The sequence below is a fragment of the Phalacrocorax carbo genome, chromosome 1 (assembly GCF_963921805.1).
Source record: "Phalacrocorax carbo chromosome 1, bPhaCar2.1, whole genome shotgun sequence".
Lineage (NCBI taxonomy): Eukaryota > Metazoa > Chordata > Aves > Suliformes > Phalacrocoracidae > Phalacrocorax > Phalacrocorax carbo.
The window spans coordinates 190,900,069-191,043,794 of NC_087513.1; the positions used below are offsets into that span (position 1 = coordinate 190,900,069).

Here is a 143,726-nt window from a genome sequence, read left to right on the forward strand (position 1 = left end):
GATTACGGGATGTGACGGAAAGATAGACTCCTCCCCATAGGAGTGGCAGGAACAGGAACCGCAAGAGCTATATAAGCGTGTGACGCAGCCAAATAGACGGACATTTTGCATCCATCATATTGATGTCTGTGCATCACTGTCCCCAGGGTGGGTAGAGCTCTGTGTCCCGGAGGTATGCGGCCCAAGATAAGTTCTCCCATAGAAGCGTACAGCTACAGAAAGGTAGTACAACTGCCTGCTCGAAGATGGGCTAACTTTAAAGTTGGATCATATGCAGGTGCAGAACTGCTGCACCACGCACCTATTAGGTGCCTGGAGGAGCCCAGGAAGAGTTGCCACCTGCTCCTGGACCAGGATGGGATCCTTGTCACAGAATCACAGAATAGTAAGGGTTGGAAGGGACCTCTGGAGATCATCTTGACCAGCTCCTTGCTTGAGCAGGGACATCTTCAACTAGATCAGGTTGCTCAGAGCCCCAGGTTTTGAATGTCTCCGGGGAAGGAGACTCCACAACCTCCCTGGGCAGCCTGTGCCACTGCTCTGTCACCCTCACAGGAAAGAAGTTTTTACTCATATTAGGGTGGAACTTCCTGTGTTCCAACTTGTGCCCATTGCCCCTTGTCCTGTCATTGGGCACTAATGAAAAGAGCCTAGTCCCATCATCCCGACGCCCTCCCTTTAGATATTTGTAGGTATTTATGAAATCCCACCTCAGTCTTCTCTTCTCCAGGCTAAACAAACCCAAGTCTCTCAGCCTTTGCTCAGAAGAGAGATGCTCCAGTCCCGTGATCATCTTCGTAGCTCTCCACTGGACTTGCTCAAGCAGTTCCACATCCTTCTTGAACTCGGGGGCCCAAAACTGTCGCCTCTTCTCTGGTGTTCAGGAACAACATGGGCTCCTGACAAACCATTAAAGTAGCTTTTCACATACTGAAATTAGGTGCCCATCTTGGTTTTCCCCACATTTGAGGAACACTGGTCCCATCAGAGGTTTTTATTGTTTGTACTGAGAACCTCTGAGAGACTGTAGGCCTCACCAACAATTATGACTTCCAACATTTTGGCTGTGGTCAGAGTGTGAGATGTAGAGGGGCTGAGAAGAATCCAGTGCTGAAACCAAAACAGTGTCAGCACCAAGAAGATGGAGTACCTGGGTGGTCCTACAGGAAGCACTTCAGGATCACTCTTTGCCCAGAGGCCCCAGGAGCTCCTCATGGCTAAATTTCCTTGAGTTTTCAAGACACCTCTTGTTAGGACATGTCAGCACTGCAAGGTTAACAAAGGCATTGAAGGGTAGGGTTAGGTGCAGTCTTTCATATAGGACTGTTCTGTGAATCACAGGGTAGCACACTTGCTCATTGCTATGAACAAATAAATTGTGACTCAGCCAGAAGTGCTGAAAAGGCCTGGGAATAACGGGCAACAAGTTGGGTAAGTGTGTGCCCTGGGACAGCATGTGCAATGTATAGTGTAGATGTGCCTGGGAGAGCTTGGAAATACTCAGACTTAGAGTACAGATACCGGGAGCGCATCCCAGCCAGGAACCCTCCTGCCAGGATGCCCACAGAAGCGACCCAAGACAGCACTATAGGCATCTCATGTGAACCTAGCAGTAGTTAATTTCAGCCGTATCCTTTGACTTTCCTGTCCATGCTGAGGGATGACGAATTTAAAATATTTTTTTCCCAATTCTTATGATTTTAGGAACACAAATCCTACTTTAAACTGTTTTCTTAACATGAAGACATTTCAATCCTTTACCACAAAGATATTTTATCAAGTAATCCTGATATTTCTTTACCTTTAACAACATATTGTTTAACTTTGCTTTCAGACAGATCTGATCACTGTTAGACAAGTATCTGCCAAAAGCAATACAGACATTATTTATCCTCTCTGGAGGAGAAGTCATAGCAAATTTCTTCTCAAGCTGCTCTCAATCCCTTTGTTGTTGACTATGTAATTAAAAGAAATTTCCAATATCATGAACATATATATACCAAATCTGCTGTGCAGTACTGCTTTATCTATTTTGTCTGATTTTATAGAAAATTGAATGTTCCAGAAAAATAAACAAACCCCAAAAAACAGACAGTCATTTTTTCACTTTACAAACAGCGGGCTTTTAATGCAATTTTAAAAATAATTTTTATCACTTCAGACTGATGGTTGTTTGCATAATGGTCTGCTGAATCACCTGGCAGCTCTAGCAAGTTACCCAGAAGCAGCTGCTAAAACACAATAATCTATTACAGAGAAAAGAGGCTTAAATGTTCCCGGTATCATTCTTTAGAAAAAATCTGTATACGTCAGATGGGAATTTATGAAAAGACAGGGCATTATGATTGAGTAAAATGTACATTCAGGCACTGAGCTTACACTAAGCAAAGCTTCCCCAGCCATATGTCCACCATACCTTTCCCAAGTATCTCCTATCCTTGAACTCAAGGGATTGAGAGAACCCTTGCAGAGAAGGACTTGGGGGTACTGGTGGATAAAAAGCTGGACATGAGCCAGCAATGTGCACTCGCATCCCAGAGGGCCAACCATATCCTGGGCTGCATCAAAAGAAGCATGGCCAGCAGGGAGAGGGAGGTGATTCTGCCCCTCTACTCCGCTCTGCTGAGACCCCACCTGGAGTGCTGTGTCCAGCTCTGGAGCCCTCAGCACAAGAAGGACATGGACCTGTTGGAGTAGGTCCAGAGGAGGGCCACAAAAATGATCCGAGGGCTTGAGCACCTCTCCTACAAGGACAGGTTGAGAAAGTTGGGATTGTTCAGCCTGGAGAAGAGAAGGCTGCGGGGGGACCTTATTGTGGCCTTTCAGTACTCACAGGGCAACTATAGGAAGGATGGGGGCAATCTCTTTAGCAAGGCCTGCTGTGACAGGAGAAGAGGTAATGGTTTTAAACTAAAGGAGGGTATATTTAGGCTGGATCTAAGGAAAAAATATTTTTACAATGAGCATGGTGAAGCATTGGCACAGGTAGCCCGGAGAGGTGGTAGATGCCCCATCCCTGGAAACACTCAAGGCCAGGCTGGACGGGGCTCTGAGCAACCTGATCTAGCTGAAGATGTCCCTGCTCACTGCAGGGGGGTTGGACTAAATGGCCTCTAAAGGTCCCTTCCAACCCAAACCATTCTATGATTTTATGATAACTACTGCCACACTACCACCCAACTGTTCCTCTCTGCCCTCACGGAAACCAGTTTCCACAAGGCGCTGCTGCCCGGGGGTCACACATGAAAAATCCTCAGACACCCTCATGTCATCCTGAGACACAGGGAAATCTATTCAGAGCTTCACTATGGCGATAAACCTTCGGCCCGCAGGGGTGCCCGGCCGCTTCGCCGCCGCCGCCGCCGCCACCACCTCCTCCCTGCGGCGGTCGCCTACCGCCTCGACAGCCTCCCTCAGCCGCCCCCGCCCGCCCCGCCCGGCCCCTCCCGGCCCCTCCCCTCAGCGCCCAACGATTACTCCCCGCGAAGGGGCGGGGTTTAGGACCCCGCCCTCCCGTCACTATGGCGACGGTGCGAGTCGCTTCGCTCCCTCCAACCTAAACCTACCTCGTCGCCATGGCGACTGCTCCCGCCCCTTCCGGCAGAGATCGGAAGCGGCGGGGCGGAAGTGGCCGGGGGCGTGGCGGTGGGCTGAGGCGGGGGCGGATGAGCGGGCGGCGGGGGCCGCTGCGCGGGGGGCAGCGCCCCGCGGGAGGCCGACAGGTAACGGCGATCGGCCTCGCGGGTCTCCCCTGCCCGCGCCGGGGACGGGGCGGTTGGTCGGGCGGCGGCGGCAGCCTCGGCCCCCTACGCCCTGGAGGGCCGGGCGGGCCGCGGTGGCTGGAGGGGGGCCTGGCCTGCGGCCTTGCGGCGCGGCCCGGCCCGACCCGGCCCGGCCCGTTCCGGCTGGGTGCTGCGGTGGGTGGCTGTGCCGGGCCGCTCTCCGCCCTCGCAGGTAGGCCCGTGGCCGCAGAGGCGGCGGCAGGCGCGGAGGTGCGCTTGGCCCGACTGCCCGCCCGGCGGTTCTCGGCGGGGCGGGGACAGCGGTGGGGCACCGGCGGGTCGGGCTGCCCGTCTCCGGCGAGGCTCGCACCTGCCTCTCGCCCGCCGTCGGGCGGGGTGCGCCGTCGGTCTCCCGCTCCCGGGACCTGCCTTCAGCCCGAGCCAGGCGGGGACGGAGGAGAGGCTGCTCGGGAAGCAACTGGCCCCTGGGATGGCACGGACGGGCCCCCCGCCCCCCGGCCGTCCTGTGCAGGCTCCTTTTCCGCCGCCGCCTCGCATCGGCCAGAAGACAGCAGGTTTCAGCCCTGCGGGGAGTTCTCAGTCATTGTCTATGGTGTTTTGGGTTTTTTTCTCCTGTCGAAATTGGTTCCACGCTGAAACAGCTGAGTAAGGTTTAGGGAGGTGTGAGGTAGCAGGCATCTGTCACCTGAGATCTAGGAAGGTGTCTGGCAGAACCGTGACTGATGTGGAATATAGCTGCAACAGAAATACTTCTACAAATTAAAATTCTGTGTGGTGGAATTCAAGTGAACACTTCAAGTATAGTGAGGTGTTATACCGTTCAAATATGAAAACAAAGTTGACTTGAATTTTTGTATGTCTTAATTGGTAATGATACTAAGGACAAGATTTAAAGACTCGGGGTTTTGAGCTAGGTTTTTTTTTTCATAAAACTATCTAGCTGAATTTAAAAATGAGATTGCATAGGGACAGTATCCAGGGGCAAGGACATCTAAGGAACATGCTAGCGCTGTGCAGATTTTATTCACTTTGTAATTGACAGCCTGCTGTGAGTCAGTATTAAGCTAACATCTCAAAATAGTGCTAGAAGGCACTGCTAGTGGAATTGTTTTCTATGAAATAATACCTTCATAAAAGCAAAACAACCTAATAGGGTATACTAAATGTTCTGGTTGCTTGTCATGTAATAGCCTAGCCTTCTCTGCATCTGTGGATGTGATGTTTGGAGTGTCTAGGTATACTGCTACAACAGAGAAAAGTATTTTGCTATATAATTTCAATTATATGTTTATTGTTACTTTAAAATGATTGTGCAAAGTAGTAGTTATTAGAGTAGGAATCCCTGCACTTACAACGAATGGAACTTTTTTGTTTCTACTTTTGGAGGAAAGGATACTATGCAAATAAAATTTAAGTACAATTAACCACTGAAAATGTTGTATTTAAATAAAATGCTTGTTTGTTTCTTAGTGATATTTTTACTCCTTGTTTTTTTTCAGTACCCCAAGTGTGACCATAAAATATGATTCTTCGCCTGCCGCACCAAACTTCTTAAGTACTTCTTTTGCCATTTGGTCACCTGGCATCAACTACAATGGTAAGTTATGATTCAGGTAACACATTTTCAGATCTTTTCACTCTAGTCTGCTAGCTGGCTGATGAGAATGCCATTAATGTTTCTCATTTTCTTAAAAAAAATATTTTGCTCGTGACTCCTGAGTTCTGATATTTCTTTTTTCGTGGATATTTTCCTTCATAGCTTGTAAATACTTCTAAACACTTAGTCACTGTCCAGTGCATCATAGGGATTACCATATAAAGCTAGTGGGTGTTTTTGGTCATGGCTGGTGTTAGACAGTTGAGTATGAAGTATAAATCCTGCCTCTACATAGTATTCTTCTATTCACAGGTGACAATATTGTCATGGTGTTTTACCTATTATCAAGCAGTCAGTGAATTGACTGAAATAATGCAGTTATCCACCAGTCCTATATAGAAAGCGTGAATATTTCATACTAATATAAACACCTAAACCCTTTAAAATTTTAATATTCTGCAGTGGCAGGTTCTAATAAGTAATAGCATGTCAAGTGCTTTTTTGTTGTTCAAGAACAGGTAAGAAATTTTGTATGAGACACACTCTAGGTGAATGGTAAATAGCTGAAGTATTTTTGCTGTGTATTTCCTTGTTACTGTAGTGTGCTTTTCTCCCTGAATTCTATTCTAATGTATGAAATAACTATCAACACGTTGCGTTAACATGAAATAACATGCATTGGACATAGCTTATATGCCTTCTGTTCCTTGAGGTTTGAGTAAAGGTGTTTGCCTTCACAAATAGGTGCAAAACACTTCTCTTTTTTTTTTTTTTTGATACTGTAGCCTAGATTTTCTACTTGTCATCTCTAATTGTTTTGATTAGTATTTGTTATTGCTTTTATTAGGTGTAATTTCTGTTCCTACTTTTACCTCTAATTGCCTTTCTTGACTTCTTAATTTAGTCAAAACTTTGTGAATGTAGACACTTAGTAGTGAGATTAATTACTGTTGATGCAGTTACATGAGGGTTCAGCTGTGAAGTTTAGTATGTGCCGAAGAACATCTGAGCCTATCTTGTAACTATAAATTCGTATCAGTAGTAATATTTTTTATAGTGGTGTTTATGTATGAGGATGTTGAAACAGTTAATGTGCTTCCTAAAAAAAACCACCTTTGCAATTCTTGCAGCAACAAGCTTTAGAACTGGCATTGGATCGTGCAGAGGTAAGGAGTAACTATGTTGTTTGCACATAAAATATAGGTCTCACAGTTAAAAAATAACTATTGCATTTTTATATTCTGAAAAGCAGTGGAGGAACGTGTTATATAAATATATATGTGTGTGTGTTTATAAATAATCACCCATACATGTAACACTGGTTTTGCAAAATTCTTAATAAAATTGCTATATCACATATGTCTCTTACCTGTTGTATTGAGAACATCATCAGGTGCAATGATGATGGACTATGTAGGGCTTCAGTTTTCCCCTTTTAAACCAGCAAATCTGTGCTGGTAGAGATATATGGCAAAATCCTGTTTGTGTTTTTAAGGGTAGCCCAGTTAGAATGAAGAGGCAAGTGCCTTCACATTCATGTTCTTTCATGCTGACATCTGATCTAGTGGCTGCCTTGAACCCTCTTATGGGAAACACATGTTTCTGTGGGAGAATCTCTCTCATTGAAGTTCTGAACTAAGCTGTTAATCAAAATACTATAGGCAAACAACAGAGATTTGGAAAAAACCTTGTTGGAATATAAGCTACATTTAATGTAGGGTGATATATTTTTTAAAAAAAAAATTCAAGTATTTAATGTGCATGAGTTGTATTTGTAATACACAGCTCTATGGAGAAAACTAGTGTTAAATGCAAGAAACAAGGGGAAAATTAAACTTCCTGAAGTTGGTTATGTTGAGCAATACATGATTTGTAAATATTGTTGAGCCACTACGCATGGATTTGATCGTATCCTAGCATGTTAACTTCAGTATGTTACTGTGTTAACTTCAGTATTGTTAACTAAGTAGTGTTATTTACTACTGTAATTAGAAAACATAAATGTAAAATCAACACTTTATGTGCAACTCAAGCCATAGCCACGAAATGCTGTGTTATGCTGCTAAATGGAGATATGTCCTTGTTGATGACTCAGTCATGTTTAGTACACTTTTGAAACAGTCATGTACCATAACTGTTAATTACATTCTGTATCCGTAGAACACTGTCTGATAATGATCTAAAGTTGCATGGTAGCTAGAATTAAATTTCTTGTTTTACTTTTCTAGTATATCATTGAAAGTGCCCGTCAGAGACCTCCCAAACGAAAATATTTATCCAGTGGAAGGTAGTAAGAGTTTCAATATTTAGCTTTTAAATAGCATTTCTTTGATTTAATTTTGGTTACATTTTAAGTTTTTTTAATTTCAGAAAATCTGTATTTCAAAAACTCTATGATTTATATATAGAAGAATGTGAAAAAGAGCCTGAGATAAAGGTAAGTGGAAATAGCTGAGAAGGTTTACATTGCTGTCTGAACAGGCAAGTTCAGAAAATACTTTTTTTTTTTAGTTTCACTTAATTCCCTTGTTTTTTAAAAAAAGTAGTCTGGTTACTACCAAAGTAATTACTTTAGTAATTAGTAAGAATTTACTACCTGAGGCTTAACACTACAGGAGAAATTATTGTTATAACTTTTGTGGACTAAATTGTGTAATTTAATAGCATTATCTTAGTTCAGCTTGAAAAAAAAAAAAGGTGATGGGAGGGCCAATGGCTACCTGGTAACCTTAAATCTGTTTTTAAAGGTAATAAGGTAGAATTCTGGCAGAAGATTGTAAAGATTGTAATCTGGAGATGCTTTTCTGTATATGAAAAGAGAGTTTCAAAGGAATGGTCTAGAATGCAGAGGTGTATCTAACAAGCTTATTAGATAATAGTGCTATTAAAATAACTGAGTGATGTAATACGAATAGTTAGGCCTAGGCTGTCTTGAGTGACCTGTTCATTCTGGCTTAATCTTGTGTCACTGAAGTCAGTTGTGGTCAAGTTCAGGGCCAGTGTCAATGCCATGTGTGTCGTCAGTATCACTGTTTCAGAATCAACTGCTTAGCATGACTGCCACGGGGAAAAAATGCAGAGAAATTTTTAGAATCTGTTTTTTGTAAATTTAGATTTATTTCCTGATAGCTGATGAACTGCAAAGGTGTTTTGTGAAACTTTTTTATAATGTTAACAAAGAAGCTCAAACAGGCTTAGTAACGGTAAATCTAAGGTGTAAAAAGCAAAAGCTACTTTGCTAAACTATGAATATTGAAGGGAATGAGAAGTACAAGTGTGGAATCTGCTGTATTGCTGCTTCCCAAGGAAGTAAAAACCTACGAGAAGGCAAATGGGAATGAGTTTAGTTACTGAGCACTTACAGTTCTTTTCGTTGATTCTGGTGTAGTTGGTGTTATTTAGCATATGATGCTGATTCAAATCACAAATGTAAGGTGTTAAGCAAATTAGAGTTGAAAAGATTAATATGTCAATAATGAATGAGTAGCAAGATATCTGAGCAGCAGGGAGAAGATTGGGCTTGCTGGACTGGAATCTGGAAAAAAAGTAGGATTTCAGTGTGATAATTGTCGCTAAACCAGAAGGCACTTGGCAAACTTGCCCGACTACCATAAAATTAAAGTAGCAGGGTTATAACATCACAGTAGATAAAGTCATTTATTGCAGATCTAGTTTTGAGTAAAAAATTTAATTTATTTGTTGAAGAATTGGAAGCTTATTGTCCTAGAAAAATTTGTATTCAGATCCCTTATTCACTGAACTAAGATGTGGATAGTTAATAGATATCTTTGTCTTATGTTATGGATTGTAATTATTGAAAATGAGAAGCTCAAAGATCGAGGTGCAAAGGTTAGAAGAGGTTGTGAAACTTTATCCACGAACATAGCACTGCCTACTGTTCTCTTAATTTACACAATAAAACTGGAGAAGGAAATGGTATTTTGACTAGTGTCTGGCCAATGACTTGAGTGTAGCTTAACATTTTTAGTGTACAGAACTGTCAAGTTTCTGCTCCAGTATTGTACCATTTTGATTGTACAAGTTGTAATTGTGTTGTCCACTCAGCAATTTTAAAATTGTCACTGAATATTATTTTTAATCTTAAATTTCTCCCTTTATCTTAGCTCTTGTAATACTGCGTCTCTCCCATGTTCCTATTTTCTACCCTGCAGTTTACTTGGTCACTCATATCCCTGGTGTTCGTAGGGAAGACCAGATTTTCCACAATAATTCACAAAGGACTAATTAATTATTCATCCTCTTATTAGTCCAGTCTGCCCAGCCTCACTAATTCTCAGCATCTCTTCTATTTGTGCATGTGCACACTGGAGAGAGTGCACTATGTCGATGATTATCTAGAGCAATTTGTTTCATTTGAAATCTAGTGTGCAGCATTCCTGTACTTGAAAGTTGAAAAAAGTAAAAATCAAAACAATAATTTTGGAAGCAGTCTTAAACACAAATGTGGAAACAGACCTGGTCTGTGGACTGGAAGGATCTATGCTCGGCAGGTAAATCAGAGGGCTTCACTATGCGGGGGGGGGAGGAATTAAAATCACTGCTCAGTCACCTGTTCTTAGTTGGTGCCTTCTGACAGCTGCACTGGTAGCATCACTGTGCAAGCATGAGAACATCTTGGAGTAATGGAAGTTTCAGAACACAGTTAAAGAAAGTCACTCGAGTTCCACGTTGGACTAGTGCTAAAATACTGAAGCACATATCTGTTACTTTGCTGTAAATGTGCTTCTAAGAGGGGAATGACTGATTACTATACATGAATAAACCACATGGTGCCAGATAAGTGGGGGTGTTGGTTTTTTGGTGGGATTTTTTTTGTCTTTGATAAATCTCTAATGGTGATGAATGATATGCAGGGTTGGATGTATTTTGGATATTGTGTAAAACATCATCTTGCATGCATCTTTCTGTTCTTGAAGAAAATACAACTAACTTGCATGTGTAGGGTCAGGAAACAATTGACTGCACGAATGCAATTTAAAGTAAAGCTATCCTCATTAGGGTGAGAAAAGCAGACCTTGTTCAGACCACAGTATTCCTGAAGCTTGATCTGCAAAACCTTACCTTAGGTGTTGCTTATGAAACATGTTTTCTTGCCTCCACTACAGAGGCTGCATGCCCCTTGTCTTTTAGCTGCCTTAATACTAGTCTCTATTAGAATGGCAGCCTGAAGACTGACACAGCTAGAAATATCCTGGTGGAAGTATCCTCAGTTATGAGTTGCAGTCTTCTCTCACGATCTGATTTTGGTTCAGCTAGGTCACGAACATCTTCAGGCTTCAGTTTATTCTTTGTATTTTGTAACCAAAAAATGATGCTTCCTCAAGTTGTTTTATTGAGCTGGATTTTATTTTTCGGTCAATATATGCAAAACTCTGCTTTGCTTTTTCTGCTTCTTGAAAGAACAATGCTTAGCATTGGTCATGAAGTTAATTTTCAAATTGTTAAATAGTTCTGTTGAAGTTGAGACCAAATTGTACCTTCCAGGGTGCGTCTTCTATGCGTTTGTAAGTGGTGCTGGTATTAATGAAATGTGTCCAAAGTCAAGGGAAGAACCTGGGTGGTTGTTTTAGATTTCCATTTCACGGAGATATAGTAAATAGCTACAAGAGCTCTTTTTTATGTCGGTGTTCTGTATATTTTATGGCTTTTGACCACCTTTTCAGTCATAAGTTAAATGGGAAAATGGATTTAAGATGCTACAGTGAGGGACAAGAAAAGCAGTCACAATAAAGGTGAAAATACAATTTTATGTAACACCAGTGTGCCGTTGGAGCAGTAGGTGTTAAAATTAACACTTCACTCAGCCAAGGACAGGGGAGTAACAAACACAGCCTAAAATCACTACTTCAGTCTTGTTAGGCAGGAATACTCAGTATTCTTTATTCAGTGATAGTCACCAGAAGTCACTGGGAGTGAAAGGAAGCAGCTGTGCCTTCTCTGTGCCGCTTCCCAGCCATCACACAGTCACTGCGGTGCGTGTTCAGGAGGGAGGAGTGCCGCTTTTCTGCAGGTGAAGTCAGAGAAGGTTAGGAGTTTTATCGGATATAACACCCAGCAGCCAGGCCAGTTATACTGCTCTATCTGAACTCTTGCGATATACTGCGATGAATGCTTAAGAAATGTAGAACACTTCAGGCCATTCCTTGATCTTTGAAATCTTACCAGGCAAGACCTGAGCTAATGCTTAATATCAGCTCTGAGCTAGTATCTCTAATAGCCAGCTCAAAGGAAGAAGCTGATTTTTGTAGTCTTAAAGTTTCCATGCTTAGTGAGATGCAACTTTACCTGCTTATTTAAATGCTTGTACTTAAAATGCTGATTTACCCCAATGTTTTAGGCTTTATATTTTAAAATGTGCTTTATATTTTAAAATGTGCTTAGAATATGTCTTAAGAAGTTCAGGTCATATGACTACAGTGTGAAAAAAAGTTCTTAGGCTTGTGTTGTCCTCTCCTTTTTGCTTTTACCTGTCTTCCCCTTCAACATCCTAGCCCCCAAAAAAATGAAACTAGCAAAACACCAAGTCATAACTGGCCAACTATTATTGAACAAAACCTAAACATTAACAAATAAAACTAACATGTCATTCACTGAATAGATTGAGAGTGATGTGATCAACTCTAATTACCATTATATATTTTACTTACGAGGTGTTTAAGGAGCAGAGGCCTTCCATAAAAATAAATCTCCTGGCTATTTCATGCATGCATAGACAAACTTCTGGGGAAAAAAAGATTAATTGTTTATTTAGAATTCTACGAGTGGTTACTAGATAGTATGAATTATTCAGTTCCTGTATTTTGGATGGAATAATGCCTTTAACTGAATGATCCTTTTTCTTCAGGCTCATGAAAATAGTAAAGTTGAATGAGAAATGTTAACTGTATTATTAGTAACAACTCCTAGAAGCAGTATTAATTCTGTCCCAATAACTGAGGAATAGAATTTGGTTTTTATTGCTTTCTTTATTTTTAAATATGGCTTTAGTATAAATAATGTCGTCTTAACTTCTCTTACATGACCTGATGATCCTTTTTTAAATCAACTCTTACAGAATTCTTGTATTCCTGTCTGTCGTCCTAATGCCATTGCATAACTAAATATGAAAGTATTAATCTGTCTAACACTGAAAAAGAACTTTTCCATCAAAAGATGACAATACTTCAGTCCTTAAGATAAAAGGTGTCAGAGTACTTGAGTGTTGACGTTGCTCTCCAATGGCAATTACCATACCCCAGGCTACTTCATGCTGTCTCTAAATAAAAGCCCAATATCTATATCCCCTGCTCAGCAATGTGTCTGAAAATCGAAGCAGTGCATGTGCAATCTCTTGTTCTGGGGTCAGTGCAAAGGGTGGTTATTCAGAGTTTTAACTGAAGATTTTGCATAACAGGCTGCACCACCAGAGTCCTATATGAGGAACTGTCTTTCCCAAGTACTCTCTACCTTTACAGTTGCCGTGACATGTTGTCCCTCATTCTCCTCTGCTCCTCCAGTTCTTTCCCCATTAATTCTCCAGGATTTATGTGCTGCTTTGTCCTTTGTGTTAGTTTCACAATTTCTAAACTAAAAGGCAGTAGGATGTAGTGACCATCATTCATGATGCATGGGGAAGAGTTAACTTTGGGCAATGGATCCAAAACTGCATAGCAGGAGATGAAGAAGATTTTCTTCCTTTTCCTCTGCGTACCCACTAAAATGATCCGTTGGGTTATTTTGCTGTGGGATTTGGGGGGTTGTTTTCAGCACTTCTCTCTTAGGAATGGTTCCCATACAAGTAATGATTCTTCTTTCTCTCTTCCCAATATCTCTGCATAGATGAATTTGTCTGAACCGAGATAGCCCACTACTACTCAGTTGGGTGTACGTGAAATGAGTATTTGGATAGTCTGAGTGCTAGCCTTAGCTTCCAATGAATGTTTTCAGCTGTGAAATCTACTGTCCAACCAGAAGGTGTAAAATTATGAGGCTTAGAATTCATTGTTTTAAGTTCAGGGAGCTTGTACAATGTTTAGGTTTGTAGGATGTACATGGGGTCTATGAAACATACTAATTAACTTAAAGATCATTCTTACAATTAAAAAAGGGAATAGTCTCTGCAGCTGCTGGATCAGATTTCAGCAAATACAGATAAGGCACAGCATTTGGAAGCTTTCTCAGTTGCATTAATTTAGTATTTTAGTCCTGGAAAGAAATATCTGCTTTTGTTAGGAATATTTGAAAGTACTAAATATTTTGTTGTTGTTATCAAACAATGTATATGGTACAAATGATGCTTCTAGAAATTATAGAAATAGTGCACTGTAGATTTCCAACATTGTAGCATAGGGTCATTCTTATTAACTGTGTTGTCTGTGGACTTGTATTTCAAGGTGTTTTTTTAATTTAAATATGTGGGTTTTTTAAAAAAAAATCTGTGTATAAGTACGTATAATACTACTTAATGAATATACTCTGAATACAGTCTGATTAAATTTAACAGGGCTTGTTTAGCTATATACTTCAACATTAGTCTAAATAGTACTCATATTCTAGCAATTGTTTTTATTGTTACTAATTACTTGATAGTATTATGTTCATAAGCAATGTTTACTTTTAAAGCAGAAGCTGAGGCGAAATGTGAATTTACTTGAGAAGCTGGTTATGCAGGAGACGTTGTCATGTCTGGTAGTGAACCTCTATCCAGGAAATGAGGGTTATTCACTTATGCTCAGGGGAAAAAATGGTTCAGGTAATACTTTTGCTGTTTATTTTTAAAAATATTCAGAATGCTCTGTAAATAGGTAGAATGTGGTGGTGTTAATGTTTAACTGTTTCACTTCTAACATAATCCCTTGTGAAAAAAAAACCCAAACCCACAACTGTACTGGAACTAAAAATTTTCACAAAGCTGTGAGGTGCTCAGAAATGGTCTCTAATTGTGCAGTGTAAATCAGTAGATATGAGTCTTTTTGGTAGTGTACCATTCTTTAATTTCCCCTTAGCTTCCTGAGTTGCTTATCTGAATTTCTCTTGCTTCTGGCTCCTTCTGTCAAATTGTTTCTTTCACTGCTTCCTAAATCTAGGTCTGACTAAAGGCATCTGTGCTCTAGTTTAGTTGCATCTTTATGCCACTGGTACTGTGGTGTGCAAGAATAGGATACAGTATATCAGCTGGAGCAAAAATTTCATCCCATTGAGCTGTAAAGGCATGTTGCCTTTTGGCACCGTAAGAGCAAAATCAAGCTCTGGGAACAGAAATTGATGTCAAAAATTAATACTATGCAAAAGAAAAAAAAAGCCTGTTTGGATAGGTTTCCACTGGCCCTGCTTTTTCCTGTGGTGAGCTTGTTTTAGATTTCACATTGTTGAAGTTTGAACTTTAAAGGCAAAAGAAAAGCAACATGTTTTGTTTACATTCAGATTCTGAGACCATTCGGCTGCCTTATGAGGAAGGAGAGCTGCTTGAATATTTGGATGCAGAGGAGCTGCCACCTATTTTGGTTGATCTTTTAGAAAAATCTCAGGTTTGGAAGTTTTTGTTTTCAAAAAGAACTTATGTTTTGTACCCAGATAGACCTTGATTTTTTGAACGCTTCAAGTAGGTGATTCCAACCGCAAGATGTAAAACACTTACGCATTTGGAGCTCTAATATTTATTGCCCCAAATAAATATTTTTTTGATATATAGTAAAAAAAACAATATTGGGGAGAAAGAGGTAGAAGCGAGATTGCCATGGTTAAGGCTGCCAGGCAGCTTCAACTCTGTGCTCTAGCAAAATCTCCTTTGTTCTTCATCATTATGAAATACTTGACATAGGAATTTCTTAAAACTACACTGCTGGCGTATGAAAACACTGCTTTTGAAGCTTGTATTTTAGGTATGTAGTAAAGACCACTGGTCTGACAAAATTAGTAATTAGTTTTATTCATAATATCACTGAATATTATAGGACATATAATCTTCTTTTTGGAAGCAGAGGCTGAGGCAGACTGGTAAGTATTTGTTTATTTACAAGTTGGTTTTTTTTGTTTCAACTAGGTTAATATATTTCATTGTGGATGTGTCATAGCAGAAATACGTGACTATAGGCAGTCTGGTAACATGAAATCTCCAACGTACCAAAGCAAGCACATTCTTTTGCGTCCTACAATGCAAGTAAGAAGCATTTTAAGTCATTCTTCACTGTTACAGTAGTTCCTAGACTGGGTATGAATTATTACTGAACATACCTGTTGTGGTTTAACCCAGCAGGCAGCTAAACACCACACAGCTGTTTGCTCTCTGCCCCTCCCACCCCTCAGTGGGATGGGAGAGAGAATTGGGGTGAAAAAAAAAAATTTATGGGTTGAGGTGAAGACAGTTTAGTAGGACAGAAAAGGAAGGGAATGAAGAATAATAATCATCATCACAATGATCATGATAAAAGTGTATACAAACCAAGTGATGCACAGTGCAATTGCTCACCACCCACACTGACCACTGCCCAGCCAGTTCCAGAGCAGTGGTCACTGCCCCCTGGCCAGCTCACCCCAATTTATATACTAAGCATGACGTCATATGGTATGGAATATTCCTTTGGCCAGTTTGGGTCAGCTGTCCTGGCTGTGCCCCCTCCCAGCTTCTCCCTGGCATGGCATGAAAAGCTGAAAAGTCCTTGACTAGTGTAAGTGCTGCTCAGCAACAACTAAAACATCAGCGTTATCAACATTATTCTCACACTAAATCCAAAACGCAGCACTGTACCAGCTACTAGGGGAAAAAAAAGAACTCTCTCCCAGCTGAAACCAGGACAGTATGTTAAGAAATATTATTTAGTTGAAAGCTAATTACCATTATGTCTTCTTCCTCAGACTTTAATTTGTGATGTGCATTCTATAACAAGTGACAACCACAAATGGACACAGGTGGGTTAGCAGTTATTTTAAAACCTTACAGTGTGATGCGGTAAATACACAATAAAATAAAACTTCACGTATTTTTTTGTTTCATCTGATAAACGAAACCAATTGTTTTTGATTAATTCAAGCTGTCAGTGATGTGCATAGAGCTGCATGGGACGTGCTCCAGAGAGCTGCCAAATTAACTTGTTAATAGCATCTTCCTACAACATGTTGTAGAAAACAACAGGATATTCTAAAAGTTTTCAAGAATCAGACCTTAATTTTTGGTAATGCAGAATAACAGTACAGGAGTTACTCTACCTTACTTCTTCATCACACACCTTCATCTTAAACATACATCCCCAGAACAGCTGTTGAAGTCTAATGATAAAATTGCTCCTCTAGCATCATTTTGCTATTGATACTGTTACAGCAGAGAGAATCCTAAGTAACTGTGGTTGTACAGTCAGTTAAATGCTGACTAGCATGGTATATTCAATGTGCTTGTTCATGTTTCAGAGCCACAGTCATGCTCAAATCCATTTCAAATTGTAATTTAAAGTCCCAGGTAGATAATCTTTATGGCACTGATTGCCAGTCCATCAATATAAATCACTGACAGAAAATAGATTTCATTGCCACTAATACTGTCTTTAAAACAAACAAAGTCAGCACAAACAAACAGAACATGCCCTCTGCTTTTCAGCAGGATCTAGTTTCCTATTGGAAACCCCACCCAAAGCTCTGTAACTCATAATAATGCTTAGTGATACTTAGCTGTTGAATATTTTCTTTTGTTGACTATCCACACGTAATTTCTTCAGTTTTCTTTAAGATAATGTGCATGTATGCCTAGGTATGTATCAACTTAATTAATGTAAAATTCGTTATATTTTTACATTTATTAATAGCTGTGTATATTACAGGAGGACAAACTCCTACTTGAGAGCCAACTTATTTTGGCTACAGCAGAGCCTTTGTGTCTTGATCCTTCAATAGCAGTGACCTGTACTACAAACAGACTCCTGTACAACAAGCAGAAGATGAATACTCGCCCAATGAAACGGTAGTTTTCAGTGTGAAGCATGTTTAGACTTCCTTTGAAATTTTATTAAATGCTTCAAAGAAAAATATAAGCAATGCTTTATACAAAAAATTTGCTTCTTATATGCAGGGCTCAAAGTAATATCTACTTAAATATTAGGAATATGAGGAACAGTTTAAAAATTATATCTTATTTTTAAGTGCTCAGTATTGTATTTCAAATTAGTGGTAGATACTGTAATATTCTTGTTTTATATGACAAAAGAATGTTTATATATATTTTCTTAACATAATAAGTTATTGCAGTTTTAATTTTGTCCTTTTGCATAACTCAGATGTAAGCTGAGTCAGATGGCAGCTCAGTAGTGCACAATATATACATGGATATCTTGCATATTGGTCTCTGATTTGTTAAAAGCTATGTACAAGTCTAACCCTGAATGAGGAAATCAAGGGTACCACTGTACAACCAGTGGTAATGTCTAAAAAAAAATATAAATAGTGAAATTGATCAAGCTGTCCTTAAAATGAGAGCTTGGTGGGCAACAAACTTTCCCCTAGAAAAATAGGGAGAGGTGTTAAATGAATGTCCAGAACAGCATTAATGTATCAATGGGTTTGGCATGAGACAAAGAATGGAGGATAGTTACTATTTTTATAGCTTTATAGTTATGTAAGCAGTACACAGAACTTGCGACAGAACTGAAATCTATGGTAATATAGAAATATTTAAGCTTGGCAACTTTTCAGTTAGTTAATCATTTTGACAATGTACTGCAATTATGCATTTCAAAAATAACCCCATTCTTAGTGCTGAAACGTGAAGAGAATACTAGTATTTTTAAAAAATATGAAATCAAGAGTTTGAGTTGTACAGTGTAATCCAGAATAGCAATTTTAAATTAGTATTTCAAAACCTGTTGTTTAGTCTCAGTGTAAGTAGCATTTCCCTGCATATTTTTGTGTTTGTACACAGGCAGTGGGAAATTTCATTTTGATGGTTTTACAAGCTTATCTGTCATTTCACCATAGGTGCTTCAAAAGGTACTCACGGTCATCTCTGAACAGACAGCAGGAAGTAGCTCACTATTCAACTCCACCTCAGCTCAGACTACTTGACTACTTACAGAAAAGAAAGGAGAGGAAAGGAGCCCAGCAGTATGACCTCAAAATTTCTAAAGCTGGAAATGTAAGCGTTCTGAGACATAGGCGGGTATACTTCTAACTATTTATATAAAACATTTAATACACTAATACTGCTTTTTCATCTTCCAGTGCGTAGATATGTGGAAACAGAACCCTTGCTATTTGACTGCACCTTCTGAAGTGGATGTAAGTCCAGTTGTTGCCATTAGCAATTATTAGCAATTGTGTTGAATGTTGTATTGTATGAAGTGACTAAGGAGTACCCAGTATCAAAGAATGACCTTTAAGAAGTGGGAGTGACTTCGATGTTTAAAATGATTTTTCTATACTGTAAGGTATAAACACAAGCTAAACCACACGAGAATACACTGCAATTGTAACATGACAGTTTGGATGAGATAAACAGTGGAAACAGACCCTTAGTATTGTTCATCTGTGGGTTCAGTGAGCATGTCTATTTGAAGTCTTCTGATAATATAAAAAATAAAAGAAGAAATGAGGTAAGGAAATTATTTAAAAATGAGTCATTTAGCTTGGTAGAAATTCCTCTTTTTTGACATGTTATGATGCTATGGGATACAATGTTTTCAATAGTTTAATTTTTTTATGAGAGTTCTAGTTGGGAATTCTTCTGATCACTCTGTGTGCATTCTTCTCTCAGGGACATTCCTATTCTTGGTTTCTGGCACTGCAAAAATATATACTACTAGCATACGGGAAGGGACTTAGTAGACCAGACAAGATTGTAGCTTTGGACTTAATAGGGCTGGCAAGAGTGTGCATCACACGTGAAATGATGCTGCAAGTTTGTACAAACCTTCTCTTTCTTTGCACTTCTACTGTGTTGTACCTGACCTAATCAGAGACTTCAGGAGTTACTGGTATCGTGAAATTTTTTTTAACGATTCCCCATTGCAGGCAGTGATTTCAATCGGTAGTCTTAAGCCATGTTTCACACTTTCATTAAGTTTAACATAGCAAATATGGTGTAACAGAATAAATGTAAAGTTCTGAAGGTTCTCCAGTTCACTTTTTCTGAATGTGTAACACAAAGGGAGGACACTGTACAAAGTACCAAGCTATCCTTGTCTGTTTCTTGCACTCACTGTTAAAGACTAGCATGTTAGCCGCTGTTAAAAACAAGAAACTGTGCTAGATTGACTTTAACTCTGGCCCAGTATGACTATTGTTCTTTTTTCTAATATCTCCATTTTCAAGGTGGAAAAATATGCCAAAGTGGAAAAGTCTATCAAGCCTGATGACTCACAACCAACTGTCTGGCCAGCCCATGTGAGTAGTTTAGACCTTTGGCCAAACTTCTCTGTCTCTAGTTAAAATGCCTCTTATTTCAACAAAATCTAAGTAATGTGGGAATAGTCTTCCCTCCCCCAATTTGATTAAACTTCCATGTGTTATATAGACACAGAAGGATTACCACAGGTACTTGTACCTGTGCAGTGCATACAGTGCAGCATGCATGTGATCAGTCTTGTAATTTCCTCATGTTTTCCAGAAATAAAAGGAAGAGCAACTTTAATCTCCCAAGTAACGTGTGATGTTGCTGTGTAGTAAAGAAAGTGTAATAAGTTACAGAGAGCAGTACTCTGCTCAACAAATTACTTTCTTCACTCAGATGCTCAAAAGGTTGATGGAAAAGAGCTGCTAAGATCAAGATGTTAAATTTGGAAAGAGATTAAGTAATAGTATATACTTCTTACAAAAAGCTCTTCCTGCAATGTTTAAGTTGAAGCTGAAGATTTTTGGCTAAAACTACATGATTTGATAAGAAGTTGTCATTTAATACAATTATCCATAAATCAATTCATAATGTTTTATCTCTGAAATGACAAAGAATTAATCTTCGTTAACAGTATCTATACGGTGTCTTTGTCGTTTCATATTAGTAAAAAGTAATACTTTCCCACAGAACTGAATCTTCATCTCCAACGTTTTACTCTGAACAATTTTTGCATTGTCGTAATTTATATAAAACTTTCTATGTATGTTTACCTAGTCTGCCTTTCCATATCTTACATGATTGTTTAGGGTTTGGAATAGTTTTGTATTTTTGAGAGATGATTTAACTCTTTTTCCTTCGTCACTTTAGATAACTTCTCAAATCACTTTCATGTTAGATAATGAACCCCTTCTTATAGAGCATTTCTTACTGTATTGGCGTATTTTAGTAGCTGTTTCTGTTAGCACTTGTTTAAGATTTATTTGGTTATTTTCTTTCTTTTCAGGAAATAAAAGATGATTATGTGTTTGAATGTGAAGTTGGTAATCAGCTTCAAAAAACAAAACTGACCATTTTTCAGACTCTTGGCAATCCCTTGTACTATGGTAAAATACAGACACTCAAAGGTGATGAGGAAAATGACAACCTATTAAGTCCATCACAGTAAGTTACATGTTCTTTTAAACTGTGCTATGATCTGATAGGTGAACACAGTCATTACTTATTTACAGTCACAAAAATACTCTAGAGCTAGAAATCTGATTTAAGAGTTTTGTTTGAAAAATTCAGCTAATGAACCTAAATTTTATTAAGAAAAAAAAAAACAAAGCAAAATGTGTTCAAGCAACCATTGTATCTTAAATATATTTTGATATTAAACCTACATGTCCTTCTACATTAGAGATACTGTAAAAAAAAAAGGCAAAAAAAAAAACCCAACAACTCAAATTGTGGATACACCATGAGACATTGTTAGCAATTGTTTTCCGTGTTACTCATAATTTTGCTTGTCAAAATTTCCCTGATGCTGTGAAAATACAAGACTTCATTACATCGTTTACCCTTATGCAAAGAAATTTAGGCTAAATAAATTATGAAGAAAAACATAAGTTCCTAAGAAGCTTCATTTTGAATCATTTTGAATCTGCTCTTGTCAGCTGTGGTTCTACAAATAATTATCTATTCTTGGCTCTTTTTGTTGTGTGTACCAGATTCTTTGTATGGAGGGAACTGTGCAGCAGAATAGACCCTATAAATTTCAGTAAAGCAAGGAGCAGTGAGCCTGACCGAATTTTAGTTCTGTTAATGGAAGTTATTTTTATTGTCTAGTATGTAATTGCTATTTTTTATTAAAATCTTAAACTTCTTAATACTCAGGGATAAAAATACTAGGAATAAAAATTCCTAGACTGAGCTATTTACTGTTAGTTTCCCTACTGTTGTGGTTTAACCCCAGCTGGCAACTAAGTACCACACAGCCTCTTGCTCACTCCCCCGGGTGGGATGGGAGAGAAAATCAAAAGAGTAAAAGTGAGAGAACTCACGGGTTGAGATAAAGGCAGTTTAACAGGGAAAGCAAAAGCTGTGCACACAAGCAAAGCAAAACAAGGAATTCATTCACTACTTCCCATGGGCAGGCAGGTGTTCAGCCAACCCCAGGAAGGCAGGGCTCTGTCACACATAATGGTTACTTGGGAAGACAAATGCCATCACTCCAAATGTCCCCCCCCTTCCTTCTTCCCCCAGCTTTATATGTTGAGCATGATGTCATATGGTGTGGGGTATCCCTTTGGTCAGTTTGGGTCAGCGGTCCCACCCAGCTGTGCCCCCTCACAGCTTCTTGTGCACCCCCAGCCCACTCGCTGGTGGGGTGGGGTGAGAAGCAGAAAAAGCCTTGATGCTAGGTAAGCACTACTCAGCAATAACTAAAACATCCCTGTGTTATCAACACTGTTTTCAGCACAAATCCAAAACATAGCTGCAGACTATGAAGAAATTTAACTCTATCCCATTTAAAATCAGCACAAATGCTTAGTATTGATCTTCCTGGAACAGCAGTGCTACTTTACAGATGCATAATAAGGCTGGCAATTAAAAGAATTTATCGGTGTTAGATGCCTGGGTTTTTTTTGAAATCACGGCTGTAGTACATGACTTTCAAGACATTACTAGTTGCATTTGGATACTTCCTCATTAGGAAACTGTCATATGAAGTAAAAGGTGCAGAAGACATTTTTATTGTTCTGCTGTAAAAGAAAACAAAGTGCTTTTTTTTGAGCTAGAGAAACGGTCTGTAGTGTTTAAAAAAATCACTGAAATACTAAGTTTACAAGCTGTAAGTATTACACTAAAGAGAAATGCTTAGTTAAGAGTTCTGTAAAATCATGAGGAATCAGAATTTGTGTAAGTGAAATTAAACAATGGAAACTAAATGTCTGTTAAAATATTACAGGTAGGGCTGTTTTTGACATAACCACAGGACGTGGAAGTTTATATTTCAGTGTGAGTGGATTGATACATTGATTTATACATAACTTTTCCCTTGTACTTTTTACAGTAGCGATGCTGCAGCAGTTACCCACTTCCATTTTTTTGAAATTGTAAAATAACAAACTGCCATATTCTGCCTTTTGCTTTGTTGGCAATTTACTCTTAAAGGAGATCATATTAGACCATGTGTGTATATTGTATATGTAGTTATGAAACCAAGTTTGTATTTCAAGTACTAAATAATACCTGGTCTGTTAAATGGATACAGTATCTCATCTGTTTTCAGCAGGTCTGAAAAAGAGCAGCACTGAGTTTTATTTGAAGTTTTGTGATTATAAAAACATGTTCCTTTAGTCCAATTCGTGACTGAAAACATATTATACGTTTTATATTTCAGGTTCCTTATTGGCTCAAAGACTGATGCTGAAAGGTAAGTTAATATAGTATGTACAGCCATTTGGCTTCATGCCAAATAATGGATTTTGTTCGTTTTAGCCATTATGACTGCTAATATTGTGGTTGTGGAAACAGATGCAGAACAGATGAGGAAAATAAGAGGAATTAATCATCATAACAAGAAGTAGGATATAGTGTGCAGTTTCTATATTTAACAAGGAAGGAAGAGTAGAGGAAAGCAAGTATATGAGTACAGCTTGTCCCACTACCTAAATTCCAAGCATGTTGTTACAGTTATTGGGGCAATTATTCTTGATTACACAGGAGGAAATAACATTTTGAGAGCACTTAGCAGGAGTTTCATCTTGACATTTTGTATGGTAGATTAGCAATCATGGAAACTGTTCATCTGAACTTTAAGTGTAATCTAGGACTTGTATGAGTACAACTTGCTTTGGGGTGTTGTGCATTACTTGATGCGACTTTCCTAGGGAAGCAAGTAACAAAACAGTTTTCCAGTATGTATTAGTTGTAGAATGATTGAGTAGCAATTCTGGGATAACTGAGGCACCAAAATAAGTATTTCTTCAAATGTTTGTCAGTGGGCATCCCGTTACATATACCTGTGTTACTTTGTGCATATGAGCACAGAACCTTTAAAAAGCAATCTCTGTCAAAGCCACTTGTGGTTTTGTGCCTTCATAGGAGACTTCAAGGCGATGTACATGCCTTAGCTCTTCCCTCCCCCCAACGTGCTTGTCAGGGAGATGAGTCCTTGATTTGGTCAAAAATCAATAATAATATTCTTTGTTTTAATAGATAATTTTGATCATCAAACTCTTTGCTTATATTCTCTCCTGCCTCTGTTGTGCTGATAGGCTTTTGCTGTTTATGCTGTAAGCTGAATTGGGGATTGGTTGGGTGAAAACTAGAACAACGGTAATACAGGTGTCTAGTTGTAACTGGATCTGCTTTCCTGACCATGTTTGCCACTGGATTGCAAAAATCCTTCAACCAGAATAAGCTGGATTTCAGAGACCAGGACAAGAAGCAGCCATAGAAGAGGAAGGAGGGCAGGACCACCGTTTTGAGTACATGGCACTTTGTTACTTGGATTCCACTGTAATTTTAAGGCAATCTAAAACCTAATTGCTGAAAAAAAGTGCATTGCACCCTTTCCTCTGCCATGTATCTTGCAGCTCTTACTTATGTCTGCATTAGTTACACAGCAGCATGTTGAATCAGTGCTATATCAAAATAAAGTGTAGGTCATCACATTTAGGTATAACCTAACGGGAATATTCCATCAGTGTTTCGCTGAGGTTCATTCTGCAAGAGTATGTGACAACAGGTCCTCAGCTTGATTTTTTTTTTTTTTTTTTTCCCCCAGTCTGCGAGATCACTTTGTATATTCTGCTCATGTTTGTGAAACAGTGTTCCCTCAGCTTAGTTCTCTCAAATTAGTAAAGGTGTAGCATGTGATTTAGTAGAGCAATATTTTAAACCTGTTTGCCTGATGTTGATGCTTTAAATTCCTGGATACGCCACTGCTTGTTAGCCTCATAGAATAAGATCTGGCTGTCCTGGTGCTGAAGGAAGTGATCACTTTTGATGTGATAACTGATTCTTGGAGGAACATTCAGTATGGACCCCTTAATTCATCCCATGCTTCCAGAGTCCTCATCTGACATATATCTCAAATTAAAGGAGAATTGACTGTTCTGCAGGGAGCATAATCAGAGGACACAGCTTCATAGAAGATTCTGGACCCATGTGAAGGGAACAGGATCCCCACTGACTGACATCCCAAAGAACTGCAGTTGCTTTTGGGAAGGGAACTGTTCTGCTGCTGTTTTGCATAGTCCTCAAAAGGAGTGTTTCTTAAACTTGTTTCTTAAACTGTATTTTGCATTAGAAAAAAAGGCAGTGATTAAAAGAAAAGCTAAAATGGAATAAATTTAAGAGAGCCCAGGAACATAAAGTAGAAAGATATGTGAAGACACAGGTGTATTTTTATATCTGCATCTCTATTTCATGTAGATAAATACTTATATATACTTATGTGTAATATAAATTACTATGTAACATATACAGTCCTGTGTTTACATATACATATCTACTTTAGAAATTCAAAGTTGTTAATATTTTTATGCCCTCATTGTTTGTTTCAGAGTGGTGAACCAGTATCAGGAATTGGTGCAAAATGAAGCAAAATGTCCTGTGAAAATGTTTCATAATTCAGGTGGATCAGTCAATCTTAGTCATCTTTCTCCAGGGAAGGAAATGGAAGTGAGTTTATTGAGCCATACATGTCTTTTATCTGCACTTGATTATTGAATTATTAGAATAATTTTTCCTATCTGCATTTAAAAGTAAAATAACCTAAAAATTTCTTTCTGGATGAATTTTTAAATGCTTTATTGTCATAATCATTCAGATTGAGTATACTGGAAAAGTTAGAGGAAAGCACTTTCGTTTTCACTGCTCAAATGTTGTGTCTTTTAGCCTTTTCTTTTTTCTTTTTTTCAGCCGTGTTTAGTATAGTTAGCGCCAAGGTTTCGCTGTAGTGTTTCCCCCCGTTCAGATGAACCTTTCACAGAGCAGTATAGTAAAATGCAGCTTTGAGTTTTATTTTACAGGTCAGTAAACACAGAAGCAGATGTAGCAGTTGAACTTCTTCTCTTTTACCATTAGAAATTATTAAAATTATTTTTTCTTTAGTTTGAAGATGAAAACAAAAAAAAACCAAAACCAAAACCCCAAACCAAAAACAACACCAAAACTTTTAAAGTGCATATGTTTGTATGCACACATCCAGTAGAAATTCCTGCATTCCCAAATTCTCAGGCCTGTTGGCATGGCCATGTGTTTTACTTGGTGCTCCTGGCTTGGTTGGTCAGATTCAGTACTCTAGTGCTGAACTCTATTTAGGCTACAGCTAGTAAATGAATTCTGTATCTGTGGTGCTGTTTCCTTTGCTGCATCTTTCCCCTAAACACCTACTTTTAAATTGCAACAGTGTTGCTCTGAAAGAGGTGGGTCTTGGTGGCAGACAGAAGAAAGCATGCAGAGGCCAACAGTTAGAGAAAGGAGTATAGAGTGTTTCTGTGTGTGTATATGCACATACAGACATATGCATGCACGTGCATTTGTGTATATATATTTTTTATATATTACATGTATAAAAATATATAAATATAAATTAAAATAATAGAATAACCTAGGGTGGGCGGGAGGATACTTCTAGGAGTCAAGTCATCTTCTCTAGCTGTCCAAGCCCCCACCAAAAGCTGGACCAAAGTTACTGAGGTTACTCTACTTAATGGTCTAGTCCTCTTTCAAATGAGGCATTAATCTTTATTTTCAGAGTGAAGAAAGCAATTTTTAATAGTAGAAGAGAAAGGTAATCCTCAGAATTTTCCTTAAAAGATTTATTTTTTTATAAGCAAGCACTTAGAAACATGTAGGAGTGTCTCATAACTGAGAATCAGTGGAAGATAAGCTATCCAAACAGGTTGATTCTGCACAGTGGTGGATGTTAGCCCATGTACATCGAATTTAGGCTCCAGCACTGAAATATTCCATTCAGTGTATTGAGACCCTCATTTTCTGCTTTCAGCAGTTTTTTGAATTATATCTTTATCTAGATATTACTTTCATTTATGGGATATCTGCTTTATAGGTAAAATATATAGGTTATAAGTGTGAATGGGTTTCACTGTGGAGTCTTTTGACAGTGTCAGCTATTTGAATTACGGATTTAGGAGTCTGTTGTGAGTGACTGAGAACTGCAGACTAGATTAGCTGAAGCTAATTTGTGTTCAAACAACCTGATAATCAGGCTATAAGAACAAACAGAAAGGGAGCACCTTTCCTCTAAAAAGGTTGGTTAAGTTCAGATCCCACTGAAGTCAATGGGATTTTCCTGAACGTATTTAAATTCCTGCTCCCAGAATCAGGGAATTCCTGTTCTCTGAATCCTTATTGATTGGAAATGGCAGATGTACACAGATGGTAAATGAATGAAATTACGTAATTTTTCCAAGTCCGTCCAAGTTATCCTTTTATTTAAAATGCATCTCTCTCTTGCATTTGTGAAAAGTTACTAAGAAGGATTTCATAATTGCAGAGAAAAGTGAAACTCCTTAATTTTTTATCACTTTTTTTCTCTGTTTAAATTTTACCATCACTTTCAAGTTGCTTCTTGATAGTAAGCATTTCATCTAAGGAGAGTAGGTGATAGGCTATGTTTTTATAATAAATAAATAATCTGCAGTGTTTGAGGGGAATTTTGTCATTGTTTTGAAAAGTCTAATACAAATTAATTTGCCTTTTCTATCAAATATGTGGAAGCTCACATTATTGCTGTGGTAGTGTTAATTTCTCTTTCCTCCTAGCAGCCAGAAAGTATATCAGGCTCTGTTCAGTCTTCAGTATTGGGGAAAGGTGTAAAACACCGACCTCCTCCCATCAAATTACCTTCAAGTTCAGGAAGTAGCTCTTCAGGTAATTATTTATTGACTTTGGCATCGACTTCCTATGTGTTCTGCCTGTTGTAAAATGACATTATATCTCTTTAGTAAATATTTAATTAAAAAAAAATCAAGACCTTCCATATGAAAAGTGTGTCATATTGTTGATTTCTGATTATATTGTTCACAAAATTGTATCCTAATATTTGAGTTAACGTGTACTCAGAGAACAATAATGTACTTTAATTATGCTTTTTTTAGGTAATATTTTTAGTCCGCAACAGTCAAGTGGCCATCTAAAATCCCCAACTCCTCCTCCTCTTCCTTCTAAGCCTCCTGGTCTTTCTCGGAAACAATCTATGGATCTTAATGCAGTTAGCATGCTCTCTCCAGCTGCCATGTCTCCTGCGAGCTCTTCACAAAGTGAGTCACGACCTAAATTCTCCATTAAATCTTAGGCTTTTGCATAAATGCTTCCTGAGATAAACTCCTTAACCTGTGGAATGATGAAACTTAAGTGTACAGTGTACCCTAAATTGTATAAGTTGTGCAGCTTTAGGCAGGTCTCTTGTTCACTGTATGTACTTTATGTTTATTGTAACCGTGTTCGTTTTTTCTGTATATATGTATGCACCCTCTGTGTATACGTTCTAATACATTTTATGCAATTAGTATGATCTCCTCATTTATGAAAGGCTGGTAGATGATGTGATGAGATAAAATTCCAAAGTGTAGATTTTTTTTTTCCTCCAGTGTAAAAACAGTATGTTAGATCAGTTTGCCTTTACATAATTTAAGCATCTGGTTTTTCAAATGTTATAGGAGCTGGTGCAGTTGTATCTCTATGTATGTATATAATCTGATCAGTCCCAAGGTGGTGATACAATAAACGATAAGATGATTTTTTAAAACACTCCTACACTGTTTTACAAATCATTGCTGATTGCAAGTGTGGTGGTGATGCTGCTGCTGATAGCACCATATTCTCAGGTGTTAAAATGTAAATTTCAATACTAAGTGACATCCTAGTTTAAGTATTTTCATCAACGCTGACAGGATCATTGTAATCATAGCTATAGATCATAAACATTTTTTAAAATATGTATGCGTCTTGAGACATTTTGTGAACAGATTTGTACAAAGAGAAATCGTAGCTACAGTTTTTCAGTTTTTTATGAATAATTGTATACTGCACATTCCAGTATTCTCCACAGTATTATAATACGCTTTTTGCATTAAATAATATAAAATCTGGATAGCTCAAAAGGTGTAACTTTTCTGCCTTCTTGTTTTGCACAAAGAAAAAAGAAAACTTTTATAAAAGTTTTCTTCTAACATTTACTCTGGTTTTATGTTAGTGCTATGAACTGTGTAAATCTGATGCACGCAGTTGTTACTTTAAGGCTCTGGTCACAACAGCTGGACATTCACATATATTCTTTCTTTCTGCAGGACATGAAAGCTAAAAAAAAAAAATTAAAACACCTCAAGCTTTTGGGGGTTTTTGTTATGTTTTTCTACTGATAAAATGTGCTTACTGCAGCCACAACAAATACAGCTGTACATGCTACATATAAGCACAAGGAATTACACAGTAACTTTTAAAGATGCAGTATTATCCTCTGGTTCTTAAAAAAAAATATATATTTTTACTTGATCAAAATTTGGCAAATGGGAGTTTAGCTGTCTGAAATTTAGATAAACCCCGTGATTTTTGAAATAGTGTATGTTCTTTGTTGAATCTGTTGTTTTCCATGATGTGTTTTTAACACGATGCTATTGTGCAGGCAGTGCATATAGATTATATGTTTAACATCTTAGGACAAAACATTAATTAGGTTAAAATGGTCACTAAGGAATTGTTTTAAGTATTTCTGAATGGAGTTATGACTTAATATATGATAAATTATGGAAGGACTTAATGGAGGATAAACTGGTGTATGGCTTAAGGAATTAAGCATGGAGAATGGGTTTTCTGTGTGATTATACTGCATCCTTAACAATGAGTGTGTGCTGCAACACTCGTGTTGTGCAGAAATTAACACTTGCAGTCTAAAAAAATAGAGCAAATAGTCAGTGCTGAATAAGATTCCATTAACCTTCTTATACAAAAAGGACTGGCCTTTTATAACAAACTAGCACTTTTTATTTTTCTCAATGAGCAGGGTCTGGAACTCCTAAACCATCTACTCCTACTCCAACCAACACCCCTTCATCGACCCCACACCCTCCTGATGCTCAGAGCTCAACTCCTATTACCCCTTCTGCCACCCCTACTCCCCAAGATTCAGGCTTCACCCCTCAGCCCACTTTGTTAACCCCATTTGCTCAGCAGCAAATGTCTCTGAGCCAGGCATTGCCTGTAATGACCATTCCTCTTTCCACCATGGTAACATCCATTACTACAGGAACAACCTCCACCCAGGTCATGGCAAACCCTGCAGGACTTAACTTCATCAATGTAGTGGGCTCTGTGTGGTAAGTTGTTTGTTATGACGGTTTCTTAAATTTACCCTGGGTGGGTTGGCTGTTGGGATGGAGGGGTGGGGAGGGTGGGAGTGCTACAGGGCTATCCAGCATCCCGTAAGATAGATATTTTTTAGGATCTGCAGTGCAAAAAGATCATTCACTTTGTAATTATAAACTGATGAACCACTAGAAACTATTTTTATTTCTCACATATAAGGCACCATCAGAATACTGTGAAGGTCTTGAAAGAAAATTGTGCTTTCAGCTTTCTGCGTGCACATAGTTGAATTTCATAAGGCTTAACCTCCATTTAAGTGGTTTTGCTCTTTAAGTTTCAAAACTTTTATTAATCAGAGAGGAAATGGAATATCATATACAGACCTATACAGACATAAATGAAAAATGGAGAGATTTGATATTCACATGCCTATGACTGAAAGGCTGTATGTAAAATACAAGAAAACAACAAATCTCTTCTGGCATTTTCTGACATTGTAATCAAACATTGAAGTTAAACATTCTGTGATTCTTAAAACTCATTTTCATGTTTAAAAAAAATTCTGCTGTCAAGAATAGACTGTGTGGTATAATGTGAACTGATTTTTAGACTAAATGAAATTCTGTGATCGATATAAGGTGGTCAGTGTAAGACACAGGAGGTGTGCTTCAGTGCAAGTATCAGGCACTTAAATTACTCATCCAAGGTGTTCAGCAGTCGATCGCTGTTGATCAACACAAACCTCTTCCTTTACTTTTTGTTAGTACAGCCATCTTGAAGACTGTTGATTTTTTTCAGTATTTCTAGAATAAAAGAACCACTTATGTTTTGTTTTCCATAGATTATACCAAAGGGAAAAAAAGAGAAATCCATATTCTTGGCATATAGGTATTTGTTATACTCTAGGCATAACGATTTTTTTAAGCGGCCCTAATGCTTTATGCGTAATACTATTTACAGCAACCAATTAATTTACTTGTCATGAGACAGAGGGCAAAAATTTTAGTTACTCAGATTTGCTTGTACCACTTGGGTTTGATGTGTTGTCTTTCCTCTTCTACAGTGGAGCACAGACACTGATGAGTGGTTCAAACCCTATGTTGGGGTGCAACACTGGTGCCATAGCCCCTGCAGGTATAAATCTGGGTGGCATTATACCATCAGGAGGTCTGGTACCAAGTGCGCTGCCCGCTGCAATGCAGTCTGCCTCTCAAGCAGGTTAGTGTGAATAAGTTGAAAAGCCACTCGTCAGATAGGGTCAACAAGAAAACATTGTGAAAACAATGGGCAAAAGTAGTTATTTTGTGAATAGATTCTGTATTTGATGGCTAGAGCTTGGGAACAACGTGCATGTTTTTGCATTCAGAGGGTAGGCTCTGTTTGTGATTGTTTGAAATTGATTTTTGAGGAATTAGAACTGGGAAAACGTACTCTAAACCTGGATTGGTTGGTATACTTAGGAGGAAGTTTGAGAGAAACTCCAAATTTAAATGTAGTGTTGATACTGATGGCTGCCAGAAAATAGGCATGACTGAACTTAGAAAGAGGCATCATTTAAATGCATGGGGCATTCAGTTTTATCACTGGTACTGCTTTATTCTAGTAGGACAATTAGTTAGTTCCTTAATGCCTTCAAATATGCCTATATAAATCCACATGCCACAATATTCATTAAAGCAGCATTTAAATTCTTAGTTTATTTTTTCTGAAAAGTAATAAAGAGGGAAAAAAAACCCTAATGTATGATTATGGAATCAGATGTATAGAAGAGACTTCAAGATACCCATCCCTTACACTGAGGCAGTGTCAAGTATGTCTAAACCATACTGAACCAATGCTTATCTAAACTGGCTTTAAATACTTTCACTAAAGAAGATACCAGTCTCCCTCAGTAGCTGTTTGGAGTAGTTCATTATCTGTACAAAATGTTTCTTTCTAATTGCAGTGCATCTCCTCAATTGCAAATTAAATTTTTTTCTTCTGTTCTTTGCAGACATGAAAAATAGTTGTTCACCCTTTCTCTTTACCTTCTAAGTATCAAACATGCTGTCATGTCCCACATTTGTCTTCTCTTTCTGATAGGTCGTGTTTTTCAAACCTTTCATAATCCTGTCACTCTCTTCTAGACTGTCCAATTTGCTTACATCCTTCTTAAAATGTGATAACCAAAACTGGACACAAGCCTGAGCTTGGCTGATTTACCACTGTGGAGCACAGCAGAATAAATGCATCTCATCTCTTTCACAACATTCCTGTTAACATTTACCCAAATGAGGTCTGCCTGCTTTTTATTTGTATTTTTCACAACAGCATTACATTATCATAAGAATGGCTTTACAGATTTAGGCCAAAAATCTGTCCAGTTTATATTCTGTCTCTGACAGTTGCCGTTAGAGGATACTTAGGAGAGAGTTTAAGACAAGGCAAAGGTGTTAAGTGAAACATCCCTTGTATACAACTGTATCTCTTCTGGCAATCTACAGCTTTGAGACTTTCTCAGCTGAAGACCATCCATGTGGAAATTTGTGCTTAATACCCTGTACTAGACTTCTAGTCTGTGGATTTATCTAATTGGTTTTTTAATCCATTTATATTTTTGGCATCTACGGCATCTTGTGACAGTGAGTTTTATAAATGTAAACTGTGTGAAGAGGTTCTTTGGCATGTTCTGTAGTTTGTGATATGGATGATTTGGATGTGTTTGTGACTTCCTGTAACTTCTCACGTCCTTTCTTGCTGTGTAGACACAAAGCTAGTTACAATTTTGTACTTGTTCATTTGTCTTTTTTTAATTCAATGTTATTGATTTTTGGACCCTCTCTTCAATTCCCTAGGATCACTTTTAATTCTAATTCTGTCCTTTCAAGCACTATCAACCTTCACCAGTTTGGTGTCACGGATTTTTACATGCTGCGCTGTCGCCCACATAACAGATGGGAGTAGTGAGCTGAGCTAGGTTGGTGGCAGACCTCTGGGGGATTCTGTTTGACAGCCACTGTGTTACTGGAGCGTTTGTATCAGTTCTATACCCGACTCATAGTGTACTGCATATACATCTTTTTTTTTTAGCATAGCTTTGAAGAGTGCCATGTGGAATAATGCCAAAAGCTCTACGAGTCTTGCCAGAAGCCGTTGGTGGGGGTGGGCAGTTGGTAAGATTTTGGGTGGGATTATTTTCTGTTAATGATTGAGAAGCTGAGAGCCTGTTACTTCATTGAGCTCTTGGACATTTCTGGATTTACTGTACAAACAGTAAAACTTTATAAAGCTAGAAGAAAAATCACTGAAGAATAACTGCTATGAAATTCTCCACATTGACCTTTGTGTAAATGCATTAACAGGTTATCAGTTATGGGGTACAGTATTTACTAGCGATACAATTCTTCTGTTTAGTCGGCTCTCTAACTTCGAATCTGGATAACTATGAACTTAGGAACATTATAGAAAATGCAGCATTGTATTAAGTATAAAATTTAATCTTGCTAGTTTTCCAACTTCCAAATGTTTAGAAATGATCCCAGTGGAAAGGTGTATTAATTGTAATACACATTTATAATTAAAGACTTCATACTAATAAAAAGATGTTTTTTTTAACAGGCAGCCCCTTTGGTTTGAAAAATGCATCAAATCTTCGGCCCTTAAATCTTCTACAGGTAATTTATATACTTGGACACAATAATTTCTTAATTTTCTTTAGAGACGTGCTTAGTGCTGCTTACTGCGTTGCCCCCCATAGATATTTGAAGCCAGTTGTCCGGACACACCATTTACTGCACATTTTAATTGCTTATTTAAAACACTCAGAACAAAAGAAAAAGCTCCTTCCATAAAGATCCCAGGTGGAAAATATATTCTTAGCTCGCAACAAAGCAGGTAGTTTTCAGTAACAATCTAAAAATGCTGACATTTGAATTCAAGAGAGTAATCCTAAAATACAATCTTCTGTTTTCAGGATTTGCCCAAGCTTTTATTACAAATCATTCTTTAAACTGAGGTTATGATTATTTTAAAAGTACAAAACAGTACAGTAGCATCACTTGGGTTACACGTACAAGGCCCGAAAACTGAGCTGAACGTGCACAGGTAGGTGCAGTAATAGCTTTCAAGAGCTTCTGGTAATTGAAATAGAAGCTCATGCAAGATAGGGAGTTTAGAAGGTCTATAAATGTTTTCTTTCCACTAAACATACATAAAAATACAAACATGAGCAAAAATTGCTTTTTATGTCAGAGCTCCATTTAAAAGCAGAACAGGGAGTGTCTGTGGTACTGGGTGTGTAGTTCCTGGATCTTGAAGTCAAGTGGAGAAGTGCAGCTTCAGTGTTCCACAAATGTTGCACCATGCTTCAAAAGAATTAATACCAGTAAAAGATGAGCTGTAGCTCTGCTTCTTCCTCTTCCCACTCCTGTACACACTCCAGAAACATGGAAAAGGGCAGGCACAGCAGGCAGTTTTGCCACAGTAGAGCTCTTCTATGAAATTTAATGCTTGTATTTGTGGGATTCCACGTTGAAGTACATCCTTTCAAGCTACCTCTGCCACTCATATAAGCCAAGAATAATTTGGCTGAAATTGGTACAGTTAAAGCTGGGGTAAGGGAGACGAGTCAAGACTGTTTCACTTAAACATTGTTTTTTTTTTGCATCAGACTTTGCCGTTTATGGATTGGAAGCATCTATTAAAATTCAGTGGAATATTCTGAAAGTGAAAATAATATACAGTGCTTTTGAAGACTAGCCAATACATTCCCAGTATCAGTACAATCCCTCCTATTTTAATTAGAATAATAAAAATGTATTTTTCTCTGGAAATATCTTGCTATAATTTGATGCAGGTTTGTTTTCTAAGCAGAAGGCTTTTTCATAAACAGCAATTGTAAACGGATTCATTTTTGAAGGATTAAAACACAGAACAAAACAAAAGCAAACACTCCAAGGAGTACATCGTCATCAATGTCATGTTCCTCCTAGGACAGTGGGACATTCAGCAGTTTGATTGAATTATGCCTTTTGTTTTTAATCTTCAGCAGCTTCCAGGTGGTTCACTTATTTTTAACCCACTCCAGCAACAAGAGCAGCAGCAGCTGTGACAGTTTTCTTCACAGCAACAACCCCAGCAGTCTACAACCTGTAGCCTTCAGGAACAGGGAGGATGGGTGTGTGCTAACAGCCCTCAGTCTGGGGTGCATGGATGAAAGTTTCGCCGATGCTCCCCAACTCCACAAGTAAATGAGCCTTTACACAATAGATCTGAAGCAAAGTGGGAGGAAAGTCTTCCTCCAAAACCTTCTCAGACTGCAAAGGCCGCAGTGGCTTTGTTGCCGTGGCTGGAGCTGGTTATACTCCTTTAATTATATCCTGCACAGAAGAGCTGTAACAAAACACCTGGCCAAGCATTGTCTTATGCTGGTGTGAAGAGAGCCAGTCCACTGTACGAGTGGTGTAAAATCAGCTTAGTGTTGTCCTGTTTACCAGAACTAGCAGATGTGTCAGATGAACAGAGGAAAAACACAGCATCACTAGAGTGCTGTAAAACTTCTTACGTTGCTGTGAATTGGCTTATGGTCCTCACTGCTGTGATTCAACAGAATTGTTCTCTTTGCACTAGATAAAGTATCAGTTGGCTTTAAAGCTGTTATCTTAAGACAGTTGCTGTGCTGCTGCCTGTAATTAGTGGTAAAGGCTTTAATCACTGAAGAAGTCTAAAATACTGATAGAGACCAATCTGTCTGTTCTCAAAATGACAAGTTTTGAGTGGTTGGTTCTACCTGTGCCTAAAAGCCCTACCAGCACTAACGCAGCAATTTGGGGAAACTAGCTGCTCTGCTCTGTGTTCTTGATCTTTTGTCTTCCCAGGCACGCAAGACTTCTGTTTACCAAACAGTCTCTACTGGATACTCAGTTTGCCTGCTGTAGACTGTTCTTAAATAAGATGCCTCTTTTAAATATTTTTATGGTGGACATAGCCTCCTTGTCACAGACCTCATTCTGGAATGTGGGACAGCTTAAAGGGAAACTTTCAGATTTATTCTCAGAATCCAAATGTCAGTTAAGTTACTAGTTGAATTACTAAAAAAAAAAAGGCATGCAAGCTTGTACTATTGGGTTTCATTTTCTAGACATTGACCTTTAAGGGCATTTACAAAAAGGCTGATGTCATCCAAGTTCTGGAGGAAATCAATCTCTCTGCGTTGCCTAACTTGACCTGAGGAACTCTCTCTTACCACGCATTATAGAGTAAGACTAGGGTCATTAGCTAATGTGTTGTTATGGATACCAGATTCCTTACCTTTCGCTAAGAACAAGAATGTCCGTGTTCAAAGTGCTGTAAGCCAGGTGCTTAGTGGAGAAAAACGAAGCCCTAAAGGACCAAAAATTTTCTGTGCTGCCAACAGAATATATACACTCTCATCTCCTACGTAGGGTTTTTCTCCAAATGTTGGTTCTGAGACTTTTTCTTAGTAGTCTTCCTCAAGATGATGATGTCTTAATGACCAATCTTTTGGTCAAGTTTACCTGGATCTTAGTGGCATTATTTCACGTGGTTATTCTGCAGGAGCATTGCGACTCCTGGAAATGCACCAATGCAGAAGATTTTTTTTTTTTCTTGACTGATAAGCCATGCAGTTTGCTTGAATTGCATGTATAATACTTTATTGCCCCACTTTATAAATCAATGCATAATTTAAGTTCTAGAAAAGGTCATAATTCAGTAGCTTTGAGTTCAGTAGATACTAGAGCACTCAAATGGCATTAGTGGAGTCTGCTGTGAGAACGACTGCCTTCTGAAAACAAAATTTTAAAGGCAGGGTTTGTATTTTTTTATGAAATTAAGGACCATGTGGCACCATATGAACATGTGAATATAAGTTTCAGGCTTTTCACATTTTGATGGATTAGGACAGTTGCATATGGATGGTTTCAGGTGTCACCTGAAGACTTTGGGGTTGGGAGTGGGACAGGAAATGTCATAAGATTACAACAATAAACTGTATAGCCTCTGCTGACTGCAGGGAAGCTGATGACAAGACAGGACTTCTGCGGGGTAACAGGCGTAATATATTTCTGCGAAAACAGAGCTGTTCTGGGGCATTCAATGTCTGTCCATTCCACTTTCACAGTGACTATGTTATAGCCTGGATCTACACACACTGGAAGGTGTAGAATTAAATGTTTTTAAATGGCACTTTGAAAGTTTGCCTTCACACTGGCTTTATTTACTTATTCATTGATACCAAAGTTTGGTAATAAGGATCAAGCTTTTCATTTTTGCTAGGGGTCTGACCAAGGTCCAGCCAATCAAGACCAGTCATTATCTGCCCAACAAGCTGCTGTAATTAACCTGACTGGAGTAGGGAATTTTATGCAACCTCAAGCCACAGGTATGTGCTTGCTGAGCCTCCTGTTGTAGTTAAGTGCGTATCCTGAAAAACTCACGCTGAAATGAAGTTTGGTCTTGAAAAAGTCTTAGGTTAGATCAGAACAATTTGCTGTTATCAGCACATGAATTATACAGAAAACAGTGAACTTTCACTTTGAAAGCATGCACTTTTCTGCTTTGTTTGGCAGTTAGGTGTAGTAAATTGATAATATTACATGGAAGTAAATCACACTTGATACAAAAAGAAAGTACAGGGAACTTCCATGCCAAACTTCATTGAGGAATATTTCTTTAACTGTGCGCTTAACATCCAGTATGAGATACCTCTTTGTGCCTCTCCAAGCACTTCATACTCTAATGATGTTCTGAGTATGTATGTGTATCATGTATACTTTATTCTGCACTGTTTCCAATTTGACTCTGAAACTAATTCTGTTGTTCCCCTTTTTCTGTTACACTCTGTGTCTCCCTTGCCCGACCCTGAGAAACTCAACCTGCCCACTCTGACCTGCCTGCTTTCCCCTTCTCCTTTCTTAGTGTTGTCTCAGCTTGGCTCTGCCATGAACAGACCTGGGCAAAGCCTTCCTCAGCAGAGACTCCAGCTCTCTTCTGCCTTACAACAGCAGCAACAACAAGCCTTGCAGCAGCAGCAGCAACAGATACAAGTAATCCAGCAACTTCACCCTGACTGTGTTTAAAAAATAAAATTTAAAAAAACTTAAAAATACAATTCTCAGCTCCAAAACCAAAAATCTTGCACCTTTGACTTTTTTTAAACTGTCTTTATGGTCTCATAAATGAAAAACACATGAGGTTTGGCAAACTGTATCATGGAACATTTGAAATCTGTTGTTCCCTCAGCTTGGAGCACTGAATTTATTTTTATTCATTTAAGCCATCCCCCTTCCTGATTTGCTGACATTCAAGGAGTGCTTGTGGCACACACCTAAATCAGGTCTGCCAGGTGCCAGTGGATTTCAAAACAGCATGAATGTAAGCACCTGTAAGTTCAGCTGTAGCATTGCTACATGGAGGCAACAGCTCTGGCAAAGCATTCCTGTAGCATTCTGTCATTCAGATGCTTTATGGAAATATTTTAATATTTTTTTAGCACACAGTCTCCTCTTCGTGATATGTACAGAAAATACACACACTGAGAAGGTATTATGTTAAATGTGTACTATGTAACCCAAACATTCACTGAAGTTGCTGAGTTACTGCAGTTACTGCAATGGAGAGAAAGGGCAAAGAAACAAAGCTGTCCACATACATGTGTAAAACATTAGATATGCCCTCAGCAGGCTTCTGTGCCACTGGTGCTGCTTGACTGTAGTCATTGCCCCAGTATGTGGTGTTTTCCTTTCATCAACCTGGTGCTTCCTCATTTTTTTTTCCCCTTTTCATTTTTCCCCCCACCTTCCTCTCATTCTTCCTGATGTGAAACACAGCTTTATAGTCAACACTAACAAGCTTTTTCTCCCCCTTCTTCATGGCAGCAGTTGCGATTCTTGCAGCATCAAATGGCTATGGCAGCAGCAGCAGCGCAAGCAGCTCACCTGCATCATCAACAGCATTCAGGCAGCCACTCAAAAAGTAGAAGGAAAAGAGGTACACCAGCCCCTCCAAAATCCTGAGACTTACTTGCCTTTTTTGTCCTCCCCACCCTCTAAATGAAAAAATAATTGATTCAGAGGGGATTTTTTTCTTTTCCAGATTAAAAAGGAGAAAGCTTAAAAACAAATCCGTTACATTACTGGTGGAAAATAAACTTTTGACATTACATTGAAATAAATTAACTGTTTTTGGAAGCCAACCCTACAGAACTTAGAGATTTCATCTATAAAAGCAGGGTCTGGCTTCCTTAAGTCACTTAATTTTTTAACAGAACATTCTATCTTGTATTTTTTACCACTCGGCAGCATTGTACATAGGATAAGGGTGAAAAGCGTTTTCAAAAAAAAATGAACTTTGTAAATGTAGTACTGGTATTTGTTTATTTAGTGTAAAAGGTTTGTGAACACTGTAACAAATACAATTTTTACAAATCCATTTTCGAAAAGACCTCTCCTTTTGTTCACTTGGGCTTTATACTTTTTATTACTTTGTCTATCAGCTTCTTTACTTCTTTGTGTCTTGTAATTGCTCTGGTGATGCAGTCCTGAAGCTTGGCTCCTGTAAGAGGACTTCCACCTAAAAATTCAAGGGAACAGTTTATACTTAGTTAAGTGTTTCTAAATGCATTTTCCAAATGAGAGTACTAAGTAATGCAGTAATTCTCACGGCCAACAGCTTCCCCAACTCTAGCCTCAGGCAAAGAAAACAGAAGCAAACTGGAGGCACAACAGGAGACGTGCTCAAAATCTGTCCTTTGCTGTATGTAGGTCAAGCTGCGACTTCTGACCGTCAAACAGACTAGACTATTTCAGCTGGAAGGGACCTACAGCAATCCTGGGGACCTCCCGCTTCAGTCACGCTACCCTTTCCAAAATTAATTTCAAGAGCAAGTCATTTAATAAGCACAGAAGCAGCCAGCCTGTTACCATAAAACACCCACATTTTACAAAGAAAAGCACGTACATAACATCTGGGTCAAGAAAAGACTGTCACCTCCGTAGGTTCCTGTGTAATAAACTTGGAAGTACCTGGTTTGTGGACGGAACATAGTCTGCCTTCATCATCAGTTACAATAGTTACTGTTCCAGTCGCCAAGTCTTCCTCCTCAGCAGTTGGGTCAACAATGAGCAATGTGCTTGTGAAAGAACATACGCAGACACATCAGTATATGTCGCTCCATTAATATTACTGCAAAGTACACGTAACATTAATTTTTACTGCAGTCTTACAAAATACTTGTAGGTGGAGCTATTGCTCAGGCTTCTCTGTTTTCTTACCAAAATGCCCCAATTTAAGGAAAAAAAAAAACCACACACACACTAAAAATGCAGTAGGACATTCCACATATTCATGTGCATAGGGTTTAAAATACTAGCAGTTGAAAATACAGCTTTATGCCTAAGTTTCACAGATTTGTGACACCCATGTATTGCAGGAAAATGTCACTAAATTGCTATCTGCAATATGCAGTTGCTTCATTCATAGTTACACAGAGAAAATGGTGGTGGTTTTAGGTGTAGGCTGCACTTACCTCTACTAGGCCTTCAGGCAAAACTCATTTCCAATGATAAATACACCAAAGTAGTTCTCAGTTTCTTGGTGGAAAAACTCTTAACACCACACAGACTGGGAAAAGTTAAGCTTTACTGGGTTCCTTAAGGCACCCAAAATAAGCTGTTGCACATCACATGATGTAGCCCATTAACAGAGATTAAATATTGTTATTTTTGAACCATTTAATAAGTTAAAAATAGAGCAAAGTAATGGAAAGAGAAAAAAAGATCTAAACTGTAGGCTAACTTTGCACAACAAGAAAAACTTGAACTTAAGCCAAAAAACCACCAGTCAGCCTTAGTTTTCTTTTTAAAAAAGAAAATCACTGCCACGCCAAACATTCGGCTGAAGTGCAGGTACCATGACAGGAAAGACTTTAGCTGAAGTTTTTATGAAGCCTCAGTTTACACTGTTAAATTAGAATTTAGTATTGATGTAATCAAACTCAATTTAGCAGCTGGAGTACACCTGAACTACGCGATGTTTGTGACCAGTTCGCAGATGGGGAGTCAGCAGCAAGGCTACAGGAGCCAATTACACAAAACAGATGGAATTTCTCAATTCAAACTCACATGCAATGCGTAATTAAAGTTTTTTTGGGTAATTTAAAACTTCACCAATAGCTTCAGATTGCCATTTAATAGCAATAGCGTAACAAACACATCACTCCATACCTTCGCTACTCAAAAACATGGCTTCATTAAATCCACCCACGTGCACTGTGCAGCATCGGCCCTTTGCATGACACGGGCCTGGCACGCATCGAGAGTTTGATGTGTCAGACTTATTTAGTTACAGGTTGACTCTACAGGAGGCAGCCGTGGAGCTGCACAGCGCTCTGCACCAGCGTTCCTCACCCATGGCCATGCTATCCAGCAACCCAGAAGTTTTATTTATTCAAGGAGGCTTTTATGCAGATGAAAAATGTCTCTGGAAGCCAGAGTATGTAAAGCATGCTATTTAGAGGGCTGTGTCAACAGCTGTAGAAAAACTAATAAACCAGAGTTAACAAAAAAAAAAAAAACCAACAAACAAACCAACCACAGAACACCCCAAACCACACAACACAGGCACACACCCCCTCAATATTTAGTTTTAGGAGCTAAAGGGAGACTTAAGTAACTTGTTTGATGCAACAGTCTGTTTCAGTGAAGGGAACAAAGCCCAGCAGGCTGTCACTGAAAGCTTTCTTCCAAAGGCACCTTTTTTGTCTCTTGGTAAGTACGTGTGATTTGCGTACAGGTAATATCCTACTGACAACTGTTTGCCTATCGTGCTGTCCAAACTCTCCCTTTCAGTCTACATCAAACATCAGACCCACGAGAACTGGTATTAAACCAACTGACAGGAGCACTCTGAAGTACCGGTAACCTTCCGCTTTGATCCATTTTGGTAATCACTTGGTCAACATCAGAGTTTAGTGCTCCCTCAACCCCATCTCGTATTTGAACGAAAAGGCTCATTAATCATTCCTGTGAATACAGAGTAACATGCCATAACCCCCCATATCACTAAATATACCTAAATCTTAAATCAGATTCACAGCACAGTGAGCATCATCTTGCTTGTGGTTATCTGCTTTTCAAATGGATACCATCATAAATAACTGCATTTCTTATAAATGGCAGCAGATCGCATACTTAACATACTTGGACTAATGAAGAGACAGTAAACAGTTTCAGGTGAGGAGTCATGTTACCAGGTGTCATTATTTTGAATTCTCATAATCGGGTTCTTTACCTACACAAACAATGACTTACGAGCACTGGTCATACTTCACCTTGGGTAATTACGTTTTCAGTCACCCAGAGGTTCTGTTGTTCTGATGGGACCATTACTTCTTAATTCCTCTGCTCACTAAATCCTTAGTATAAACTGTTCAAAAACTACCATGTTTTATATCAGTTATTTACACAGGCTTCTAAAACATTAACTGCATTGGTAACATTCTTTCGTCTCAAAGATATTGCAAAAGCATAAACCAATACCTATTCCCGTACTTCAAAGCATATCTTTTAGGCTGGGAACCGGTTCTGCTTTAAGTCACAGGAAGAAGTTGGAGAGACTTCATTTTGTTCTGTGCGCTCATTCATATCACAGAACTACAGGCCAGTTCAACAAGAGAGGCTGCGGATTTCAGATCAAGTGAAACAGCGCTGCCTGAAACTGCACGTTCTTCACTAGCAGAAGGGCAGAAACATGACTGGTAGCACCCCGTCTTTCACTTCTTTTACACACATGTAAAAGAAGTTTTCATAAGTACAAAACAGTTATGAACTTACTCATCAAATATAGCAAATGATGTGGCAACTGGATGCTTTCTGATAGTCAAAGGATTCTTCTGTTTTAGATTAACTTCTGATAAACCAGTTTCTTCATTTAGAGTAACTGATGGCAATTGTACTGAAGAGATGAAAATGACAATGATATAATATTAAACGTTGCTGGTTTTAGTAGGCCTAGAGATGTCCAAGACTACTGAAATATTTAAGCTGTTCTACTGTATTGGTAAGCCACTGAAAACATCAGAGTAGAGTTTTGGCTGCATTACTGGTGTTCTGTACAAAAAATTTCTTGAATTTGAGGAAAGTATTCAGCATAGAACTATACATTTGAGAAAATATTCTGCTCAAGCCAACATTCTTCCTTACAGAGAAGCATTTTCTGCTTCCAAAACACCCTACAATTCCAATACCTTTAGAGTCATATTTAACAAAAAGTACTTTTCCCAAAAAAGCCTATGGGACATATAAAAATCCATGCAATCTGATCTTAAGAACCCATACAGTGTTGGAAACAAGAAAATCAAGAGCAAAGTAGCTCTAGGAATGCAGAGGCAAGCAACTCAAAAAAGGAGGCCTTGCTGTAAGCTGCCCTATATACTGCCTCCTACGTGCATTTACAACCCACATACCTGTCAATAATCAATCCATACGTTGCATGCATGAAAACAGTTTTTTCAAACTACAATGCATTAAGCTAGGAATATTCTGTCGTGACAAATAAGCAAAGCCCCCAACAACTTATTCTGCTACACAAAATGCATTAACAAGGTAAGACCCTGATCTAGACATTAAGATGGTTTATAACCACAGCTGAAAGACTCGGATCTCTGACACAGAACAGCACATGCCAGATAGCTATTAGTCTTATGAGAGAGCAGTAATACACATACAAAAAGATCCTGCTCCCCAGGTGTTAACACACCTATGGCATCCATACCATCACTTCCACTTTGTGTTTTAGTGATCTAGCACTCAAATGACAGGAAAAAAGCAGTCTTAAGGAACTGTGAACAATTTACCTATTCATGATGATTCAAAACTATCTTATTTCTCCAAACTACACTAATCAGAGTGTGTCTCTTGCTCTAGAGAAGACTTACCATTTTTTAATGCTGCCAATAAAGCAAAGGTGCTGGCATCCAAAATGTTTCCATCATAGTCCAGACAGATGATATCACAGTATAACACCCAAGCAAGCTATCAAAAAAGGTTTGCACATATGAGATACTACAGCAGTTAAGCAAATTGTGCAATATCTAAGAAAATGCTGGCTACATGAAAAGATACTTATTTCTATCATACATATTTTACACCTCAGATGTAAACCAAGCTACAAAGACTAAAACATAAAAGCAAAACAACCTATAACCCCAAATACCTTCTTTAACATCTCAACACCGTGATATTGTTAGTATGTCCATCTTCATTTTGAGATACAACTTACCTTGCCATTTGCAATGCATAGATCTTCCTTCGCTATCATCTGTGAACTGAAATGAAATGAGAAAGTAAACCAGGAAATAGAAAATTGTCTTGCAGAATTCTATGTGTTTTAAATGCATTAAGATGATTCTTACTTTTCAATCACATCAGCAATGAACTGGCTCGCTGCTTGAGCCTCTTCACCAGGTGGTCCAGAGCGAAACCTCGTTGAACAGAGGGATGGTAGTTCTACGTTTGGAACTAGGCAGCAAGAATCATTAGTCATAAACTAAAGAAAGCAGGCAATGGGATACCAAAAATAGAAATAATACACACTCTTAATACCATTTTATTGACCTCAAGTAAAAGGCAGGAATTTTTCAATAAAGCCTTCCTACTTCTCCCCTCTAAAACAGAGTTATGTACGAGCTTGTATTAAATAACTCTGTCCTCAGAAACGATATATATATTCCAGAGAAACACATACTCCTAACTACCTTTTTCCATTTGTAATCCTGCTACGAATATCATGACCCCCACACAGACTCTGCTTTAACTGTTAAGCATCCTTAAGTAGATCAAGAAACAGCAGCATTTTCATCCCATTGCCTGACTTTACTGGCATGATATCTGCTTTCCATCAACCATTAAAACCTGATGCTTTATGCATGTTTTTGCTTCAGGTCTAAACTTTTGTGAAAAAAAGCCTAAGCATGATCAAGTTTACTGAAAACAACATACTTTGGAGATGCTTTATAAAAAGGGGATTGAGTCTAAACTCTTAGTTCCACTGAATTATTTTATTTCAAAAGAAACTCCAAACAGGAGTGAGGATGTACCCCTGGGACTTCTACAGTTCGAGAAATACACAGGATTTATTTCACTGTTTTTAAGAGTCAAATTCTTTGCCTACTGGGACTCCAAGACAAAAGTTAACGTGCCTTTGCGCAACCTTGCACGCCACAATCTTCTATAGATGAACTACCTTACCCCTCTTAACATACATACTTCCCCCTGCTGCAGCTTTATTTTCAGCCTGGCCTGGAATCAGCCATAAGAAGATAGCTTTACATGGAAAACTCGCAAGCAGAGCACAGAGAATTCTGCAGTTTCCCAAGTACCACTTCCTCTATGTCAATTTGGAAACTGATTTTAAGGTACGTAATACAATTTTACCCACATTCATTCTTTTAAGAAGTCTTCACAACACACTCAATCTGTCCCATCATTACAGTCTTTTAACTGAAGCAATGCAAGATCTGAGTAAGAACCAGACTGAAAAGCTTACCAATATATCCCTTATTAGCAGAGTCTGCTGCAGGTGCAGCAAGTTCCTGGAGAAAAAAAAAAAAGACAAAAATGAAGAGCTGAATTTTGTACAAAAATATTTTCCACCTATTCTATATACAAGTGGTCATTTTCTTCCCATTTATCATTACAATGAGATTCACAAAAGCCATTTTTAATCAGTCCCTGTCTGTATTTTTCCTATAGGAAAACTCAATATGGGGATGTGAAGTGATTTGTCTCATAGGTCGTGGCAGGCCAGCAGTAAAGCTGAGGCTATAAGGCACTTAATAGTCCAGCCAACTAATTGCCAACGCACTTATTGATCAATGTTTGGTAACTCTTCAATTACATCACTTTCATCTAGAAATAACAAAGACTTTGTTTTTGTATATATCTTTCCCCACAAAAATACATGTTCTCAGACTATACAGGTAGGATAAGACAAATTATATACTAACTTTCACATCTGAAAGTAACTCAGGTGAAAGACTAACTGTGTCTGACTGGCATATTATTGTGTTTATAATGAATCTCTTGCAGAGTTACAAATGCACAAGTTCAGCTAACAGCCAAGTTGAAACAAAAACCAACCATACCGCTTTAACTCCACAAATCACCGTAGTATTTCCTAACTTCACCAGGGCAGAACCATCTGCAGTTGTAATTGAACCTGAAGATAGAAAGGGCTGTTCAATAAAATGTATTCTTCCATTCAAAGGGCCTTAATTAAATCCATCTTCCCAAAGTGTTTACTTTCCATCATTTTATACTGAAGACAGGCTAACCAAAGTCTCAATAAATCCAGGGTGGGAACAGAATCTCTCTGTTAAACAGTCAGTCACACAGAAACACACAGAATGGTTGAGGCTGGGAGGGACCGCTGGAGGTCATCTGGTCCAACCCCCTGCTCAAGCAGGGTCACCTAGAGCTAGTTGCCCAGAACTGTGACCAGATGGCTTTTGAATCTCTCTGAGGATGGAGACTCAACCACTTCCCTGGGCAACTGTGCCAGTGCTCAGTCACCTTCTCCAGGCTGAACAGTCTCACCTCTCTCAGCCTTTCTTCACAGGAGAGGCAATCCAGTCCCTGCATCATCTTTGTGGCCCTTTCTTGGACTCTCTCCAGTATGCCCATGTCTCTCTCGTACTGGGGAGCCCAGAACTGGACACAGCACTCCGGGTGTGGTCTCACCAGTGCTGTGCAGAGGGGAAGGATCACCTCCCTCGACCTGCTGGCAATGCTTTGCCTAATGCAGCCCAGGATAGCATTGGCCTTCTTTGCAGCAAGGGCACATTGTTGGCTCGTGTTCAATTTGTTGTCCACCAGGACACCCAGGTCCTTTTATGCAAAGCTGCTTTCCAGCTAGGTGGCCCCAGCATATATTGGTGCCTGCGGTTGTTTCTCCCCAGTTGCAGGACTTCAGACTTCTCCTTGTTCAACTTCATGAGGTTCCCATCAGGCCATGTCTCCAGACTGTTGTGGTCTCTCTGGATGGCAGCACGACCCTCTGGCATATCAGCCACTCCTCCCAGTTTGTTGTCATCTGCAAACTTGCTGAAGGTACACTTTTCCCCATCATCCAGATCATTAATGAGGATGCTGAGCAGGACTGGACCCAGTATTGATCCCTGAGGTATTTGTTTAAACCAGAAATCACAGAAGGTTACCATAAGCCCACCTTCCAGCTGACTTACAGCAAGACCTAATTAGAAGGCAGTGTAGTGTAATGGAAGAGACCTGCAGTGTCAAGTTTGAGCAATAATCAGCAACTGTTCCACGGTGGTACGCTAACCTGTATTTTACTTTTAGAAATTACAAGGTGCAAGAAAGGCAGGTAAGGTGCTGCCGCTCACTGTGTAAAAGGTATCTTGCCTCTGTTTGAGACAGGTGCTCATCAAGCTTAGAACAAAGCAGAAGCCAGGAGTCACTCTCTCTTTCAAGATGCTAGGGCATCAATTTTGGGCTTGTCAGTATATGCCTAGACATTGCCTTTGGCATCTATAACATACGCTGCTGATCTTAGAAAGAGACAAGCTTCCACAAACACCTAAATTATGATGTGCATATCAGCCCAGGAGAACTGAATAACAGTGCTCAAATATATTACTGTACCATGCATTCCCTCTAACGCTTGTTGAAACTATAAATAAAAATCTTTCCTTTTTCTTGTTTCAAAATGTAAGCACCAAGAAAACTGATTAGCAAGTCATTAGGGTCACTAACTATTATAATATGAGATTAATAATACCTCCCCCATTACTATTATTATTCCAAATAACCACTTACCTATGTTGACAGTTGTTGCCCGGAATTCACCCAACTCCCGTCCATCAGGTCGACAGTTCTCTTTCTAAACAAAAATTACAAAGCTCAAATCAGAAAACATTTTATTAGATAACACACCAATGCTAGACAAGTTCATATAAAATAGTATTCTTCTTTTTAGCAGAAATATGCAGTTACAAAAATGCTAGGGAAAAATTTGATCACATTCTAGCCAGCTTTTCATCAACTGATACTTAGTTTGTGGTTGTAGGCCAGCAAAAACCCTATTTTTTTAAATTTACAATAATTTATTTAGAAAATAAATATAACAACAGATTGTCTCAAGAGTAAGCACTACAGGCTAGATTCAGAATATCATCCAAGAGTGAATACTAACCAATACCTTAACATGAGAGTTTCTACCTGTCTGCATTGTTTAGATTTTGCAGGCAATCCCTCTTCCCCACCCCCACCTAGCAGAGCCCTTAAAATTAACATTAGAGTGAACTAAAGCAAAAAAACAAAGCAAAACACGCCCCCAAACACCCCAGTGTTCAGATACTGTCAGTCAGAAGCTGTACAATACCTGAACCTTAAGTTAGAGATTGCCCCAGTTCACCATCGTGTTAGATCTGAATTATTATTCATCACAATGTCAAGCTTCTCAAAAGCAAAGATTTTTGGTTCAGTTATGTCAGGGATTAGAAACTTGTCTCAGCATTGTCAGCAGGCAAGTTTCACTACTAAAGCCTGATCACTACGGCAGCTGAACAGAACAGTTTAATCACCAAGGTCGACCCAACAGGAATGTGCGCCCCATTACCTCGGAGTACTCATCCTCCACGCATACGCCCGGGCCCAAGGCGGACTGGCAACATGTTTGGGGGTGCTCAGACCCTCTAGAACTTTCAAGCACCTCTAGTGACAGTACTGGGTGTGCGCCCCACTGCCGAGTGGGAGGCGGGGGTGTGCAGAACAGTTACTGACTATGCAAGAGAGTAACCTTATAAAAGGGGGAACCAGCAGAGATGATGGGGGGCACAATCTGGAACATGCTCCCCTCCACTGGCTTCAAAGATGCATCGGATGCCCAGACTCCCCGCCCGGACTGGATGGACTGCCGCAGATCCATGGTGATAGCTATCGCAACAGTCCCACTCTCTCCCTCTCGTTCCCTTTTTCACCTTTTTTTTTTTTTCTCTCTTTCTTTGCTTTTCTCTCCTGTATCTGTTTTCTGGACAAATAATGTGCCTTGGTACTTGAGCCTGTTTTGAGTCTTAATTCTGTTTCTGAGAATGTAAACGGAACGTAGGTATGATAACACATTGGAGTTAATCAGAAATTAAGCCCAGCCACCCCCAAACTCCCAGAATTATCTAGGGTTGGTTGGAAAGCAAAGGGGTTTAACCTCTGCCAAATTGTTCAACCCAACAGCGGACTATGACAAATTATAAGAACCAAAAATTACTGCAATAATACTGGACCCATTTCTAAGTCAATCCTACCATAGTAATGGATAGACTAATTTAATATACAAAAAAAGTCAGTGTTTTTCCTTCAGTTATGGTGAGCATGGTTAGCAGCGGTATTCTCTGTTAGTCATTTTTAGTAGCATCCAAAAGCCTGGTCTGACACAATTTTGTATTGGGCACAAACACGCATCACCGCCTTGGTCAAATTTAACTCGCATTAACTTTGTTAAGTAGTGTTCGTTAAGTGCAAATAACTTTCAAGGCCAGCATAAGTGTTTAGCCATCAAGTTGACCAGGGACACAACCTGCTGCAGCATCAATGCCACAGACAGATGGAAAAACAGGTTCTGAAGAGTATGATTATTTTTCCCCTGCTCAGTGCGTTTTTGGTTTTCCCTTATAGTTTCAGGTTTCCATACAGAAAAAAGCAGAAGTAAGGAAAAATTTATTAAAAGCAATTTATAAATGCATATCTTGTTTCACTCACCAAAAATCTTCTGTAATATTCCAATGGTTCCACTGTTCTAAAATAAATAGAAAGAGAAGTTCACATGCAAGCACTCAAGTAGGTATAAGACAGCAAAAAAAGATAAGCAAGCACTAACCTACAATAATTTGAGAATCAAGATGGCTGGCAAAGCCACTTAACAATATGGTTACAGAAAAATGAGGAAACTCTAAACTGATCTAAGAAAAGGATATTTTCCCACATTCACTTCCAAAACGCTTCTTCCTTACAAGGAACCTGCCTGCTGTCATGGTTCAGCCCCAGTTGGCAACTAAACACCATGCAGCCGCTCACTCACTCCCCCCACCCCTCTGCGATGGGGAAGAGAATCAGAAGAGCAAAAGCAAAAGAAAAAAACCTTGCCGGTTGAGATAAGAACAGTTTAATAATTAAAATAAAATTATAATGATAATAACAATAATGGTAATATGATAAAAAGGAAAAGGGAAAAAGGGAAAAAAACCCAAAATGCAAACAATACAACCGCTCACAACCTGCCAACCAATGCTGCTGGTCCCCGAACTGCAATTGCTGCCTCCCTCCCTCCGCCAGCTCCTCCCAGTTAACATACTGGGCATGATGTTACATGATATGGAATATCCCTTTGCCCAGTTTGAATCTGCTCTCTTAGCTGTGCCCCCTCCCCTCCCGCTTCTTGTGCGCCCAGCAGAGCACGGGAAGCTGGAAAAGTCCTTGACTAGTACAAGCACTACCCAGCAACAGCCAAAGCATCAGTGTGTTATCAACATTATTTTCATACTAAGTCCAAAGCACAGCACTAGGCCAGCTGCAGTGAAGAAAATTATCCCAGCTAAAACCATGACACCTGCACATACATCTAACACAAACTGCTAGCTTTCACCTCAGTAACCTTGACTATTAGTTTTAATTCAAAAGGAGTGTTTATTGAGACAAGGGTGTGAAACGGTTTTGAGTAAATGAAGAAAGAATAATTTTATTAGTGTCTGAAATCTTCGTTAGTTCAATGGGAGATTACCCTCCCACTCTACTCTGCCCTAGTGAGACCACATCTGGAGTACTGTGCCCAGTTTTGGGCTCCCCTGTTCAAGAAAGACAGGAAACTACTGGAGAGAATCCAGCAGAGAGCTACCAAGATGATCAGGGGACTGGAGCATCTATCTTCTGAGCAAAGGCTGAGCGACCTGGGTTTGTTCAGCCTGGACAAGAGAACACTGAGGGGGAATCTCATCAGTACCTATAAATATCTAAAGGGTGGGTGTCAAGAGGATGGGACTAGGCTCTTTTCATTAGTGCCCAGTGAAAGGACAAGGGGCGATGGGCACAAGTTGGAACACAGGAAGTTCCACCTAAACATGAGAAAAAAGTTCTTTCCTGTGAGGGTGACAGAGCAGGGGCACAGGCTGCCCAGGGAGGTTGTGGAGTCTCCTTCCCTGGAGACATTCAAAACCCACCTGGACGCGTCCCTGTGCCCCCTCCTCTAGGAGTGCCTGTTCAAGCAGGGGGATTGGACGCAATGATCTCCAGAGGTCCCTTCCAACCCCTGCCATTCTGTGATTCTGACTGCATCCAGATGCACAAAATGGTTTCAAACAATTTTACAGTCTTGAAATGTTTTTCTTAGATTCTTTAAGAAAATGTAAAATTAAGAAATATGCTTCATGCAGTGCTTCAGCTGAGAAATAATGCTTATTATTAGTTATATAGTACTAAACTGTGTGTTGGTATTATAAGCACAGAATATGAAAGTAAAAAATACTCATAAAAGTGTAATTAATATTTGAACAAAGCCTTCTCAGTTTTGCTAAAATAAGCACTTCCGGGGGGGGGGGGGGGGGGGGAAGAAAAAAAAAAAGGACAACTGGAAAAGGCAAGTTTTCAAAATACAAACTAACATATAGACATATCACAACTCATGATGGCAAGCACGAATTAACCCGTTCATTCCCCATACGTTGGTCCTGTACTACTGTGTTTTTAACGCCAACACATGGCCTGTTCTCTTCCAATTCATGTAAGAGGACTTGCAAAACCTTATTTCACACTTTTAAGCCATAAATCTTGCAGAGGAAAGGACACTGGAACAGGTTTCCCAGAGAATTTGTGGATGCCCCATCACCGAAAGCATTCAAGGTCAGGCTGGATGGGGTTTTGCACAACCCAGGCGAGAGGAAGGTGTCCCTGCCCATGGCAGGGGGGTTGGACTAGGTGATCTTTGAAGGTCTCTTCCAACACAAGCCATTCTACGAATGCAAAAGGAGCAGGAATTCTCTACTGTTCTAAGCTCCTTGTAACCGTTCACTAAACTAGCTCTCCCCCTTCGTCAAAGGCTGCCCTCCTCCACTTCTAACGCCCCAAGAGCCACAGGACAGTTCAGCCCGGCGGGCCTCTGCAGGGTGTTGGGTCCGACCCCTCACCCAGAGGAGGCTCACACGGAGCAGATACATCGCTCGGGGCCTTGCCCAGCTGCGCTGCCGGTCTCCGAGGATGGGCTGGCTGGCCGCCCTTCACTGTGACCCCCCCACACACATCTGTTCAGAATCACGTTTCAACCTGTGGATATCTGTATCCACAGCCCACCTCTTCTCCCTCCTCCACACCCCGCCCTACGAGGCGGCTCAAGGCTTTGCCGATGCCTGCGCTTAGCCGTGTCTGCCTAAGGCCGAGCAAACCGAGCCCGCTCGGGGCCCCCTCGCACACGCCGGGGCCCCAGCCCCCTCAGCCCCCCGCCGGACGCCGCTCCGCCTGCTCACACCCTTTCCCTACCGGGACGCCCCAAACCGCGGCCGCCGCCCCGGGCCTGAGGCGTCCTGCGCCGGGCTACCCCCACCACCCACCCGCGGCCGGCAACACGGGGTTCCCTCAGCCAGCGCCTACCGCCAACCGGGCGCTGGAAGGGGCGGCTGCCGACCGCGCCGCGCACATCGCACGGCGGCAGGAGGCAGCGGCGTAAAGAGAATAGTAACAGTTAAGGAGAAGACGCTGGAGCGCCCTCCCCTCCCGGCGCACGCTGGCGGGGGCAGCAGCGGTAACGCGGTGAAGGCCCCAACGGTCCCCGCGGCACCGGGGCGGCGGCGCCTCGGCTCTCAGGAACGGCCCGAGGGGCGCCCGCCACAGGGGAGGCGGAAGAGCGGCGGGACACCCCCGCGGCGCGCAAGCCGGACACCACAGCCGCCGGCCCGCCACTTACTTGAAAGCCGTCGCCATGGCGCCGCCGCTGCCGGAGGTGCCGATGCCGCCGCCGCCTCGTGACCCGGCCGGCCGGAAGCGGCTGCCGGCGGCCCGGGGGCGGCCTGCTACAGCGGCGGCAATCAAGGGGAGCGGCGCCGGCGGGCCCCGGCCGCTAGGGGGCGCCGGTGGCTCCGGGCGGCGCTCGGCGCGGCCCCTCTTGGCGGCGGGGCGGGGTGAGGCGCTCGCTTCCGCCGCGCTGTCGCCGCGCGATAGGGCGGTACCGCCCCCCCTCCCCCGGCCCCGGCCCCGGCCCCGCCGGCGATGGCGGCCCCGCTGCCCCTGCCCGGAGCCGCCGCGGTGCTGGCAGCCCTGGCCGCCCTCCTTCTCCTCCTCCTCCTCCTGCTGGTGAGAGCCGCGCCGCGGTCACCGCGGGCCCGGGGGGGGCCTCCAGGGGCGGCCCAACCTACCGCCCCCGCCGTGTGGGGCAGGGGCGTCTCGCCGCCCCCCCGGGCCTGCTGAGGGGGCGCGGCGGGCCCCGGGACCCCGCGGGGGCGGCGGGGCGGGCCCGGGCCCCGGGCCCCGTTCCTGCAGCTGCTGGCGGGGCTGTGCTTGTGCGTGGTTTTACGCGGGGACGGTGTTTTCGCGAGGCGTGGGGTGAAAGGCCACGCAAACCAGGTGAAAATGGAGCAATTTCACCCTTACAGTATGTCATGTAAAATACCCTGGTAACGTGCTTTCAGGGTAACCGCTTGTGAGTCCTGCATGTTTCTAAGTGACTGAAATACCTGGCAAGTTTGAGAAGCCTGACACCTGGAAAGCAAAATTCTGCTGCCCATCAACAGTACCATGTCTATAGAGTACCCAAGTAAAACTACTCCAAAAACCAAGTTCTACAGATTTATTTTACCCATGCATAAAAACCATCCGAGCTCAGTTTTGCAAGCACATATGGCTGACTGGTCACGAGCAGTGCCATTGATTTCAGTGGTTCTGTGCAGGATCAGAGGCAGCACCAGCTTGTGTGGCAGGGATTACTTGGGGAGGGGGCAGTGGCGCTTGGACCACGAGTTTGGAGGCATCTACATGCTTTGCAGTTGAAAAAGCAAGGAGCCAATGATGCTGACAGTGCTCAGGGTAGGTGAAATGGAGTAATCAGACGGCATGAGAAGGTTTTGGTCTTGTGTGATTTGGTCAGCGGATGAAGTAGTGCACTGCTGACCCACCTCGTTACTGAAATATGTTTGGTTGCCTCTCGTAGCACATCCAACAGCAAGGTAAACGTTTAATAGAATGCTCAACGATTCTTTTCTTTTTCATCACAGGTTTGTGTGATTGCTCACATAACTGCCAGAGAAATGCCAACCCTTCACCGATACGAAAAAGAGAAATTCTTCGTAAATGCTGAAGGCAGGAAAGAATCTGTACCAAGTATACATGATCCCGCTACAAGGGAACTCTCTGTTGTTGTGCCTTCATACAATGAGGAAGACCGGTGTAAGATTTTTCTTGTTTTGAGAAAAAGAAGAAAATCTATCTGTTGTTACTCTAATAATGCAGAGGTCAGTTTATGTTAGCAGTAGATTCTGGCAGGCCAGATTACATATCTGATTTTGGACACAGTTTCCAGAAAACAGTCCAAGTACATTGAATTTCAAAATCAAGACCCTGTGTAACTTGATTTCTGCTGCTAAAAATATCGTGGGGCACTTGTAAGAATCCTCTTTATTCTAATGAAGTCCAGCAGAATGACTGCTCATTGCCCCTGTAAATGCTGTAAGGCAAGAAGCAGAAGAAAACTTGAAACTGATTTGAGAGCTTCCCACTCTGTAAACAACAGCAGCAGCTTCAGACAAGCAGAAAAAAGGATGATCTCATGGGTTCCTGTTTGGCTTGGCCATATATATGAGTACCTGAGACTAAAATGTGAAGACTTTCAGATGCGATAGAAATAATCAAGCTGTAAAGCTGTACTCGGGCTTGATGTGGTAGTACACATTGTCATTTCTTTTCTTGGTCAGTGAAAATGCCAAGCTGTTTGGGATTCCATTAAAAGAGATGTTGACAAATAAAGTGTATCTGGAGACAAGGTTGGCCTGGCCCTTTCTTGAGTCCAGTGCCTGTCTTAGTCCTGGTTCTCACATGCCTGTTTTTTGTAAGCAAGGTCTTAATATGCTTCATGTGAGTTTCACTTAGCTGTCTCTCTTTGGAGATAGAATAATCACCTGAGATGTGCTCAGGAATGAACATATACTGCAAAGACAAGGTCGAACGTCTTTCTAACCTACAGATAAATCAGCTGCAAAAGTAGCGCCTGTTCACTGGCCGAAGCATCGTGGCCAGCAGCCTTAGTAAGAGAAGGCATGTTACTGACTGGTGTAAGGAATTTCTCTTGTTGCCTTCTCTGTCAGCTTGCTTAAATAGATAAAGTCAGTAAGAATTATTTTTTTCCTTTAATGTTGTGTAGAGAATGACATATTTAAAAATGAAAAGTTCGTTCTTATCTTCAGAAGAAATGTTTCTCTCCTGTCTTACGTGTGTGATTTTCTTCAGTGTTCTTTTTGCATTCAGAAAGGACAGGACTTGGGAGTTACAGTGCTAAGCTTGTTTACTGAAGGTAGTGCTGTATGAAAGAGGCAATTTGCTCAGCTTTGCTTTGTGGTTGTTTTCGGCTTGCTTGTGCGGGTGCTTTTGGTGCTTTGCCTGTTACAATCTACTAACCTGACCTCCTCCACCTTTTCTTTAGTACCTCTTATGATGGATGAAGCTTTGGATTATCTAGAAAAAAGACAGGTATTTTCACTTTGCATTCAAAATTCATTATTTTTCTATTGTTTTTGTATAATAAGTCAGTGATCTATTAGCTTTGTTATTTTGCTGTATGTTAAAACAGCATTACTTAGCCACTTAGAAGTAATGCTTTTGTCTATTACCAGTTATTTTTTGATTAAATGCCAGAAGGTATTTTTTAATTAAGTGAAAATTTAATATACTACTATATGATGAAAAATCTTTGTATGTATGATAACTCTCTAAGACAGAGATTAAGGATTAACCATACATTTAGCTTTCTAGACTAAAGCCTGGTTTGTCCCAATAAGTCTCTTAAGCATTTGCTCTTCATTAGAATTTGTTCCGTGGGTAAGAAGCCCTTTGTAAAGGTTTGTGGGTTTTGTTTTGTTTGGGTTTTCTTAACAGTGATGTTGTTCTAAGCTTTCATCTTTTACAACTGAATTGATTTTTCAGTTCTAGATGGTAGCTGAGGAAAATTATAACAAGCTAATATAATGGAACACGCATCAAATACGGCAAACTTTAAGTATGCCGTGTGAACAAATGTACTGCATCATATCGGTGTCTGTTGGCGACCATGAATGAGTTAAAAACTGCTAGGGAGAAAAGAATGCTGATGTTTGAAAGACCTACTCCCTCCTTAAGAAATTGGACAAAATGCTTGATTTCTGTTTTTATTTTCAAGAAACGAGATCCTTCATTCACTTATGAAGTAATAGTGGTTGATGACGGTAGTAAAGATCAAACTACGAAGGTAAGAAAAAGAAGTGTCTTACCAAGTAATCAGAGGTGCGTGCGGATTTTTGTACAATGCAATGTTTTGCATTTATATTTTGATACTTGAAGGAGTTGACAATTAAAATTCATGTTTCCAAATACTTTCTGTCATTGTCCTATATGCATTGTGGGTGTCCCATGCACCCACGCATGCACATATAAGTCTTTTGCAGATATGAGTATTCTTGATTGGCAGCTATGACAGCCATTCTCCTGCAGCTGAAATTCTAAAAATTCTTATCTTCAATAAATTTCTTATTAAATATTCTACATGTGCATAGTGATATGAATGTGAACCTGAGGAAGCTAAAAAGCCTTTTAAAATAGCTGATTTATACTGTGATTGACAGAACAGCTGACATGTTGTGTAGCTCTTTCCCATACCCTTCATGGCATTGTTCATTTAAAAATCCTCATGCCATTAGTAGTATTTTCAAAATAGTTCTGCATTCTTCTGGTTCGACTTTGATGTATGCCGCTGGAAAGGAAGGCTGGCCAACTTGAGGTTTTTTTTACTACTGCTTGGAAGGTATTTGAGTTAGCTACTAAAATAAATGCTGTGTTTTCATTTATTTCCCTTAAGATTGTCCGTTAAGGATTGTTCGTATATATTTTTGACTGCTTTGCATTCCTTCTAGCATAATTTCTAACTAAGCACACTGTGGCCATGGGTGTCTAAACTTACAAAGACTTGAGACAACCTTCACAAAAAATTAGAGGGGAAAACTCATGCTTTCTCTTCCCCACAACAAGGAACAAAGTATGCATGTCCCTGCAGCGTGAATGGGATTTTAGATCACTGTGAATTTCTTGTTTAAAACCACAGATAGCAGCAAAACAAGTGAGAAATAGGTAGTAGTAGTAGAAAATTATTTTTCTTTGATTAACTGTTGGTGTTGGTGTAAAAGGTCTGTAATAGTATGATATAAATTACATTAGTATTGAGTTCTTTGGACTTGGGTCAGTGGGCTTTAGAATTGCTTGGGGGAATGTCCTGGTTTTATTGAACATAACTAGCTTCTTCAGTCTTCCTGTGTTGACTGTGAACTGGTTTTTATTTTCCCAGACAGACTCCAGCAAACACTGGCAATGTATTTGTTCCGACTGAAGTGGTTATAACTCAGTGCTATTAAATTTTTTTTAAAAGGGTGAGCAAATATAAACTTCTACCTTGATTCCTGTTTTTGTTTTACGCTGGTTTTTTGTGTGTCTATCAGGTTGCAATGAAGTACTGCAAGAAATATGGAAGCGACAAAGTGCGAGTGCTTTCTTTGGTAAAAAATCGAGGGAAAGGAGGAGCAGTCAGGATGGTAATTGATACTTTCATCTCCTCTGTCTGAACTACCTGTGCCCAAATGTGCAGAAGATAGAGCTGGGCTGACTGATGTTTTGAATTATCGGAATTATTGGAAAATGAGTGCAGGTTCTATAGACGAAGGCAAAAACTGTTTTCAAAATAAGCTTGGAAGCAGTATTCTCTTGCCCTTAAGATTGATAACAAAGAATTTTTTTATATGAGAATTTGAAAGAAAAAAAAAAGACTTGAATTTCATGTTCCTGTTAGTTCCACTTAGAAATAGGCTTGCGGTTAAAAAATCCAACGAAACAAAAAAAAAAAAAAACAGCAAACCACCTTTACAGATTAAAGGAAAGCTTTTGTAGAGAAAATACAGCTAAATTTGCAAACATTGCTTTCCAGGTCACAGCTATGGTTTTAAAAATGGCTAATGAACAAACATTCTCATCCAGCAAAGTCTGCGTGTCCCGAAGCCCACTGCTATCACCCACACTCTCGATAGCAGAACCAGCACAATTTATGCTTTTGCATATTAATTTTCACATAGATATTATCATCAAATCATCACCTTCTAAAAATAAAATAGCTGTTACACATTTAGAAGGAATATTTTTTCCTAAGATGAATGGCACCTTAATTTTATGAAAAAGGGTGGTATCATGCGTGGGTTATCAGTGGCTGTCTTTATCGGTGTTTTAAGCTCTATCTTTAACATGTCAATTTAATTTCTTTTGTGAAACATGAGTGAGTTTGGCAAATAGAGAGAACATTAAATTAGAATATATGGAGCTTTTGTAAGGGATATTAATTTTGAAATTATTCCAAGTGAAGGAGAACGATTCTCTGTGTGGTGTAGTTTTGCACTGCAGAGTAGAGTGGGTGTATATACTACTACTTCCTTGACATTTTTTTCCAGTCACACATGCTTGTTTACGACAGTGCTTTTGGCAAACCCATGGTTAATGGTTTTCCTGTCTGGACCCCTTAAAAAAATCGTCAAAGATTTCTGATCAAGAATATGGTAAAACAAGCTGAGAGACCTGTGTATCACAAATGTTTTGCAGTGATACTGTGACTTAAGACTTATTTTTCAAAACTAATTTAAGATTATCTCTTGAATTCTCTTGAAACAATGTTAGGAAAAAATAGCACTGCATCCTCCTTTCCACAGTTCAAGTGACAAAGAAAAGCTCTCCAGTGCAGTGGCAGCTGCTAGTCACTGCTTCTTTGTCCTCCCCTGTATAGCTGACTGTAGCAACTAGTAACGCTTTAGTTTGCAAGCTTCTCTGGAGAGGCGTTGTTAACCTTTCCTGTTCATGCATTCTGTCACTGTGGGACAGTACTCAGTGTGTGAAGTCTCTAGATGCTATTGCAATATAACTTGATAAATTGTTGTTAGTAGCAGAATATTAAGACTCATCTGTTGTGCTGAATCCTTGAGAGTCTGCTGTTCTAGTTACTGTATTAGGGTTTTGGAGCGTCTTGCAGCTAGCTTAAGACAGATACTGATTTCAAAGGTGTTGATTTTTATTGACTATTTTGATTGCAGGGTGTCTTTAGTTCTCGGGGGAAAAAAATTCTTATGGCTGATGCAGATGGAGCTACAAAATTTGCAGATATTGAAAAAGTAGAAGAAGGTCTAAAAAACCTTCAGCCGTGGCCTGTGAGTATCAATTCTCATGGTTTTTGTTTCATACACATGCATACAGATTGATTTTTGTAATTCTTTTCAACTTTTTGAGCTTTTTGAGATCTGGTTGAAGATCTAGGTGTAAGTCTGAAGACCTAGGTGTAAGCTTAGAAGCTGCAAGAATGGGCTCTCAGAAGGTAGCTTCCACAGAGTTCTTACCTCCTTTGCATTCACTGCGCCTATTGCAACGCAGTACATAATGTTCTATTTACCATTTTTCCTTTGAAGTTGTTCTATTTTGTCTAAATACCATGTGTTACCTTCTCAGTTAAAAACCAATTTTTTCTTTGTTAACTGTTTTGTATTTTCTTTTTATCTGCTGTCATCCTATATACCTTTAAGGGTGCATCTTAATTTCACCCTATTTTACAGAGGTTCACTTTTCTCAGAGTTGTTAGTTTAATGACAGTATTTGGAAGAACTTTTATTTTAAATAAAAATTCAAAAACCTGTGGAACAAGAGCTCCTCCCTGCATAATCATTCTCTTTTGGGTGCTTGACTTGAAAGAACTGAGGTTTATTTTCTGCTTAAACGCAGGGGAGTGAGGTACTTGTAGGTCGTTTCCCGAAGTGCCAGAAGCGATGTGCAGCTCTTCCAGCGGGAGCTGCGAGGGGTGCGCCTGTGCGAGTGCAGGACCACAAGTGTGGGAGCCGCCGGGCGGCGGTGTTTCCCTGATGCTCTCTGCTACCAAGGCAGCGGCAGCTGCTGGTTCTCCAGCATCAGACCTGCACTCTCAAATATAGTAGATTTGAGAGATTTCTTGTGAGAAGTAGTAGCATGAGAACATTTTGATCACATCTTTTATTTTGAGGTTGTATTTTTGGCTGATACCATGGCATTTTATTTGTTTGAAGGTACATCAGTGCAACAAGTACTTTATTCTGTTAGCCCTTCCACAGTGGAATATTTAGGGAAAACTTATAACTTTAAGTGCCTAGGAATGCTGAATGCTTATCTGTGGTGTGTAACACGTTTACTGTATGCATACCTCAGAGGAACAATGTAAGCTAAACCAGACCTGAATAAATTGCAGCAGTTTGTATGCACCTTATGCAAAATGTAACAAACTTTAGATGATCTGGTAATTGTAGAGAAGACTGGTTTTAGCCTCAGAATCTAGCAGCAGAAAAAGTGCAGCTACAGGAAGCAGAAAAGTATACTGCTTTGAAGTTTTTTATTATACAGTTCTCGGCACAGAATACCACCAATTCAGAAAATGTTAGTTTTAGAATAACTCTTTAATTTATATTCCTGTACAGAACGAGATGGCTATTTCCTGTGGTTCTAGAGCGCATCTGGAGAAGGACTCAATAGCAAAGGTTTGTTTCCATTTCCTGCTGTGTACTAATACCCAAATACCTCCATTATTTGATTCTGCTCTACAGATTTTACAATTAAATAACCAATATTTGTAAAAGAATGAAAGCTAAAAAATAGGAAGAGCTTGTCGTAAGTACAGCATGTGATTCATCATATGCAAGGGTCGTGTCATAGATTTCAGGCACTTTGAACTCGTGTCAGTTAGTGTTCCAACTTCTGGATTTAATTTCCCTAGCTGAGAACACCTTACAAGCAGAGCTTCTAATCCCTGACAGAATAGGTAGCTAGTAACGAGTACTGGGGCTGGAGTGGAAGGCAACTGATGTGTTCAGTTTTATTGATTCCCTTCCAGTGCAAGAGCCTGATCTGCAGATCTTGAAACCTGTTTAAAATGAGTTAGGGATAATTAGCAGCAAGCTGAAGAGTATCTCAATTCGTGGGAAAGTACTGAAATTTTTCTGTATTACTCATAGTAAAATTTTTGAGTTTTGAACACACAGACAGTACTGTTCTGTGTGTGGCTCTTGTGGAATAAACAGTGATGCATAGGCACACGGTCTTATCTGGCATCTGGTTTTCTGATGTCTTGGCAGACAGTAGTTGACAAAGCACAGGCATGGAACTTGTGTTGCAACAGACGCATTGCTGGACTAATTTTTTCAGCATCATTGGATGTGCTCATCATGTTGAATGTTCTCAAGAGTAAGCTTTGTTTATACTGATGTTTAATACTTGAAATTATTCTAAAATGTATACACAACCACTAAAATAGTTACAAAAGTTCAAAAGTAGTTACACTGGTAATGTTCAGCCTCTGGTAGATCTTTAATTTTTTATTCTGGTTTATCAGGTACTGTCGGAGTGGTTCACTGGAAAGACTTCTTGTAAATACTGCTGCGTGTGTGTTAGCATCCTCACAAAAAAAAAAAATCCAAAACCTTCATCATTATCAGAAATTAGGATAAATCTTTGACATGGTATTTGCGTGCTTGTAGTACAGAATATACTATTTGCAGTTACTTGTTATTTGTGCAGCCAGTGTATCCTGGAAATGTTGCTGCTACATGAAGACCATGTAGCTGATAAATTTGAGCCCAGAAAAAATACTTCATTGTGTGGTCAGGTACGGAATATAGGTAAACCTTCTTCAGTGCATTCATATTTATTTTCATCATTGAAGGTCTTGCTACGTGAAGGAGAGGAACTGGAACAGGACTTTATCTTTTAATGCAAAAGTACAAGTTTTAGGATGTGTCCATCCTTTGCTTCCTGTTTCATCCCATATTTCTGACTTGTTGATAAAGGAATCACCAACTGGTTAGGTAGTACTGCTCTGTTTGAAATACGTAGCCTATTTCGTCACCCAGCTGTTGGTAGACGGGAGAGGAAAGACTGCCTTTACCATATTGGAAAGAGATTCTTGTGTAGTGCAGTAGATAAAAAAAAATTGCAGAACGATCTTTGAGAAGTTGGGGTTTTTCTCTGGCTTAGTGGCATTTACAATGTTAGAATGAAGCTGTGAGAAGCAGCCATATGGGATTTATTATTAAGACCAGAATTTCACCCTTAAATTGAGTCTCAAGACATCAAGAATTCTGTTCTGCCTCCAGAATTGTTAATGTACATTAACGAATCCCTCGTATGACATGCATAAATGGTCTCTTTGTGAAGTAAGTGCACAGTTTCATTGGCTGACAGTCATGCAGCCTCTTAGAGCTTCTCTTTTGGGACTAGTAGCCTTGTGTTCTTGTTCACACAATGACTTACCTTCACCAAAAGAGCCAAAGAATCCACACCAGAGCCACCATTAACCTAGGCCTAGAGTACTTTTCTGAGAGGCACAAGCTAGGAATTTTAATTTCCTTAATCACAGAATCACAGGTTGGAAGGGACCTCAGGGATCATCTAGTCCAACCTTTCTAGGAAGAGCGCAGTCTAGACAAAATGGCCCAGCACCAAGGCCAGCCGAATCTTAAAGGTGTCCAACATGGCCGAGTCAACCACTTCCCTGCAGAGATTATTCCAATGGGTGACTGTCTTCACCATGAAAATTTTTCCTCTCATGTCCAATCGGAATCTCCCCAAGAGCAACTTGTGTCCATTCCCCCTTGTCCCCTCCATGTGACTCCTTGTAAAAAGGGAGTCTCCATCTTCTTTGTAGCTACCCCTTAAGTACTGGTACATGGTGATGAGATCCCCTCTGAGCCTCCTTCTCTCAAGGCTGAACAAACCCAGTTCTCCCAGCCTATCCTCATACAGCAGGCTTCCCAGTCCTTCAATCCTCTTGGTGGCCCTTCTCTGGACCCCTTCCTAAGCCAAAGGCTATTACATAATAAGCTGAGCATCCTCTCAATTTTCAAGTGAGGTTTGAAATTATTAGCTTTAAAGGCATCTCTTATCATCCAGAGGTGCTTACCAGTGTCGGCTCCTAAAGGTTTTGCATGGTATTTTGACTTGCAGTCAAAGATACAATCGCCTAAATGGAGCTTAAGACCATCAGTGAGTTCAGAATCTGTTTGTGGATCAGAGCTCTAGTTGTTCAGGAGCTGTCTTGAATAAAAGACTAGGAGGGGCCTCTGCAAACCCAGAGTCCAGCCTCCGGGTTCCATGGACAAACTTACCTGTATGATTGTTATGTCAAGAATAAAAGCGTAGCCAAAGAGTAGGCTGGGAGAACATTGACTAGGAACGTAAAATACATGTGTGAAAGCAAAAGAACAAAAGAGGTGGCTGTGTAACATTGCTGGAAATACCAAATGAAATATTATCTTGCACAGCAGCTGTTACTTTTGTCCTGTTTTCACTTGGTCCATCATATACTGCAAAAAAGTGCATTCTCTAATTGCACTCCCTTAAGTGCCTTAACATGGTGTGTGCAAGCTCTGGAGATCATACAGTCTTGAATGAAAGAAGTGGGTGGCAAACAACACGAGATGCTCCCATTTGGTTCGGTTTTTTTAATATAAAACTTTTTTTTAATTTTTCATGTCAGAGTAGCAGCTGGAACCTGTTTAGTTTTTAGCATGTATTCTTAAGAATAGCAGTCTTTATGCAGTCCTGCTGGCTTATTCTCCATTGTTTGTCCTAGTAACTTTGGAGTTTGTTGGACCTGTTTAACCAATTTTTGGGAAAACAGGAGGACTAGACAGAGGGACAGAGGGAGCTGGTAAGTGTCCAGTGGAATAGAGCATGTAGCATGCCATTCCCCTTCTCCTTCAGTCTTCTTTTCCTGGAGGAATTCCGAGACAACCATGCAGAAGATACTGTGGCTGTCCCACTCATTAACTGACATCCAGGTGCAGGTTCCTGCTCCACTTACTAAGGCATTATCCAGAATGAAAAGCTGCTCTGAATTAGGGAAGCAGAAAAAAGAACTTGGACTTCTCATATCCTAGGCCAGCATACTAACCATGTGCTTGACTGGCAAGTCTTTCCTTTTCAGTGGTAATTTTGTTTCACTGTAACAATTGAAAAGTTCTGGTTTTATTCCAGTGCAAAACAAAAACAGTTTACAAACTTTGAAAGCTATCACAAAACGGGATTATTATCCTGTAAGCCAGGTCTGTTCAAATACTTCACTCATCACTTAAATGAAACCATCTAATTTCTTGCCTTTTGTCCACAGCGCTCTTACTTTCGAACTCTTCTTATGTATGGGTTCCACTTCCTGGTATGGTTTCTCTGTGTCAAAGAGATCAGGGACACACAGTGCGGATTTAAACTTTTAACCAGAAAAGCTGCCTCAAGGACCTTCTCAATTCTTCATATAGAACGCTGGTAAATTCTTTCTGTTTTTTTTCTTTTTATTTTTTCTTTCTAATTGAACATGGTTTTGAAAAAGTAATTTCAGCATTGCAGCTACTATGAAACATTTGATGTCTGTGTATAAATCCTAGCTGCTCAGTTTAACCAATTATAGCACTACTTGCTTGGCAATTTAGATTTCTTGTTTTGCTAAAATATCCTGGTATTTGCTAAGAATTCTATTTTATTATTAAGATATACTTTAGGAAATAGTTGAGTATTTAATTTTAATCTTTCTACTCATGGTGATAGGGAGAAGGGGAACAGACGGGCTTACTAAGTTTTAATTTTAAAAGAGCATCCAACATAAACTGCAAGAAGGATTTTAAGACTATATGGCTGGATTTTACGTGCCAAGAGTTGACTCCTTGGCTCCTTGAAAGTCCATTTTACTTTGGCAGGTCGTATAGAAAGGACTGTGTAATACTGAGAAGCGGGCCATTTTGGTTTTGCCTCGTCAGAGCAACTGGTAATTGATTAGGGGAGCAAACAAAAAGAAAATCCCAAAGACTCTTCTCTCTTCACTTCTGAAAGAAATCCCAAAGAAACAATTTTTGATTGTGTTGTAATCCACTCCCTATTTCTGAGAGTCCTCTCTCCTTTACAGATATGAGCCATGCAAGCAGAGTAAGAAATGGAGAGAAGCTCTTATTATAATATGGAAAGTTAAGAGTTATTAATCCTATTCAAAAATTTTATCAGTCTATTTTTATGCATTGCAACCTCACAGTTCGGTGCTGTTTAACCAAAACATTTTACCTAAAATCCATATCTGATGTTCGTAATTGCTGAAGGCTCAAAGTGAAAGGAAATGCCTACTCTTAGCTTATTTTCCTGCTGGAATATTTCATGAGAGAACTACTGATAGATCTCATTGGTGTAAGACAGTAGAAAATGATGCAGCCTTTGAGTTCCTTTAGAGCTCTCTTTCATTATAATTTAGCTAGAATAGTTCCCTTAGGAGAGTGATACAGCCATGACGACTGTTGTGGGACTGAAACACTTTTTCTGCACAAATACCGTAATTTTTGTAAATTTCCTACACCACAATTACTGCTGAAAAGGATAGTGACAGTCCCCAGGCTTAATTAAGTGTAATCAAATCTTTTCAAACTACTGTCTTTATCCAAGAAAATCTCTCATGGGCTACTGCTTGCTGACAGGGAACAGAATTACTGAACAGTGTTCTCATATGAAAATGTGTATAAGCATGTGGGGAAAGTGGGTTGTTAAAGGAAACAGTAGTCATAAGTGAAATGTCTGTGATGTACAGACAGTTGGGATAATTGCAGTAGGAAATGATACAGGGACATCAAACATTCATCCCATAGAACCATACATTGTATTCCTTTGTACATGGTAATATAAGAATCTGAAATAGCCCAATAATGGAAACTTGTTATTTTAAACAAAAGTGGCCCCTAATATCTTTCCATTGCATAGCTTGCATGTAAAAAGGAAAATAAAAACTGGTTAGACATTGTGCAGTGGAGGTTTTGTACATGTCACGAGAATGAAGAAGTAAAAAAAAGAAATAGTAGTCAGTATTATATTTCTGATGACTTGGGACAACGGTGAGTCCCTAACTGGGCCACAGAACGACAGGGAGTTGCAGAGAAAACACTATCTTGATATTGGACAAAAGGCTCTGAGATCTGGGGTTTTTACCTCCTCTGCATCACTACACTGGGGCTGTTTGACAACTGAAGAAATTATTTGATTCTTTTTGAATCTTAAAGTCCCATTAGTGAAGTGAAGCTCCATTAGGTATTGAAAAAAGAATTCAGTTCAGTGTGGTCGGTGCTCAGGTGTTCTGGTAATGGAGGACAGTGCTGGGGAATATACAACAAACAAGCAGCATTTAATGGGATAAAAGCAATCTGAAAGCCAGCACCCCAGTCACTGAGTCTGTCAAGGGCTCCCCTGCTGCTGCACCAGAGCACGTGGTGAGCTGCTGAAGAGAATGAGCACAATCCCATTTCTGCAGAAGCCTCATCTGTCCTGTCTGCTCAAGTTTTGTCAGGCTAAGATTGTTTGAGGTACTACAGTGTTAAGTGAATTCTTATGCTAGGACATAATAAATATTTAGACTAAATATTAATACATAACATATTTACTCATGAAATTAGTATAAAATGACTATAAAATTGGCTATCTAATAATTCCTGTCCATAACTGTCAAGCTTACTGCTCGGTTAGAGTATAAATACGCACACACAATGGGCAGGATTTGCTTCATCGCATCTAGAGTGCATCTCCTTGTCATTTAGCCTCCCTCCTTAGACCAACAGAAGGGACAATTTTAGAGTATAATTCATTTCATCCTAATATAGGTCTCTAAAACATGCCAGATGAAGTGCAGCCAACAAATGCCCGTTTCCTGCCCTCGACTGTAAAGGCACTCTGGACAATTTGTACAAAAGGAATTATCTCTGCTGTAGATGACTGAAGTTCAGCAGGGTAAATTCAACTCGTATTGTAGTAATATGTAGAAAAAAACATGTGTCAGCTTGCTAGTGCCTCAACTGCGTCAAAAGAATAAACTATTCAGTAAATGCAGATTTTATTTCTATGTCTCTCAGCAGGCTGATAACATACTCAGTCAAAGAGCAAGTGTTAGGAGCACAGTCTCTTCCTTGGAAGCTGAACATCTTACACTCTGGTAATAGATATATCAACAACATAGCTATCGTGCAGCTAGGTTGGACAGGCTGAAAGATTTCTAAGTTTCCGTACTTAAATAGCCATCAGGGACACCAAAAATAAATGCGTATGGTGTTTTCAGTGTTTCACCAGCACCACCAATAAAATGAAGTCTTGTGTTTCCATATTCACTTTCCATATAAAAAAGAAGGGGAGAACATCAGGAACTTCCTTATGTGCATCTTTGACAGTTTCAATATGAGTTTAATCATAAGGAAATAACCAATATCAGCTGCATTAAGAATGAAAAACTAATTGCTTAGACCTTCACTTTTTTCTGCTTTCTTCATGCTCTTTCTAGTCCAGTGGATGTTGAAGATCACCTCTTTAACGTTAAAAATACTAGAAAACAAACCTCAGTTTTCTTCTTGCTGTGCTGAATTTGATTTACAGTTGCTTTTATTTATGAAATCTTAAAAGCAAACTGAAATATACAAGGAAAAATACTGTTTTATTATGGTTATCACATTATGGTGATAAGGATCATGTAACACTTTTTAAAGATAGACCAAGATATTTCCTACAATATTTGGTAAAACTAACACCAAAGTTTAGAAAGCATTTGAAAATTAATAGATACTGGACACCATTCTTATATTTGAGACTAAGAAATAAGCTTACATCCTAAACTAGCTTTTTTTTGGTGAGTGTTCTCACTGACATTTGTTTAACTCTCCTTTGGAGATCTGGCTGTGTATATACAAATACAAACCAAACATTCTTGAAATGTACTTTCTAAATAGCAAAGTTTTGACATTAGTACGAAATGAGAGCAACCTTTTGAACAGAAAGCATATGCTTCGCGTTTTAGGCTCTGAATCTGATTACACCACTAATCTGTTTTTCAGAAATGGATGGAGCACATTTTTTAAATTAAAACTTAAAAGAAAATTAAAAGGGATATTTTAAAAACATAATAGAGACAGTTGGAATTACTCACTTTCAGGCTCCAAAAAAAAGCTCTGGTTCCGCATCTACAGTCTTGACCTGAGAAATGTAACTGTTTATGTTAAATTGTAATGCACAAGAGGAAAACTGGAAAATTAAATGGTATCACTGGCAGAATTTTCCTATCCTAAATTTGGTCATCAGGTTTTTTTCCGACTACAAAAAAAAAATCATAAATTTTCTTCCAGCCAAAAAATGCCTTTTCTTACCTAGAAGAACTAAACATAGCAGTAGTTATGGTGCTGCCTGGAATATTGATAGAATGAGGGGTAATTCAAAACATAGTTTTAGTCCTGGTTTGATTGACATACTTTTGTAAAGTGGCAATTTATAATGATATTATGCAACTCAGCAAATCGCTGATTAGATCAAATTGTTGCTGTTACTTTTGTGTATAAAAATTGCCTTGCACACTGAACCACCCATGCTGCTTCATGTTTAAAACTCCAAAGCTCAATATAAAAAATTAATGTTTGTTTCTCCAGTTTGTCACTAATCTCTACATGTGAGTCTCTATATAAAAAATACAGAAAAATAATCATTCATATTGCTGCAGGGACTTTTTCCCACTTCTTTGGCATTGTAGACCAACACAAGCAGTGGAATGAATAGTTTTTTCCTGATTTTGTGCATGACAAGTAGAATTGTTTATGAACATCTAATCAACACAAAAAATATTTTGCTGTTATAACTCTGTCTGTTTTGTCTTGTGAAAAATCCTGCTCCTGGCAGACATATGTGGAGTTTCAAAAGCCCCAGTACAGCTAGAGCAGCACTGGCAGTCTAACCCTCTTGGCATCCAATTTCATTCATAGACCTCTTTGGCCATTGGAAGTTTTCTCTGCCCATTAAGAGTTTGCTGGAACAACATATCCTGGGTGTAGAAAAGTCCTGAATTCCAGTTAAAACAGTATAACTGAAGGCTTAATTGTGAAGTTTGAAAACTTAATATTGGACCAGAAAAAAAAAAAAAAAAAAAAGAGTCCTAATGAAATTTTAAAATACAGAATAACTGTGCAGGATAGATATTTTATAACCTGAAGCATTTTAAGGGTTCAGTTTAAAAGGGTTGAATTCCATTAAACACCTACCAGTTTGTTGTTCAACTGAATTTAGCCAGCATCATCTTAAATTGTAACTTAACCAAAAGTACTGCCTCACTGTAAACACAACCAATGGAGAAGTTTTTCTCTTTCTGTATTTTATACTTCATGTTTGCGGTAATTAACAGATAGTGGAGCCACTATAAGAAATAGTTGGTGTATTGTTCACACCATGTATTTTTGGGTATCTAACTTCGGGCATTCTAGATTGGAGCCTGAATTCATTCAGGCTGAAGCCAAACTTAGGTATTCTGAGCTCTGTTCCCCCTCCCCAGACACACCTACTTTCACTCTCCGCAGCAGGGTCTGGTGAAGTACAAGGTGTGAATAATCCCCTGCTATTTCTAAAAGCAGTTCTGTCACATGTTAGCTCGTCACAAATGGCTTCATGTCAAAACACATGTATTGCGCTCACCAACTCATGCACTGGTATTCCTTTGATCTCTCTAGGGTAGGCTCCAGCTGACATACCCACACTTAAATCATTACTATGGCAACTTCTGTGTGGTTCTTCTGGATCTGGTGATTTGCAGGACGGGTCTAATACTATCAGTGTATTGAATACATTGTTATCTGTATTCCCAATTAACTCTCACAGTATGCATATGAGGTGTACTGAAAGGTGGTGGGGCGCAGGGAAGGAAAGACGTGTAACCCAGCAGAATACTACGGAAGTCATTCTCCTTTCAGCTTTGAATAGGGTTTTTTTTAAATTTCAGGAAACGTTCACTGTTACACAAATGGCAACGACATGTAATAATGTTAGTGTTCGACCTGATTAATTCCCATGCTTTTAATCTTTTACTTTGAGCGTTGTAGTTCACCAGCCTATTTAATGTTGTTGTAGTGATGTATATGCTGACATTCCAGTAGGCAGTTGTCCATAGGAATTGTTGCAAATAACTATTAGTTCGCTAGGCTAATACTTTATGTAGCAATATTTTTAGAGCAGCTCATATAGTATAATTCATCAGACAATTATTCTGTCTCTCTTAAGATTTTTACTCAGTTAAGTAGTAAGTATTACAAAATTAGATTTAGTCTTAATACACATGACTCATAAACATTCAAAGGTGAATACATGAGGGTTTTGGCTTACAAATGTAAAATGTCAGCAAAAAATTAAATAATACCATTTCAGTAGAGGAGACCATGGCATAATTAATAAAATAATATTCGGCCCTCATTTAAAGAAAACAGTGAAATGGCAAGGCTGTTTGGAGCAGATTCAGTTCACTGAGGTAAAAAAACCCTAATTTATTCCTGTAACTTTTTTAGTGACAATTAAAAGGCCTGTGTCCTAATCAAAATCAGATTTACAAAGTGGTTCTAAATTCTCTATACACAATAACCATAGTCTCTGTAGATAACCTCTGCTTATGCTGCCTTTGCATGTTTTAATGCTGTCCAGAGTGATATCAATAGCTTTCCTGTAACATACACGTACAGCGCGAGTTCAGGTTGATGCATGTTTGGTAATGATTTTTCCAGCAAGCTGTGGTCTGTACTTCAGTGGGAACCTACGTGTCATACCTACGTGCACATTTCAGAGTGGCCTTCTGTTGTTGTATTCATTAATAGTTTTGCAGAAATGCACTGCACTGCTTAAAAGGAGAGGGTTGTTTGAAGTAGAGGGAAATAACATCTGAACTTGGCTAGCAACCTGCTAAAGTTTGTCTTTTTGCCTGCTCTTGATCACCTGCCTGCCCCTTTCTACCCTTTCTTTAACATCAAATAGGATTACCAACAACTTGAATTCAGGCAACCCTTGAAGCATGAAGGGGTAATGTTACTTTTTTGTTGCATACATTTTCTCCAGTGGCAAAAGATTTCTTTTCATTTCAAAAGAAAATTGTCTTGGACTTAGCAATGAGCATTTGAGGAAATTCTAAACTTATGAAGTTACTGAGAGAAAATGTGGACTAGTATTGAATTGTACTTGACTGCCTCGCAGCTGCATTTTCAAGACCTGTGTAAGCTAGTTCAGAACATCTGTTCCATTGACTTCAAACTGGAAACCTTATCAACAGCTTGGCTAAAACGTTTCCAATTCCTTAACTTCAAGGTTTAGTTCCCTGGGAAAAAAAAGTTTGTGTTTGGATATGTATTGAATCTAGTAGAAATCAAATGTGGATAGCCATTGACAGTTTTTTTCCAATACAGACTAGTATTTTTAGAAAAATTTTTACTGGGGACGGGTTGCTGTTTAGCTTAAATTCCAATTACTGGTATTCATTTAAGGAATAAGAACGTCCCTGCTGGCATTTGAAGACCACAAAGAGGGATAAAAAAAGACCTGGCAATCAATGCATATAAGAAATTTAACAAAAATCACCAGAATCTTCATAATTGTGATTTGCATTCACCCTTGTCAATAGTAGCTACTGGTAGTTTTGTATGCTGATTTCTACATGAGCATTACAAGCTGTAGTTGCCAAAACTTTCCTAATATCAAAAGCCTCAGTGCCTCAGATCCAGAAGGCTCACTTGATCATGCAGGTGCAAGAATGAAACACACAATTCTCTATGCAGAGAACTGAGAGGATTTAAACATATTTGGGACAAACTGGGCCGGAACGGGCAGCTGACTTAGAGTAGGATCACTTCCCCAGTTCCTATTGCTGCACAACCTGCAAACAATTGTGCCGGCAAAAAAGACAGGTCTCTCGAGGGTTTTTGTGTCATACATTAAGTGGTCACCAGGTAAAGTACAACTGTTGGTGAGGTTCTGCTATGTACAGTAACATAAATAATTTCTCACTTCTGTGTTGCTGCCTTTATTCTTGACTTAGAAAGTACAAGGAGAAGCTATCAGATCAGCGTCAAGCCACAGCAGGTGGTTGTCCCCTTTGATGAAACTGCTAGACATGTAGATTGACACTCCATGTTTGACTGCTTGGTCTTTAAAAATGTTTAAATCATGGTTGTGGCAGAATGAAAAGTGAGCGGTGTTCTCAACGCAGCGTGAGCTGTGCCTTCAAAAACAGGACACAGGGAAGTATTCTTGTCTGTATATTGGCTATGTTCTGAGCCATTCAGTTGGGGAAATTAATTTCCCTTTTATGTGCATCTGACCTGTAGAGCATTGGTATCAACTTCGTAACTGAACACCAACCTCCTTAAATCAGGCTAGGGATTTAATTAACAGTGCCACCATCTTTCTTTTGGAAATAAATGTGACTGTATTTGCTATTTCCTGTTCTTCTTCAGGGCATTTGATGTGGAACTTCTTTATATAGCTCAGCGCTTGAGAATACCTATAGCAGAAGTTGCTGTCAACTGGACTGAAATTGAAGGTAGGGGAATTGTTTATATTCTCATAAGATTCCTTACATGACAATCAGGAACAAAATATCTGAGTGTCTTCCCATATTTTACCCAGTTTTGATAACACACAGCTGTCTTTCCATAAAAATTTTGAATTTCATGTCCTTGCCAGCCTTCTGCCATGGCATGGTACGGGAAGAGGTGAAGGGGTAGCAAGGGAGAGGAACTTTTCACTCTCACGGGAGACAAAAGTGGGTAGTTCATACTGCTAGGACAAAGCACTGCTTTGGCACATCCTCTTGCTGTAATGTGTTAATAAAAACATTGACGCTGTAGAACACTGTCAGGAAGTCTGATCATCATTGTTTATTGATTCAACTCCATATCATTGTGTCTTGCCTTCCAAAATTCTTAGCCCACCTATTAAGGCTTCCTCTAGGCACCGCCTCTTCTTAAGATGTGATGTTCTCTCACACCTGTAGGGAGGTCTTTGTTACTGGGTTACTGGAAGGTATAGCTCCATACATGTTTCTTCATAGCAAAGCCAGCTTAAGAGGTACTGCTTGCTTCTGCTCACTTCTTCCCTCCCATCAAATGCAGTTCCTTCTTTTTTTCCCTGTCATTTTTTTCCTTTTTTAAATCTGAATCTCTTCTCCTCTGCACAACCCCTAAACAACACAAAGTATAATGAACTTCAGTGGTGATGCAGGGTGCAAGTGGACAACATCCTAACCCAACTTTACTAGAAATGTTTTCATTTAATGGAGTTCCACATGTATATTGCACATAACACAAATGTTGGCAGAGGTGGAAGAGGGCTTGGTTTCGTAGCATGGGTTCCTTTTACCTAGCCTGGAGATTGGCACATTCATAATATTGCTGTAAGACAATGTGGTGGTCCTCTTCTCCAAAGTTGCTAAGAAATAATATGCTTAATTATTGGTGTTCAGGTTCCTATTTACTGGAACAAAGCCGTGTAGCAGAGAGGACTGTGCATCTTGTGACGAACATGGAATTACTGTGCTGCTTGCAAACTAGAATCTCCCACCTACAGTATAATGTAATTACTATAAAGCAACAACTTTCGCAATATAAATTTTTATTAATGTTAAGGTCTAGGTTGTGGAGCTGAATGTGCTGAGAATGCAGAGGTTCATGACTACTTAAATGTGTGTCTTGCCAATGCTCATTTTTTCTAACAACGTCCTTCTGATTTTCTTCTTCATTAATCACAGGTTCTAAGTTAGTTCCCTTTTGGAGCTGGCTGCAGATGGGCAGGGATCTTCTTTTTATACGACTGCGATATATGACTGGTGCCTGGCAGCTTGAAACAAGAAAATGTAATTAGGTTATTTACATTTTCCAAATATATTATTATACTTAATGGAACATGAGAACAGTTTCAATCAAGTGAAGTGGTGATGAAAGCTGAGGTAATTCTTCGTTGCTCCTGTTGTATGTTTTCATTTTTGCAGCAAGTATATGTTTTATAAGATTGTCAGCAGGGAACTTGAACAATGTTTCGAAAAGAGAAAGCATTTCCAAAAAGATTTTTCTTATCTGGTAATCAGGTTTTTATCTTATTAAATCATAGCTTTAACGTGTCTTATAAATTCACTGAAATAAATATATCTGCTTTTGTCTCATTATACACTTGAAATTTCCTTATAGATGTTAAAAAGAGGCACTCAGTCCTACGTTGAGCAATATTGTGTTGTGAATGACCACAACCATTTGTTTCTGTAATATCTGGAAATATCTGGCCATATTGCAACGTGGCATTATCAATCATGGTTCATGCTGATGCATGTTTAGATTCAATGTTACGGGAATGGGTTTTACTGACTTACAACAGTAATGTTCATAAGGCTGTTCTAAGAACTTTCAGTAGTCTCTTGACATTCCAAATGTTTTTGTCTGAAGCTGAAATAGTTTGTCTGAGATCAAACTGCAGATCATCTCCAGACTGCAGAAGGCCCAAGAGAAAGTACATTTCGTTTTAAAACATTGTCTTTTATAAATATGTTTTGTTCATATGTACTAATTAATACTGCATGCTGAAGTCCTTGGCATCTACAAATCTGTAGTGAAAAAGATATAGAAAGCTAACGGAGAGCATACAAAAATGAGACCCAATGTACATTGGGGGCCTGTTTATAAGCAACGCCAATTTGAAGTTCTTATGCTTGATATGGGATCAGAGAGGGAGGGAGGGGTCTTGAGTCTTTCATAGTAATGTTCTACTCTGTTTCAGTACACAAGTTCCAACAGTGCTTCCAAAACAGTTGTGGGTTGCCAACAAACTAAGCCGGTCTTTCTTTTGGAAAAGTAGAAATTTGAACCAATTTAAAGAATGAATGATGTATGGTTGTACTTTCACATACAATTTCACTGGTGTTTTTTCTTATTCCTTCTGCACTACTGAGTTGAGTTTTGCTCCTGTTAGGGTTACCTCAGTTTTCTATAAATTGAAGTGTTGGAATAAATTCTCAAAAAGTATCTTCAGTTTGATTTCACAGGCTTTATTCTCTTGCCTAGTCCACATACTTCTCTATCATTTCTGCATAATCAGTCAGATGACTCCTTGTTGCCATTGCTAGCATAAAATAGCAGCTTCTCAGTTTTTCTAAAGTGAATTTACCTAATCAAACCTGGACAATAATAGTTCTGTCTATAATTAACTAAAACTGCCAACCATTTCTCAAAAGCAGATTCCTAAAATTTTCCCCATGTCTTACATTAAAATTTAGCTTATTTGAAATTTTAACAAAAATACTTTTTTCAAATGATGAGACTTAGGTCACAAATTATTTTCTGCATGATAAGTAAACATCTGGGGACGTCTTTAAGAAATTCTGCTTTTGAATTGGATGCCGAAGCTTGGAAGGAGGGTGCTAAATTTATTATTTTTTTTAAATTAATTTGTACATTTTCTACAAAGTTTTTTCAAAACTTTGCAGGTAAACTCTCCAGTAACTCTCTCCTTATTGAGCAGTTTCCTTTAGCAACTATGCATATGTCAGCCCAACAAAATACTGGATATCTTCCACCTCAGAGATGCAGAAGTAAGTCTAGATATACCATCTTTGAGCTTTGCGGGGTTGGATGCTTGAACTTGTTGGCAAGGAATTCTGTTATGCTTTCAGTGGATTTAAGCCATGGATAAAAGTCACTACGTGTCTTCGTAGTCCAGAGTCTGCTCTCTGGCTCTGAGGATGATAGACATGGCACCAGTCACATCCATATGCCTACGTCTCCCTTCTCAGCTGCCTTTCAAAGCAGGCTTGCTACATCTAAGCTCTCTGTTGGAGATAGTCCTTGACCTGCACTGACTACCACATTGTGCCCGAAAATATTTTGAGAGGAGGGATAGGCAGCTGTGGGACATCTGGCACAGGGTAGTTTACTTGTAGAGGTGTAGCTAGACACATTCCATTGCAGTGGGAATAAAAGCTGAACTGGGATGAAAAAAAAACAAAAACAATAAACTGGGACAGAAGGGGAATGGGGAGAAACGGAAAAGAGACTTGATCTGGGGCTGAGATTGAAAGCCGGAGAGTGAAATGGAAGACGGAAAGTACTGAGACTGCGTGAAGAATGGGGGTGGAACAGCAATGGACTTGGCAAAAAGACTGGAGCAAGGGAATGGGGAAGGAGGCAGATCAGTTAAGGACGGAGAAATGTTGCTGATGAAGGAAGGGGAAGCTGAAGGACCTCCCTAAGCCAAGTCCTCCACAAGAATAGGGTTAGAACAGAAATTGTCTAGAACAAGTTGGGTCTGAGGATATAGTGATATTCAGACCCTGGGCTGGAACCCAGAACCCCTTTTTCAGTGTTTCTCAGTCATTATTTAACCTCTACAAAATCCTTTGGCAAGTGATATCTCATCTTCTTTCTGTGCCAGTCCGTAGGGTAGCTGGATACCGGTATCAGTTATTCTTCCAGCCCTGGTCACTGAAATCTGCAGTAAGATCATCTAGAGGCTCCAATTCTGAACTGCACGAAGGAGCCATGGAATCTTTCACAAAGATGTGGGAGATTATACAAACCAAGTTTCAAGGAAAACTCACTTTTCAGAGTTAGAAAGCCAGGTATGAAGAACATAGGAAACAGAAGTAGCCTTTCTGACTTGTTCCCACATTGTGTACATGTGCAACAAGAAGAGATACTTGCTTATGTAAGGACTACTTTTCCTAAAAGACATATTTTTAGTGCATGGGATTGATTCAGGAATCAGTGCATCGTATGGCAAAGCCAAATTGATTGGTGGCCTTCTGTTTAGAAAATGCAAGTTCAGATAGAGTATAAATGAGACAAAGGATTAAAGAGAGGCAGTATATTCGCCTTCATCAGGTAGAGGTAAAATAAGACAGGCATGTGGTTCTTTTCCCTCTTGCCCAAATTGTCAGCACATTCGAAGAGGGTGTTAGAGGTACAGATCCAGTTCCTCTATAGTTTAAGACCACATCCAAGCCCACATCTTAAAAAATGGTGAAAGAATTCTCAAACCCTGCTGCAAATCATTTCAAAGGGATATTTGGACACCTCAGTGATGCAGATGTGTCACTGTGCCTATCTTTCAGTAGATGAGAATTCAGAAAATTGAGTTCCAAGTCTGCCATAGTGTGTACTGGGGTTGAAGCATGATCGGTTGCTTTTCTGAGAACTCTTTTTCTTTGTGTGTAATAATCTCAGGTCTGGAACAGTTACCTGCACTTGTTGAACCAACTACTTCAAGCTTTCTCTGAAGCAGAGGCAGCAAAGGAGACTTACTTTAGCTGAGAAGGATGGTTGGCTTTGCCTTCTGTCACTCCTGTAGTGATCACAAGTCTTCTGGGTAGCATACTCAACTCCTTGTATTTGCAGATTATGAAATACAAGACACAGTTTGCCACAGGAGACCAGGACTCCACCGGGCACATGCTGTAACAGAAAGTTAGACTCACGCTTGGTTTTAGGTTTTTGCACACAGTCAGTTATCAGTATTCCTCTAAATGCACGTTGGGCAGGTACATGTAAACATCACACTCCTGAAGCAAAAGTGTACCTGCTTTGTGGGTCCCAACAATGAGCAAATAAAAGATTAGCAAAAAGTGGCTTTTCACTGTCAAAACTAAAGTGCGTAAGAGCCTGTCCCAAGCGAAATTTAGTACACCTCTGAAACTTCAAAAGATTTTAAAATTCATGACTTTTACATGTCTTCAGGTCACAGAATCACAGAATGGCAGGGGTTGGAAGGGACCTCTGGAGATCATCGCGTCCAATCCCCCTGCTTGAACAGGCACACCTAGAGCAGGGGGCACAGGGACGCGTCCAGGCAGGTTTTGAATGTCTCCAGGGAAGGAGACTCCACAGCCTCCCTGGGCAGCCTGTGCCCCTGCTCTGGCACCCTCACGGGAAAGAAGCTTTTTCTCATGTTTAGGTGGAACTTCCTGTGTTCCAACTTGTGCCCATTGCCCCTTGTCCTTTCACTGGGCACTAACAAAAAGAGCCTAGTCCCATCATCCTGACACCCACCCTTTAGATATTTATAGGTATTTATAGGTCGGGCCACAGCAGAGTCAAGATTTTGAACACTGATAGATTTCGGTTTGGGGTCAGAGGTCTTAAGTCCACTTGTGTCTGGAGTCCTACATCAATATGTAAATCAAGATTACCTTAATCCAAATACTTACTGAATGCAGAGAATAGAAGCACAGTGATAAGTATGCAATGAAAACTATTAAGCACATGTGAGGCATAATCAGATATTTTGAAAAGCAGCTACGCAATGGCTATGAATTAAGAGATGACCACATGGGAGAGACCCCAAATTACAGTATTAATTACACAAGCAGCAGTCTCTGACACCAAAACTTTTTACACTAACCTAAAAGTTTTATAGAAATATCAGAGGCAGAGTGATGGGAAACATAGCTCATTTAGAATTGCCAGAAATCAGATCCTTTAAAAGTAGAAAGTCGTAGCTGTCAGAGATCAGAGAAGCCCTGCCTTTGTATGAAATATGTATCCTAAGAGTCATTCACATCCTGATCTTCCCCAAGCTTTTACCTTAAAAGGAAGAGTTAGCTGTTCTTGTTAAAGCCATAAATTTTTAGGTACTTACTAGTTACTTAGTTTAATATATTTCCAAGTTTGTTTAGTTCATTACCAGTTTTTTTTCTGTGTAGCTATCAGAACCAATGGGAAGATTGTAATCATGTATCTTGATTTTCCCATGAAGATCACATCAAGTGACAGAGGTTTTGGACCAGACCCAATATGTGACTTCAGAAGTTAAGCATCAGGTTCCTGGGTGCCCACATTTAAGGTTATTGGAATCCAGAATCCTGAATGAGGCACCCTTTACCTGCATTAAATACTACACGTCCAGGCCAACCTGCTGGCTTTAGTCAGAGTTATCTAACATCAGCCTGTTCAGCATGCCGGGACATCTCTCTCTGCTCATTGCACAGCCCAGAACCCTTTTCTTAGTGTAGGAAGGAGTAGAAGCCTTTCAGAAAACAGGTCTAAGCTTTCCCTTAGCAGAGCAGAAGCCTGCTTACTCGTCTACTGATTCAACTCTGTATCTAAGAAATGGGAGACCAATATTCCCACACTGGAGGGAGATCAAATCCTTACGTCCCATGGGGTGTTCTCTAACTGCTATTTAAGCTGTTCCGCTGTGCACTGCTGTGCATAACGCCCAATAGTGAAACATAACTCCGTCTCATTTATCATGGCACTTAACTTACCTGAGGGTGAGGAAGACCTGGGTTCCAGCCCTTCTCTTTGGGATATTTACTGTCTGTTTACTATATATTTGCTATACTTACTTCAGGTATCAGCCAATAGATTTCTTGAGAGCACTACTCTCCTCTGTGTTCCTTCAGGCCCAACGTATCTCAACTGTTGCACAGCAATCCCAGAATCAGTGGAAGATTCTTCTATGTACCATTTCAGAAGCAGCTGTGTTGGTTTGTTCAAATGAAGCCATAAAGAGAAATGTTCTGCTCCTTCTACACCTGTTCTGGGGCTGCTTGGAGTCTCCCTCAAGCCAGTTCAATTCAGTAGAATGGCAGGATGCCATCTTCCACTTCTTTGGGGTTTTTTCCTTTCTTCTGACATAGTTTTCTGCCATTTCAGTGATGTAAAATTACTCACTGAGTGGTCCAGCAGGCACGGAGTGCAGCAGCAAAAGGAGCACTTCCCCTTTTGACAGCTGTGAACTCACCGCAAGCTTAAAGAATGACTTGTCACCTGGAGGCTAGACACTTTCCTATGGTAGGAAATGTGAATTTAAATTCCTCCTTTTTTAAGCCTAGATAAGACATGAGGTCTTGTTGCCCCCTCAAAATGAGACCTTTAATTACAGAGCTCCAGCAAGAAAGTCCTGGCTCCATCTCTTGAAGTATTCCAGAGCCCCAACCTGATTTCATGGAGTGCTACAACATGGAGCAGGAGGCTCGAGTGGAACATTTCTTGGTCATTCCTGCTAGAAGAAAGGCTAATTGATTCACATTTGATGCAGTCCTACTTAACTACAGAGACTGCGTAGAGAACCAGGTTTCTCTGAGTGCATGTAGACTACTTTCCTGATCACAAAGCCAGTCATTCAAACCAGTGCTCTGCCTAACTTGTCCACACTCTTCATAGACTTACAGACATACAGAAGGTCTCCTCGTTTATGTTTCAGCGGAATCTTAACCTTTACTATTCCCTCCTACCCTTGCATTTGCTGGGGTGACCCCTGCAGATACAAGTCTTCTAGATTACTCACTGTCCTGCATGGCCGTCCAAAGACACATAAAAAACAAACTAATTTCACAGACTTTGAAAAGGAAATAAAATCAAGGAGAGAAAATCTGCATGGTAATTCTGCAACATTCTTACCAACATCAATGCCTGCATAGCTAGTGCTTTCATAGATTTAGATTTCAATTTAAAAAAAAATATTTTGATATTTCTGCGTAAAGAATGTTTCTGCACCATTGTACTAACACTTCATAAGAGACTTTTTCAATAGCCTACTTAATATCAAAGAGTTCTCTTTAAAAAACACATGGAAAAAAACAAGTTACTGAAAAAGGTTCGGTAGTTTACAGCAGTTTTCTTCACTGTTACTATTTTTTATTGCAACCCAAAGCAGCAGCAATGCAAAATCCCCTGATACACATTTAGCTTTTATGCTTACAAGCCATTCTTTTACTCATGCTTAAAATATGGATTGGAAAAGACAGTAAAATTTCTCTCTTTTTACTCTCAGACATGTCCTGCTGATGCGCAGTGTGTTTTCTGTGACAACGCCAGCAGTTAACTCAATATCCCTAACTGGTTTCAGTGACACTGCAGCATTATCACAAAGCAGGGTAACTCTTAAATGAGTGATAACACAGCTTTGATCAGTTTTAATCTATATAAAGTACTCGGAGGTCACTACTATGAAGGGTAAACAGCCAAACATGGAAGACAGCTCCAGTTCATTCTGCAGAATTGTGTTCAGTAATACATGAATTTACAACTCTCAAAGCCTCTGTGCAGACCCTTCCACCACCACAAATACAGAGGAGTCCAGGTTAGTTTTTCACAATGGAAAACGAAATTGTATTAATATGTTAAGCACAGTAACATCTCCAAGCCGTTGAATATTCCCAGCCAGTATTTGAGTTGAATCCTCTGCTAACATTTAAGGCTCTGGAGACCTATCCATAATTATTTATGTACCTATTGTCCAAGTGTTCCTAGGGTTCACAGTCATAATGCTGACTGCAAACTAAAAATAGTCCAAATGAAGAGACAGGCAAAGACAGAAGGCTGCAATGAAGTTTCTGTATCTCAGTGTTTATTACTTAAAATAACATCTAACCTTATTTATGATCCGTGTATGTTTCTTACGGATGCAATGGCATGTCTGTTATAGCTCAAGGGGCATGAATTAAAGTAGTGTTCCAGTGTTGTTGAAGGCTGCACCCTGCCAGCTGAACCGTAAGTTATCTATCTCTTTGGGATAGGGATTCAGAGGTTAAGAATTGGATGCTACTGCGTCGTGCCTATTGCGTTAGCCAACAGCACATAAGGGAGTCTCAGGCACACTAGCCCAAGGGGTCATCTAGACTCAGGGGAGAAGCTACAGACAAACCTTTGTTTCTTACTGGAAAAAGAGACGGTATTGTTATATGACCGAGCTTAAGTAATAGTTGTGAGATCATAGCTGAGAGGGGTGTGCTAGAATATCATGTCATTTAATAGATCCATCAGAAAAGAAAGAGCTAACTGGCCTCCATATTCCTTGGTATTTTTTAATCCATTTTTCATTATACTGTTCATAGATCTGTTCAACTGCCCTAACTGCATAATTAGACAATTCCCTGGTGTAAAAAAAGGCAACAAACTTTTCCAGTCCCACTTGCTTGGCTCAGTCTTCCAAGTACCAGTACACTTTTGCAGATAACAGCAAATCAGTCTGTAAGTTGCCCGTGTCCCTGCCCCACTTGCTTGGTGAGAAGCTCAGCATGACCCAGCAATGTGTGCTTGCAGCCCGGAAAGCCAAACGTGTCCTGGGTTGCATCAAAAGAAGCGTGAGCAGCAGGTCAGGGAAGGTGATTCTCCCCCTCTGCTGTTGTGAGACCCCACCTGGAGTACTGCATCCAGCTCGGGCCGCCAACATGAAGAGGGCATGGACCTGTTGGAGCAAGTCCAGAGGAGGGCTCATCCAAAGATGATCAGAGGGCTGGAGCACCTCTCCTATGAAGACAGGCTGAGAGAGGTGGGGTTGTTCAGCCTGGGGAAGAGAGGGCTGCGGGCAGACCTTATAGCAGCCTTCCAGCACCTGAAGGGGGCCTACAAGAAAGTTGGAGAGGGACTTTTCACGTGGGCATATAGTGATAGGACAAGGGGTAGTGGCTTTAAACTGAAAAAGGGTAGTTTTAGATTAGATACAAGGAAGAAATTCTTCACTATGAGGGTGGTGAGGCACTGGAACAGGTTGCCCAGAGAAATTGTGGATACTCCATCCCTGCCACTGTTCAAAGCCAGGTTGGATGGGGCTTTGAGCCACCTAATATAGTGGAAAGTATCCCTGCTTATGGCAGGGGGGTTGGAATGGTGATCATCATTCCAAAGATGGAATCTTTAAGGTCCCTTCCAATCCAAACCATTCCATGATTCTATGACAGATACACACACAGAGCTTCAGTATATGCATGTTAGTGCAAAGGGTAGATTTTTTTTTTTGCTGAAGCAATGTGCTCCATGTCTCCCTTTCTGCAGAACGAGATGAACCCTTGCTGCATGTGGAGTCCACCGGTAATAACACTCCATACCTGACAAATGTAGGACACTCATTTTAAAAGAAATAAGTTAAACTGTCTAGTCCATTTCAGACCAGCAGCCTGCTCAGCAGTAGCGCTTCAATGCACTGTAAATGCATGACTGCAGTTATTAGAAATAATCTGCCTTACTTGAGGCAAATGGCAGCAACCAAGCTGCAGCAACACAGGGCGTGGGCCAGCTGGGCATGTTGGACAACTGCAAAGTAAGCGCTATTACAGCAGCTCAGCAGGCCCAGAGGAAATGCTTCCAACTTCTCTTGAGGAAAGCCACACTAGCAGGGAATACTTCTCTTCAGAATTCCTGCAGGTCCCAGGTATTGCATTAAGGCCTCCTAATTCTCACACCTTTTCTAAGGACACAGTCTACCATCAGTGAGCAGTAATTCAGTCATAAGCTCTCTAACAGGCTGTGGGTCGTTATCCTTTATCTGCATTTACCACACTTCCCAGCGCTCCCATGCAAGTAGCAAATGATATAAATAACTTACTCATACTCACAGTCTCTTTCTATGTGTACACTTAGTATTCAAGGAACAGCTGCAGACCAGACAAACATCCTCCCAAAATGGCTTAGCCACAGGTGACCCTTCTTTCCTACGGACCTTAATTCCCTCTAAGGTACATGCCTTTGCAACAGTCAGGCTCTACCTTCCTTGGGTCTTCATGTTCTGCTGTCAAGATTACTGCCCTCCTTTGAACTTTGAGCAGTTTGTTGTTTTAGCAGAGTGCACTTCAATATCTAGACTGAATCCAAGACTTTGTTGCTGGTATGTTCTATACAATATTCTTTAAGAATGAGGTGACATTAACTCTGGAATTCCCATCTGTTTTCTGCCATGTTCTAATGTTTCATCTGGGGCTATTCTGAAGCCATATAAAGATCCCATTACAAAACAAAGGGAAATATTGAGTGTCAGCTTTTGGACTGGAGATCAGAAGAGCTGTTTGAACCACAGGATGATGAAGAATCATTGAGTTCTGCAAACAGTTTTGGCAAATTCACTTTGCATGGTCTCTGGAAAGCAGCCTTCCACATGTGGGACAAATCTTTATCTTCATATCTTTGTAGAGTAGAGAAAGGTTTAGCTAATTATGTCAAGGACAGGCTTCATCGTGTAGCCACATTACAACCTCAGTTGCACAGGCTGTCATAAACTACCCCACTGCATACTCTCAATCATCTGCTGTCAAACTAGGAACTAGGTCAAAACCACAAGGAATTTCTAACTCTTTTTGGCTGACTAGGTCTGATGCCATTTAAGGTCTCAACAACAGAGCTGCTGATAACTTTCATGTCTTGATGCCAAAACACAAAAAAAGCCAAAACCATATCCATGGCCATCTTCCAGTCTTTAAGCCAAGTCATAAGTTTTGGAAATGGTAATAAACTGTGTCAGCTCTTCCTTGAATAGTTTTGCAAGTCTGGCTAGGTTCTGCCTGGTAGAAGGTTTCATGATAATAAGAGCTTAAGCGCAGATGAGGTTAGAACAACCTTACTGGGTTTTGATCAAACAATAAAATTTTGGTCTCACAAAAATGTTTTTCTGATGTTATGTCTAATTTTACTATTCTTGACAATTTATTTTCTCAATAAAATGTTTCATAAGAACAGGAACAGAAGAAAAATAACCAGTTTTCTGCAGGAGTCCTGCAATGGGACTACAAAAAGGACCAATTGGTCCCATAAAGGAGACAGCAAGCAAGAGGCGGCAAGCAATTTCATTCCAGTGTTTGCTAGAAAGCTAGAAAAAAAAGAATGGTTAACTGCACGAGAATATATTAGATTTAAGCAACTTCTGTGTACACTATTCATGTGTTCATGCATTGCCTCAACTTCCATGATACCTCTGAAATTCTTAAACCCACACCCAAATCTGCATATAGTGCAAGTGATCCCACGGCAAAAAAAAAAGCTGGACCTTTCCAGTTCACTTATCAGATGAACACATTATTGCAAAGGACTGTTTACCAAAATGAATAAACACAGCTAGACAACTTACTAGAGCCATTCATCTTTAAGTGGTAAATAAGGAATGCTGTGATTTGTCAGACACTACAGAAGTACTGCAGAGTGGAAATGTTACTCACCATTTTGTCTACATGTACGATGTTTGTCTTTCACGTACTTGCCAGTGCCTTCCTAAGCCATGTGCTAAGCAAAGAGCTAACTTCATGTCCTGGACGTTGCCTTCTCCAGAAAATGGAAGAGGATCACAGTAAAGTCCCAAATACAGGGTCATTGCTCAGGTACCCTAGAAATTAATTACATCTGAACGATCATTCAAAGGGGGGAGAATGTGCTCGCATCTTACACTGGGAAGACTGAAGGAAGGAAAATCCAGTGCAAGGCCCGCTCCATTCCCTGAAACCATGGTTGCTCTGCCTCCCACACTGGAACAGTTTTGGAGAAAGTAGCAAATGAAGGTTGGTCTTGCTGCATGCACCCTCCCCCATCATAAAGGAGTTTCAGGAGTGGCTTGAACAGACCTGCATGTTTAAGGGAATCTAATTTTACATGTACTGATTTCTCAGAATTGTACAATAATGAAGGATTCTTTCTATTCCTGGCTACTTCTGATTTACTCAAGATTATACAGTACATCAGTCTAGTCCTAATCTGGAAGATGGGCATGATAATTTATTTACCCTTAAAAAGCCCCTACTGAATTTTCCAGTGGTAAGGCAAGAGATTTTAATATGTTAGAGTAGAAGCTCCTCCCTGTGAACAGCAAACATTCACGGGGGGTATGAAGTGATTTTGTTGATTACCCAGGACCCCAATTACTCTGCCTGCAGGCTGCACTAAAAATCCTAGGGTTTTAGCTTATTTCCTCTTAAGATGTTCTCTATTAATGTAAGCATCGTGCATATAGCTCTGTAGGTGTGCAGTCAACACCAAGCAATTACATTTCCTGCTTTAAAGAAGTTTTATTATGCACAGTGACTACTTTGGGGAGAATACTGTCTTTGCTACTAAGTGCAAATCTAGTGCATAATATAGTTGCACAAGTCTGAGCAGTGTGCAAGAACTTTTATTTTTCCATCAAGCAAGATCTTTGGGAAAAACATTTGCAGAGTGCTCATTCATAAAGCCACTGCTGCACTCAATCACATATTTAAGAATTAGGAAAAGTCAGCAAGCATGTAGCAAGCATGCTATTCTCAGCTGTGCCTACGTAATCATTTACAAGGACCTAAAAGCTTCTTATGAAACTCACATTGCTAGCTCTGCAAAAGGTTCATTCTTCCCATGTTTCTTCTGCAGACTTGTGAACATTTTGCCCCTAATTTAATCTGCATTTATACTCCCTCACAGTTGAATGCCATACAGTCCTTCTAGATAGGACTGTGTCCTGTATAGATTAATTCTTCATTCTCAAAGAGGGGGACAGATCAAAGTCAGCAATGCACCTAAAATGGCTGTTGCCTTTGTAGACAGTAAGACACTAAAGAACTTCAAAATAAATTGGCTCACACTTCCCAGAGCTTTGCTTAACACAGCAAAAAAGCTTATAGGAAACATTCACTGGATGTGAAGTCAGTGGCAAACATTATCTTTTGTATCAAACAGATGATGTAATTTTAAAAAATGAAGATGCAAACCTGACATCAGAATGTTATGTGGCAACACAACATTTGCTTGACAAGCGCCACTAAGTCAGAGGGAACAGACCTTCACATAAAATAAGGGTTTGCAGCACAGAAGATGTTTCACGCACGAAACTCGGCAAATGCCAGAACAGAGCCACAACATGGTAGTGCTACCGGTATTTTGTTTTCTATTGTAAGGCATTATACATGCACACAGTATTTCAAATATAGATGTCATTTAGTATATTGATTACATTAGTGCAAGGCTTCTCAAGTTTTATGATGCCATGGCTTTCTCAACAGCAGGGAACAGTTACTCTTACAGATGTACTACATTTTTGCCAGAAAACAAAAGGCTAATGTCTTGAAATATGAATGCCACAGTAAGGCACATGATTAATAGCCACTGAGTAATAAAATCATTGCTGACAAAATATGTCCAATGAAAAGTTTAAATCTTTTCCAATGAAAAGTTTAAATATCCCCTTGGGAAAGGAGTCCTCAGTCTTGTTTCCAGTGCTGCAGAGGCATTTTATTCAATGGCTTGTCAGGCAAGTGTTGTAAAGCAGTTCCCAGCACACGGACAAGAACCAAGACTTCCCGTTCTCAGACACATTCCTCTGTAAAAGAGGAGGTTGTGTACCTCTCCACTTAGTCTGTGTCCTCAAGAGTCCTGCACTCCTTGCTGAACAGCAGCCCAATTTCAACAAGAGTTCAGTGACCCCATGCTAGACCTTTCATAGCTTGGTGGCTATTTCAGAAAGGAGGTACCACAGATTAAATTCCTTTAAACTAAGGAGGACCCAAACCCCTCTGCTCCATTTTGCTGTAACCATTATGTTGCTGTGGTAACATAGTCCCTACTTCCTACCTTCCTCAGGAGATGGTCTGGTGCTCATTCTTCTATGAAGAGGTGCACATCCCTTGTGAAGCGCTGAGTCAAGTGCCCCTTGAAGCACACATTTCAAATGCATCATTTGTTTTTCTAGCAGCTGATTCCAAATGGTTTTGCTCCCACACACGTAAAAACAAACCAGAAATTGCTGTACAGAGGCATATGGATCCCCCAATACCTTCAAGAGAGAGCCACGTTACTAAGCCTACATAACGTTACCCTACTGCTGTAAGGTGTGGTCTCAATCTTCTTGTCTGTCATCCTCATCTCTTCCTTCACGTCAGTACTGCACAACCACACCCACATCAGCATGTTGTCCGGCTGAATGCTAACACATTTGAAGCATGCTTCGTTTTCAGATGGACCTTTTAGCCATCAGACTAAACATGGAGACCCAATTATAAATGCCTGTACAAGGGAAGGGACAGGAAGGCACAGCCAGGGAAGGTGGGACAGTCGCTACTGATAGCAGCCCTGCCTCGATTAGCTGAAGACCGTCATGCAGTTGCACACACACTGCACTGACCCCACTGTGCGAGCACCGGGTCTTGTCCATTACAAAGAGCGCAGCCACCTTCCTTACCCTGCTGTGACCAAGCACCTACTCTCATGCTTAACGACTTTGAGCTGAGGGGCCAAGGCAGGCAGGGAGAACTGTTACCACTACCATCAAAACTTCACCAGAAAGGGATTATACAACCATGTTGTGGAAATGGGATCCATTCCCAAACTCTTCATTAAGGCATAATTAATTGGGAAACCAGTTTTGTAGCATAAGATTAAAAGCAACAGAATGATCAGTTACTTCTGCTAGAGAAAGCTGGACTGGGAGTATCATGGGAAAAGAAAACAAGCTGAGCAATGCAATTTTTCCAGAACATGCTCAGTTCATGGTCTCATTCCTTCATCCCCTGAAGAATCACTGTGTAGTAGTTGTTTATAGTAGTCAGTCACAAGTCACAAGTCAGTCTTGTCTTCCCAAGATACACAGTATAATACCCCAGTAAATGGCACCAGCCCACTGGAAGTACCGAATAACCTTAAAGAAACCTAAAGGGAGAGGTTGCTTCAGCCAAGAGGAATATGGGCCAGGTGACAGACTCCATCTCATGGAATGTCTGCCCCACCAGAAGACTCCTGACACTGTCCATCACAGTCAGTCAGAACACAGTCCCCTAAGCCAAGGCAAAGGTCTGACCTGACATCTAGAGATGTGGGGTATCACCACCACGCCTGGACCTCTACCCTCACTCTTTTCATGTTCTTGGCATCCTTGACCTGGTGCCACCCCAGTCTAGGCCCAGCTAACTGGGCTATAAAGGGGAAAGTAGCATCCAACTTGTCTTCTAAAGCTTTTGGTCATTCTCCTTGTTCACATCAGTTGGCCTCCTGGACCAGATCCAAGAGGGTACAAGCACTAAGTGCTTCCCGTCATCTTCCCTATCCATCTCTTTTCCCAGCAAAGCCCCACAAGGCTGCACCCATCCCACTACCTGTTAGTCGTAGTGCAAGCAGCCTGGACAAGAATTACTGCTGGCTCCTCATTGCTTTCAGTGGACCTCTGCAATGACTGTAACTCCCATTACTGGACCAGAACCCACAGCTGCTGCCGCTGCTCTTCCCACATCAGGATCTCTGAGTCCTTGTTTCCCTAAACTGCAACCTCTCAACCTGCATTCTCCACCACCTGGAGGCTGTTAGTCAAGACAGAAAATATCTCACATATATTTGCAACAAAAGTCTTCATTATTTTTTTATCTAACCCTGCAGGAGAATAAGGTAGCTCAATCCAAATACCAACAGTGGTAGAGCAGGCCCTTGCCCCATTCACATCAGAAGTGCCACCCTTCTAGGCAGCCCTCCACTTCCCAGGACTTCGCCACATAATCTTCAAAAACCAAGTAAACCCAAAATCACTCACCTCCAGGAAGCCTTTAAAACCTGCCAGCAAGGACATAAATTCCCATGCCGATTCTTTAACACCTGCAACCTACTTTTCCTACACAGCTGAGCTGCCGGTGGTCTAGATCACTAAGGGACCTAGACACCCTATTGCAGGCACATGTCAATACAGGCTAGCATACAAACTGAGTTAGGCATACAGCCCTTAGTACAACAAATGGTAACTGAATTGTGGCACTGCTGCAGTATATATTAAATACAAGGCCTCTTTGCCTGGGACCTGGTATTTTACACAACGTTGGGATTTGTTATCCACACCAAGGCAGAGATGCCCAGGCCACATCATATTTTCTCTCTCGTAAGAGCTTAAGAACTCTGGCTTCCCTAAATGTAAATGGAGAGTTTGAGGAAACACAATCCTTTGATGTGTGTGGGGAGATGTAATGCATTTACACAGAATATTTTAATTATATGAATTACAACAGGGCAGCCTGCTCTTTTTTCTTTTTTGCATGCTGAGTCATTTCCACTTGGACTCTGCAAACATGGACCCATGTGCTGAGTGTTTAAGTATTTGGAATAAACTGTTAATGCTGTGCTCTAACTTTGGCAAGCCTTATGCAGAAAAAAAGAAATCACTCCTTTTCTTCTTTATTTCCCTGCGCTTGTTAGTGCCTCCTTTGGAAGAGACTGGAGCTAGTAGAACGTCCCAATTTGAGATACACAGTGCCAAGGGCCAGTTATGCTGAAACTATCTCACCCAGTTCCCAGGGACCAACTTCTGAAATGTCTCTGAGGCTTTCAGTTGCCATCCAGTCTCATTTGTGTACAAAATATGGAGAGATGAGTCAGAGTAATTTCTTGCCCTTTATGAAGAAAACCTGATACCTTGTGCATAGTTGTGGTATTTCTATACACAGTTTACATACTTGCCACCAAGCTAGCTTTATTTTTCTTTTGAGGCTTTTGATTTTTTTCATACAGTAATTGTTCTGCTGAAGTCTGTAGCTAAATGAGGTGTTTATTCAGCATCTGTGCCTTCTAAATATTTACTAATGAAGACCTTTTTAAAAACTTTTTCCCTCAGCCTGTTCACTAGGCAGCGTAAGTTTTTCCATTTCTTTGATCCTGAAGCCCCCCTTATTTTTAATTATTCTTCCCTTGGCAGCTGAAGGAAAATGTGGCAATATATACCGAGCCCTTCCCCACCCTTCCGGTTAACAAAGATACCGGTTGTAGATCAAAGAATCCATCAGAACAAACTGCTTCCTATGCAATAAGCCCTCTGTCTCTGGAATAAGCAAGTTTATCTTCATTGTGCATTCCGATAAGATGTTATTATAGTAGTGACTTTAATTACATTTCTCATTATTACATTAGTGTGCAGTAACATAGGGTTTCACTGAATCTAAATGTGTTAGTTTGTGGAATATGGTGCCTTTAAGTCTTGTGATGGAGGCAAGTAAAAATTTAGAAGCCACAAAACAACAAAAAAAAGGTTCAGTTTACGCTCAGTTGGGCAGATATCCCTGTGGAAGGAATGAGGAAATTTTTCTGGGATATGGACTGGAAGATGGATAAAAGTGAAGAGACATCACAAAAAGGAAACAGTATATGCACCCCTGTACATCCCTGTAATGCAAATGTGCTAAGATTCTCGAAAATAAGTAGCCGCTTTATGACTTAAGGAATAAATACTTTTTTTGTCCAAAGCAATATACCTAGAGGCACATCTTTAAATGTTGATCTGTTTTCCTCCATAGGAAAGCAGCTTTTTTTCTCCCTATTCATTTCTTTTTATGGTAAGATTAGGAGCTGTAAGACTAATACACTATCTCAAAGTATTTCATCTTAGACATTGAGTGGGTTAAAAAAAGTTTGTAGGTATAAAAATATTATTTAAGATTGTACATTCTGGATGTCTAACAAATAGACACTGAACTGATAATAAAACAGATTTTCATGTAACTCAACTTCTCTGATAACTTGATTAAATATGAGACCTGGTATTTGGTGCCAGGTGATTCCCAGAGGAGTGAATTTATCGCATGCTTAGTCGTGCAATCCTTATTCAATAACTGCTTGATCTATAACCTATTGAAAATGGTGGTAGTTCCCGTGAACTGCAGTCAACTTTAAATCAGGGCATAAATTACCAAATGCATCTCCCTTTGAGAGGCACAGGCCTGCAAACAGACCATTGCTACTGGTCCTATGGAGTAGTAATAACTTCATGATCTCCAAGACAACTGCTGTTATCATATCTGCAAGGAGTGGATTGGAGTACAACGGTTTTCTTCCTAGAGCCTCTAGGCAAAATATTCAGTCGGTCCCCAACTTGTTTTAAAGCAAACATGTGGTAAAATGATGCATTGCTTGACCCCTATTGCTTGAAGCAACTATAAGTTTATGAGGCTCTTTTTACTTCTGCCAGATAGTGAAAATACAGATAAATCTGATCCCTATAAATCAAGCTTTTAATTAAAATACAGTGAGTTTTCTAATACAAATGGCATTTTACCTTCTACTCGCTGCATTCTGCTTTAATGCCAACACTGAACAAATAAGCTGTGCTTATCGGTACAATGTTCTTCTCTGTCAAATATCACTGAGCATTTTTTTCCTCTCATCATATTTTGAGTTTTATATAGTCTAGTTTATAAAGATGTCTTTCCCACCTCCCCAGAAGCCATATATACTGTCTTTGTTTAAACCATGAGAGTGTTTTAAAATAAAACATTATTAAGAAGATGTTTGCAATCAACCTTAATTGTGAACATCTTTTAATGTTTTCATCTGGAGATGGAAGTCTAAGGACACCATTTAATGAAAAGAGTTTCGAATGGCATTCCAAGACGGGCTTTCTTAGAAAGTAAAATACATCTTTACAGTCTCTGTTTTGAGACTTTTGTTAATGAAGTAGTAAGTCCATGAAAAAAAGGGGGGGGGGGGGGGGGGAGTTAAGTGGCCTGTTGTTGTGGCTGTTCTTTTCCCCTTTCTACAGCAAGAATATGAAGACACCACATAAGTGTATGAGGATCCAAATAACCATACCTTCTAAATAAACACAACACACAGGGCTTTCTAGGGAAAGCACTATGGCTGGCTTATGAAGATAAAACATGGTGAGAACTATTAAGAAGTTGACAGGCGACTTAGGTAATGATGCCATGTGCCCATCCCTTAACATTATAAAGACAGTAGTATTTTTTATTATTTTGCACCAAACTTCTGTAGGTGGACCTGTTTAAGCTGACTTTCAAATGGAAAAAGACCCACAAGAACTGAAATTAGCATGTCAAGATGACCCCAGTCTTAATATTTCCAAAACATGCTGATCTTCCTCATACCTCTTCTTCATTGATTACACGGCCAAGTGGAAAATCTCTCTACAGACTCACTTTTAAATGTACTTTCAGGAAGGGTCAGGAAGGATATCCTGTCCGGTCAATAATTTCTTGTGAAAAGTCCTGCTCACTAAGGATGGCTTTCCTAGCCCCCAAAATTCTGCATCTAACATGAGAGGAATATGTGTTAGACTCAGTCTTCACTGGTAGAGAAATCTATCACTAAATTAAAGAGATTGTTTAAGTGCAAGGTATCATGACTTGATTGCATTTGTGATGTGTGACCAGAAGACAGTTCAGACAGCTATACATGTTCTTGGTAATTAAAAAAAAAAACCACAACAATCCAGTCTCACAAAGCTGAAAACAGTTAAAAGCTAAATCAGCTGAAAAGAAAGAAAATAAATAGAAAAAGGGAATAATAATTAGAAACTGCTTAAAACGTTCTAGGAGGTGCTTTAAAAACCACAGTCCAACTGAGAGTGGAGGCTATTCTGGTTAACAGAGAACATACGGATTCCGAAGGGGTATGAACGCAAATATATTCTATAAAACACAGGAGACAAAAAAGAAATAGAGATTTTAGAAAAAAATGGAAACAAAAGGACAAGAAATCCATGGCTAGCAGAATTAACAGTAAGAAAGGAGTTAAGCATCCCATAAATTAAAGTAATTCAAATAATTATTTGTATCAGTACTAGGTGGAAATGATGGAACTGTGAATAGTAAAGCAAAGAGTTCAAAAAGTATCTGGGAAAAAAGTTAAAAGATACATTACTTATACTGCAAGGTAGTAACATTTTCTATTTTAACGGTAACTGAAGATGATTTGTGTTCAAAAAAATGTAGATGTGGCACTTTGGGAAATGGTTTAGGAGGCAGAGTGGTGTTGGGTTGACAGCTGGATTTGATGATCTTAGAGGTCTTTTCCAACCTTTATGATTCTATAATTCTGTGATGTTAAAGAGCTAACTTAACTCCTAACTTAAGACCTTTTGAAACCATCAGGTCCTGACACCTTGCTCTCAAGAATTGTAAATGTGAGTGCTGAGGAGCTCTCTGACTGACACAGGTTGCTTCAACAGATTTTGGAAGGCTAGGAACATTGAAGTGGAAACCAGCTAATATTATGCCAGCATTTTTAGAGAGGTGTGGAATAGGTGGTGTAACTAGAGGTCTTTCGGAGCTAAAACCAATTCCAGGTAAAGCAGTGGAACAGTTTGCATGGGTGATAGGCACTAAAAAATTCAGGGAGGACAATGAAAGAACCACCAGCCAACAAAAATATCTGGTGAAATTAAAACTGAATTAAAAGTTTAGCTGGTAAAGGAAATGGGTTTGATATTACAGACTTTTCAGAGGTATTCAGCTTCATGCTACCCAATATTTTAATTAGGAAATTAATGTAGGCTGTATTGAATTTGTATTATTCTAAGTTGATTAAAAACTGACTAGCTCCTAGGTCTGAAAATGTCACCATAAATGGGAAAAATTTTATCAACTTGATGGGTTTTTAATGAGGGCTCAAAGAGATCATTTCTTGACCTTACAGTGTTTAACTATGTTTTTAACGATGGTGCAGAACAAACTATGAAGTTGTTACTGAGATCTTTGCCAGTGACACAAATTATAGCACTGTTAAGAAGGGGAGAGAAAAAAGTCAAGGGGATGATGTAGCTAAGATTGTCAATAGGGCAGCTGAGGACTTCAAGGTCACTCCACCCCTCCCCACTTCCAAGGAAGGACCAGCTGTTCTGACAGATTTTTGCCTAATCTGCTTGCTGGGCGAGAGATTCCCCCCCATCCAAAGGGAAGTTATTCCAGTACTCGCTTGTAAGCCTGGTGCAAGAACTCAGTGCACATTTCTGCACACTCAAAAGTAAGGTGACCTGCAGGAGTGAAGAATGTTTGCAGGCAGAGGTATGGGGAGATGGGGAGTCTAACCTGGAATCTAAAGAGATCACAGAATCACAGAACCACAGAATGGTAGGGGTTGGAAGGGCCTCTGGAGATCATCTTGTCCAACACCCCTGCTTGAGCAGGCACACCCAGAGCAGGGGGCACAGGGACGCGTCCAGGCAGGTTTTGAATGTCTCCAGGGAAGGAGACTCCACAGCCTCCCTGGGCAGCCTGTTCCACTGCTCTGTCACCCTCACAGGAAAGGAGTTTTTTCTCATATTGAGGTGGAACTTCCTGTGTTCCAACTTGTGTCCATTGCCCCTTGTCCTGTCATTGGGGACCAATGAAAAGATTCTAGTCCCACCCCTTAGATATTTATAGTTATTGATGAGATCCCCCCTCAGTGTTCTCTTCTCCAGGCTAAATAAACCCAAGTCTTTCAGCCTTTCCTCATAACGGAGATGCTCCAGTCCCCTGATCACCTTCGTAGCTCTCTGCTGGACTTGCTCAAGCAGTTTCACATCCTTCTTAAACTGGGGGGCCCAAAACTGGGCACAGTACTCCAGATGTGGTCTCACTAGGGCAGAGTAGAGGGGGAGGATAACTTCTCTCAATCTGCTGGCCATACTCCTTTTAATGCAGCCCAGGATACCCTTGGCCTTCTTGGCCTCAAGGGCACAGTGGTGGCTCATGGTCAGCTTGTTGTCCACCAGCACTCCCAGGTCCTTCTCAACAGAGCCACTTTCCAGTAGGTCAGCCCCCAAAATGTATGGGTGTATGGGGTTGTTCCTCCGCAAAATCTTGGGCATCATCTCAACAAGAGCCAAGATTATTAAAATGCTAATGTCATCTCTGTAGGTTGAAATGCAGGCATAATAAACGAGACTAACAAAGCTGGCTGAGCTCCGTGCATGTCCCCTGATGTCTGGTAGAGCTGGAGAACCCTGGGTTCTTGATGTCCACGATTCATAAAGATATTAAGAATTTGGAAAGGGCTCAAAGGAGAGCCCAACAGCTCTTAAGATGATTTAATCACCTGATACTTAAAGGCCATTCTCAAGTGTGTGAAGGAAAAGGTAGCATAAACACAGGCTGTAAAGGGACAGACATGTATTAATAATGAGCTTTTAGCCTCATGTATAAAGATATAAGATCAAATTGCTAAAAGCTGAAGCTAGAAAAATTTAAAGCAGAGAAAGCCATTTTTTATTACAGCAAGGATAAGTCTAACCATGGAAGAACTTAGCAAGGCTTGTAACGGATTTTCCATCACTAAAGATTTCAAAACCTATGTTTTTTCCAGAAGATTTGCTCTAGCTCAACCATAGCTATTGGCTTTGATGCCAAAGTTCAGGGAAATCCTGGGACCTCTGGGTATGCATGAAGTCAGGGGATGGTGGTTCATTCTTACTGTTTATGAATCTTTGCATACTGTTTCTTTTCCATACCGTTTCTTTTCATCCAAGCAAATCCTCAACAACAAGAAAACTGTTCAGGCTAGTAAGATAAAGAGTGGACTCAGATGGCATGGCTGACAATTCATCTGATTCTTCCCAACATTAGGTGTGAAGTTCAGAAAGTGATCTGAAGGCAGGGGATTACAGTGGTTCTTGAACCAAGGCCAGCTGAGACTGGGGCACATAAATATTTCAGCCAGGCCAAGTGAACAGCAGGGAAGTGATTTCTTATTACACAGTTCAGCCAGTGGTGGCTAAAAAGAATGGAAACAGAATCCTTCTAGAGTTCACCTTATAAGGTTTACTAAGTCTTCAACATTGTTATGCAAAAGGTACAAGTGCAAAAGTAGGTTGCCTCTGTCCTCTTCCTCCACATCGTCTCATAGTTTTGAGGAGGAAGCAATAGACTCTGTCAGCTGGAAGATCTTGTACCTCAAACTAATCTCAGCTAGTCTGGGGTCAATCCACATCTCTTGGAATAAAAAGACATCCCAACAGTCAATTTTTTCTGAGCATCTCGGAGTCTTATTCTCTGCAGCAGAGAGCAAATTCAGCATAAATGACAAGACAGGTGGCTAGATCTCAATGCATTAAAAACTTTGGTGGATTAAAGTCAAGTCTTTGTGTGTGGATCAAAGAAAAGGAAAAACGAGGGAGTTTTGGTATAATAAGATGACAGATTTCACTGGAATTACTTAAAACTTACGTTCTTGTATCTCAGAGCAGAATTTGCCCCCAAAATCTTTAATCACAAATAACATGAGCTCATTCTTGTGCAGCTGCTTCAGCAGGTACTTACATACACACAGTAACAAAAATCTTGAGCTCAGTTACAGTGCTGGGTAGAAAATTATCCTTTCCAATGCTATAAACTGTAGCAACCTGGCCAGTTCAAATATTTTCCTTAGTCTTTTTTTCTCAGCATCACAGTGTGCTCATTCAATTCTTGACACCTCTTTCAAATCTGGATGAAAAGTGTCGTGAAAGCTAAATGATAAATTTTAGATCTCACTGGTCGTCTGACCCAAAAGGAACAGAATCCAGATTCCGGTGGCAGTACATGAAGCCACTGAGCCTGCTCACCCCTGTGTCTCCCAGTATTTCTGAATTTTGCTTTACAGTCTTCTCAGGTGCTCCTTGTTACATGTCCACCCTACTGCTGATTCCGTTTTTTACTTCTCTCCCTTCAGGCATGCATCTCCTAACCTGCCTACCTCCTTCTTCTGCCTCTCTAAATTTATAGCTTCACTTTTAGAATCTGAAGCAAAGAGTAGTGAGATGAGCGATTCTAATGCCTTTGCTGTGAGGGAACAAAGAACCCAGCTGTCCAGCACAGTATCTGCAATGCTGCATTCACCAACATGTTGCACAAGATTGCAGCTGCTTTTTCCACCTGTTTTTCTTCTGAGAACTAGCATCTTAAGTCCCAAACATGCAGAAAACTGATGGGAGTAGCATGAAACATATTTGTACAGAGCAAATGTTTTATCCTGCTTGTGCTGGAAAAGATGTGTGACAGAAGGGTCCCTGATGGTTCAAGTGTTTATTGTTAAACCTGATACAGATGTGTCCAAAGTGTTCAGACCTTAGTTAGGATACTGATACCCCCAAACTGCCTGTGAATAAGAAGCAGGGTAAACTGAGCAAGCTCCAAGCTTCTAGACAGCACAAACAATGTCAAACTTAGCCAAACCTGAGGGTGAGGGGTTGGGGCTGGACCAGTCCTACCCTGGGAAGGGGAGCAAAAGGTGTCAAGCTAAGCATCCTGGCAGGGTTTGGGCTCATTGCTGATGGGGGAGTGAGATGGTGATTGCTGCTGCTTGAATAGTCAGCTTCTCCTTCTCAGCAAAGCTGCCCTGTACGTCTGACTCCACCCTTCCATACAGGAACAGCCCTTGCTTTCCAGGGCTCTGGCACAGGCAAAGTGGGCAGCAGAACCACAGCTATGTTGCTGTTCCCAAGAATCTGCTGCCTGAGGCAAGTGCCTGCTGAGTCTTTGCCTAGAGAATGCCCATGAGGAAAATGTAACTCACACAGTAAAACCATGATACTGTGGCTAGAAGTCTTCTAGTGCCCACGCCAGCACACTTGGAGACATTTGAAGCATCTCCATCATGCAGCATATGACACTGCTGTTGCAACAGCTATTTCTCGTTCAGTGGTGGACAGTGCCAGTACTTCACTGGAGCCCTGGAGCAGTACATACACAGAGATGATATATTTACAGCTCTTAGGAACTTGCAGTTCCCTCCAAGTGGAAAATTCATGTTATTCTATATGTTTTGCACAGTTTCAGTGCTAAAACCCTTCCTTCCCTTTCACAGCTACATCCAGTCTTTACTATTTTCTGCATATACTTTTACTGATTATTTTCTTTACAGAGCTATCCAGCACAAAAAGACAAAATACAGACCAAAAAAAAAAAAAAGGAGCATACTCTTAGATCAAGTTTTGGTTTATGAGTAAAGAAGGTCGGTCCATGTTTTACAGGGTGGGATTTGAGAAGGAAATTTACACCATGTTCAGGCTAAGGGATGGCGTTTGCACTTGCAAGGGGCAGGATGGGAAATGAGGCACTCAAGAGGGATAATGGCAAATGAGAAATGGAATTAGCAGAGCCCAGGCGGTGCAGAGGAGTGACAGGTGATGAGTCACGCTGGCAGGAGGAGGGGAGAGTGGAGCTTTACAACCAGGACACAAGCTTTGAAAACCACACAGATGAAGATTTGGACTCAGGGATGGGTCTGAAATTGTGTGTGGAGAAAAGGGAAAGGAGAGGTGGGATACATGAGCCCTGCTCCTGAGGAGATACGTAGTTCAGTAGGTTTAGCAGATCACACATAACACCAGCATATATTCAGCCGTTGCGGTAAAACAGCTATGTGCACATGCCATATGTACTGAAATACAACTGTAAGCAAAAAAAAAAAAAAGTGTTCCCTGCTGTATAATATAGTATATTATAGGCAGCAGCTCTGCCGCTATCCCCCACTGGATGGGATTGCTCCAGTAGCAGAACTGGTGTTTTAATTCACCCTGCCCGCAAAGATGGGCTGGAGCTAGCACAGGAGGCTGTGCAGCAGCTAGGTGAGAGTACAGACCCACCTTGTCCCGCCACCTCTTTGCTGGCAGCAGCAACTGTGAGCAGAGGCATGAGAAACTGGAGGTTCCAACACCTGAAAGAGATGCAGTGAGACCCAGCAGAGCTTGGGTGTGAGACCCCTCAGATTCATGATCACAAGCCATGCCTCAGTAAGTTACACACCACACCTCAGCCAAGCCACCCTAACTTCTCATGTGTAGATCATTTGCAGTGGGGTGTCTTAAGTGCATAAGTTAAAAATAAATAGCATTATGGATATAAAATCTCAAGTCATGCTGAGTTACAATGTGTGATTGACACTTTATAAATGTTTACAGTGATCTATAAATAACAGCATCTCTTCTGGTAGTCATCTGTCAAGAGGTCTCCTGTCGGAGAAGCGAGACAGCAGTGGGGAAGCCGCTGGTATTTTAAAATGTTTGGGGCCAAAGTGGGAAAGAGAGGTATTTGGGGTGTTACATTGTATCTCCCTATTCCACCACAATCCTCACACACAACATGCCTTGGTAAATTTGCGCTGTGGAGGTGTAATTTCATTGTGGCTTTTTGATGTCTACTCAAACAACGTTAGCTTTTCTGTCATGTTTTACATTGTAAAAAATTTTGGTGAAAATGTCAGCAGGATGGTATCTTAAATCATATTTATTGATTGACCTCAAAAGGCTCAGTGCAATTTAACTGGAACCCCTCAATGCAACCAGGGTCAGGTTCAGCCGGTACCTATTCCAAGCCCTGCTTAGAGCCCCAGTTTCATGAGTAGCTTTTATTTCTGGTGTCCTTGAAGCCACTTGACTTGCCTGATATTTCTCTTTCCGCCCCTCCTTATTACAGCTAATACAATGTGCTAGATAGCTAGAAATGGTTACTTCTAGGTAATATGAGGGTTTAATAGGTAATATCCAGAGCAGAGAACACATCTGCTCGCCAACAAAGGCTGCAGTTTGCTCTTCTCTGACCAGTCCCATGAACTGATGGGACCATTCAAAAACCCTGTGCAGGTATTACTCATCCTATTACAAATGGTTGTTTTTTGGGTTTTTTATTTTTGCACTGCAGTTAAAAGCTACGTGGAGGTCCTATGAATCCAGCTCACGAAATCACCAGGAAGATTTTCAGGACAGCAAACTCAGGATGCTTATTCTGCAGTGGGAGCCTAGCAGCTGGCTGCCATGGCCCCAAACACCAGTGCAAATACCGGTGGAAGGGGATTTCTGCAGGACACACCATGCAGGTGACAGCCTCGGTGCGCGGTCCAGGTGGAGAAGCCAAGGGCATGGTTGGGGAAAGCCCTGGGCGGCCTCTGCACAGCCCAGTGTGGGAAGGCACAGGTCCCCACATCCCTCTGCTGTTGCTCAGCTGCCCTAGAGGGGCATCTGCCCAGCCTCTCCCCACAGCCAGAGTTTGTCCCCTGTGTCCAAAAGCTGGGTCAGCATCACCCGGAGTGGTGCAGGACGGAGGTGAAGTCACCCCGTGCCCCGCTTGGCCACTGTGGCCACCCTCAGGGTGCCCGGAGGCTTGCGTGAGGGGCCACAGGCGAAGGGTTGGCTGTGGAGGCACCGGGCATATGCTCTGCCCCGTCGGTCAGGTACAAAAGCCTCGCCGACCTCACACAGCCCCAGGCCCGGTCTCTGCCGCCAGCCTCGCCTCGGGCCCCGGCGGGCTGGGCGGGGGTCGGGGAGCCCCCTCAGCGGGGAGCCGCGGGGCGGAGAAATGGCGGCGCCTGAGGCGGCTGCCCTCCCGCGGGACGGCGGGCCGGGGGCGAGTCTGTGTGACGGGGCGGGGGGCTGTGGGCTGTGTGTGAGACAGGGGCGCGAAGCGTGGGTTCTGTGGGTGTGGGTGTGTCTCCGCAGGGCGAGGTCTGTGAAGGGGGTGAGCGTGTCCGTACGTCTGAGGGGGCGCCTGTGGCGGGGGTGAGCTCGGGGAGGGGGACAGCGTGTGGTGGTGGGGTGAACGGGGTGTGCGGGTGCTGAGGGGTGCACTCGCGGGTGTGGGTGCGCGGGGTGTGCGGGTGTGTGCGCTCGCGGGGTGTGAGCGCGGGGCGGCGCGGCGGGGGGGGCGCAGGGGCGGGCCAGCGGCAGCGGCGCTGCTGGCCGCGGTCCAGCCCGGCGCACTAATACAGGCTGGCGGCTCCCGCCTGACTGACGCCGGCCGGGGCTGCTGCTGCCGCTGCCGCTGCGCCCTGGCCCCGCCGCCGCCGCCGCCGCCGCCGCGCAGCTGCAGCCCCGCTCCCGCCCGCGGCGCGCCGAGACCCCAACCCGCGCCCGGTGGCAGGTAGGAACCGGGGCTCCCGCATCCCGGGAAGGGCCGGGGAGGGGGAGAGACACACATAGGGGGGACGGTCCCGCCGCCGCCACCGCCCCAAACTTCCCGCCGGGGCTGCTCCGCATCCCTTCCCGCGGCGGGGGGCCGCAGCGTGTGTCCCCCCGTCCCCCCCCGTGCGGGCAGCGGGGCAGCCCCGGCGGCGCCCCGGGCCGGTGTCCCCGCGGCTACCGGCCCCGCCGGGCTGGGCTGGGCTGGGGCGGTGTGCGGGCGGGGGCCGCGGCCGGGGCCGGGGCAGCGGCAGCGAGATGAGACAAACCGACGCCAGGACTGCGAGCGAAAGGAGGAGCGCGGGGAAAAAAACATCTTTATGGATGGCTAAGCGCTGACAAGTCTTCCCGCTGTTAGGATTTCTTCCCTCCTCGTTTAAGTAGGAGGGAAAAAAAAAAGAAAAAGCCCAACAAAACCCCACATGACACGTTTGGAAATACTTTTCCTTTCAGAGGTTATTTTCTGTTCAAGAAATCCCGCTCCTGGACGCGCTCCCAAGCAAAACGGAGCAGAATTGCTGGGATTTGGGTTTGTGTTCCAGCTGCAAACGGGGACTCTCTCTCTTTTTTTTGGCTCCGAAGTTAAAACGCTGCTTGTTAGCAAGTAACCAGCATTTCCAAAAACAATAGTCCTCGATATGGCACATTATGAATTATAATAATTTTATCTCCATGCCCGGGCAGCTCTAAGTGGAGGGAATTCAAAGCTCGGCTCGTTTTTAACAGTTCCGATATTGTGCGGTAACTTTGTGTTTTCCTGCGTTGATTTTATGGGTAAATTTATTTGATGCTAGCCAGGTCTGTTTTAAAAGAGGCATTAGTGGGAATAAAAATAAACGACACACACACGGACGCGCGCACACGCACGCACACACACACACCCTTGCCTGCTGTTAATTACTTACGTTTTATAAATTAGTGAAAAAAAATTTTCAGCCCGGAATGGTCAACTTTCCAGCGAATGAGCTCTCCCTTGGCAGAAGTGGGAAATGATGTGCACGGCTCGGGAACGTATTCAAGTTTGCAGTGGTTTGGGAAGGACACTGCAGATAACGCAAGTTTCAGTACTTTATATCTTCAACGTGTGGAAATGTGCATCTTTATACATGCGTGTATTTGTGCGGTAGGAGTAATCCTCTCATCTTCAGGAGTATAAGCTGAAGAAAGCGCTGCAAAATTCTTCCCCTCAGCAATGGTAGGACAAATGTCATCACTCAAACTAACCTCATCCGTTTTAATCCAACCAGACAACTCCCTTCTTTCAGATTTGATAAGTACCAGTGTCTGGCTGGTTCATGTTTGCTTCCTGTTAGATTTTAAAGCAGGGGCTGGGGATGTTTGTGGTTTGTTTGTTGTTGGTTTTTTTTGTTCGGTTTTTTGTTGGTGTTTTTTTTTAATATTGAGTTAATTTGCCATTGTAGCTAAAATAAACAAGCCCAAAAAATATATTTAAAGTGAGCTGTATCAAGAAGGATACCTCGTATTATGTTTACTGAGTTTGGCAGTAGTTCCCGTTCTCATCTGTTCTTTGTGATGGAGATAAAAACATTTTCGTCTTCACTTTGTTAACTTGCACATAAGCTGATAAACACTAATTCTGCAAGAATGACTGGAATAAGGGTCAAGTGTATTTTATCATGAATCCTTTTGATAATCAGGATTTGTAAAGTGATAGGAGCTGGAAATAGAAGCTTTTATTTACGTGCAACAACAGAAACGAATACGCACAAAGCTGTCAGCCACACAACTTTGTGAAGAAGTTGAGTATTAATATTTTATTAACGCGCTTGCCCAAGGCCAAAAGGCATGGACACACGTGCCAAATATCTGCAGGAGGTGGGGATGTGTGTAGAGGAACTGCGTGGCACCTCTGGTTTGGAATCTGCTCTCATGGAAACTGGTAGTAGTGGCCCTCGTTGTCTTCAGTGGGTGCATGATGAGGCCGAACTCACTAAAACAGGAGTGTAGAAGTGTCAGTATAACGTATCACATAGCATTTGGACAGTTAATCCTCCTTTCTCTCCTTTTATTCTTTTACAGACTTTCTGCATCTCACATTTGAATCCTTAGCTCTCTGCTGTTATCAGCCCGGGAGATAGTGTGTCATGTAATCCTCTCTCCTGAAGGCTAAAGTGCTGTAATTTTGATGGCCAGGCTAATCTGTCTCGATAAAGTTTTATTTTTCCATTGTTAAATTCAAAGGACAATGACTACTAATTACAACTGACCTCTAACCAAAACACTAGCTAGAGTTTATCACCGGTGCTGATACTGGCTAACAGTAATCCCAGCATCAGCAGTACTAGGCACTCTGTTTCAAAGAAACTTAACAGAATAAGGGGAGCCAGAAGGGAAAAAATATATATGCTCTGGGTAATTTGTCTGCTGCAAAAAGTATAGTGAACGTGTACAGAGATTCCATTTGCTATGTAATATACCCCTTACAATTACTAATTACAGGGATGGGGAAGAAAGAAAAAAAAAAAGCATCATAAATATTTTAACTGAAAACAGCACAGCAAAAACATAAAGGTTGTTCTGGTAGACTGCCTGGTTTCCTGCTTCAAGCAGGTATAAAGAATCATTAGTGTTATTGTACGTTAACAGCAAAAGATAGTAATAACAATGACAATTTGAGAGAACAGTTGCTGTCGTAATACTCTCTTTGAGAAGTAAGGAAGCATTAGACTCTGAATACAGTATAATAAAATAATTTTTTCAAAAATATCCCAATTTTTTTCCCACCTGATATTTTGTCTGTAATGTTTTAATAGTTAACACTGTGGGAATTTTACAGATGAAGAGGTGAATTGAAGAGTCTAGGGCCCTGTGTATTTATTATAGCAGCTGAAAACCTTGCTGTGCTTTTGCAGATGAGTGGATCTAATAGACTGTGGGATCAGAGCCCAGACTGAGATCCTGGCTAATACATGTATGTGTTTAAATCAAAGCAGGTGAAACGTATTTGCCTAAATTTTGTGCAGATACCTGTGATTTTCAGACAGATTTTTCTACAGGACTACTTGCAGGTTTCTGGAAGAACTGTTGCAACATCTTAGACAGATGTAAGGTTGAGAGGTTTGCTTTGAGGTTCAACTCCTCTGGGCAAGGGCACAGCAAGGACACAGTGGAGGTGGACATGGAGTAGAGCTGATTTCCCAGTTTACACAGTTGTCCCTACGTAAAAACACAAAACAGAAGAATAAAATCTGATAATGGATCTCTCTTTTTCTGAGACAGCATTAAGATTGAGGTGTGTTTCTGACTGGGAGGAGAAATGCCTTATCTTTCCTGCATCCTTCTCTCCAGAACTTGTTTCCTCCCTACTCTTTTTCCTTGTCAGCAGCATCACCATCCTCCCCTCTGCCAAACTTAGCTTCATCTTTGATTCTTCTGTTTCCTGACAGGTCTTGGTACTCCCAGATCTCTCTTGGCACTTTTTGTTCATGTTACTTCTTACATTTTGTTTGCAGCTGCCAAAGCATTAGTCCACACTGGCAACCTTCCAGCTTGATACTGCAACCTCCCGTTTCCCAGCAAGCTTTTTTCTCCCACCTACGTTCTGCTCCCAGTCAGCATGACCCCTGCCAAAATAGTGCGTCTTTTGCTTTTCTTTCTGAAACGTCTCCATGCAGATTCCTGTTCTGGAGTCTCTCTAAACACCTGGTCTTTGTTTAGGCTTTGAAAATGTTCTCCACTTCCAGAGTTCCCCAGAAATATTGGCCTCAAACTCGCCGTCTACTGGAAGAGAGAAATGAGGAGGAAAGAAAATTAACAGACCCTTGGGTCATTGCAGTTTGTTCTGCTTCAGGCTTCCTTTCACCCTCATTACCTGGCTACAATAGGAGCAAGATTGGTCATTTCTTGGTAATGGTTGTTCTGTGTTTGTTCGGCCTGGTGGTGTACTCAGTCACACGGCTGTGCTGAGAAGAACAGTAGGCAGGAAGCCGGCAGGGAGCCGGCCGTACCCGGTGTACCCGGTGGTACCCTTTCCAGAAAGTGGTGTCTGCTAATAGCAAAGCTCTGTGTAATGAAGAATCCTTTATAACATCAAATAATCCTGCTGCTGAGGTCAGTACCTTTCAACAATACTTAATCTTTTTTTGAGTGTGTTTTCTTGCTATGCTTTTCCTAATGAAAAAAAAAACCTTCTTTTTTTAAGCATTCCTGTGCAGCGTTCCTCATCAGGAGGGTTCACAGTGTTTTACAAAGCTGTCCCTGTCAGGGTACCAATATGACTTATGCAGAAATTGATGCACCTGAGGGAAAACCATTTACCTAGAGGCCTGTGGCAGGATGCAATCCCACACACTGCCCAGTAGGAGCAGAACTGACCGGAGGCACAAGCAGTTCACATGGCTTTTTAAGACTCCCTTATGGTTATTTGCTGGCTTGGCCTATCCAAAGCTACTGTCTCTGTCAAATTACTTTGGCCCAGCTGCCAATGTGCAGTTTCTTACCCTGCAGCGCATATGAGGTAGCTAATTTATCTCTGTCTCATCAACAGATCTTGAATTACTTCACACAGGGCATGAGGCCTCCACTGGGACTTCTAGAGTAGAGAAACCAAAATTCATTCCTGTGCAAGGCAGCAGCCTGCGGCTCCCTTGCCTGCCCTGCTGCATGTCCTACAGGACTGACACTGGGACCAAGGCTTCTTGGTGGTAACCTGCTTGGGACTCTTGGGCTGGAGGGGCTGCGTGGGACAGAACTGAGTGCTAGGAGGGAAGAGGAAGGGGAGAAACAGCCCTGGAGAGATGGGATATTCTTCAGACTACTGGGGTGGGTTTGCAGAAGAGAGATGTTTCTTTCAAAGACTCAGGGCCCTATTTGTGCCTTTTGCTCAGTATTAGGTGTTTTCTGCAGCTGGTTGTTGGCATGCCATGTCATCTTACATGCTAAAGAGAATCCAGCCCTTGTTTTATACTCCCAGGCTCAAATGTAGGCATATGAAGCCTGTTTAATCTCATAAGCAAGTGTTCTGGTTTGCAGAGAAGCTGAGCACCCACATCTTCAGCTGAAGTCACTGGGAATGGCCAGCTGCCTCCTCCTTTCCCCCCACAGGAGGGAACTAGATAGACAAGTTCTTGCTCCTTTTGTTCTTAGTCCTGTTGTTGTGAAATAACTTCCACAGAGAGTCCAAGCATATCCAGATATTTTTCACGGAAAATGCCTCAGTGCTGTTGCTTGGGAGCATTGGTCCCTTGTCCAAGGCAATCCGTGTGACTGAATCACACCTTTACATGGATAAAACACACTAATATTAGTGCTTACCTGTCCTCCACACTCTTATTTTTTGCAGTTCTCCAAGGCGTAGGCTCTGTGGACGCTCCACCCTTCCTCCCCCTTGCAGGGTTTCACAAGCCATTGAGGGCTCAATTAGCACAGATTACTGCGGATGCTCATGCAGAACATATATGTCAATCTTATTGCATTAGCAATTTCCCACAGTGATGCACAATGAAAGCCTTTTAGGAAAAACAGATTTGAATGTGGTACGGTTTGAACACAATGAAATGCTAATGTGATTCCATGGAAAACTGCTAACATGATGTATATGGAAAGCCTTTTGTGTGTGAAATATATCCCCCCATATGCACTTGGCCAGGCTTTCTCACCTGGGAGGAAGGAGAGGTGGCCGGCAGTGCTGCTGTTGCCTCTCCAGGCCTGCTGTCAGTCAGCGAGGAGGCACTTCCGGAAGTTCTTCCTTTTGAGTATTTTATTGATGATCTATATAATGCATTGATCTATATTTCACTTGCCAAGCTGTGTGATGCCTCATGTTCAGCAAAAGATGTCTGTTGTGTTAACACCATAACTTAGTAAATAACCCTTTAGGCAGACCTTCCAAATGTCTCTCTCTGGGACCTTGGGCGTTAGACAGGGAGCCTCTGGGCCAGGCTACAGCTGCAGCTAGGAGCGTGGCTGGGGGTGCCCTGTCAACATGGGGTGCTTAGAGGCAACAGACTCCCCAGCTAACTCCCAGTGTCACAGGTTATCTCTGACTTTATGGCATCAGATTCCTGGCACAACAAGGCAGCAGATCTCAAAAGCATGAGATGCAGTCCTTGCATGGGGAGAACCAGGGACTGGAATTTCCATTGCCTGGATCAGACCTCACAGATCTGCCAGCAGGAACCAGTGTCCCATCAGTCAGTTCTGTGAGTTCCCCCAGGAAATTAAGGTAGTTGTCACTGAACCCTACTTAGCTGGCCCTCAGGTGTCCTGTTAGGTAGATGGGATGTGCTGCCGTACACCACGAGGAGAACATTTGCTTTATCCATTTTCCCTGTGTGCACTGTAAATGTACCAGCAGATCTCCAAAAGTACATTCCTTTCTAACAACTTAAGACATTAAACTTCTAGGAAAGATTCCCATCTTATTTGAGCAGCACATCCTTGGTAAAGTAATTGTTCTTTAGATATATCCTTGTTCACAACGTTCTTAATGTCTAACTCTAAGCAAATCCTTTTCCTAAAATGGGTATTTGGGAATGGCTCCAAGAATGCCAGTGATTGATAACGAGGATTACAGGATCCGATTAGTGTGGATATAAACTTTAGGCCAGCAATGAAGCTGAAATTCTTTTCTAGTCCCCTTCTTCCTTTGTGAAGTGTTTGTTCTGGAGGCACTTGGCTGCATGCTTTGTATTAGAGACGAGTCAGCGTTTATTTTAAAAGCAGGAACTCTATTTTTTGCGTATTTCCAACCGTTCCATTTTTAGAAACACCGATGGGCTTTGCTACAGTTTCCCTGGGAATGGTGGGTATGTGAGGAATGCAGGACTGACTGTAAAATGGGGATAGCCAGAGCCATGAGAAGACATTTTGGCTCCCTAGGGCAGGTTGATGCACCTCCTTGTCATACCCCGCTGCCCCCTGCCTTCTCCCACAAATATGTCCTCGGAGCTCCCCCATGGCATGTGTCCTCCTTAGCCTCTGGCTCTGAGGGAGCAAGGCAGCTGAGAGAGGAGCTCTTCCTCGGAGCTGCAGGTCTGAGCCTGAGCAAGGCAGCCACAGGAAGGGATAAGGCAGGGACTGTGTGAATGGGTCTTCTTCCTGCCTATGGGGAGCAGGGCGTGGGGCAGAGAAGAGGATGTGTCCCCGTGGGATTGTATCTCAGAAACTTCGGTGTGGCCCAGCCAGAGAACACAGTGCAGTTCACTCCACATAAACATCACAGTCATCGGTTTCCTTTAAAAATTAATACCAAGGAAGGAAGTACAGTCAAAGAGAGATCATACTGGTAAATTGGTCCGGTTTCACATTTTTGCACAGGCTTTGGTTGTGTTAATTTTGTGGGGTGCCTTCAAATATTGTGGGAGATGTTCAAAGGTAAAAATCAGTGAGAATGTCCAGCCTTCTGGTTTGGGTTTACCCTGAGCGGCAGGATGCAGGTAGCCTAGGCTCCAAAGTCAGCGTAGCCATGTTAGCCTAGCACTGTACCTGAAGAAGGGGACTCTTTTGCTTGGCCACAGTAGGCGACACAGGATTGGAAAGGCTTGTCTCAAGGGTTCTTCCAGTCCTTTCTTCCTCCCCAAGGCCAGTGCAGTTATTCTTGAAGAAAGCTGTGTAATCTGCACTTGCAGACCTCTAGCAGCAGTAACTATCCCAATGCATAGCTATCCTATTTGTATGTTCTCCCTGTTTCTTCAAGTGAATATGAAAGACAGATTGCCCCTATCCTGCTTGCAATAGCCTTTGGCACATTGGCATACTATTATCATGTCCATGCCCCCTCTCTTCTCCCCATCTTAGGTTACACTAATGAAGCTTTGCTGAAGCATCAATGTGCTTACCCAGAGCAGCCTCACCTCAGGAATTGGTACATCCCTTCACAGTCAGGCGTCATGGGCATACCAAAAGTGAGTTGGATACTTAGTTTACTTTTATGATGGAATTTACGCCTCTTAAACACATCCGCAAGTGTTAGGCGTATGGAAGTGTATGTAGCTGTGTTAAGGTGTGCAGCTTATATACTTGAATCTTTCCTTCTTTATATGAAATGAGAATGTGTTATTCCCATCAAGAGAAGCTGAATGATGCTGAGTAGATGAGGTAATATCTGAATGATTCCACAAGCTCAGAGAATTTATTTGGAAATCATAGATTTTTAAGCACTGGCATGAAATTTCATCCTTCTTTATCCAGGAGGCAGTGAGTTCAGTGAAGGCTCCACAGTATAGACAAGTGGCCAGAGAGTCATGAAGTGCTGTGAGATTTGCCTTTGACATTGATGACTTCAGATTAAGTTCAGTGTAGAAGGGCTTTCAGAACACACTCGAAAAAAAACCTGAGAAAGTGAGTTTCAGAAGTTTGCATTATTCATTTAAGCTTATAGGAATAAGCAATGAGATTTTGCCAGGGCTGTGTGAAACATGGATAAATTTGAGTCTCAAGTACTTTGCCTCCTATCATTGCAGCTGTTTTCAGTTGGAGCAGTCCAGGGTCAAACCAGGAAGAAATTTAGTTTCTTAATTAAAAAAAAAAAAAAAGAACAACCTTCTTTACATCCCATTTAATTAAAACCCTGGGTGTCAGGTTCTGTGGTTGTGGAAGAACTCGGTAATATTGTAATGAATAATTCACTCACCCTATTTTGTTGGGTGCAAAAGCCAGTGGTTTCAGATAGGTTCATAACAGCACCCTTGTCTAGCTGGTCCCAAGCACAAGAAGAAGCCCCAAGGGATTCCAAATGATGTCGTGGGTGCCACAAGTGGAACATGAGTCTTCTCAAGTGATTTACATGCATCAAGAGTAACGTGTGGCCACTGTTCCTGAGCCACGAACTGGTTACTGGAGTGGCAGCAACGGTGGCTGTGCAGCTCAGGGACTTCCACATGGCTCTTCTGGAGTGAATGCACATGTGAAACCTCTCCTGGGGCCAGGATTGGTGCTTCAGGCTCAGTGTGCAGGCCCAGGGCAAGGTTACTGAGGTTCCTGGCTCGTTTGAGGCCTGAGTATTTGTAAATGCATTTTATTTATGTATTTATGTATGTATGTATTTATTTATTTATTTATTTTAAACCCTTTTTTCCTGCTGAGGTGCGGAAGATCCCCATAGTGAGTGGCAGTGATGAAGTGACGTGGGAAGTTCTTTGCCAGCGCTGGGTGCACGCTGACTGCTGCCAGCTGGGCATGTTTGAAGCCAAATCAAGACTCGATTACACTAAGAATACTTGCGTCTGTCTTTCATAGTAGGTTAAAGTATCTGAATTCGTGCTAGGTAAAAATAACTAACCAAGTGTATGTTCACAGCCTGTTCTTTACGTTGTTTGACTGAAATAATTTTCTCCCTTCCAGTTCTGTTGTGATGTAGTCACCAAGCGGCAGACTTCCAGCTATAATTGTCTCACTACTCCATTTTCCAGCCACGTGCATCTCCGAGAACTGCACAGCTTATGTCTAGACGACCCTCTGAGAAATCTCCCTCTGTGGCCTGACTTAGCTGTTGCAGTGACACCGAGAATGATGATGTCAGCCATTTTCAAGACTGATAGCCATGCCTCTCACGGCTCAGTTAGCCGAGGCAGGCACTCCAAGTGGAGGCAGTGTCTTGGATTTTTATTCCAAGACCAGATGCATACACATGCACTTACACACACATGCACAGATACGCTTTTGAGGGAGGTTAGACACTGTGCTTTTACACAGTTTTGTTTTAGGCCTGCTTTCACTAGCATCCATGCGGCTTTCCTTTTTGACTTCTGGATAAGGCTTAGAGTGAAATGTAATGAGCACTGGTGCAATTCCCCTGCTATGCCTATGGGAATTGAATTAGAGGGGAACTTCATCACCGTGTTGGCCTGCACAGACATTCTGCTGAGGGGTGATGTGAATGAATCCTCCCCAACGCAGTGGATCCTTTTTACATTAAGCAAAATCTAAATTTCCCAAAATCTTTCTATAGTGGAAGTGTCAGCATATTGCCACATGAGACACAGAGGAGGGCGCATTTAATTTTGATGAGCTCTGGAACCCCTCTTAATGTCTTCAGCAGGACCTGGCTGAGGTCAAGAATCAGCACACCTGTGATGATGGTGTTTCATCTGTTTTCTCTGCTCTTGATGCATCAAGCTGTAGTAGCACAGTGGAGTTACTGTAGTGGAGTTCCTTGAAGAACATGTTTCTCCTCATAACTTGACCTACAGGCTAATGCTACGCTGGGGGGTGAAAAATGGGCTTAGGAGTAGGAAAAAGTATCCCAGTCCCCTTCAATTCATGTCCCCATTGCTGGGTCCTAGCCTGGCAATCATTCAGACTCGAGGTGAGACTCGTATCACCCAGCATTAGCTGTATGCGGTGCCTGGTTTTGCTGACCTTTTTCTAGGTGTTTACTTTTGGGCAGAATTGTTCATGCCATGTACATACATGTTTTTATCAAGTACATATTTAGGGACATTAGGGTGACTGTATCAAATATGAGTGTCAATAATGTTTATGTGGCTGAGTAAATTCTAATGAAAGGCTGTTTCCATACTAATAAATGAAACATGCCTGATACTGCTCTTAGCCTTGAGGCCAAGTGGGATGGAGAGGGTTGCTTCTATGCAACGGCTGTCTCACCTTCCAAAACAGGGTGGCTTTATGCAGAGTTCTTGTTAGGCATGACCCCTGGTCCCTGCTAACTCCTGAACCATGCACAAGAGTTATTTGGGAGAGTGCTGCTGGCACAGACCAAAGCCATTCCAGATACTGTGATAATTTGTGCTATAGATAATGAAGTTTCCATGCTCAGAAATGTTCCCCAGCACTAGTGTAGCTGCAGCTAAGGTAGGCACCTTATGCCTAGGGATAATGGAGCAAGTGAACTGGTCTGAAGCATTTCCAGTCCCACCTTCTCCTGTTCCTCCAGATCACAGAAATGAAAGGGTGAGTCCATGCTCACATGCCATATGTCTTCTGTCTCTCCCCTATAGCAAGCTTCAGATCTTAGGCTAAACTTGTCAATGGAATAAAGATTCACAGCATGGGAGATTGACTGTATTTGGACTTGACCAGTCACTTACCTGACAGACAAAGCCTTCCTTGTAGTCCCAGTGGAGGGAATCATGTTAGGGATGTACCCTGAATGATGCCTGACTCCTACTGCAGTTAGTACATCATATTGTCACTGAGGGAGATAGAGGTGACCATACCAGAACTTCCGTCATGATATGGCCCAGGGCTTCATACATGTGGTGGGGTTATGGATCAAAACTGTAACACTTCCCTCCCCCCACGCCACTCTCAAGCAATGAGCACTGAGAAATGTGATGGATCATCAGCACAGAAAATACATCAAAAGTAGTTTTGAAATGTTTCAGTGCTGGAAGTTTCCATTTGGGTGGGCAAGTTGCCTGTTACAAAAGGCATACAGCTTAAGCAACTACTGACCTGAAAGACTGTTAAAATTAAATTGTGAATTGACATCTCTATCGTTACAGCCCTGGAGCAGAATGTCTGCCTAGGTATTTCATAATGGAGTATCCGAGCCTAGCAACACATGGCTTAGGCTGCTGAATAATATGCAGTATTATGTAATTTAATAACATTAAACTAGGATGCTCTGATAATAGTATTATTTGAAAGCTGTTTAGTTTATTTAATACCATTTATATTTTGTATGTCAATTGAATTTGGGGAAAAAAAAAGATTTTAGAAGAAACTGGGGGCAGCGCAGTAGGAAATTGTGCAATGTACTTATCTGAGACTGCATCACATGGTCTGCAAAGCACGGCTTTTGCTTTTATACACATGGTCTTGGCGACTCTCCCACTCGCAACAATAGTGCTCAGACTCATACTGATGTCACTGTTGAGTTATTTAATTTGACTGAACGAGATTAATGTGTTTATTTAAAACCTTGGTCAAAATGGAAAAGAAAATCTTGGGACAATACTTTTACGTGAACATGTATGTTTTCATATCTGATGATTGTAAGGTTGCATTAACTTATCAGGAGCAGTTGTTTACACACACTAACGCCTGGGAGACCCCCTCAGATAAGAAGTGTGAGCCATTTTCCCTCTCAGCCTGGAGCAGAGACTTCCACACCGCCACTGGTCCTGTGGGCTTTCATCCCAGGCTCTCCTTGCTTCCTGCTGCTGCATTCAGGGCTGATCCACATTGATCCCACCATTGTTTCATTTTCTTGTGTGAGGATGGGGTTGGTGCCACCAAGCAATGCCAGCAATGCGGTGGTGGATCCTCCCCAGGTTCTCACCATGGCAGTGACAGACAGACCTCCACTGCACGGGATGCCTAGATGGGGCTGGCGCTGGGCTCTGTAGGCTGAGCCTGCTCCCACAAAGGCTGGAGGCTGCCTGCCTAGATTTTGTCCACATTATGTTTTACAAGCAGCTTGAGTGGGTTTTTGTGTGATAAATCATTCTGAACTTATTTCATTCTCACACGTACCCTCTAAGTGTTTAGAATAGACTTTGGTATTGACTAAGAGGCATTAGTAACTATGCAGTTAAATGCTCCAGGTCATTGGATTTTTACTAATACAGAGTGGGGAAAAACTCTGGAACCTGAAACTTCTCTTTGTGTGGTGGGACAAGTTTGGGCAGTTCTGCAGAATCGATCATTGATTGCTGAATGACCCTAGTGACAGGATTTCTGCCATGCTCTGTTAAGACACTCTCTTGACAGTTGAGGACAACTGGACATATACATAGATTGATAATGTAGAAATTGCATAAGCCAGAGCTGATTGCTGAGGTGGGTGCCTGAAGCAAGAAATTCCTGCTCTTCCTTCCAGTTTTGTAGTCCCTCTGTTCATATTTTCATGCAGCCTCCTGTCCGCTGGTGCTTGAAATATGAATCTCCTGGGGGAACAGCAGCTGCTGCTGGGGCTTGTGACAGACCAAAGAGTCACTTTTATGCTTTCTCTTCTGTGGGGCCAAGTGCTTCCATCTCCCCAGCTCTGTGGAAGGCTTTTGGGATTTTGAGCCCCTGCCCTCATCGTTGCTGCTCTCATGAAAGAAGGGGAAAATCTCCATGTTTGCACATATCTGCATTTGTCAGGGCGCTGAGTGTCTTAAAGGGGAACACAGTGGGGCAGAGGAATGGACATGAGAGCAAAACAGAAGGGCGAGGAGGAAAACAGCTCTAGGCAGTCATTGGTCCTCAGCAAACACTGCATGTTGTCAAGAGGCTCTGATGCCCTGGGCCATGTGTACTTGCCTTGCAGCATGTTCCAGAGCTGTGTGGTGCTGAGCATATCAGACTATGCCGAGGAACCAGTCTTTCGGATTGGCCTCCTATCTCACTGTGTTGTACCTGTGCCTGCACTCGATGTCCCCAAGTGCCCTTTGAACTCTTACAAGAGGTGTGCATTTAAGGGAACTGCAGGATAATATGGTTTGTGAAGCCCTGCTGCTCCCAACACCAGGTGATATGTCTCTGTCTCCTCAGTGGCTGCATATAAGTAGTGCTGAGGACTACGTCCAGGCCTTTACTGGTAAGGGGTAAAAAAGACCAAAATCCTCCCACAAGGGTGGAGTAGGGCAGTCACAGAGTTGCTTCTCTAGAGGCATCCATTTAGAAACTGTCCCAGCTCCTGCTTTAAGTGCCCTCCGTACAGTTCAGACCTTTGGACTTGGTATGCACAGGGGGTCCATGAAGTATATTTAAAGCAGCAAATAGCTTGACATACAAGGTCGTTTTTCCTCAGAGTCGCAGTCAGTGGAAAGATGTCATTTTCAGCTAAAATTAGACTGGCTCCAGCGACATTTAAAAAAAAAACAAAAACAAAAAACGCTCAAGAACTAAACTCTTTCTGTTGGACTTTGTCAGATGTAGCAACTCCTAGCAGAAATAACTCAGGATCCATCCAGCACAAACTGTGTCCAAAAGTCTGATTTTCATCCAAAACACTTTGAATTGTTGGAGAGAGTGAAGCGGACTGGCTAGGCAAAGGCAAACAATGTTTTCTCTTGCATGTGAGACAATGTAAATAAGCTTAGAGAATAGTGATAGATCTTTCAAAGGCACTAAGTGAAATTTGTAAGTAGTTGAATTTTAAATAAATTTTGCAGCTAATATTTTACAACTCTTGACAGTCAAGTGAGATTGGAGGGGCAGAGAGGGTGTTGAAGTCAGACAAGTATTCTAATCATTACTTCCATAAAATTTAATATTACAGATTTAATTTTGTACCAGATGCTTGAGCTGAATCTACAGCTACCAGTGTAAAAAGTAAAAGAGGTACATTTTCTTTTGCAGTAAATATAACCCCAACCCTGCAACAATTTGACTAGTGCATTAAACTCACAAATTGACGTGACTCGGCACTTAATGCAACAATTTGACTAGTGCATTAAACTCACAAATTGAAGTGACTCGGCACTTAATGCTTTCCGAGGTCCAAATCTAAAATGACTGTGAAGAGTAACGGGCAGGAAAGGCTTGGACCCAAAATAAACAGCAAAAACCAAACAGAAAACCATTGAAAATTAAACACACATTTTGAGTCATTTCTCTTCCAAAAGATTTTATTGAAGGAACAATGAAAAGAGTGTGTGAAGCCTAACGATGTATTGTGTTGTTATTCCAGGCTTCATCAGCAGTTTCTTGATGTTTGGAAAGTTCTGAGACCCACCCTATTGGACTACTTGTAACCAGTGCCTAAGACTACAAAAATATATGTGTGGAAGAACCTTTCCTTGAAGGAAGTGTCCATCTCAATAGTGTGGGAGCTCCACAGTGTGCAAGCCTTGCAAGGCAGGAGAGTGATTTGCGCTTCCGTTGACGCTTGTGTGTAATCTCCGCTTCTTATGCACTCCAGCACCCCTATCAGTTCCTTGTTCTCCTTCACCAGCCCTGCAGTGAAAAGGCTGCTGGGCTGGAAACAAGGAGATGAAGAGGAAAAGTGGGCAGAAAAAGCTGTCGATTCCTTGGTGAAGAAGTTAAAGAAGAAAAAAGGTGCCATGGAAGAACTGGAAAGGGCTCTGAGCTGCCCAGGTCAGCCCAGTAAATGTGTCACGATCCCACGTTCCTTGGATGGGCGACTGCAGGTGTCTCACCGCAAGGGGCTTCCCCACGTCATATACTGCAGAGTGTGGCGCTGGCCTGATTTACAATCTCACCATGAGTTGAAACCACTGGAATGTTGTGAGTTCCCATTTGGCTCAAAACAGAAAGAAGTGTGCATTAACCCCTACCATTACCGGCGGGTGGAAACCCCAGGTAATTATATCATCTGCAAATGATTCACATCTCTCTATTAGCTCTTGCACTGGCAGGTCTAGTTTTGGTGCACCCTACTGAGTTGTGCTTTGAAATCTGAAAAGGCAGACTCCATTTGATGGGTCTTTCTGTGCCCAGCGGCATCACAGCTCTGGCAGCCGGGAGTAAGGAGCACCTCGCCCGTGGGGTCTGTGTCCCACTGGACCCCTGAGGGTGCTCGGATCTTGTCCAGGGTGCTGAAAGCAAGCTTCCTCTCCGTGGACGTGGGTGCTGGCTGCCCTCTGAACCCTCCTTCTGCAAACTGGTCTCCAGTTGTGTGAAGTCTAGGCACCATCCTAGGCTTACCACCCTGGCTAGATTTATGTCTCATTGTCTGAAAACCAACAATCAACTCGTTAATCCACAGGAAAAATGTATCACTAGCTCTCTCTTTAAAAATCAGAGTTGCAGTAAGATGGCTTATTTTGCTGTGAATATGAAGTCAGGTCAGTTGATTCTTCCTAAAATGCCTGGTGTCTTGCCTTCGGTGGGATTTACTTACCTGAATGAATAGTTTATGTGAAATAAATCCCCCAAGTTCCCATTAAACTTTGAATTTTTCCACTGATGACCCTCTTTAGACTGGATTTGGTCAGCACTGAAACTTAGGACCTCACTGAAGGGTCATTTAATTGGGCTTTGTGTCAATTAAACAGCTGTTAAAAAATTATAGTGTTCAGTGTTGACCTCTGTAGGGATCTTAGAAAGCAGGGCTGGCAGAGATCTTAAGCAGTCATCCTGTTCTCCCCTGCTCCTACTCCCAAAACAAAACAAATTACAAGGTACATTCCTGACAGATGTTTGTCTAGTGAGCTCTAAAAATCCTATGTGATAGAGGATCCACAGCCTGCCCAGGCAAATGAATCTATTGCTTTGCTATCCTTACAGTTCAAAATTATTTCTAATGTCTAACCTAGCTCTCCCTTGCTGCCAAAAATCACAGTAATTTAATTTACTAATGGATACAGTTGGTAAGTGTATGCTTATTATTCTGTGATTACTCTTTGCTTGGCATGAACTTTACTCTGAGGTGACATCAGGATCGGATAAGTGAACTGTGGGATGTTTCTTTTCACACAGATGAAATAAGGAAAAGGCATTTTTTAACATTTATTAAACAACAGGGGCTGCTCCCTTTTCAATAGAACTTCCACTGCAGCAGAGCTGTCATTTTGGAGTTGTATCTGAACTGTTGTAAACATTGGCAAAACTAAAATTTTACAGCTGCAGTGAGTGGTGGTTGTTGTCTACAGTTTTCAGTGGAAAGAGCTGATCTGCCTTGCTAAAATAAACTCTTCAAGAATCTAAGAAAAGATGTTCATGAAATATCCCATTTTGTGTATTTTTCTATTTGAAGGCTGCAGTCTTTTGTGTCTTCTCATTTCTTCTGATGTAATTCCAGTGCAGTTAATGGAGTCCTCTCAGCGCAGTAGCTGACAGCACTGCACAGTGCTGTTTTCAACCCCCGTCTTCTGATCTGTACAGTGCTAGCTAACAGACGCTAGTACTGGGATAATCCAGCAGCTGCTAAATGGCTGCCAAAGCTTGTTGTTCTGACCCTGAAACTCAGAAGGTTTTGGCTGTGAACATGTCTTTATTGTTTGTCTCTGCAGCAGACTGACTACATCTCTACTAGAAATGAGATGGGGCCGAGGTGCAGGTCTGAGTATTGCTGAATTGGTAGCATGCTCCCGGGCGCAGCTTTGACACATGGGAACTCACATGGACTAGCAGTTCTCAGGGTGCAGGGGTTAGCCCACAGGAGGGACTCTGAGCACTTCAGACACAACCACCTTGTTTTGGAGGTGAAAGAGAGCACAGCTGCAAGGATGCAAGCTGCGCTGTGCCAGTTGTCCATGGGAGACAACTCCCCAGGAATAGTTCTTATAGATTATTCATCCCTACTGCTCTTCTTATGGGGACAGCTTAGAAGCTGAAGCTCACAAGTGGGTCAGCCCCCTCCTAGAGATGCAGAACAGCAAGGAGGACAACGTACTCAGGTGTGCTGGCACAGCGGCTGCAGAGGTAACTTACACCACTGCAAGTGGCAGAATGTAGCTCCAGGCCAGAGGCAGTTAGAAAGCAGTGCTGCAAGGAGGTGATGGTGAGGCAAGAGAAGAAATGAGCTTGCGGAGAAAGTGGTAGCAGTGAGATCACCACAGAAAAGGCTGGGAGCGATTGATCTAGGTGCCAGTCTGTTTAAAGAACAGTATTTAAAACTACAGGAAATCTTCTGTGTCTTGGATGTTGGTGATCTTTGGCTTATGTGAGATTCTCTGAATCTCATCCTCTGGAGCTAAAGAATCCACCCATTAATTTAGTCAGCAGTGCATTTCTGTATAACCCACAAGTCAGTATTATTTTCATACAAAGGTCCATCCTTTTGGGGCTCACTTTCCATCACTGCAGTCTGTCTTGCTGAGTCAACCATTGTGTGACCAGAGCCATTCATTATTCAGAATGAATGAGCTGTGTCAAAGATGGGAGGGCCTCACCCTTTCTTTAATGGCCCAGCAGATCCCTAGACCTCTATTACTAGAGAGCAGCTTTAAGCTCTGGCCTGAGATTCAGGGGTTTCATTGCCTCTGCTGTGTGCTCAGGCTGCCCAGCTGTGTCCTAGTCTATGCTGACCAATACTGCACAGATTATGCATAGCTTTTATTGCTGCTGCCTTTGCCCCTAGAAGATTTCTTTCCATGCCTGCTGATCGGCATGTGCCATTTAGACAAAAAGCGGCATATATTTTCTCTGTTTGTGCAACATTGCACTGCAGAGGGGGGTTAGGCCACCTACCCTAAAGGAGGTAGGTATGGTGGTTAGGCTCTGCTTCCCCCTTCATTGTTTTGCCTCAAAGAGCTGGTCAGAAGAAGCTGCAGTTTCAGAAAAATATAAAAGCTGCCTAAACATTTGCCCTATTATTTTTATGTGATATCATTCATGTGTAGATAGTGCAAATTCTAGAGTGCATCATTGCTGTAGACGGCTGGAGTCTAGATGAACTTCTGACTTAGACTGATTGCTTTCATCAAGCTCGAATGGGACTAAGATGTGGTAGCCTCCCAGGTGGAAGATCACCTGATGATCTCACTGTTGGCCATGTATTTGGTGTTTGTGAATGGGCATAGGGAACAGATGGATCTCACCAAAGGGTAGGTCTCCAAAGGTAGTAAAGTCTGCCAAGATGGGCTGATGTGTGAGAAATCACAGGGTGGATGTTGTACCTGGAATTAAAATGCAAGGCAGATAGTTTGCTTGCTAGCACCTGAAGTCGCAGGCTCCGGGCACAGCCAGGTTTCCAGCAAGAACTGTTGTAGCTAAGGGGGACAGGAGAAAGCCTAGTGTGGGAAAGGCAGTGGCAGGACTTCAGGCATAACTGTGTTTGTCTTTGGTTGAACAAACATCATCAACGCTTGGGCATGCATAGGAGGAAGGATCTACCCCTGGCTCTCAGGTAGAAGAAAAGGACTTAATTGAGTGGAGACCATGCAGGTAAATTATGAGGACAGACAGGTCCCAGTGCACTCATTCAGTTTTGTGCCTCTGGTCACACTTCCTTCAGAGCTGTTGAGCCCTGGAGAGTGACATCTGTTACCAAAAGAGCAGGGAGAACAAGTCCCTCTGGGGAATTTTTAGCCACAAACAAGAAAATCTCTGAATTCCTCACCACCACAGAGGCTTTAGCCCTCTAGGCAGCCACAGAGCAGTCAGTGGAAATATTGAGTGAGGTGGCAAAAACTGTACAGCAGAGCAGAAATTAGAAGTACCCTGGTCAGAGCTGGGAAGGCGGTCAAGGCTTGAAAACTCCTCTTGCTGACTCATTCAGGGCGAGTCAAAGGCTTTTCCTGGCTAGTGCTGTTCACACATCCAGATTCTCAGCTTTCATTTAGAGGAGTTGCACTGAGTTCTCACAGGGCTGAAGAAAGCCACTTCCTTAGTGGTGGTACCCACAGCAAGGTGCCAACCTCCCAACACTGCATGGGATTGCTGTAGCACAGCTGTCCCTTGCTCAACACCTCTGGTGGGTGCAAAGGGATCACCAGTTCCCCATTTTCTAGGACTGCTGGTTAGGTCTGGCTGAGCAGCAGCAAACTTGGCAAGCATCATACCACTTTCATGGAGCAGCCTGGAGCTGCTCACAGGAGCATGGGATGGGAGAGATCCAGCTCACCAAAACCACATCTGCAGTGGTGGTACTGGCCTTGTCCCAATACAGAGCAGATGAACTGAGCACTAAAAGAGTCTGTTTCTCTCCACTGGCTATGAAGATATCCATGGAAGACTGGGCAGTGCATCTTAGTTTTGAATATCTGTATTGCCTGTATGAGTCCTACCTGGGGAGTCTAGGAAATCCAAAAAGCTATAGAAGCAGTAAAGAAGCAGAACTACCTTTCTCTACCAAGGGATTTAAGAGGGTGGCAACAAAATTTTCATCCCACGGGTAGGGGCATATCAGAGGCAGAAGGAAAGGAAGTAATCTTCAGAGCACCATCCTTCTCCTGGCCAGAAGCTAATTAGAAATGTGTTGGGCCAGAGAAGGGTCTATGTACAGTATCTTAACAGGTATCTCAGTGCCTGTGTTTCCAGGCAGGTAAGAAGATAACTTTGACAGTGAACCCTCTGTCACCAGTCCGATCTTTTGTATGTTTTTCAGGCTCGGTTCTTCAGTTCATGGGTGACTGGCAAATTCTCAAATGGTATATGCCACTGGGTGGGCAGGACCATGGTTTAACCCTGCCCTGGGTGCAGCGTAGTGCTACATCAAGCAAGAAGCTGTAAATCTGCCATTGGTACCAGGCACTGGTCTTCCTCCTCCTGCTTAAACTGCCTCAGCTCTCTGAGCAATCGATGTGCACTGAGGGTACACTCTAGGAAGGGTGTTCCTACAGCCTCTTCTCATGCACATTTTACATTATCTATATATTGTTTGCTTTGTAGCAATTATTCCACTCTTTCATTATGCTGGATAAATGAGAGTTCACTATAATTAAAAGGTGTTAGCTAACGTACCTAAAAAGAATTCGCCTTACCTAGACAGAGCTTTTGGGCCTAAATAATATGTTAAAACACGTTCAAACCATATATTCCCGTCAGCGTTTATAACCAAGAGTACACAGTGCTATTTGTTTCCGTAAGCAAGTAAGGATAGACTGAAAGATTACGTGCTCCTGGGTTTTAGGCCAGAGGAACTCTGGACACTGGGTTAATCAATACAAGCCTGCTGAACTGTTCCCCATGTTGGGACAATTCATCCTTGTCACAATAACTCAAATTGCCTCCTTCTCTTCTCTGATGGCTTTTAGATCTGTACGATAGCAACTGGAGATTCATTCCCTCTACTTCTTTTTAAGGCCTTAACTAAGACAATTAGGCATTACGTGAGCTAGTTACTAATACAGAAACCTTGGGGTCCATGAATCTCCCTTTGTAGGTGCCATTCTCCCCCAACGACTATGGGAGGCCCACATAAAGCCTCAAGTTGAACTCCCATATGCAAGCCTCTTTGTGTTCCAGCTTAGGGGCTGCATCTTCATAGGTAACTCAACTAGTTGGCTTTTCTAAAGTGTTTTGACTCTAATTCTGCGCTCATTCCTGATATGTCAGAATCCAGAATAATTTGGGTCAACTTTAGGTTTGGCAGTGCAGCAATGCTATTAACAGCACTGACAGTATGAGATGTAAGTAAAGAGAATTTGAGAAGGAAGGCGATATCTTCTATCAGACCAATTTTTACAGAGATTAATTTGGATTTCAGTTTTCTGACCTGTGTTTTTCATGTCTTAACTACCAACCATTGACATTTGCCTCCTCATGCTAGATCTTTTCTAACTATATTGCAAGACCTAAATTAATATTGCTGCAAAATTTGAATTGCCATTTACATTTCCTTTTAAAAATCCCACTGTCTGGGTGGCAGCATTTTCAAGTACCTGAAAACCTTTTAAATCTGGTGTCTAGCTTCTGGTCTGTGCTTCCTTTTGCCCATCTGTAAAACACTGGTAGTAAAATATGCAGTGTACTGCGGAGCACTATTAATTGTTTTTAAACCTGGCTGTGGTTTTGGCAAATCCTGGTGATAATATCTAGCAGGCTCCTGATACGTTCAGTCTTTCAGGAAGGGAGGAATAGGTAATTTTGAGAGGGAGAAATGTGCCACTTGCATTTCTGTAAGAGGGATGTGTGTGCATACTGTACCTGTGGATTTTATGGTACCTTGCTCAATTCAGGAATGAGTCTGTATTTTGCATATGGAATTGCTGCAATTGGCTGCAAATCTGGAAAGAAAAGGTCCAAGAATCAGCTTTTGATTCTTGTTTTTGGACAGGTTTGTTGCCTTTCAATTACTTCTATACAGACAGCAATACTGGGGCAGCGTGGAATATGCCTCTTTTAAACTTACAAAGAGATATACTTTCAAGAGTGCATTTTCAACCAGATTTTTTCTGTTGTTTTTATTTTCAGTCCTACCTCCTGTACTTGTTCCAAGACACAGCGAGTTTAACCCTCACCTCAGCCTCCTCGCCAAGTTTCGAAACACTTCTCTGCACAGCGAGCCGCTGATGCCACACAATGCCACCTATCCTGATTCTTTCCAGCATCCTCCATGCACCCCTTTTCCGTCATCACCCAGCCACATGTTCTCCCAGTCGCCTAACAGCATCAGCTACCCCAACTCACCAGGAAGCTCTTCTGGACCAGGAAGTCCCTATCAGCTCACAGGTAAGAATGAACTTTCAGACATGCTGACTGAGGTAGTCAAGGTTTTTGCTGGGGCTTGGGGTCAGGTGCCAGTTCTGTGTGCTTCCCCCAGGCTATAGCTACAGATTGAAATGCTGGACAAGACGGATTTGGAATGTGATTTCTTGTGACTGTCTCTTAGTATTATCTCCCAGTCCTCATGTTGGATGCTAAAGGGACTAAGAGCTGTAGTCATCCCACTCCTAGAAGTGCCTGGATGAGATTTCATGATCACTGCAAGGGGACAGTTGAGGAGATGAGCAGGTGTGTCAGGCCCAAAAGCTGCCCATCCAGGCTTATGATAAAATCCATGGAAAAGAGCACTTGCAACACTTAAATTAGGTGCTTCTAATAGAGATAGTCAGGGTAGGGACCTTTAGAAACTCCATCAAGAGAGACAGGATAAAATGGGGGAATAGGTACACAGAAATATTTTTTAATGTATGGTTATCTCACTGACTGTATAAACTTCAGGAAATCGAGGTGTTTAAGAGTCTGGTCCAACACTTGGTGAAGCCACTAGGCAAATTCCTATGACTTTGGAATGTGTTTCTTCAGCTCCACAGTTCTGAGGTCAGCAGGTTTAAGGCACTCAGATTGCTTGTGTTGTGAACTCCTTACTTAGTACTGCTCTAATTACCGAATTACTATGCTTTTGCTGTTAAATATATCGAGAAGGTGTCAAGCAACACATCTGAGAGCTAGCTTTAATACCAAAACATGGTTCAGATTCACTTCCGCACTTTGTTATAACGCTCAATTAGTTTCAATGATCTCAGCTCTTTCACAAGGATGAATTCATGTCAGAACCGTGTAGCTTAATGTTTTAATGTCTCAACTACAAAGCATTTAAATCCATGTCTTTAATGTTATGCCTATTCTGATTTTAAGTGCAAGAAGGGTGTTTATGTTTACAATGTATTTGTAGTATTTGAACTTCCTTTTAAGCTGAACACTTTCAGTACAGTGTGATGTTTTTCCTTCTCCATTCATTGGATGGATCTTCATTTATTTCTTGTCTAGATCTATACTTCAGATTAAATCATATTTAGCACCATTGAAACATTTCAACAAGTAGTAGGACTTGTTTGACTTCTTCCATCTTTTCTTTCACCTCTGTGTAACCAAGCTGGATACAGTGGAGCTGGTCCTGGCAGGCAAATCAGGCCCATTCCAACTATGTAATGACTCTTGATTCGTGCATTTAGCTGAACTTGGGATGTTGCAAAGCTACTTAAAAATGGAAGTGGCTCAACCTGAGCTTCAGTATATCACAGTACACGGCATGCTAATAAGCATAATTTGCCTGTGTAACAATCAGGGATGTAAGACTATCTAAAGCAAACTGGAGTAACATCATGAACCTCTACTGGGATTGGTGTGAGCAAATATAGATGTCAACAATGCAAATTTCTGAGCATCTCGAGCAATTGTCTATACCCTCTCTGTAATCAGTGGAGAAAAACATACACTCCTGGAACAAGTTTAATTGCATCTTAAGGTATATGTCTAAAGGAGCTGAGATGCACCATGTCTGTAGTGCCTGTTTTTCTTTAATGAGTGTAAGGAGAGCTTATATGGTGATTAGCTTAGGTGTAGACATCAAAACCACCTGTATAACCACATTATATTCCTTTCTGAGACTTGTATTCTCTTCAACTCTTTCTTGATTTTGTTTTTCTGTTCCAGCTTGTTGCCTTTTCTGTGGGAGAGTTATGTCATCTGTGTGTTAGAAATGTCATATAGTGTATGAAATTCCTACATCCTGACCAATGAGTGCTTAAATAGAATAACATTCCTGTGAAGTATTTACTTGGAAGGTTCAATGATTGTCTTATGAGGCAGTCCACATTTATCCATGTTGGGTGAAGTTGCTCAGGTTTGAGGGCCAGCCGACAGACCCCGAACACAAGAAGGAATTTCAACCTGGAACCAAGTTAAACCCTGGTCTTCTTAAAGACACCTTTAGTCCTGCAAGCTTGCATATGGCTGTAATTCACGCATAAACCCACTGAGTTTCTGTTCAAATTAATAAACCTACATACTTTTAGTGCTTCTGCAGTGAATGTCGGCATTTTCTTATATAAAAATTAAGTCCCTTTGGCTTTCTAAAACCTCCTGTCTTTCTTGCGAATCTCCACCTTAGAGTCTCCTTCTGTTTTGTAGCTTACAGTGCCATATATGAAACAGATCAGGAGGTGGGCGGGTTGTGAGTTGATAGATGTTCTCCATATTTTTTCATCATGTCCATTGCTCTTTGATGGGAGAGTGAATAAACCAGAAGTGGACCAGCCCTCCCATGTAGGACAGAGGTAAAAAGGACAAATCTGGAGGGTTTTGCCAAGTCTGATTTTAGAATATAAAGGCTTTCCATAGGACTTTTCTATAGCCTGTGAAAAAAAGAGAGCTTTTTCCCAGATGATCAATTAAAGTTAGCTTCTGCTCTTCAATCATCCTCTTCAAGTTTTAGATTTGGAGAGAAGTCTGGAACTGAAGGATCAGACTGCATTACTTTCTTAGGGTAACAACTCATAGTAACAGAGAGCTTGACTGGACACTGGTCTAGGCCTGAGACACTGTTGTGATTGTCCCTCACTCTTTCAAGTGCAGCATGTCCAACATGACAGCCCTTCCTTCCTGTCCTCCCTGAACATGTAATTGTCTTAATCTGGAGACTGAAGGGAGGCCAGGGACAGATTTGTGCTCTGTTTCCAGCCCTTCTCTAGCTAAACATGCTGAAAAAGTGCTAAGTACTCACCAGGAACAGCTGGAGAGAATTTACTAACGTGTCGATTTGGGTCTCTTTTCTTTCTTTTCTTTCTTTCCTTCTTTCTAATAGTGGAAACTCCACCCCCGCCTTACCATGCAAGAGAACCTCCAGGAAACCACAATGGGCGGTCAATGGATGCAATAGCTGAAAGTCAACTAGTGCTGTCTTTGCCCAATGGAGGTAAATCTGCCGATGGAGAAGCTGAAAGTAAATAACCATTTGTACTATTCTTCAAAGAAAAACTGTTAAGCAGAAAAATTGTTATTTGAACAATAAGGTTCAGTGATCTGTAATAATAGGTTTCAGACAGTTTTATGGTAAGGCTGTGTACTAGACCCATCCATTAGCTAGCAGAATGGGTTGATTTAAGCATTTAGCAAATTATGTGCGAAGTTACAGAGTTTAGATCTTATTTGCATCCATGGACTATTACGTTTAGAAAGCTGTTAATGAAAGCAAGCACTGTTATCTGCATTGTAAAGACAAAGATATCAAATAAAGCATGGTGAGGCAATATAACACAAAGGAGCACTATCAATATCAGAACTGATTTCTTTATCACCTTTGGGTTTCAAGTACTTTAAAGCCTTGTGGTTAGGATCTTTCTTACTGCCATCTTTGTATGAATGTTACATTACCTGCTGGCTAGAAAAGAAAAGGGCATGTTCTAGTGAAGTACGAAGAGGATTTTACAGGAGGCCAAACTCTTTGTCATCCGTAAGAATCCATCCATTTATAGATGCATAAGCATCCATAAATGAATGCTTTAGTGGGAGAGGGCATGGGTGGTCAGACTGGATGGGACTGGGATCCTCCTCGCTTCCCTCAAAGAAACTTCATGACCTCTCCATGGTCTCCGCTACCTCCAGACTAGTAGCAGCAGGTGATGCCTCCACCATTTGAAGCCCATTGCTGCCAATCAGCATGGGAAAATGGAGTTCCTCTGCTGGGTTTTCCTTTGGCTTCCTGCTACTGCAAAGGGAAAATCACCATTGTTCTTTTAGCCCAGCATATTTTACACCTAAACAAATGTCCTTTATGGCATGAGGACTGAACACTGTACACACACATGTACATTAGAAAAATAATGCCAGCCTCTGAAACAGTGAGGAACATATATGTATCACAGAACTGGAGCAGAAGGAAGATAAGGGTGATAGTGCTAATTACAGATGGGTACACAGAATGGTTAGATAATAACTAGTGATCAGACACGAATACTTTTAAATAAATTGTTGAGATACTTTAATCTCTTTACCAGAGTTTACCATCTGTGATCACTGCCCTAGTGAATATTAGCTGGAAGTTTATTAGAGGTTATGCACAGAGGTGCTCTGGGGGCAGGGGCTCTCACATGCCTGTCTCACTATCCCGCCTGTGGGGGGCTGGCAGGATAAGATTCCCCACTAATTCCCATAGGACGAATGAGGCTCAGAGATTCTGTTACATTTCTGAGTCTTTCTCTGTGTCTGAGTTAGAAAACCCGGGTGGGAGTAGAACCAAATGAAATGACCTTGCTGGCATTTCTGCTTACGGTCCCACTTGGAAGCGGAAAGCCCCAAAGCATGCAAAAAATTGGGGGGAGTGATTGATTACTTCTGAACTGCAGAGTTCGGTATTAGGCTGAAGGCTTGGCTCAGTTTTGACTTGCCTTGAGCCCATCTGTCATCCCAAGCTCCTGCTGGTGTGCAGAGCAGATGTGTCCCTTACTATTTTCAGTGTAGAAACTGGGCCCCGGTTCAGCAAGGAATGTCAGTATGTGCTTAATTTAATGCAGTGGAGTTATCACTTTTAAGAACAAGTGGGACTCCTTAGAGGCTTAGAGTTAAGCTGGTATACCAGGCCTTTGCATGCTTGGGGATTCAGTCATAAAATTAAGAAGAACCAGAAGCTGCTGTTGAGATAAAGCCTGACATAAGTGACTGTTTAGATGAAGCGCCAGTGGGGTGGGAATGGGAGGGAGGGAGGAAAGAAAACAGAGAATAATTGTTTAAAATATATTACTGAGACTTAAGCAGATGATTAATTTTATTTCCTACAGACTTTCGGCCTGTTTGCTATGAGGAACCTCAACATTGGTGCTCTGTTGCCTACTATGAACTCAACAATAGGGTAGGGGAGACTTTCCAGGCTTCCTCTCGAAGTATCCTTATAGATGGATTTACAGATCCCTCAAACAACAAAAACAGGTTCTGCCTAGGACTGCTCTCAAACGTAAACCGCAACTCTACTATAGAAAACACCAGGAGACACATAGGAAAAGGTAAGAGGAAATCCCTTCTCACTGGGAATATTCAGAGCTTGAAAGAACTGTGCACTGCATTAACAAACCTAGCTGACCTGTCAGATGTGCTTGTCTTAAAACGAAAGCTCTGAGATTACTTCTGAAATAGAAGGAAAGCAGCTGATTCTTTTCTGACTGGATAACAATCAGCAGAGTAGCTCCTTACAACAGCTATTTACTTGGCCAGCAAAGAGAAAAATGTTGTTTATAGTTGTGTGTTCTAATTTAGCAGTATGTATTTTCATTTTATTTATTAGAGCTTCTGGCAACTGGGAATATTGCCATTGAAATGCCACTAAAAGGATAATTGCTGGTGCCTCAGGGATGGTTCTCCTACCACCAAATAACAAAGGGAGATGGATGAAACACTTAGTAGTTGAGTTATTTAGCTGAGGAACTCTACCAGAGTTGCCTTTGTAGATTTTTCCCTCCTACTAGTGTGATTCCCTTCCTTGTCAGCTTCTCACCAGTAAAACTAAGTCTTGGGTTCTCCCATCAGCAGTTCGCCTTGTATGCTTCAGTGCTGGTGTACATACACCCTGTGCACACATGAGCATATGCTGCTGGTGACAGGTACGAGAAGACCACACCTGGACATGCGTGGCCGCACACACTCCATCCCAGCTTACTAGGGCTGCGTAGTGCCTGATGTTCTCCCAGAACTTACTGTTGTTTGTGACAGTGAGTCAGAAGCCCTGTACTGGCCACTTCTCTGTGCAGATGAAGGTTTGCCTGTTCTGGTATATCCAGTCTAGACTTATTATCTTGCCAACTCAGCCTCTCACCAGTAGCTGCCTGGGAATGGATTTCCCACTGGGCTAATTAACTCTAATTGTTCCACTCCTATTATCTTGTCAACCTCACCTCATTTCCCAGGCCTAGAGCAGTATTTTAATTGGCTCTTGATAGTCTAGTGTTGAATGACTGAATATGAGGAAGCTCAGGTATAAATGTGACACAGTTTTACAAAAAACAGTGAACCTGAAGGCTAGTGCAGGAGTTGTACTTAGCCTTTGCACTTTTCTCCCAAAGGGAAAGTGCTTGTGTTGCAGAGGCACTGTGTGAAGCCAGTGTGATGCTACAAGTGTTTGTCATTGTAGTTTGTTGTGAGTTGGAAGTGAGTTGTACATCTAGTTCTGACTTACTCAGGAAATAAAGCAAAGCTGCTCTATCAGCATAAGCTGTCAGAGGGCTGTAGATCAAAGCTGAGCCCTGCCCTAAAAGAAGAATGACAAAAGATCCCAGCTAAAGCTGTCATTTGAGGATGTTACATCCTGTAACTTTCTGCCCCAAAAGAGGAAGAGACAGAACAGGAAGAAAACGAGGTAAATGCTAATTGTCCTCATCCATTCAAATTTGAAGATCTGTCTTCATTGACTTTAAAATCTTAACACTAGGAATCTGCCCAAGGGAAGGGAGCAGATTGCCCAGAGAGGAGCTTCATATATCAGAGATGCTTAATTTTACTGCTCTTCCCTGGTTATGCAAATCTTAAAAAAACATGTTCAAATGAAATTGAAGTGGCACCAGTACAGGCCTGCAGAAGAGCACAGAGCAGCTCCAAAAGTGTGCAGTTCAAAGGCATGCTGGACAGATGAAAGCTACTGAAATGGATACAAGTGTCACATGTTAAAAGGGGAGAAAAAAGAATGAGTAAACAAGATTAGCTCAGTAGGATAAGGATATGTGATTGAATTGTCATCTAGTGTATCAGCGTGAAACCGTTTCCTGGAAATACCACATCAAAGCTAAAAACAATCCAGAACACAATGCAACATCTACTAGCAATTGGACCTGTTTCAGCAGTCAGACTTCAAGGACAAAAAGAGGACTTCTGATCAGTGTGTCAAGAAGATGTGGATGTTTGGAGACTGCTGAATTTCCAGTTTCTGCAGCGCGCAATGAAAACCCACTAGAACATATGTACCCTTGATTTGGTCTTCTACAAATACGTATTCAGCTGCTTGGCTTCCTTGAGGGTGCTTGTCTCTGGCAAATGAATACCAGAAGAATGGAAATACACACTGACATTTCATTACTGCTGTATTTATTGCTTTTAAAAAGTCCGCAAGGAAAAAGCAAATTGTAGCCTCTGCTTTCAGAAGTGACTTTGCTGTTTTTGTTATTGTAGTACACAGTTTGGGCAATGCCTTTGAAAGCATTTTTTTTTTTTTCAGAAGTTGAGTTACTTCATATACTCTGAAAATCCAGCCTTTAAAATTTTTCACCTTAGCACCCAGAAGCGTGGTCACCCTAAATCAGTAGCCACACCTGAAGATTTGAAATGTGGTGAACATTTATGTCCTTATTCTTCTCTCCCTACCCAGTGTTCTCACTCTATCTGTTAATTTCAGAAAGTTATGTTTTCAGTCCTTCCCAAAGGGAAAGGAGACTTAGGTCAAGTCAGAGCAGTCACAAGGTGCAGCACCCCAGAATGTCTGGTGCAGTTGGACCGGAGCTGACGCCTGGTCTAACGGAGCTCTTGTCTCAGCCATGTTCCCAGCGCAATACTAGCATGAGCTCCGAGCCACACCCCCTGCCACTCACATTTAATTTGAGATCTCGTGGGTGCATAGAAGTAAAAGTCAAGTGATGGCTTGAAGACAGACTTTAAGGTTCCCGTCTGAGTCACCTTGGAAGTCTATGGGAGAGTGTATTTTTCCCAGATTCCTTTCCCACTCAACCTGCTTTTCCCCGAGCCTTTCCCACTTCTGTTTAGAGGCTGGTTTTGTCCTAAGGATGTGCTGCTGCCCCTTGCTGTCATGACCACAGAATGATGAACAGACTGGGAATATGTAACCAGTCTTTTTTGTATGAAAGACAACAGGAATAAAACTAATTACAACTGAATTATTAAAGCATAGTTATCACTAGCTTTGCAGGCAGTCCACTGAGACGCTGTGAACATGTGCATTTGTACATTTGTACCTGGGAATAGAGAGGAGGATTTTATTTTTATTTAGTGGTGGTTTTTATGAGAACAAAGAACTGAGTTCTTCCACCTCTCTTGGCCATGGGAGGGGTTCATCTCACCTAATCTAGCCATGGGAAGGGTGTATGTCTAAGCATCTTCACAGGATGACTCGCCCCCCTTCAGGGTGTGGTTTCATGCTCATGTTTAAGCAGTCTGGGTCCCCATTGCCACCCTTGCACTGAGGAAGATATCACTGCAAAAACTGCAAATCTTCTGTTGTTTTGTTTGGTTTGGTTTTAAGTTTATTAGCTAGTTCAGTCCCCCAATCTGGATGGCTGCCGAGTCCCCAGCCTTGCTGCCAGGATGAAAGCAGGTGTAGGGAGAAGCAGCAGGGGCAGGGAACGAGAGAGCCTTTTCATTACCTGCACAGACTTCCGTCAGTTTGAGCTGGCTGTGAGCCTGCACTGTGTAGCAGATGGAGTGAATCATCCAGTCACAGTGTCTCTCATCATCTATCAACTAGTGAAAGCACCTACACAATTAGTTTACACAAGATCCCTAACTTTAAGGTTGCTGAATTGAGCTAAGATAAATTCTCCCACCAACTTAGGTATATTTTCATGCAAGCAGACATCCTGGGGTGACCAGAGTCTTTGAATGGATAGAAACACTTCCATCTTCATTTCCCCAAGGCATGGTAAAAATTTGAGAGTTAGTGTTGGTTAAGTCACTTGGGCACTGAGAAGTCCAGAGAAAAAATCAGTCATTTTGTTGTTAAAGGTCGCTTTGAACAGGATCTGATGAGTAAGTCACATCATGTAAATGCAAATACATGGTTCTGATGTGGTGAGTAAAGTAAAATACAGAAAAGCTATTTTAAGTACACACCATGTTGCGTTCAAACTGCAAGAGATAGGATCCTTCTGTAAAAAAATAGCGTGCAATGAAGTGTGTCTTGGTCAGCATGCATGTGCTCAACAGTGAAAATCCTTTTAGATGTGTAATGTGTAACAGATTTGTCAGTTCCTTGACAGTTTTGATCCATGCTTTGTATATGGTTGACATATGTTTGATATTTATGTGTGTGTATATATATGTGTGTGTGTGTGTCTTGTCATAAAGTGCTATGATGTTGGGTTAAAGAAGTAAACCAACCTTCACTGAGAAACAAAGAAAAACATCATGTGCCAAGACTTTGTTCTCTTAGACCAGTACCTCGATATAGCGTTTATGACAATTTCTTCTTAAGGTAGGTGGGTCCATTGTACAGGTACATGGATATGCACACAGTTTACTGTCTTTTAAAAAGCAATGTATAGGCACTGAGTTCCTGGAATGACCCTGGGCTTGCATGCCCACACCAGTAAAATAGATACAGAACTACTGGTACAAAGTGTGTTGTGAACAATGGAGAAATAATACACATTTTTCTTTTTCAAGGTGTTCATCTTTACTATGTCGGTGGGGAAGTTTATGCTGAATGTGTCAGTGACAGCAGTATTTTTGTGCAAAGCCGCAATTGTAACTACCAGCATGGTTTCCACCCAGCCACTGTGTGCAAGATCCCCAGTGGCTGCAGCCTCAAGATCTTCAACAACCAGCTCTTCGCGCAGCTGCTTGCCCAGTCAGTCAATCATGGTTTTGAAGTGGTGTATGAGCTGACCAAGATGTGTACTATTCGAATGAGCTTTGTTAAAGTAAGGATTCTTTTTTTTCTCTTCCATTTCTGAAAAGGCAGATCCCATAACTTGCTAGGTTTGGTGAGAAACTAGACTCTATCAAATCCTTCCCAAGTGGGGATTTAGACACCCAACTTGCAAGTAGCAATTCAGACTGCCTGTTTTTCAGTCTTGCCTTAAACTTCTAGGTGCTTAAAATCAGTAGCTTTTGTGGTCAACGTGGAAATCTATTAAATTCCAAAAATTAGGTATTCCCTAGTCTTTTTGTTCAAAATAAGCAGAGACTGACTGATGTTCCCCCACTGATTACATAAAGACCTCAACTTAGAGGGGCTTAGCAACATGTAAATGTTGTAGCACATATCTTAGGCAGTTGTGATCTCTCCTATTGTTACTGGTTTGCAATAGAGCTTGGTAGAGCCATAGATCTGAAAAGAATGTCCTTATGTCTCTAAACTAGTTTACAGTCTCAGCATTACTGTAGACTGGTATGTGTGGTCTCAGTCAAGAAACACCAGGTCCTCCTTCAGCCCCCATGGAGCCTCCTGGGAATTGTTGTTGTTTGCTATCTGTCTGATCCCTGGCAAGAGATTGTCTTAATTTCTGATGACATTCACTCTGGCCAGCCACACTACCCGAAGGGCTTCTTGCAAGCAGAATTCAAAATCCAAAAGAACATCTGACATTCCCCCTATTGTTTGGAAGAGACAGGAGGCCACCAAAGCCACTACTGTTTCCATGTCTTTCATATCAGAACTTTGCAGTCGGACTTCTCTGTATGCAATGTATCAGTCTTTGTGGGAGTTTCTTAAGTCTTCTGAATGGCCTTCTTACCAGGATGAGATCTCAACTCCTTTTAGCACTTAGGTGCCTATTGTAGCATCTAAACACCAGAGAATGGTGAGTATTTCAAGACTGTTTACAGATGCGCTAGACTGGTTTCCTGTAGTACTGCTGGGGAGAGCTGGCAGCAATGTTCAGCCTGCCAAATAGAGAAGTTGCACCATTAGAAGCAAGTCGGTCCTGCTAGGTACCATAAGAAGTGGCTTGAGCATATCCCTTTGTCTTGCAGATTTGGTTCTATACAAATGACTGAATCAAGCTGATTGAATTCACATATAAGATACTATAAAACTGCTTGAGGCTCAAGCCCACTTCCCCTGTGTTCTGCAAAGCAGATGAGTTGAGTCCCACGCAGCTTTCTTGTTCTGACTCTTTCCAGCCATCCTTGGGGACCCATCTCCTTAACTCTGAGAGCTTCAAGGTGTCCTGTAACTTTTCCCAAGAGTCCAAGCCAAAATCTCTCTGCCTGTGACCACACTGTTGCTTTTTTCTTGGGAAGGGACTGACATCTTGTTCACACACGAGGATTAGGGGGAAAAAAAGAAAGCAAGAAACCCAACAAACAGCATTTTCTTTAATGGAAGACATGAATGGGCATGTTGTTTGTAAAGGCAGTGTAGCCAGTTACGCAATATTTTCATTATCTCGGGAACTCAGGGGCAATCTCTTTGATGTGTTATCTGCCTCCATGCCCAGCATGGCAGCAGAAATGGTGGTGTTGATGCACTAAATAACACTGCTTCCTTATTATCACCTTGATTTGTTGAAACAATAGCAGTCACTATAGTGCCTCAGGCACCAGAACACCAGTGCAGGGAGTTATTTTGAACCCTTTCCCATGACCTTTGGAAAATGGCTATGCAAATGTCATCTAGGTTCTTCTTTCCTGGCCTGTAAAATCCCTTTCCTGTACTCAGTCTTCACAAATTATTTCTCTCCCAGTGTGTGAGTCCTGGTGTGTTCAGTCTGGGGACAGGAATGCCCCTGGGTGTTAGTATGCAGTGCACAGAGGAGCTTGTTGTCTGTCAAAGCCACACACCAAGAGCCCCTGGGGCCAGGGCAGTCCTTTGGCTTCTCCCCTGATTCGTGACCAGATGCTGCTGGTTGCCTACAGCCCACAGGGCAAGCAGAGCCAAAGGTCTGGAGACCTTGCCTCCTACACCGCCAAAGCTTGAGCAACCAGCTAGGAGGCAGAGATGTGTAGGGATGAAGACATGAGAAACTTGCCAGGACTGTATCATCTGGAGGCAGGACATGGGATAGAGGGAAGTGAAGGTCCTTCCCCTCTGATAGCCTTTGTGTACCCACAGAGCAGCTGGGAGCAGCTCAACCCTCAGGCAAGTGTGAGTGTATCATCAGTAAGAACAGACAGGGTTTTCCATCCGCTGAGCGCTGTTGATAACCAAAGCAGGATGGCTGTTGTCGCCTCTCCACAGATGAGGCGCAAAGTGGAGAGACTGGGAATTTCTCCAGGCCAAGGTCTGAACCCAGTGCCCTCCCTCCCACATTTCCCCAGGTGGTGGGGCTAAGGGGATAACCCAGCAGATTTGGCGTGCTCCCCAGCGTGAGGCAGCTCAGTGCTCTGGGACATGGCTGGACCCTGGGCTGGAGAGAACTGTTGCCCACAGAAGGTGGGAAGGGCTGGCAGGAGCAGCAGGGCCCCATGGCTGATCTCCCCCATACCGGAAGGCGCATTTCTGGTCTCCCTGTGGGGTTATCGGTATCCTCTTCCCACTGGCTGCTCTAAACACCACCACAGCTTTGCAAGTTGTTCTTGTTTTATTCTCTCGTTAAGAGAGTTCCACCTCTGGGTTTATTTCAGCCCCGGGGATGAAGGAAGCTACCTGCCACCCGACAGTGATGTATGGGAGGCACAGGGGGTCCTGTCCTCCTGGCATTGCCCCTGATGGGAGCTCCAGCCAGCAGCCTGAGACAGCAGCACGGTGGGTGTTTGGGAGTTGCCAGCAGAGGGAGATGGCCAGCCACCTGCACATGCTGCCAGGCTCCTCCAAATCGGGCAGGTTGTGCTTGCAACCTGTAATTCCTATTACTCTGGATTTCCCGTCCTGCCAGTCAAGAGAGGTGCACCAACTCCTCAGACACTTGCCCTTCTGGCGCTGTATCTTCACTGCAGCTGAGTATTTAAGACTTCACAAACTCAGAAGCCTGACTGCACTGGTTTAAAGAGTGGCATTTTACGCAAATGTTTCCAGAACATAAATCTGAGGTGTGAACACAGGCCCTTTCTAGCCTGATAAATGCTCTGCAGGTCAGAAAAATGCTGCCTGATTAAAAGTACTCTTTGGGCTTTGGTGGTTCCATATCTTTCTTTTCTGCTTTCTTCCCCTTTTTCTTCATGAAGTAGAAATGGATTTTATCCAGACCACTTATTATGGCATCTAGTTTTGGTGTTGATCCTAGTTTTGCAGGTGATTGTCTAGAGAAGTGGGTTCTAGCAGCCACAGTTGTCTGAGTTGTTCAGCACTCTAAAATTTAGGTACCTTTGGCAGGCATCAATCTTAATAAAGCTTTGCCTTCATGCCCCTTCTTCATGACAAGCACATAAACCAACCTGACTAGCATAATGATAGGTAAGGCTCAGCTTCTCTGATCAGTGGCACACAAATGAAGACCCTCATCCTGCTGTGGGACTGAATTTTTACACATTGCCCTATGGGAATCCGAGTTCAGTTCTGGCAGTGAGACTGGCGATGAGCTGTGAGACTTTGGGCTGTGGCTTGGATGTCTGTGTTGCTGTGAAATCAGGCTGCCTGCTTAACAAGCAGACACTGTGCCTGCTAGAGGTGCAGGGACTTTTGGTTCTCTTTTCTCCCTGCCAGCACTGCATCCCCATCTTCCGTCAGATGCTCCATATCCCTTATCTCCCCAAAAGAGCTGGAGGAATTGCTGCAGGACTTCCCACAGCAGACAGCTGGGAACTCCTGTGGGAAAAGAGGACATATTCAAGGATACAAAAACCTATGGAAAATGTCTATGCATAGGTTAGGTATGGTACATAGGAACCTTGCTGGAAGTTTCCAAAGGTTCAGATAAATACCTAGAGGTTCAGATAAATACCTAGGAGTTCTAGAGTCTCAGACTCATAGGATGCATCTCTATGGATAAATGAAGCCATGCCCAGGATCATTCCCAGTTCCTGTTAAAGTGGTATGACAGGGCCTGGCCTGCTTTTCGTCTGTGCCAGACAGCAGTCTGGCAGACTTTCCTGGGCATGCCTCTGGGGTGCGAACAGCAGGGACCATTCCCCATGGGCTGTCTGCAGGCAGCCAAGCATGGAAACAGGCCTTTCCGTGCCAGTTGGTCTCAGCGCCTGGAAGTGTGACTGAGCATTTTTAATTCAATAGTATAGAGTCCCTGATAACTATGATAACAATGACCTTAAAAAGGAGCAAAGTTTCTAAAGAAAATTATCCTAGGACAAAGCATTAAATCTTGGGAACTTGGGTGATGGACTATGTGTAGTTGTGTTAAACTGTCAGCACTTGGGTTGTGATTTAATGTTTGGGGTTTTTTTTAATTTTTGTTTTTTTTAAATCTCACTTTTTGGTCTTTTGATGCTTTTATAGGGCTGGGGAGCAGAGTATCATCGCCAAGATGTTACAAGCACACCCTGCTGGATTGAGATCCACCTGCATGGACCATTGCAATGGCTCGATAAGGTGCTGACACAGATGGGCTCACCTCATAACCCCATCTCCTCAGTCTCTTAAGAATCATCTCTAAAATTCCCTTAGGATGGATGCTATTGCAGGCAGTGGCTTATAGAATTTCCAGTGAACAGAAGCTTCTATATGTAGATGTATGTAGATGTAAATATATCTATATATAGTCTAATCTTTTTTTTTTTTTTTCATGCTACGTTTTGTGGTTTCTAGTTACTCTGATGCCAGTACAATAAGTTTAGAAATTCAGGTATAGCATATCTGTTCTCTAGTACAAAATAAGCCAAATTCCTGCAAAAGTGTCAAACATTTCCTGTGAGCATCTTCATTCCTCAGCCAAGCCAGTAAAACGGTGCGAATTCTCAGCACTTTCATTGGGTTCAGAAACTTGGCTGTAGCTGTTCCTAGTAGGTGAAATTCACCCCTTTGCAGGCAACCAAAGTCAGATCTCTGCACCGTTTATATCCATTTTACATCCTAATTTCAGGTCTAAAAGAGGACCTTAGGTGGTGCACAGGACTTATGCATAGAGATGACTTTTATCCAGTGAACTGAAGGACTAAACTGCAATTCCAGTCTGTCTCCGTACTGCAAAGCATGATGGGACAACAGATCCTCTGAGGAGCTGAGGCACCCCTGTCTCCCCTAGGATTTGGCAGGAGGACAGAGCCCTCGGGACGCGTTCAGCACTGGAGCCTTATCAGAGCATTCTGGACACATCCGAGTAGTCTGATGCTGTTAACGCAGTAGCGTACAGTACTGCTGCACTGAAAAGCAACAAGCTCCTAAGGAAAAGAAAAAGAAAAAAAGAAAATTTGAAAGATATGCCTACAAGTTTAAAAACTAACTAACTTCCAGTGCTTTTTTGTGAAGTACATACATACTTGCATATGTATCTGGCATGTAAATTGAATCCTATCCATTATACAGTATTGATGTAGTTTGTTTTAAAGTTAGGACTGTCTGTAGTTAGACTACTGTGCTGATATCAAGGGTACATCTAAAAGGGACTTGAACTGTGATTCAGAAAAGGGAAATGAAGTGTGCATTGACGAACTGAATAATTACTTTATCATTCATCTTGGGGTAGTCTTTGTACTGGGTACAGGAAGCCCCACACTCACAGGGTGCAGTGAGAAGGACGCGGGAGTCAGCCACATCCACCCCTGTGCTGGGCCAGTCCTCAGGATCTGACTGCAACGCTTGAGTTTGACAGAGGGGGCTCCCTGCCAGTCACTTCATACATCCCCATGGATGGGTTCTCATCTTAGATGTAGGCTTCATCATTTGCAGTGCTTTTGCCTTGCCTGCAGAGGATGGTGAGGCAGTGCAAGCCACGAACAAGCCAAGAGTGAATCTATGCGCAGAATTTTTTTTAAAAGCTCCTTGTCTGTGGTCCTTCTGTAAGCAGGGAAACTTATTGCCCATACTGTCATCAACAGAGTCAGCCTTACAAAATGCTGTTTGCTTGGTAGCCTTTTCTGAAGAGGCAGGTGAAACTTACTACATTTTGATGGTCCCCATTACCTTGCTGAAAGAGTAGAGGACTTTTTCTTTCCAGGCATAAAGGCCACTGAAAATTCTTTTGCTTTAAGGGATGGAAAGGGTGATAACTTCTCCAATCTCATTCCTCCTTAAAACACGCCAGAAGTATCCTGAGAAAAAAAAATAAATTTACAGAATGTGTCTTTTCTTCTCACACAATATTTGGTGCTGCACATTTTACTGCATAATTAGAAGAGGATGCCTGAAATCTTCAGCTACATCACATATGCAAATCAAATAACATTCACTGGAGAGATCTCTGTGTGTTTTAGATGCTATGTAATACCTTTTGTGGGGTGGTAATTATGAACAGAGCAGAAGAATCAGTAAACTAGCAGGGTTACTTCATTTGAATGCATCTTCAACTGCCTGCAGAATTTGTAGGGCACAGAAGGATAAACTGTTGTTAAGTTTGAGCAGTAATAGCAAGTTGTATAGGAAATTTGTAAATGCAAAGAACCCTATTGTGTCACCATTTGATGTCAGCAGTGCCACTGTGGGATAGGAAAAGCTTTACAGTCTCCTGCAGCAATGAAATCCAACAATAATGTTACACAGAAATTCCAGGTGTGCCATTTACTGTTTAGTAGACTTGAGAGAGATCAGTTTGGAAAAAGATATTTTTCTCAGCTCCCTCAATCATCAGTGTCACTGTACTGAAGTACTGGTAACACCGTTTCTAGCATGTTTATTACACCTTTTCTCTGGTAATTCCTCTGTGCTTTTCATGTTGTTCATCCCTTTGCTTTCGTAGCAGCTAAGGACAGAGAAAATCACCTTTCCTGTCCAGGATCCAGTTCTGTCCTTTATCCTAGATTCTTCCTAGCCTTTTAGGCTGAAACCTCCTTCCCTCCTAATACAGAGAGGAGCCTAGGGGTTCCTTTTAGACACTCCCAGCGTTACCATCTTCCTTGCAGAGAGCAAAGGGGGACATCTGAGGTGCACCTGCTCTTGGGCAGCTCCAGAACCCAGTTTCCTGCCGATGCTGCAGAGGAAAATTGGATGGCCAGTGAAAGGAAGCAGGTTCTTCAGGGGCGTCATTCATTTCGTCATAAGGCAGGTATTTCAAGTAGGTGAAATACATAGTGCTCTGAGCATGCTTGTGTCTTCCCAGTGAACTCAGGGTCACTAGCTCAGATGTGGACTGCTACGATGGACATATCCAAAAGTAGTTGAGGTGGGTCCTAGGGAAGATGCGGTGGCTTTTCCAGCCTAGTAATTGTGCTTGTTCAATGTCTGTGTTTAAATGGAAGTTGGCAAATTCGGAGCAGTTTTTCCTTTCCTGTATGTCCTCATACAAATAGGATTTGGCTTCAGTGCAGTCCACACATGCTTCTCATTAAAGACAGTCACCTTAATATTCCCCTACTAGTAAGTGAAGAGACATTTCTGGAGCATGATTCTTCTGACCTGTTTAAAATGTCTGCATTATGCTAAGATGAATTTCAGTGAATTTGACTATTTGCTGAAGGTTTGATTGAAGCACTTGGTTCTGGCCAATCAAAGCCAACAGCCATGTTAGCATTTGGGATGGCTGGTATCACTGTGTGAACTCTCCTATTCTGATGGCTTCTAGGGGCTTAGTCCACTGTATGAGATGCTGCACAGACACAAAGCAGCTGACAGCTCCTTCCCAAGAGAAGGGGAGATCTCACATCATGAGGGAGAAGTGGTAACAGTGGACGAGGCAGACAAGTAAATAAGAAGATGATCCCTGTCCAGATGCAGTGATAAAAAGTAAGGCCCATAAACCATTTATTTCCGTCTTTCTGAACAAAGTCTCTCTTGCAGGCTTCTCTACTATGTGATTTGGGATCAGCTGAAAATCCAGGTTTCTCATAATTTACAGCAATGTAACTTTGTATCTCACTTTAATGTCTCCCCATTTTGGAAGGAGATATTTTCTACTGAAAGGTCTTCATGAACCTATCAACCTGTAGTCAATTTAAAGCCTTTAAATGCACTCATTAATACTCAAGCTTTGGAGATAGGCTTCCTGAGAGATTTAAAACTACTTACGGCGAGACTACTTAGTCGAAGGCAGATTTTTTTTCAATGTTTTTTTGAGCCATCAACAATTCAAACCCTCTTGAAAGTTTCTGTGGAGGAGTACCATGCATCAGCAGGCAGTGGTGGGAGTTTGATCAGGCAGTGGCATAAAGCACATTCATGATGGTACATAGACCACATGTTTTCCTATTAAGTAGCCAAGAGAGGAAGACTGCTTAATTGCTGCCAGTTCTTCAGCAGCACCAGTGTTAATGTGCCATCTGCATCCAGAGGTGATGGAAGCAAATCTGGCACACTGACTGCATGGAGCCATTCAGCGGCACTGCTGCTCTGAGGGCTCAGTGCCATGACCTTGCACTGTAGCAGCTGATTCAGGTACGGTATAGCAGCAGCTGTAGCATTCAGAAGTGCAGCATGTGCTTTGCCTCCCCATCAAAGGCTACGCCACAAGAATCTTTTCGCCTCATGAGTATTTCATGTTTTGCTGTGCTCAGTCAGAAGGATAATGTATCAGCAACATGCAGGGGAACTGTGGCCCCAAGTAACATTGAGTTGTTCTGTTAAGGAAATTCCTTCCGTGTCTCCAGCAGGTACCGTGTCAAGACTTGCACCGCCCTGAGCAGCCCTCTCCGAGAGGTGCCTGCCTTGCGCAGGGCGTCAGACTTGATGCCCTGCAGAGATCCCTTCCAGTTTACATTATTCTGTGGGTCTGTGCAGAGATTCAATCATAAATGGCCACCACAGGCAGGTGCTCTCTGATAGCAGAGATAGTTTCAGGATGAAGCATGTTTATCCTCAGCTATTTCTGCATAAGTTCAGTACAGCGCAGAGTTAAGAAGTACTAATGTTCCCTCAGAATATAATCAACACTACAAACATCTCTCTCTGTAAACATCTTCTCCACCACACAACTCTTAAGATGGAGAAAATCAGCTATTTGTGACTGTTACTTTATCTAATCTGCCCTTGTTTTTCCTGGCTTACAACACTCACCTTTGCCTATAAATGCTGCCAATCAGAAAGCCTCACCAGCGACTAAGGCATTGCACAAACAGCTGGATTTACAGAGGCAGCTCAGGCAGAGACTGTTTGCTTCTTGGCTGGATGGAAACAGTTTAGAAAGAAGCTTGATCAAATTCAGTCACTTTGAAGGGGTCTCAAGTTTATGGCCAATTTGCTTGGCTCATGAGAGACTGTGCAGCTATAGCTTTCAGGAATACTTGAGCACTACATGGTGCTCAGCCCAGGAAAGAAACATTACATCCCCTCTACTACTCACCTCTCTTCCTGGCTCCCCATAACCTAACTTAGTAAAACCAAAACCAAACACGATAAAGAAAGATTAATGAGTCATAGGGTAGAGTAATTAAATACCATTTTTCAAAGTTGAGAAGTGCTGCCCAGAATATAGATTTATATAATCAGAAATGTACCGAATGTAACGTCCCATGTGATCTCCAAGAACAAAGGCCAGCGCTCCTTGCTCTGGAGAAGCCTGGAGAGCAGGCTGTTACCTGAACAGCTGAGCCCAAGCCCTTCTGGGTGAGTGGAAACTCCAGTGATGGGGCTGAGAAGATTTTTAGAGGATTTCTAGTTCATGGTTGGTTTCTGTAGCCAGAGGTGCATCGAGAGGATGAAGGGACCGGGGAGGAGGGAGCATATGACCAGATACGCTCAGTGGTCATTGCAGGAGGTGTGAAGGCAGTACATGCTTGGGCAGCCACTGTGTTCACTAGAGCTTTTTACATTCACATCTAACCTAACCATCAAAACCTGTTTTATGAGCAGCTTGGAGTACCACAGACCTTGATCTGGTGCTTCTATACACACAGCCTGGCTGGGTGCACCAGCCTCCTGAGTAAGCCATTAAGTACGATGGGGAAAATGGTGGCCCCTGTGGTCCAGGGAGTTGGAACTGCACTTGCAAGATTACCCTCTGCCTTGCTGCAGGACTGATGAGGAGTTCCGCTTTGGGCAACCATTCAAGGGCACTGTAAGCACATCCAGTGTGTGCTCCCCAAAGAAAACTTCAGTCTGAACAGAAACTGCACAATGGAAAGACACGGATTATATAGAGTGTCCACCTGGGAATTGCAACAAAGCAACTCACTTCATGCACAGGTGGGAAATTGCAGTGCCCAAAGGAAGATGGAATCAGCAGGAGCCTTCACAGGGACTCCTGACAATGGAATAACATTTGTAACAGGAACTAAGAATGGACAAGTGTCCTTTCCTGAGACCAAGAGGTCAGGTCACCCCATCTTGCGGCAGGGAGAGAGATTATATGAGTCTCAAGATCTGCGAATAGAAAGCTTCTCAACCTGGAGGCTTCATTGCAGTCACCAAAATGGGGCTTCTTAATGGCACCTCTGGGAGTACCTTTCTGCAAGGTACAGAAAGCCTGAGTGGGTATTTAGTCTTTGATCAGCAGAGAGAAATTGCTTCGCGTCTCTAATGCAGACAGACACTTCTGTATGTTGTGCACCAGCACAAAACAGCCTTTGGTTTGTACTGATCATCTACTCATAGGAAGCTCCAGAGTGGCCAGGATCAGCCAGGATCCTGTTACCTGTTGACCCCAGGGCTTTCCAAACAGCTTGCCCCGGTGTGCCTTAAGTTA

The 143,726-nt window shown here is 41.6% G+C and overlaps 4 protein-coding genes across 17 annotated transcripts in view; 3 read left to right on the forward strand and 1 right to left on the reverse strand.

Moving 5' to 3' along the window:
• Positions 1–3,624: 3,624 nt before the first annotated feature.
• On the forward strand, positions 3,625–39,406 carry SUPT20H (SPT20 homolog, SAGA complex component). 9 transcript variants are annotated; one of them, XM_064440998.1, is made up of 24 exons: positions 3,625–3,722; positions 5,243–5,340; positions 6,471–6,506; positions 7,569–7,627; positions 7,711–7,777; positions 9,726–9,851; positions 13,966–14,092; positions 14,764–14,867; positions 15,383–15,499; positions 16,195–16,248; positions 17,151–17,290; positions 18,301–18,457; positions 18,544–18,600; positions 19,633–19,704; positions 20,658–20,815; positions 23,040–23,072; positions 25,210–25,327; positions 27,436–27,544; positions 27,772–27,933; positions 29,676–29,988; positions 31,041–31,195; positions 33,575–33,630; positions 37,253–37,358; positions 38,854–39,406. In XM_064440998.1, the coding sequence occupies exons 2-24, from the start codon at positions 5,338–5,340 to the stop codon at positions 38,952–38,954; spliced, it is 2,430 nt and encodes an 809-aa protein (XP_064297068.1). In that variant the 5' UTR covers positions 3,625–3,722; positions 5,243–5,337; the 3' UTR covers positions 38,955–39,406. The 9 variants fall into 9 exon arrangements, with proteins under 9 accessions (XP_064297068.1, XP_064297069.1, XP_064297066.1 ...); XM_064440999.1 differs by having other exon boundaries at positions 38,857–39,406; XM_064440996.1 differs by lacking the exon at positions 38,854–39,406 and adding an exon at positions 37,895–38,836.
• Positions 39,333–53,114, reverse strand: EXOSC8 (exosome component 8). Its single transcript, XM_064441009.1, has 11 exons — positions 52,937–53,114; positions 49,747–49,783; positions 47,809–47,872; positions 46,119–46,192; positions 45,521–45,566; positions 44,388–44,493; positions 44,255–44,300; positions 43,911–44,007; positions 42,808–42,928; positions 40,000–40,106; positions 39,333–39,547 (listed from the first exon to the last, which is right to left on the reverse strand). Exons 1-11 carry the CDS (start codon positions 52,951–52,953, stop codon positions 39,432–39,434), a joined length of 831 nt encoding a protein of 276 aa, XP_064297079.1. The 5' UTR covers positions 52,954–53,114; the 3' UTR covers positions 39,333–39,431.
• Positions 53,115–53,173: 59 nt separating this feature from the next.
• On the forward strand, positions 53,174–74,264 carry ALG5 (ALG5 dolichyl-phosphate beta-glucosyltransferase). 3 transcript variants are annotated; one of them, XM_064441005.1, is made up of 10 exons: positions 53,174–53,322; positions 54,240–54,411; positions 55,661–55,707; positions 56,393–56,461; positions 57,702–57,794; positions 59,331–59,444; positions 60,732–60,791; positions 64,418–64,569; positions 72,561–72,646; positions 73,853–74,264. In XM_064441005.1, the coding sequence occupies exons 1-10, from the start codon at positions 53,239–53,241 to the stop codon at positions 73,963–73,965; spliced, it is 990 nt and encodes a 329-aa protein (XP_064297075.1). In that variant the 5' UTR covers positions 53,174–53,238; the 3' UTR covers positions 73,966–74,264. The 3 variants fall into 3 exon arrangements, with proteins under 3 accessions (XP_064297075.1, XP_064297077.1, XP_064297076.1); XM_064441007.1 differs by lacking the exon at positions 53,174–53,322 and adding an exon at positions 53,432–53,592; XM_064441006.1 differs by lacking the exon at positions 53,174–53,322 and adding an exon at positions 53,905–54,051.
• Positions 74,265–101,122: 26,858 nt separating this feature from the next.
• SMAD9 (SMAD family member 9) overlaps positions 101,123–143,726 on the forward strand; it is a 43,703-nt gene continuing 1,099 nt past the window's right edge. Inside the window, exons 1-8 of one of the 4 annotated variants that reach the window (XM_064440977.1) lie at positions 101,124–101,392; positions 115,973–116,604; positions 123,103–123,360; positions 126,218–126,355; positions 128,190–128,411; positions 132,787–133,043; positions 137,456–137,548; positions 138,039–143,726. The exon at positions 138,039–143,726 is cut by the window's right edge and continues 1,099 nt beyond it. In XM_064440977.1, coding sequence (XP_064297047.1) covers positions 116,193–116,604; positions 123,103–123,360; positions 126,218–126,355; positions 128,190–128,411; positions 132,787–133,043; positions 137,456–137,548; positions 138,039–138,044 — 1,386 coding nt within the window. In that variant the 5' untranslated portion in view covers positions 101,124–101,392; positions 115,973–116,192 and the 3' untranslated portion in view covers positions 138,045–143,726. Of the gene's footprint in view, positions 101,393–110,494; positions 110,628–115,972; positions 116,605–123,102; positions 123,361–126,217; positions 126,356–128,189; positions 128,412–132,786; positions 133,044–137,455 lie in introns of those variants that run through there. The other 3 variants (XM_064440976.1, XM_064440974.1, XM_064440975.1) reach the window with 3 other exon arrangements.

What these genes read in the sequence shown, in the direction of transcription:
- EXOSC8 (XM_064441009.1), bottom strand. An exon ending in AATATTACAGAAGATTTTTG is followed by an intron (nt 47,873 to 49,746) that starts GTGAGTGAAACA and finishes ATTTTTGTTTAG; the next exon opens with AAAGAGAACTGTCGACCTGA. An exon ending in ATTGCTGATGTGATTGAAAA is followed by an intron (nt 44,301 to 44,387) that starts GTAAGAATCATC and finishes ATTTCATTTCAG; the next exon opens with TTCACAGATGATAGCGAAGG.
- SUPT20H (XM_064440996.1), top strand. An exon ending in CTCCAGGGAAGGAAATGGAA is followed by an intron (nt 25,328 to 27,435) that starts GTGAGTTTATTG and finishes CTTTCCTCCTAG; the next exon opens with CAGCCAGAAAGTATATCAGG. An exon ending in TATGCAACCTCAAGCCACAG is followed by an intron (nt 37,359 to 37,894) that starts GTATGTGCTTGC and finishes CTCCTTTCTTAG; the next exon opens with TGTTGTCTCAGCTTGGCTCT.
- ALG5 (XM_064441005.1), top strand. Translation starts at nt 53,239, where the DNA reads ATGGCGGCCCCGCTGCCCCTGCCCGGAGCCGCCGCGGTGCTGGCAGCC. An exon ending in ATACAATGAGGAAGACCGGT is followed by an intron (nt 54,412 to 55,660) that starts GTAAGATTTTTC and finishes CCTTTTCTTTAG; the next exon opens with TACCTCTTATGATGGATGAA. An exon ending in AAGGAGGAGCAGTCAGGATG is followed by an intron (nt 57,795 to 59,330) that starts GTAATTGATACT and finishes TTTTGATTGCAG; the next exon opens with GGTGTCTTTAGTTCTCGGGG.